The sequence below is a fragment of the Prionailurus bengalensis genome, chromosome A1, assembly GCF_016509475.1.
Source record: "Prionailurus bengalensis isolate Pbe53 chromosome A1, Fcat_Pben_1.1_paternal_pri, whole genome shotgun sequence".
In the NCBI taxonomy this organism is placed as follows: domain Eukaryota; kingdom Metazoa; phylum Chordata; class Mammalia; order Carnivora; family Felidae; genus Prionailurus; species Prionailurus bengalensis.
The window spans coordinates 91,203,449-91,347,627 of NC_057343.1; the positions used below are offsets into that span (position 1 = coordinate 91,203,449).

Below are 144,179 nucleotides of genomic sequence, written 5' to 3' on the forward strand. Positions count from 1 at the left end.
ACACCCCAGATCTCGGGACGGCCTTTCATATGATTACTACAGGGAATGGATTGCCGCCATTCCCCTCCCCCACTCTGGCGGGTAAGGGGACAGACCTGTTTGAAGGAAGACGCATGCGCATGAAACTAAATCATAAACGGCAGAAGCTCGAAGTTCAATAACCGCGGAATGGCGCAGGCGCAAGAAAGCCCGGCGGGTTTATGGAGGTGGGAGGGGGAATGAGCCCAAAACGCGTGCGCACAATCATATGCTGCCTAGAGGGAGGCCCGCTCATGAAATTACGCATGCGTCTGAGCTCTGTGTGACGCAAGGGGGCGGTGCGGGCACCTAGCTGCGCGTGCGCAGAGCTTGTTCAAAGGGCCTTATTTAGGTTGCGCAGGCGCCCGCTGGCCATTTCTTCTCAGCCACGCCGAAGTCGTGTGTTCAGGTAGGTGAGTGTCGCTCTGTGTTTGCTACCCAGCGGCCCCCGAGGATGTCATTTTTTCGAGGACTGCTTATCCCTAGCCCTCGGTAGTGTCTGTGGGGCCTTGGCAAGGTGCGGGCTGCCACTAAAAGCCAGAAGTAATTCGCCGAGTAGCGGCGGGGCCGCCGAGGCCTGCAGGCCGCGTCGACTCTATTGTGTGAGATGTCGGAGGAGGCGGAGCGGAAGCGGCCGCCGCCATTTCCTTGCCTCCACGCTGGCGCTAGGCCAGGGCCCCCTCGGCTTGGGGCACCGGTACTTGGTGCCCATAGCGGCTTCGGGCTCCCGGCCGTTGGCCAAAGAGGCGTTGGTGTTGGAATTGCTGGGTTTCGGGCGTCTGCACGGGCTCGCCTCATACTCGGGCGCCGCGGACCGTCGGGCGCCTCGAGGGCGGAGGGCTGTTGAATTTTAACATTTCCCTGTTCTGACGTTCATCCTTCGCCTTGCAGTCTGTTTGGACGCCAGGACCCACTAAGAGACAATGATGTTGGGCACCGAAGGCGGAGAGGGATTCGTGGTGAAGGTCCGGGGCTTGCCTTGGTCTTGCTCAGCAGACGAAGTGCAGCGTTTTTTTTCTGGTGAGTTTGAAGCGGAGGCGGGAGTTCGGGGCCGGAGCCGGCGGACGGGCAGGCGGGCCGTGAGGCGGTCGGGCCAGGGCGGGGCGGGGCGGGCCGGGCCTGGGGCGCCCCCTGGCGGGGCGCGGGCGGCAGCCGTTCCCTCTGGGCTGCTCGCGCCCCGCCGGCCGCTGTTACGCAATGGAAATTGCGAAAGCCCCGCCCGCCCTCCGAGTCCTCTGGGGGGGGAGTGCGGCCTCTCTGGCTGATTTTTTTTTTTGTTTTGTTTGTTTGCTTTACCTACGTTTAAGCACTAGTCTTCTACGGCTATCTTTTCGAAAGGATAAATGGGATTTCTCTCTTCATCTTGAGAAAATTGCCCAGTTGCTGGGCAAACAATACTAACATTTTGCAAAACCTTGAAGTGTAACAACTTACTCCCAGTTTTGGTATATTCTTGAAGCAGGGTATTTGACTTCAGAAAGTTAAAATGTCACTTGTTAATTTCAGACAATTTTCCAAATCAAGATTTGGTAATTGTGACGAGTTCTTGCTCATTCTAGTTCTTAATCTGGCTCACTTTACAGTTGAGGACCCTGAAGTCCAGGGAAATTTACTTGTCTGTGTAGCTCTTTTCCAGTATGTAGGTTTTCTGAATAATTTCTACTAGAATGTCCTTGTTCTCATTGCTAGTGTGAGTTTAGGCTGATAAAGATATATTTGGAAGAAATTTACAGGTTTTGGAAGGACACTTGTAGTATTGACTTACTGTCTGAATTTAGCCTGGGTAACGGAAAACGACCTGTAAAACGAGAACCAAGTACACTGGAAGCCACCTTGCGGTGAGCAAGACTGAGTTTGGCTTCAGCTGTGCAACTTGGAGCATTTTAGCTTGCTAACATTGATCCCCACTTAGGTGAGTATTGGCCCTGCAAATTTGGATTCACAGGAGAAATTGTAATGTTGCTGCTAGTAAGGTAAAACCAAGTGCCCTGGACCAAAACTTGAAACAGTACCCAGAAAATGCCATAAAATCAAAGTCCAGACTTATTTTATGAGGGGTTTCAAAGGATGTTCAATGGAGAAGACTTGGAAATCAATTTTGTTAAACTGGATTTTGGGTTTTCTTGAGGTAATGTATCATCTAGGGAGTAAGGAAGTTTGGGAGAAGTTAATGGCTTAAGTTCTAGAAAGCGGCTCTGGGATTTGGTAATAATGCTCATTCTAGGCTTTGCAAAAGCTCTGTAGCGGAGCATGAATAGGCGTTTCATCTGTATCACCCAGAGGTGGTTTTTTTTTTTTTGTTCTTGTTTTTTTGTTTTTAGTTTTAAATTCTGTATTAACGGTTGTTTTCTTTCCAGACTGCAAAATTCAAAATGGGGCTCAAGGTATTCGTTTCATCTACACCAGAGAAGGCAGACCGAGTGGCGAGGCTTTTGTTGAACTTGAATCAGAAGATGAAGTCAAATTGGCCCTGAAAAAAGACAGAGAAACTATGGGACACAGATATGTTGAAGGTTTGATTTATGTTGCCCTAGTAACAGTAAATAAAAACATTAAACACATAGAGCTCTATCTTACCCCTTCTGAATTTTAGGTATTTGACCGCATGGAAATGGTCATCTAAGGGAGTTTATGGCAGCTCTTCCTAGATTATCTAAAGACCCAGGAAGTCTGAACTTCATTCTCTGACTTTCCAAAATTGACTAATTCTAAGCACCTCTTTCAGTATTCAAGTCAAACAACGTTGAAATGGATTGGGTGTTGAAGCATACTGGTCCAAATAGTCCTGACACGGCCAATGATGGCTTTGTACGGCTTAGAGGACTCCCCTTTGGATGTAGCAAGGAAGAAATTGTTCAGTTCTTCTCAGGTATGTAGTTGTGTTTGTTGCTGAGCAGTGAGTTCTGGCTAGCTTCTGGCAACATGTGATTTAATAGACCTTAAAGTTGAGTAGCTTAGATATTTAAACAGGTGTGAGTATATACAGGTGAATTAAATGTTTTCTTCTTCCTGGAGACCTTCAAATAATTTAAGCCCATCTTAAAGGTGGAAATTAAGTACTTTGAAAATGCTAACTTTGCCTATATTTAGTATTGTAGTTCAGAGTAGATCTTTGAGGATTGTCCTCAACAGCTTAACTACTTCCTCACAATGCTGTTCAGCAAAGTACTTCAAGTTAAAGGTAAGATCCCTTAACATTAGATTAGTTTGAGTTAGGTTGTTGTGATTTATGGCAAGTGCCTATGTTTTAAGACAAATTGGGTCATGGGCCCAGAAACGTCTCTAATGGCCTAACTCTTAGTGGGGAAAAAAAATACGGAAGCAACTGGTTGTTGTAGCCAGGGAATTATGAACTTACTTAAAATCTAATGTAAGAGTAGTTTGAATGTAGTCTCATTGTCTGAAATAAAGAAAGTATTTTGAAACTGTTCTGGGCCTAAAGTATTTGAATGTTTTTATGCTGAAGAGCTGGTAAAATTGCATGTGTAGAAGAATGTTAGATCATATATTTTAAGTACTATTTTAATACTCATGTGATAAGTGGAATTAAGAAATCCTTTCATGGTTCAGTATAGTATGTATGAAAATCTTGACTTAGATATGTATCAAGTCCTAATATTTTGCCAGAATTCTTGAAATCAAGTCTGCTTTGATTGTTTTTGTCTAAATTGGTGAGAATTGAATGCTATCTGTCAACGTTAAATATGAACATAATTTCATATCTTCTAGGAAAGTGCTTTAAGCCCTTTTTGTAAGCTTGGGAATGTATCCACGGAAAGGATTTTTCATAGACGGAATTTCCAGAAGTGAATCATACTACTATTAGAGCATAAGAGTGCATGATTGTGCTGTGTAGATCAGTTGTTTGTTGAAAAGTTTAGATTGTATGTTTGTCAATTATATGACTTAAGCAATGTTTCAATTTGTATATGAAATGTTTAAATGTGTAATTTTTTTTAAAAGTTGAAGTTCCACTAACTTAGAACATTGAAATATAAATTGAGGTAAAAGGTGTTTTTAGTAACTGTTGTATTTAATGCTTGAAACTTTATTAAATTCTTGTGTAATTCTCAACATTAATTTGCATAGATTAGAGTGTTAATTGTTGAATTCTTAATGCATCCTGTGTTCAAGTTTTTTTCTTACATACTGTGCCATGGGGTGTGTTAAGAATTGAGTTATACTTTGTAATAATGGAACTTCATATTACAATGCATATGTAAAAAAGTACTTGTTGAAAGCATACCGTTCACCTAAAGTTAAAATTCTGGTTTATTTAAAGCTATAAGAAGAATCATTTCTGGGCTTGTGATGTTAATATTGCCCCCCTACTGGGGTTATTTGTCCTTGGGTTGAAGGGTTGGAAATCGTGCCAAATGGGATAACATTGCCGGTGGACTTCCAGGGGAGGAGTACGGGGGAGGCCTTCGTGCAGTTTGCTTCACAGGAAATAGCTGAAAAGGCTCTAAAGAAACACAAGGAAAGAATAGGGCACAGGTGGGGATGGATGGTTGGTTGGATTTGTCACTTTTCTTATGGTAAACAATTAAATCCATATTCTCTCTGCTTAGAAGAAAGAAACCTATTTTCTAGTCCCAATTGATGTTTTGCCACAATTTTCAAATTCCCTATATTAAAGTCCCATAAAGCATTGAGATTAAAGTTTAGGTTTTAAAATTGTCCCCAGTTAATTTGGTCTCCCTTACGATACTGTAAGATTCCAAGATTCCTAATTCTAATCAATAGAGTTGAGAGACTATGGCTTTAAAAAATGTTAATGCAAACCTGGCTTTAGCTGTAATAACACCCACCTAGTAAATTAATATTACCATAAGAAAATGTGATACTTTCTGATCTTGTTTTTAAAGTTGAAATGCAACAAACTTTTTCTTGCTGTATAAATATTCTGCATATGTATTAATAAGCATAGCTTTCAAGAAATTGTCACAAAAGGTTTTATTCTCTTTGCTTGTGACTATTTTTCATTGAAGCATGCGCTTACCTATGCTGATTTCTACTAAAAGCATAGGCCTGGGGTATTATTGGCGAAAGAAAATGTGTAGTGTGGGCTAGACTGTTGGTGGAGGCTGGCTTTTTAGCCCACTTGCTATACATGATGCCAATGGATTTAAGACATGAAATGTTGAAAGTTGAGTGGAATTCTTTCCCTCCTAAAACATTTATTTGTAGTACTCCTCTCTACCCCTAAGGTTGGGCTCTCTGCCTCAGAGGAGTGAGTTATACTCTATAAATACAATTTACATTAAATCTTACAATTGAGTGAATTTCTGGTCATTGCCTATGCAAATATAAGAAATCTGGCTTTAAATATTAGTCAGTTTCATGGCTATGACTACATTGTTTTCTTGTGTAACTAAATACCTGTATGAAATGAACTAATGTTTTTTCTCCCTTCCCCATCCCTTTCCTTCGTGAACAATGCTTTAGGTATATCGAAATCTTTAAGAGCAGTCGAGCTGAAGTTAGAACTCACTATGATCCACCACGAAAGCTTATGGCCATGCAGCGGCCAGGTCCCTATGACAGACCTGGAGCTGGCAGAGGGTATAACAGCATTGGCAGGGGAGCTGGCTTTGAACGGATGAGACGTGGTGCTTATGGAGGAGGTATGTCAATATGCAGATATCACAAGGTCTGTTGTTTGTGTAACTGTTTTCATTTGATTGATTGTACTTCTTGTCTTCCAGGTTATGGAGGCTATGATGATTATAATGGATATAATGATGGCTATGGATTTGGGTCAGATAGATTTGGAAGAGGTAAGGTAAGAATTGAATTTCTCAACTAAAGGATACTTACACTCTTGTCCATCTAGACCTCAATTATTGTTTTTCAGGAATGTCTGATCACAGATACGGGGATGGTGGCTCTACTTTCCAGAGCACAACAGGACATTGTGTACACATGCGGGGATTACCTTACAGAGCTACTGAGAACGACATTTATAATGTAAGTGTAAGATAAATTTACAGGTTGTCTATTTCAGGAGAGCATTAAAAACTTGGTTCTTAGTCTAAGTGAAACAGTACGCTATAAATTTGTTTTCTAACAATAGAGATTTGACTTATTCTCTGAAATGCTTATATTTAGTTCTTTTCACCGCTGAACCCTGTGAGAGTACACATTGAAATTGGTCCTGATGGCAGAGTAACTGGTGAAGCAGACGTCGAGTTTGCAACTCATGAAGATGCTGTGGCAGCTATGTCAAAAGACAAAGCAAATATGCGTAAGTGAGATTTAAGTGTCTAGGCCGGGGGTCTCTACAGATGGTTGAGTGACCAGTGTTTGTGATAGAGAAATAGTAGGGATGTATGAGAAATTCGGTCTGATAATGAGTTAGTTCTTTGGTTTGTGTTTAAAAAATGGGGGTTTAGTGGGATTGGAAGGGGTTTGTGATGAGAACATGGACTTGAATTATAGCCTTAATTGACTTAATTTAGATGAATGTTTAAATCAAAAGGCTGGTTTTTGAAATGTGCATAGTCCAATTGCCTGAGAAGCAGCTAGACTTTTTTTTACCAAAAGTATTTGAAGTTCACAGATCTACTTGTTTAAGAACTTAAAAGTGCTTCTCTCTCTTTCTTTCACCAACAAACACTTTCAAACTTTTTTTTTTCTCATTTCAGAACACAGATATGTAGAACTCTTCTTGAATTCTACAGCAGGAGCAAGCGGTGGTGCTTACGGTAGCCAAATGCTAGGAGGCATGGGTTTGTGTAAATATCACTTTAGTGTCTTTTTTTTAAGCTAACCTTGTATGCCTTTTCTCTCATTTCAGAACACAGATATGTAGAACTCTTCTTGAATTCTACAGCAGGAGCAAGCGGTGGTGCTTATGGTAGCCAAATGATGGGAGGCATGGGCTTGTGTAAATATCGTTAGTTTTTTTAAAAACCAAAACATATCTATATAAGTCGATTATATAAGTTAAGTTAATTTATATTTTAATGAGTTTAGCATAATTAAGTTAGGCAAAGAGTTTTCAATTTGAATTTTGTCTGGCTTATTTAAATCCTTGTGAGTTAATGTAAAAACTGTTTAGATGACTAGTTTTAAGTACTTTTGGGGGAGGGGATGGCAGAAACTAGTTTGGTTGTCTTTATGAAGTATAAGTCTAAAATTAACTAAAAAGCACAGGATGAATAAATTCTTGGGCATAGTTGGGCATAATTAGGTGTTCAGTTATACCTGTGTATTCATATAACCTTACTGTATAAATTATGGGGTAAAACCCCACTAAATCCAGTTAAGCAGTATCTTAAGGTCTTCTCAAAATGCCTCTACTTTATGGAATCATGTGCATTTAGTCCTGCTGATGTGCATACTTGTTGGCCTTTTGGTTTATAAATGTTTGATTAGTTCATACGATGGATAGGTAGTTTTGGTCATAGGCAATAGGCAGAAGGAGACAGAGGATTATAGTAATATAAACTCAAAACTGGAAAATCATAGATTTAGAATTACAAGCCCGGTACCACCAGGTACCACATTACATATGGCACAAGGTTCTAATGTTCTCTTAACTTAACAGCAAACCAGTCCAGTTATGGTGGCCCAGCCAGTCAGCAGCTGAGTGGTGGTTATGGAGGCGGCTATGGCGGCCAGAGCAGCATGAGTGGATATGGTAAGTGTGTTTTTCTGTATACTTGAGATAAGTTTTAGGCAGGTTTCTTTAGTTGGGGGAATATGCAGGCTTCTTTTTGGTGAAATTGGGGTTAATAAATAATATGCTTTTGATCCAAATGTAACTTGTTCTTTTAATAGCTTAATTTTCAGAACCAATCTTTGGGAGGGGGAAGTGTTGTATAAATTATTAGTCATTGCACCTTGGAATAATGTCGAGCCAGAAAACATCTGCCTCCATTTATTAAAAAAAATTGTTCATCTTTTTTTTTTTTTTCTGTCTTTTCGTTAGCATTAAATCCATTTTAGATGGAGGGAGAATTTTATAAAGTAGAATGGTGGTTGGGTTCAGGACCGTATTTACTAGTCAGTTTTATCCTAGGATTGCTTTTATTTGATTTTTTTTTTCAATTGGTCTAAAGAATGGTGATTTTGGTATTATAGTCTTACCCTACAAAATCCTTTTGCAGACCAAGTTTTACAGGAAAACTCCAGTGATTTTCAATCAAACATTGCATAGGTAAATATTTTCTCAAAAAATATAATTTAAATTCCCAATAGCAAATACTGATATGTTGTAATAACACTATTTCTATAGCAGTCAATGGCTCTGACTTAACTCCATGGAGGCTGCCATTTTGGGCACAGTGAGTTGCCTTTAGTCCAACTTTTGTCGTCTCACTTCCTGCCCACCATGAATAGGAAAAGCAAGAGACTGCCCCTGACCTCCCTATTCATATATGCCATTCGATGGACACATTGTGAATGTTTATGGTAAAATTTTTTTTTTAAAATGCCTTGTTTAGCTTTAAAAACAACATGAAGTAATTTTGCAATTTTTGAAAAACACTAGTTTTCCTTTAAACTTAATTTTCTATGTTGATCCTGAAGCATCCAATTAAATGGTAGCACGAGAGTCTGGCAAGTTGGTACTGCAGAGAAAAGGGGTTAATTGAGACTTGTTTGGAGTCGGGAGTCCCCTTTCCCAAACATGCTTCTCGCCACTTGGACAGCAGCCATTTGTACTCGTATACTTTTTAAACTTTTTCTTGGAATGCTATATTTTATTTGACTGATAATCTGATAATTCTCCTGACTTGTAATATTGATCTCTTTGCAGGCAGCCAAGGAGCAGTGAACAGCAGCTACTACAGTAGTGGAAGCCGTGCATCTATGGGAGTGAACGGAATGGGAGGGATGTCTAGCATGTCCAGTATGAGTGGTGGATGGGGAATGTAATTGATCCTGATCACAGACTCTTGGTCAACATTTTTTAAAGAAAAAAGTTTAACAGTTTTGCAATACAAGCTTGTGATTTATGCTTACTCTAAGTGGAAATCAGGATTGTTTTAAAGACTTAAGGTTCAGTATTTTTGAACACAAACTTTCATCTAGGATGTAACAACCGAGTAAACTATAACTGTTAAACAATTTTCAGCTTTTCTCTAGTTATATAGTAGGATGTACTTAAGCAGTAAGTGTATTTAGGTTAAAGCAGTTGAATTATGTTAAATGTTGCTCTTATACCACATTACATTGAACACTGTTTGGATGCATGTTGAAAGACATGCCTTTTTTTGTAAAACTCAATATAGGAGCTGTGTCTACATTTAAAAGTGAAAACATTTGGCATGTTTGTTAATTCTAGTTTCATTTAATAACCTCTCTAAGGCACGTAAGTTTTTTTTTTTTTTTTTTAAGTTAACGGGGGAAATTTGAGACGCAATACCAATACTTTAGGATTTTGGTCTTGGTGTTTGTATGAAATTCTGAGGCCTTGATTTAAATCTTTCATTGTATTGTGATTTCCTTTTAGGTGTATTGCGCTAAGTGAAACTTGTCAAATAAATCTTCCTTTTAAAAACTGCACTTTGTCTTGTCTATACTTCAGTGTCATGTGGACTGTTTCTTGGTGCTCTATTCCTGCCCGGGGCGTAGGTGACAGTGGCTCACATCTTTGGCTGTGGCAGAGAGGCTCGGCAGTTGAGGCTGTTGTGTAGATGTCGTCAGACTTCCCTCCAGTGCAACTGAAGGTAAATCTAGCTTGTGGGGCCCTTGTGGAAGGGCTGTGTGTTTGGCCTGGCTGCGTAGGACCTAACCTGAGCTGCCTCTGACTCGCTAAGCGCTTGCGTAAAACATGGAGAGGCAGAAGTGCTCACTGCATGTTCTGCATGTTCGCGGAGGCCTGCAGCAGGCCTGGCTAAGAAGGAAGTGCCAGGGGTGGCAGGTGGCTGACCAGCAGCCACCCTTCCCACTCTGATGGCATCTCTTGAGTTTTTGCTTACGTGGGGTACGGGAGGTCTTCTAGAAGGAGCTAGCCCTCTTAAAGGTGTGATTGTCTCAAAATTCCTTTAGTACATGCTTAACACTGCAGACTCCGCTTAAGCCAAATTGAGGATTTGAAGCCACTTGTGTCAGTGCTGAAAATCTCTTTTCATCTTGGGTGAGGTTTGGTTACAATCCTAGGTGTTTCTAAGCATCTGTAGATGGCAGCATTGCACAAACGTGTGCAAAAGGCCCTGCAGATGTATTGTGCTGCATCCCCTCTGTGGAGGATGGTGCTATCCCACATGGTGGAGGGGAACAACTTGCCATCAGCCTGGGGCACACAAGTGTTCTTGGAATCCTTAGCCTGTCTTCAGGTTTAGAGAAATAATTTGCAGGGGAGGCAGCCTTGAGCTTCTGCTGTGTTCTGGACTTCACACTGCCCCTAGCATCTTGGCTGAGTTATTCAGTGTCTGTGGAACTGACCCCTGTTAATGAGAAGGCTCAAGGAAGGTTGCTTGTCTGGCTCTTTAAGTTGTTTTACGTAAGGAATGTCTTTGTTGAGTAAAGGCTCTTTGGAGGTAAAGGGGACGGCGGGAGTAAGGCTAAGCTAATCCAGAACCATTTGGCTTTTGAAAAGGGAGTATTTAACCCACCATCCTGGTTCTTTGGAACCTTGTGTTCCATGGACTTGAACCAAAACCACCTGGGTGCTTGTTAGACCAGAACCTCCAGGTGCTGTTGGGAGGTGGCATTCTAACAGGACACCCTTCTTCCTGGCTAATTAACCTGTGCATTTAAGCTTGAGAAGCATTGCCTTAGACCACTGTCCCTCATTGCTCGGGTTAGGAAGGTCACCCCACCACAGCCTGAGGATTCCAAAGTTCAGGTGCATATTTGATGTGACGTGGATAGAAAAGTTGTCTCACTGCAACTAAATATTTGGTAACTGGCAAAAGGGTCCTTTGAATAATGTCTCAGTATCTTGCTTGTTGGGTGGAGAGGGGGAACATTCTACTAAGTGGTCAAAACAGGAGTCAGGTATTTTCTGTGAGGGCAGATGAGAGCCCATAAGTGAGGTGATGATGAGCCCAAGGCTCCCCAGTGAGCTGGAATCCAAATTGGGTGCACTGAAAACTGGGTACCGCTCTGATGCCAGACCAGTGTGGAGTATAGTTCAGGATGTAAGCATTATGGGAACGGCTGAGTGCTGGAGATTTTACTAAAAAGCTGCTCAGATGAAGCATCCCTCTTGGCAGCTGCTTTCGCTGCCATCGTACTTCCTGATAGGATGTGAGAACCTGCAGCTCCGAAGGAATGTTGCTCTGGAGCTGGGCGTGTGTATCGACCCAACCTTGCAGAGCTGCCCAGATCTCTTCCCCCCCCAACTTCCCAACCCCACAGATGTGTTTAAGGGAGCAGCACATATGGAATCTGAGCCAGCCTGTGGGGGAACTTTCTGCAGGGTAAGAGCCCAGGAAGAAGAGGGAGAGCCAGGGCCTCGAGCAGGGGCTGGACAGCTAAGCATGCCAGGGGACTTACGGGGAAAGTGGGGACTGAGCAGCCAGCACTGGGAGTCCACTGAGGGCTGGAGAAGGCAGAGGCTCTGCAGATGGATGGATGGACAGGTCTGGACAGCATTACAGCACTTGTTTCATTTCAGACCCCTGGCTGGGGGCAGGGGGTGGGGTGAGCATGTGCTGAGCCCAATTTCACAGCTGACTGCACCTGTCCTAGCCCTACTTTTGAAGTTCGTGAATGACTATCTGGTAGGTGCCTCCCACAGGTATCTCCTGCAATCCACTTGCATAAAGGAACAACTTCTGAGCTTTGGTGATGGGCGTGAGGTCACTTCCTCTGTGCCTGTTGGTGGACTTAATGGCCTATGTCGTACTCAGCTCACTGGACAGGGCACGGCCTGTACCAGAACCCAGCAGGCTCACCTCAAAGGCAGCTGCCCTCCTTGAGGGCCTTTAGTCCTGACATGGGGGCTGCCCAGAGGCTGACCCTGACCTCTGTGACACGGACACGAGTGCCTATGCTTTCTGCACCGGAGTGAAAAATAAATGATTTTATTGCAGGTCCAAAGACACATATTAACAAGGGTGTGATGTGGCAAATCTCTGGCTTCTGGAGCAGGGAAGGCACGGTGCGGGGGGGGGGGGGGGGCGGAACTGGTTGCTCGTTATACTAGTACGACTGCCATAAAACCGGACAATTTTTTTGAAAAGTGAAAAATGACAGTAGCAAAATCATGAAGTTACACTGGAGCCAAAGCCAGTGATGTAGCCAAGTGAGAAGGAAGCATCCAGATAGGTTAGCAGATAGGTTAATTCCATACAGTCCGGAAAGGAGAGGCGTGTACCTTCCATTCCGCCATGCTGTGTGCACAGCCGGCCAGGATCGCGTTCCTTCCTGCTTCCCCAACCCCTGGGCATCCCCCGAGACCCACAGAGTTTGGCACTGTTCTGAGGCTGCCTCGCCGACGCCCTGTGTGCTTAGGAGCCAGTGGACGAGGAGCAGCGCTGCAGGAGCAGCGTGTGGCAGCTGTCGCACACACGCACGGGCTTGGGGTAGGAGGGCAGTGCTAGCTCGTTGCTGGAACACGTGTTGCAGAAGATGTGGCCGCAGTTACGGCAGTGGTGCTGCAGGACAGAGAGACCATCATGGTGTGCTGTGCTCCCCCATCCGTACACCCACTTTGTTCTTACAGCCTTTGGGGGAGGGATCTTAAAACCTAAGGCAGACTTGCAGATGTGTCAGTTTGGAAGGGGTCCTTGCAGACCTTCGTTTCTACAGTCCTGTGCCTCTGTGCCTCTAAGGTCTGCAGAGTGGTGGTGGAGGGGCATGCGCTTGTATGAATCAGGCTCTTTTCCTTCAGAATGTGTTTACTGGAGTTGGGGGCCCTGGTTCAGTCCCTGCAATCCCTGCACCCTGTGGTGGGACCCCAGGTTTCTTTAGCCAGCCAGCCCCTCCTGATGGGTGTCTTACTTTGTGAAGAACTGCCTAAGCCTTGGGCAGAACGCCAAGACCAGGATCCATGTAGAAATCTGTCATTTCTGCCAACAGCCCAACCCCATCAGGCTAGACAATGAACCTCTGCCAGGCCGTTCACAGGTGGGGATGGAGAGGCCCTAGTGTCCAGCAGGCCTTGTGGAAAAGCAGGATTTCAACGGTAGCCTCGGGAGGGCTGTTTCTACCTCTGGACCTACTGCAAGGCACTAAGGTTTGGGAGTTGTACTTTTCCACAGAGAGGCCATTAGCCGGGACTGGTGAGCATGTGCACCTGTGTAGTAGTGGATGGGGTACTGTGGGCTGTAGAGGTTTCCAATTTTGCTTGGCATCTATATCCTGCCCCTATCATGCCAAACTGGTCACTCAAAGCCCTGTCAACCCTGGACCAAAGGTATAGGACCTTCTGTTCCTGGAGCCTGAGGGCAGGCTGTACACTGGCAGAGGCAGACTTACCAGGGCACTGGCCCTGCCCAGATGCCAGTGAGCTTTTGGTGCCACTTGGGGGCCTGTCCGGAGACTCGCTGCTCACCGGTTCTCTAGAGATTGTTTTTGCCTCACTTTGCCAGATGTTGGTCCTGTTGCTTAAAATGAATTTTCAATGATCTGGTCACCTAGACTAGCTCTGGGCATGAGCTGGGAAACCATCTCCGTGGGCCAGCAGACCAGCAAGTGTGATCACAGTGCGGTGGCCCCTGTGGGACTGGGGGTGGGAGGGGAGCCCCACCTGTGTGAGCCAATGGAGGGCCACCCCACATACCTTTCTTCGGGAAATGGAGAACTCCTTTTCACACTGCTTACAGTGCGTTGCTTCATCGTCTTTCAGCCAAGTATGGCCCTGGGGGAGGAAAGACCACCACAGAATCCCAGTTTACAGCCTGGCTCCTGATGGACCTTTGCCCAATGTCAGTGGCCTACCACTTCTCTAATAGCACCTTTTGAGGGACAGCCACTTTACGCTAGATAGGGCCTCCTAGGGCCTCCCTGCCCGGACCACAGCTCACATGCTGCAGACCGTCTGCCCTCTGGCCCTGGCTTTCTGGCCTGCAGCCAGATCCCCCAGCTTCCCGGGAACCTGAGCCTTCCCCACCCTCTTTGAATAAATGCCCTTCGGCTGAGGTAACAAGAGTCAGGATCTGATGCCTGCAACCGGATCCTGGCTGAGACATTCTCCAGTGTCCCCCTGCTGAGACATTCTCCAGTGTCCCCCTGCTGAACTGGCAGGAGGGAGAGGGGCCAGACTGGTCAGCCAGACCAGGTCTGTGATGGCAGTCCCTGCTGAGACAGAAGGCAACGTGCCATGGGATGGGAGGCCCTTCTCCACATGCTGAGCCCCCGACCCTCAGAGCGAGGCGGGGAGACAGGAGTCTCCAGTCTACAGAGGCAGCCGCCACTCTGAAAGCTCTTTCTAAAGGACAACCAGGAGGTATGATTTGTTCAGCTGCAGGGACTGAGCTTTCAAAGGGGCCAAAGACCTGAGAAACTTTTCTGGCTCCTTAGCCTCTGGTGGATGTCACTTTCTTGGTGACAGAGTGACCCTAAGAGCTGTAGCGTGACCACGCCCAACAGCTCCTTCCTCGAGTGCTGCTGTCACTGTTGGACATTCCAGCAGTTTTTCAGGGACAGAAAAGCAGCTCACAGCGATCTGCCCTAAGGCGCTGCCTACCTGCCAGGGCGGGGAAGGTGCATGATGTTAAGTCAGGGCTGCCGTAAGCTGCCGTGACAGTTTGCCTCTGCCCTGTGTGCACTAGGGTCTCCATCCAGCAGAGGCCGCAAACTCCTGTCCCAGGTGGGTGGTCCCTTCTCTGAACTGTCCCTGTCCCGACCCTAGTGGGCCAGCCTGATGCCCGTACCTAGTCACCTGGTTCCCACGTTCCAGCTCTCCGTAGGTGGGTGCATCATCCTGCCCTCCCCAAGGTGGTCCAGAAACACAGCCCAGCTCAGGGCTTGAATGGTCCCCAGAAATAGCAGGGTGGCCTCCGGCCCCTCACTTGCAGGGAGAGGTCTCACACTCCCTATTCAACAATCCCTGGATCTCTCTGCCACTTTGTGCTTCCTCCATTTGGGCACCTGTGTGGCAAGCCTGGGGTGGAACTACAGCTGACAGCTGAGGAGCCTGGATCCAGACCAGGGTTCTGGGCTGGGCTCGCCGCTCAGCAGCACCACCTCTCACCAGGTCACCTGGCTCTGAGCGGCACTTTCTGCTCTGTGAACAAGTGCTAACCGCCACTGAAGCCTCAGCTGCACACGCTCACCTGACTTGTGGCAAAACCCAAGAGCACATGGGGCGTTCGCACTAGCTGACCAACAGCTGCTCTTGGGCAGAGATTCTTATGCTAATAACATCAACAATCCAGTACCTTCAGTGCCTTATTTACTTCTTTGATGTCTTCCATCTTCAGCTTTGACCTTGAAGAAAAAAAAAGGCAAAAATCATTTAGAAGCAGTGAGAGGCTCTCAACAGCGACTGTCTGGCTTCGGGAAGGAGACAGGGCTTATTGAGAGAGCTGTCCCATAATGTGAGTCATTCTGGAACACTCTTTCTACCTTTTCATCATCCCAGAGCCACCTCTTGAGGTTGGCTCACGTCTGCCATGCTCCGAGGTTGAGCCTGTGGACTGAACGTGGCCCAAGAACAGACTGTTGATCCTGTAAGCTTTCAGAAGACTTGGAAATAGTTGCAGCCATTTAAAGATTGAGGATACGGGTGCCTGGGGGGCTCAGTTAAGTGTCTGACTCCTGGTTTTGGCTTGGGTCACCATCTCACAGCTTTGTGAGTTCGTGCCCTGCATCGGGCTCTGCGCTGCAGTGCAGACTCTCTCTCTCCGTCTGCCCCTCCCCCACTTGGGGTGTCTCTTTCTCTCTCAAAATAAACTTAAAAAATAAAAAAATAATGTCCTAGAAGTCCAGTTTCCTGGCTTCTCTGGGCAACCATTCCTGCATACGGCATGTGCTGGAGTGGGGCTGTGTGTGCTCCCCTCAGGAATCAGAATCTGCAGGGCTCTCTGGGCCCTTTTCCTGCTGCCTGCTCCTTTTAGAACAGTCCTGCTCAGAGGACATGGTCATTTGTCCTTGCTCCATTCTTGTTAGGGTAAGAATAATTCCTTAGTTGTCCACATAAACGACCAACTGAACATGGTCTAAACTGGCAGGATTAAACCAGATGAAATGAAACTGTAAGAAGTTGTAATTGTGGGCGGGTGGGGCAGGGGGGATGGTCTGAGCCCTTGAAAGCTGAGATTAGCCTAAACTGTCATTGGATTAACCTAATCCAAGTGTCAAAGTGGCTGGGCTCTGAGACCCGAGCTAGTCTTCTGGGGGAGGATTAGGAAACTGAGCATCAAGTCCCTTAGAAAAAGACGTTCCCTCCTGCCCTGACCAGCTTAGGAACAGGCCTGCAGACTGACAGCACCAGCAGCTGCCTGGGTGGAGAGACCTGGGGACACCAGGTGGAGAGGGCAGCCTGACTGTGCAAGCACTTCCCTGGGAAATAAGCTTGGGAAGGACCTAGACTTTGGTAACATAAAGAAACCAGGCAGCTGTCTGGCTGGTGGAGGGATCTGAAGGGAGTCTTCTCTGGTGTCACCTGGTGACATGAAGAAGGAGGGAGGGAAGGAGGGAAGAAGCACAAAGGTTCCCTGGGGAACTCCTGCCTGTGTCACGTGTCCTGACACAGCAACCCCCACGCAGCCCAACTGAGGGACGTCCTGTTCGGTGTGCATACTACTTCAGTGTTTCTAGTTTCTTCTCCTGGTCACCCTCATCTCTGGACCTTTTCTGGTCAGGGTTTTATTCAGCATGGAGCCTGAGCCCAGGCTGTGCTGGCCATGACAGCCCTTCTCTCTGGTCACCATGCTTATGGCAGGCACCAGAACAGGACTCTGGTGGGGGTGGCAAGTCAACCTGGAGTCCCCGTGGGAGCCATTCTGCCCTGATGTGGGCCAGAGCCCCTCGTGGTGGAAGCAACAGGAGGGCAGAGGTAGGAAGGAGAGACAGTTCTGATGGCTTTTTCTGCTTCAGACAGTTTGACTTGGATTTCTGTCCCTCTGAAACCAAGAGTCCTGACTCAGAAGGAGAAAAAGCTCCCCCATGGCTTTGAAAATTCAGTAATAGGGGCACCTGGGTGGCTCAGTCAGTTAAGTGTCCGACTTTGGCTCAGGTCTCACAGTTTGTGGGTTGGAGCCTGGAGCCTGCTTCGAATTCTGTGTCTCTCTCTGCCCCTCCCCTGCTCATGCCCTATCTCTTTCAAGAAATATTAAAAACAACAACAACAACAACAATAATTGCACAGGTGGACATATTCTAGTATCGGCTGTGACCTATCAGACTGTCCAGAGCAACCTGGCAGGACTGGGACATCGGGAAGGAGAGCTGTCCAGTTACAGGACAGAAGCACCAACATCGGCACTCCTGCAGCAGCAGCCAGCAGAGCAGACAGAAAGACTGGTGGGTGCAAGTATCCAAAGGCTGGAGGTGACCGCACTTTGGCTAGGGCAGGCTGGAACCCTCAAACCACAGTATCCACTCTGGTCTGACTGCAGGCCCAGCAAGCAGCCCGCCCCCCACCCATCTGGTTCACCCATCTGGGGTTTCTTAATGCGTTCAACCAGCATTGCGTCCTCGAGGCCTGACCTCCACCTGGCAGGCCTCCTTCCCAGCCCTCCCTCCCACGACAACACAATTTGGTTCAGGGCCCGGTGGGCAGGCTGGTGTGACTCCAGGGGGCAGCGCAGGGGGCAGGTGAGGGGGACTGGGGTCTTACTGGCTGAGGTGCAGCCCCATTTCCTGGAGGGCCTGTTCCTGCTCCTCGCAAACCTTCTGCAACTCCGCCTTCTCGTCCTGGAGCTCCCGCAGCTCCTAAAACGAACCGACCAGATGCCTGATACGCTGACAGTCTTTTTCTTTCTTTCTTTTTTTTTTTTAAAAGGTTTAGCGATCACAGGGGCACCTGGGTGGCTCAGTCAGTTGGGTGTCCGACTTCGGCTCAGGTCATGATCTCGTGGTTTGTGAGTTCGAGCCCCGCATCGGGCTCCATGCTGACAGCTCGGAGCCTGGAGTCTGCTTTGGAAGCTGTGACTCCCCCTCTCTCTGTCCCCTCCCTTGCTCATGCTCATGCTCTGTCTCTCAAAAATAAACGTTAAAAAAAATTAAAAAAAAAAAAAGGCTTAGCGATCACAGCAACAAGAAGGGCAGAATGCTTTTCAAGCGCAAAAAGCAGTTTTGTTGTATGAACCGCACTCCAGACAGAGTTACTTCGTGGGTTACTTCTCACCAGCCTGTTTCTCCAGAATGGGCAACTGCAAGGTGAATGCTACAGGGGTGGCCCTGCGGTAGGGACAGTGACATGGAGCAGGAAACAGCTCCATTCAAACAGTCCTCCTCCCAGGGCAAACAAGGCTCTGCCCATCTGAGTTGCTATTAAAGGACTGTTTAAACACAGAGAATTACCTCCAAAAATACACAGGTGAAACTTCTATAGAACTGTAGGTCACTTGCCCAGGGAAGGCTTGTCTGGATAGTGTTTTTTGGAAAGGGCTGGTCGTGAGTGAGTGAACAAGGCTGATGAAGGCCCAGATTGGGATCTCATTCTCGTGCATGTGGGGAGAGCAGCTCACACAGTGACAACCATCGTAACCTGAGAACAGGGCACCTTGACACAGGCTGGCGAGGGCCAGGACAGAAGACCCAGGACAGTGCGGTTCAGGGCTTAGGCCTAAGTGGTGGGCACTTCCCTCCCAGCCGCCCCAGAGCCTGCTGTCACAGGCACACGGCACAGGGCACCCTGCTGATGTCAGATACATTTTGTTTCTTGTGTGTGTATGTAAGTGCGGGTGGGAGGTGGGGAGGGCAAGCGATTCAAATCTTACACCAAAGTAGTTGGGAGTGGAATAAAGGAGGCACGATGCAGAACTTTCTGGGAGTCCTCTTCTGCCCTCCATTTCTTCTCCTCCCTTTTCCAAGCCTGAGAGGCTCATGAGGAACTTCTCCCCTCCCCAGGGGTCCTCCCCACCCCTGGCCTAGTGGGCTCCCCAGCAAGGGGCTCTAGACACTTTTCAACAGAAACCAAAGTGCCTTTGTTGGCTCATTCAGATTGTGCAGCAGGACCCATTACCACGTTCAGCACAACGAGATCCGGGTCTGGGAGCTGCCCCAGCCTCAAGGACCCTCCGCCAGGGCAGGTGTGGTGCGGAAGGCATGCCAGTCCCACCAGGAGAGGCTGCAGTAGCCAGGGACACCCCCTAGCAGGCTGCAGCTGCTCCCACCAGCATTGTGGGGACCTCCAGCCTTTGCGGGAGATGCCTGGCGATTTTTATCATTGGGGAAGACTTGTAGACTGCCTGGGTTCCCTGGGAGATCTAGTTCTGCAACCAGACAGAGGTGCCATTCTGACACCCCAACATCTCTCTCCCTGAAGCTTTCCATAGGATCCAGGCCTCACCTTCACCAGAGGACCGAGGTGACTCCAGGCAGAGACTGGTTCGGTTGGCTTCCCAGGGGTGGCCCAGGCCCAGAAAGTTCTGGGGAACCAGGATACCTGACCCTAGGCCGAGCCCCTCTGGGGTGGAGGTGTGGCACTTGGTGGAAGATGTTCATGCTTACTGTTTCCTCTCTTGCAAGGCTGCCACCCATTCTCACACAGTAGCTGGTGATGGTCTTAAAATGAAGTGGGCCATGTACCTCCCCCACCCCCTCCATGCCCCCAACAGCTTCTTACCGTGCTCAAGATAAGATCCAAATCCCTTCGTGCAGCTCTGGGGGCCCGAGACTGGTCTGCCCACCTGAGGCCTCAGCTCCAGTGCTTCCTTCTTCCGCTCGCCACACCTCAGCCTCATGGCCCTTCTTTCTGCTCCTTGACCACGACAGACCCTCACACTTCCTGCTATCTGCCTGAGAGGTTCTTAGCTTGGACCTGTGCATAGCCGTCCCTTGCTGTCATTCAGATCCGCCCGTCACTCTTCCCAGACCACCCCTGCCCACAGCAGGGAATGTTCTGTTCACAGCACTCATCCCTGAGTGTCTGGTGTGTGCACCGGCTGCCCAGAGCAGCAGCTCCATGGGCACAGCTCTGGCTCTGTGGTTGCAGTTTCCAGAGACACTGGTAGCTCTTTTTCTCCCAAGGATGGCTGCCTTACTTTTCTTTTTTTTTAGTTAGTTTGTTTGTTTATTTATTTGTTTAGAGAGTGAGTGAGTGAGCAGGGGAGGGGCAGAGAAAGGGAAAGAGAGAATCCCAAGCAGGCTCCATGCTGTCAGCACATAGCATGATGTGGGGCTCCAACTCATGAACTGTGAGATCGTGACCTGAGTTGAGATCAAGAGTCCAACACTCAACCGAGCCACCCAGGCACCCCTGCCTTACCTTTTTTAATCCTTCCACTTGCTGTAGCTCTGCTCGGAGCAGAGAGGAAGTGTCTTTCTCCTGCTGTAATTCTCGTTGAAGAGCCTGTCTTTGCTCTTTTTCTGATTTCAGCTCTTTCTCTAGACTTGAGCTGTTTTCCCAAAATGAACTGGAGTTAGTCTCAGTGGGAGATTTGCACGGAAACTGCACAATCGCCAACCCAATTCACCACACAGGGAACGGGGAATTGGAATTGGCATCGTCACATGCGTATCTAAACCTGTCACTGGAGCAGGGCTGCCTGCCCCTCCACAGGGGACACCAGGACCCCTCAAGGGGAAGAAGGGCAGGTGCACACTTGACTGCATGTGAGCCGAAAGAAAGCAAAAGGGCCTGGGGACACTTAGGGCTGCACCTGTGGGATCCCCTACTGAGGCAAGACCTGGGGCGTGGGGGGTTGCAACACGAGTTCTGCTTTTTCCAACCCAGAGCCAGCTCCCACTGGAGGACACTGGGGGTGGGGGCAGGAGAAAGCTACTGGACCCCCCCACCCCCTGCTGCTCACCAGCCAAGTGGCCCTGGGACGTTCCTGAACCCCGAACCAGCTCTCTCATTTGTGAAACACAGACATCTGTCACTCATCACTGGGCTTTACACGCACGCTCAAACCCTCATTCCAGCCTCGCAGGAGATGAGGGTTAAACTTCGAAGAGGCCACGGCCCGCCCCCCCCCCCGCCCTGCCCCCCACCGGGCCGCCCGCCTACCACTGCTCATGCAACTGTGAGAGCTGCTGCTGCAAAGCACATGTCCGGCCGCCCAGCTCCTGCTGCAGCCGGTGGCTCCGCTCCTCGGCCCCCTGCCTGGCCCTTTCAGACTGCCGTAACCTGCACCGAAGCAAGCACATCTGCATAAGGAAAGGAGGCACCCTCGCCACCGAAGGTATCGTGTTTTCCTGTTCTCGTGGCTTTCGTTGTAAATATGCACACAGTAAGATTGACTCATGCGTGTGCCCAATTCCCAGAGTTTTTAGCACATGGATAGACCCATGGAACCACCATGGTGATCAAGAGACAGAGCAGTTCTGTCACCCCTGAAGGCTCCCTTCCCACCCCTGACCCCTGATCGGCTCTGATACCATGACTTTTTCTTTTCCAGAGTGTCCTATAAGTGGAATCATACTTTATATAAATAACGTTTTAAGCCTGGCTTCTTTCTCTCAGCTTAGTATCGCTGAAATCAAGTTTGTGGATCAGTGGCTCATTCCTTCCTCTGCCTGAGTACTATTTCACTGTACAGGGTACCAGTTTGTTCTTACTTCACTCGATGAAACACCTCTAACTCGCTTCTAGTTTTGACAATAATGAATAGACCTGCTACAAACATTTGTGTATGGGCTTTTGTGAGGACATTAGTTTCCATTTCTCTTGGGCTGATACCCAGGAGTGGGATTGTTGGGTCAGATGGAAGAGTAAGGTTAGCTTTATTTTAAGACACTGTTTTCCAATGTGGCTGTACCATTTGGCATCCCCACCGGTCATGTAGGAGAGTTCTAGTTGCTCTGTAGCCCCGTCAGCACTCGGTATTGTCATTAAAAAGATATTTAGTGGGGCGCCTGGGTGGCGCAGTCGGTTAAGCGTCCGACTTCAGCCAGGTCACGATCTCGCGGTCCGTGAGTTCGAGCCCCGTGTCGGGCTCTGGGCTGATGGCTCAGAGCCTGGAGCCTGTTTCCGATTCTGTGTCTCCCTCTCTCTCTGCCCCTCCCCCGTTCATGCTCTGTCTCTCTCTGTCCCAAAAATAAATAAACGTTGAAAAAAAAAAAAGATATTTAGCTGTTCTAACAGGTGTGTAGTAGCATCTCACTGTGATTTTAACATGTACTTCCCTGGGGGTGCCTGGGTGGCTCAGCTGGTTGAGTGTCTGCCTTGGCTCAGGTCCTCATCTTGCGGTTTGTGAGTTTGAACCCACAGAGGGCTCACTGCTGTTAGCACAAAAGCCCACCTCTGTCCTCCTCTCTCTGCCCCTCCCCTGCTTGCACTCTTTCAAAAATGAATATTTAAAACAAAACATAACAAAACATGTACCTCCTTGATGGCTACTGACACTGAACATCTTTTTGTGTGCTTATTTGCCATCCCTACGTCCTCTTTGGCGAAGTGTCCGTTCAAGTCTTTTGTCCATTTTTCAACTGGGTTGTCTGTTGAGTTTTGAGAGTTCTTTATATATTCTGGAGACAGAATATATAACTTTGTCAGTTAAGTGATTTGCAAGTTTTCTGTCAATCTCTAGCTGGTCTTTTTATTCTCTTAACCATGTCTTTCATAGCACAAAGGTTTTACCTTTTGATAAAGTCCAACTTATCAAGTTTTTCCTCCCATGGACACCATGCTTTTCAAAAGTATTACTTTTTTTTAAGTTTTTATTTATTTATTTTGACAGAGAGAGAGAGCAAGAGAGAGCAGGCTGAGAGAGAGAATCCCAAGCAGGCTCTGCAGTGCCAGCGCAGGGCCTGGCATGGGACTCAAACTCATGAACCGTGAAATTATGACCTGAGCCGAAATCAAGAGTTGGACACTCAACTGACTGAGCCACCCAGGGGCCCTGGATCCCATGCTTTTGTCATGTCTAAGATCTCTTTGCCTAATCCAAGATCACAAAGATTTTCTCCTAGGTTTTCTTCCAGAGGTTGTAAGTTTTAAGTTTTCCATTTAGACTTATGATCCATTTCCAGCTAATTTTTGTAGAAGATAGGAAGTATACAACCAAGGTCCATTTTTTTTGCTTATGCATGTCCGATCGTCCCAGTATCATTTATTGAAAAGATTTTCCTTTCTCCCTTGAACTGCCTTTGCACCTCTGTAAGAAAATCAGTTGCCATATTCGTTGGGGTCTGCTTTCAGGCTCTATTCTGACCCATTACAGACTGATGTTTAAGTGTGTCGGTGACAAGGAGCTCACTGTATGGGTCTGACTCCTGAGAAGACAATGTGATACAGTCACCCAGAGATTGATTAAGGGAATACACACTTAGGCAAGGATGGGAATCCAGCCCCCTTGCTCAGCAAGACTACAATCCCAAAGGACTTTCATCCCAAGTTGTCTGACCTTTTGAGAGAGACTCTGAGTAAGTTCCCGGGCCTGGGGAATGTCCAGCACCTTCTAGGGAGTATCTGCCACAGGGAGTGATTACCTTTCTTCCATCTGTTTCATGCTGGACATAACCTGGTTGGTTTTTTCTTCAAAAGATGTGATGGCTTCATTCTTCTGCTGTAAACAGCTCTCTGCATTCTGCAAAGGCAAGGAAGAGGGGTCACACTCTGCCTCTCTCTCACTGCTGTGCCCGCTCAGGGTTAAGAGAGGGTTTGATGATTCACTCTGTACTTTCACAACATTTCTAGGAGCATTTCACTAATTGCTGGTCTTTCCCATAGCACTGGAAGACAAACTGGACTGAGGCTCCCAGCTTTATCCACACAAAGAAAGGCCAAAAAGGAAGTAATAAGCTTTTTGTTTCCCTCTATGAAAGGTCCATGCTCCTTTTTAAAAAAAGAACTTCAGAGTGAGATCTGACAGTGTTGCAGAGCTGTTCCTACATGCCAAGCACACCTACGAGTTCATCGGGCCCTTGCAGGTTCTTGTGGCCTGCTGGTCAGCCCCAGTTCCCTAAGCACAGAGGGAGGCTGGCACAGATGTGCGATACAGCAGATTTATACCCACAACTGTGTGACTTCTGAATCCAGGCAGGTACTGGGGGGCCCAGGCCGGGGGGGGGGGGAGGCAGGCAAAAAGCACTGTGTCCCTGTGTGTCTATAACAGACACTTTTAAAATAAAAGGATACGGAAAGGCTGATGACAGAAGGAAGTCCTAATAAGTTCCTAATATAATATAGACTGTATTCTTGGACCTTAATATAATACAGTTAGACATTAACAACAAAAGAATGGCTAAAAATGCCTCATATCTTAGAAACTAAACTACATAGCATATCACTAAAAAGCTGTTGAGCTAAAAATGTAAACCAGAGGACTAATTAAGAAATACTGAGAGGTAGGGGCGCCTGGGTGGCTCAGTTGGTTAATTGTCCAACTCTTGATTTTGGCCCAGGTCATTATCTCATAGTTTGTAAGTTTGAGCCCTGCATCAGGCTCTGGGTTGACAGCCTGGAGCCTGCTGGGGATTCTCTCTCTCCCTCTCTCTCTGCCCCTCCCCTACTTGTGCTTTCTCTTTCAAAAATAAATAAACTTAAAAAAAAAAAAAGAAATATTTAGAGGCAAAAGTCAGTGAAAACACTATGCAATATTGTATGGTATTGAAGATGCACTGAGTGGAAGACGTATCCTAATTTTACACACCACTAAGCAAGAAAAAACAGCTACTTAGAACATGTGCCATTGACTGTAAGATGCATGTAGGTTTCAGAGAGGCTGAGCTGTGAATAAATGTGCTTCTTAGGTGATATACTTTTGTCAAAATTTGAGGGCCACAGCTAAAGCAGTAGTTGTGTGGGTCATTTTTAACTTCAAATAACATCTTTTTTATTTATTTTTATTTTTTAAAGCAAACTACCCCCATCATGGGGCTTGAACTCACAACCTTGAGATCAAAAGTCACATGCTCTACTGACTGAGCCAGCCAGCTGCCCCCAAATAAATTTTTTTATGAAATAAAGAAAAAAGATAAAACAGATGAGCTAAGCATGCATTTCAGAAGATGAAAATAAATTACAGAGCAAACGCAAAGAAATCAGAAAGAATATAATAAAGGGGTACCTGGGTGACTCAGTCAGTTAAGCATCTGACTCTTGATTTTGGCTCAGGGCATGATCTCATGGTTGTGAGATTGAGCCCCCCAGTGCAGAGCCTGCTTGGGATTCTGTGTCTCTCTGCCCCCTCCCCTGCTCAGGCCCGTTCTTTCTTTCTTTCTTCTTTTTTTAATGTTTATGTTTGAGAGAGACAGAGCATGAGTGGGGGAGGAGCAGAGAAAGAGAGAGACACAGAATCTGAAGCAGGCTTCAGGCTCTGAGCTGTTAGTACAGAGCCCGATGTGGGGCTCGAACTCACAGATCATGATGTGGGCCAAAGTTGTATGCTTAACCGACTGAGCCACCCAGGTGCCCCTGTTTCAAAATAAACTTATAATAAACTTATAATAATGTATAATAAGCTTAACAAACTTATAAAAAAAAGAAAACCTTGAAAAAAGAATAATAAAAGGAAGGGTGGAAATCAATGAAACATGGAACAACAGACAATAAAGAATATTAGAAAAAAAGGTGGTTCTTTGAAAAGATTATTGCCAATGATCACCAGCAACCACCAGCAGCTAGGGGACAGGGATGCTTACAGTACTTCTCACAGCCCTTAGAAGAAAGCAACTGTGCTAATACCCAGCCTCAGGCTTCTGGCTTCCTGACAGTGTGGAGTCTGGTTGGGATTCTCTCTCTCCCTCTCTCTGCCCCTCTCCCGCTCCCACTCACTTGCGCACGCTTCTCTCTCTCTCAAAATGAATAAATAAACTTAAAAAAAAAATGTTATATATGAACCTTATGGTAACCACCAATCAAAAACCTATAATAGACACAAAAAACAAAGAGAAAGGAATATAAGCACAACACTATAGGAAGCCATCAACTGCAAGTGAAGAGAGCAAGAGAAGGAATAGAGAATAACTACAGAAACAACCAAAAAACAACAAAATGGCAATAAGTACACACCTGTCAGTGATTATTTATTTATGAGAGAACATATGCATATTTACTTATTTATTTTTGAGGAAAGAGCGAGCCCAAGAAAGGGGCAGAGGTGGGGAGAGAGAGACTCTTAAGCAGGCTCCACTGTGAGCCTTGATCCCATGACCCTAAGATCATGACGTGAGCTGAAATCAAGAGTCGGACGCTCAATGGACAGAACCATCCAGGCGCCCCAAGTAATGACTTTAAATTTAAATGGTCTATCTGCTCCAGTCAGAAGACATAGGTAGGTTGAGATGAATGGATAAAAAACCAAGACCTGTCTATATGCTGCCAGAAGAGACTCACTTCAGATCTAAAAACATATACAGACCAAAAGTGAAGTGATAGAAAAACATATCGCACACAAATGGAAGCAAAAAAAAAAAAAAAAAGCTGGGGTAGCAGTACCCATGTGAGACTAAAATAGAATTACATGATGATAAAGAGATCTAACAAGCTGAATCCAGCTTGAGGATATATGTCCAGCAAAAGAATATAAAAATCATAAATATCTATGCACTCAACATGGAAGCACCTAAATACATAAAGCAGCTAACAACAAACATTAAAAAAGAAACTGACAATAATACAATAGTAGGGGACTACTTACATCAATGGATAGATCATCCAGGCAGAAAATCAGTAAGGAAACAGTGGTTTTGAATGACACATTAGAGCTGATGGACTTAACAGATATATACAGAACATTCTATTCCAAGATAGCAAAATACACATTCTTTTCAAGTGCACATGGGACATTCTCCAGGATTGATCATGTTAGGCCACACAAGGAGTCTCAATAAATTTAAGAAGACTGAAATCATATTAAGCTGCTTTTCTGACCACAATAGTATGAAACTTAAAATCAATTATAGAAGAAAAACTGGAAAAAGCACAAACATACAAAAAATACACCAAAAAAAACTGGGGAGGCTAAACAACATGCTACCAAACAACAAATTGGTCAACAAAGAAATCAAAGGAGACATTAAAAAAAAAAGCACCTGGAGACAAATGAGAATGGAAACACAGTGGTCCAAAATCTTTGGGAGGCAATAGAAGCAGTCCTAAGAAGGAAATTTATAGGGATACAGGCCTACCTCAAGAAACAAGAAAAATCTCAAAGAAACAATCTAACCTCACACATAAAGCAACTAAAAAAAGAAGAGCAAAACCCAAAGTTAGTACAAGGAAGGAAATCATAAAAATAAGAATGGCTATAAGTGAAATAGAGACTAAAAAAACAATAGCAAAGACCAGATGAAACCAAGAGCTGGTTCTTTGAAAAGATAAAATTGATAAACTTTCAGCCAGACTCATCAAGAAAAGGAGGGCTCAAATAAATAAATTCAGGGGCATCTGGGTGGCTCAGTTAGTTAAGCGTCCGACTTCGGCTCAGGTCATGATCTTGCGGTTCATGAGTTTGAGCCCACATGGGGCTCTGCATTGACAGAAAGACCCCAGTTGGAATTCTCTCCTTTTCTCTCTCTGCCCTTCCCCTGCTTGCGCTCTCTCTCTCAAAATAAATAAACTTTATACATACATACATACATACATACAGAAATGAAAGAGAAAAAGTAACAGCTGACACCACAGGACTGTAAGATACAACTATGAAAAATTATATGCCAACACATTGGACAACCTAAAATAAATGGATAAATTCCTAGAAACTTAATGATCTTCCAAGACTGAATTAGGAAGAAATAAAAATCTGAACAGCAGGGCACCTGGGTGTCTCAGTTAATTATCTGACTTAAAAAAAAAAAAATTTTTTTTAATTAACATTTATTTATTTTTTGAGAGTCAGAGAGAGACAGAGCATGAGCAGGGGAGGTACAGAGAGAGGGAGACACAGAATCGGAAGCAGGCTCCAGGCTCTGAACTGTCAGCACACAGCCCGATGCAGGGCTCAAACCCATGAATTGTGAGATCATGACCTGAGCTGAAGTTGGTTGCTTAACTGACTGAGCCACCCAGGCGCCCCCTGACTTTTTTTTTTTAATTTATTTTTGAGAGAGAGAGAGAGAGAGAGAGAGAGAGAGAGACAGAGTGCGAGCTGGGGAGAGGCAGAGACAGAGAGGGAGACACAGAATCTGAAGCAGGCTCCAGGCTGAGCTGTCAGCACAGAGCCCAATGTGGGGCTTGAACTCATGAACTGTGATTTCATGACCTGAGCCAAAGTCAGATGCTCAACGATTGAGTCATCCAGGCACCCCAGGCGCCCCTCAAGTATCCGACTCTTGATTTCAGCTCATGTTCTCATGGTTTGTGAGTTTGAGTCCCACGTTAGGCTCTGAGCTGACAGTGCAGAGCCTGCTAGGAATTCTCTCTTTCCCTATTTCTCTGCCCCACCCCACCTCTCAAAATAAATAAACTTAAAAAAAAAATCTAGGGGTGCCTGGATGGCCCAACTGGTTGAGTGTCTGACTTCGACTCAGGTCATGATCTCAAACTCATGGGTTTGAGCCCCGCGATGGGCTCTGTGCTGACAGCTCAGAGCCTGGAGCCTGCTTCGGATTCTGTGTCTCCCTCTCACTCTGCCCCTGCCCCACTCGCACTCTTTTTCTCTCAAAATAAATAAACATAATAATAAAAAAAAATCTGAACAGACCAAGTTCTAGTAATGAAATTGAATTTGTAATAAAAAGAACTCCCAACAAACACAAGTCTAGGACTGGATGGCTTCACAGGTGAATTCTACCAAACATTTACTTAAAAAAGAATTAAAGGGCACCTGGGTGGCTCAGTAGGTTAAGTGTCTGACTTCAGCTCAGGTCATGATCTCACAGTTTGTGAATTCGAGCCCCACACAGAACTCTCTGCTGTTGGCATGGAGCCCACTTGGGATCCTCTGTCCCTGTCTCTTTATGCCCCCCCCCACTTTCATTCTTACTCTCTCTCTCTCAAAATAAATTTTAAAAAACATTTAAAGAGGGGCGCCTGGGTAGCTCAGTCGGTTAAGCGTCTGACTTTGGCTCAGGTCATGATCTCGCGGTCCGTGAGTTTGAGCCCCGCATTGGGCTCTGTGCTGACAGCTCAGAGCCTGGAGCCTGTTTTGGATTCTGTGTCTCCCTCTCTCTCTGACCCTCCCCTGTTCATGCTCTGTCTCTCCCTGTCTCAAAAATAAATAAACGTTAAAATAAAATAAAATAAAATAAAATAAAATAAAATAAAATAAAATAAAATAAAATAAAATAAAATATAAAAACATTTAAAGAAGAGTTAACACTCCATCTTCTCAAACTATTCCAAAAAACAGAAGAGCAAAGAAAACTTCCAAATTCTTTCTGTGAGGTCAGCAGTACTTTGATATCAAAACCAGAACACAGGTCCTACCAAGAAAGAAAACTACAGGCTAACATCCCTGATAAACACAGATGCAAAAATTCTCAGCAAAATACTGGCAAACTGAATCCAACAATATGTTAAAAGGATCATTCACATGATCAAGTAGGATTTATTCTAGGATACATAGCTGGTTCAGTATCTGCAGATCAATCAACGTGATACATCACAACAAAATGAAGGATAAAAACCATATGGTCATCTTAATAGATGCAGAAAAAGCATCTGATAAAATACAACATCCGTTCAACAAAGTACATTTAGAGGGAACACACTTCAACATAATAAAGGCCATATACTGAGAAACCCACAGCTAACATCAGATGCAATGATGAAACACTGAAAGCTTTTCCCCTAAGGTCAGGAACAAGACAGGATGTCCACTCTCACCACTTTTACTTAACATAGTACTCCAAGTCCTAGCCAAGGCAATCAGACAACTGAAAGAAATAAAAGGCAACCAAGTTGGGAGGGCGCCTGGGTGGCTCAGTCGGTTGAGTGTCTGACTTCGGTTCAGGTTATGATCTTGCAAATTTTGAGTTTGAGCCCCTTGTCAGGCTCTGTGCTGACAGCTTGGAGCCTGGAGCCTGCTAGGGATTCTGTCTCCCACTCTCTCTCTGCCCTTCCTCCCCACTCATGCCCTGTCTCTCTCTCTCAAAAATAAATAAACATTAAAAAAAAAAGGCGGGGCGCCTGGGTGGCTCAGTCGGTTAAGTGGCCCACTTTGGCTCAAGTCATGATCTCAAGGTCCATGAGTTCGAGCCCCACAATGGGCTCTGTGCTGACAGCTCAGAGCCTGGAGCCTGCTTTGGATTCTGTGTCTCCCTTTCTCTCTGCCCCTCCCCTGTTCGCACGCTCTCAAAACTGAATAAACATTAAAAAAAAAAAAAAGGCATCCAAGTTGGTAAGAAAGAAGTAAATCTGTCACTATTTGCAACTACATGATACTACATAAAGAAAACCCAAAAGACTAAAAACTTAGAACAGATAAATGAATTCAGTAAAGTTACAGATACAAAGTTAATATACATTTCTGTTCCATTTCTATATACTAATAAAGTAGCCGAAAGAAAAATTAAGAAAACAATCCCATTTATGGGGCAACTGGGTGCCTCAGTTGGTTAAGCATCCGACTTCAACTCAGGTCACAATCTCCCAGCTCGTGGGTTCAAGCCCCGCATCGGGCTCTGTGCTGACAGCTTAGAGCCTGGAGCCTACTTCGAATTCTGTGTCTCCCTCTCTCTGCCCCTCCCCTGCTCGCTCTCTGCCTCTCAAAAAAAAAAAAAAAAACACACAAAAAACCCCAAACATTTAAAAAAAAAACAATCCCATTTATAATTACAGAAAAAATAACAAAATACCTAGGAATAAACTTCACCAAGGAGGTGAAAAGCCGATACTCTGAAGACTGTAAAGCATGGATGAAAGAAACTGAAGATGGCACAAATAGACCATGCTCACAGATTGGAAGAATTAATGTTGTTATAATATCCATACTACCCAAAGCAATCTATTGATTCAATGCAGTTCCTATCAATATACCAACAGTATTTTTTTTCCTTTACTTCTTTTTTAAAAATTTTTTAATTTTTTAAAATTTACATCCAAATTAGCATATAGTGCAACAATGATTTCAGGAGTAGATTTCTTAGTGCCCCTTACCCATTTAGCCCATCCCAATCCCCCCCCCACAACCCTTTCAGTAACCCTGTTTGTTCTCCATATTTATGAGTCTCTATGTTTTGTCCCCCTCCCTGTTTTTATATTATTTTTGTTTCCCTTCCCACCAATAGTATTTTTCATAGAACTAGAACAAACAATCCTAAAATTTGTATGGAACCACAAAGGACACCAAATAACCGAAGTGATCTTGACAAAGAACAAAACTGGAGGTACAGAATCCTAGATTTTAAGCTATATACAAAGCTGTAGTAATCAAAACAACAGTATGGGCTTTCCTGCACATCTCTGTCTGCAGTTTCAGATGACCGGCCGCTGAAGGAGGGGAGTGGGGAAAGACTGATAGAGCACAGAAATGAGGCAGGCAGAAGAACTGTGTTCAATAAATGAAACCATAGGGGCGCAGGGTTAGCTCAGTCAGTTGAGCATCTGGCTCTTGATTTCGGCTAAGGTCAGTATCTCATGGTCGTTGAGTTCAAGTCCTGCGCTGGGCTCCCCACTGAATGTGCAGCCTGCTTAGGACTCTCTCTCCCCTTCTCTGTCTGCCCGCCCCTGCTCACATGCATGTGCACCTGTACTCTCTCTTTCAAAATAAAAAAAATATAAAAAAATAAGAAATAAAAATAAATGAAACAATAAACTGTGGTCATCAATACACGGATTGAAGGGAAATAACCAGACCAGACATGGTGACTGAGGGAACTGTATTGTCACAAAAACCACGAGTCAGGCCTGAAGAGTATCTGTGACTGTTTGACCCTTCATACAATCTCCAGGCCAGCAAACCGAGACCAGTGGGAATGTGGCTTTTAAGCCGTGCAGCCACCAGGAAGGCTCACATTCACCAAGAGCCCACTTCAAATGGGCTATAGAGATGGCGGACATGTCAGGGACCATGGAGGTTGGCTGACAAGTTCTGTTGACGACTGAGGAAGGGTAGGTGGACATGCTAACAAATGGAGCCCCCAGCACCCTGGGCAGCCTTCCCAGAGGTGCAAATGATGGCCACGGCAGGCCAGGGTCTGCCCTGTGGGTCTCTTGTTTCCTTTTGCAATCCTGTTTTGGCTCCACTATTTTATGCTGGGCGGGATGGGTTAATGTGAGGAAGACAGCTGATCTTCTGGTTCAAACACAGGCCTCGAGGGCTCCATGGAGAGTGCTGCTTGTCACCCAGGGGCTGCGGACTGGGAGGATTCTGGGACTGGACAGGACTTCTGGAAGCTCAGTGGGGCAGATGGTGGTAGTGACAGCTATATCTAGTGACCCTAGTGACTCCTATTCTCCCCTTCATCTGGCTCACAGCTGGGACACGCCAGCCCCAGGCTCCCCTCGCAGCCACGTCTGGCCCTTGGCTGTGTTATTGAATGGAATAATGTGTGAAACTTCTCTCTCACTGTTTGGGAGGAGATCCTGGTTCTGGACTTTTGCTTTTCTCTCCCTTCCACTCCCTTCCAGTGGCCTGGACAGCTGGAGCTGCCATTAGCCTGGGTCCCCAAGCGACTGTAGGGGGCAAAACTGCTGGTCTGAAATGATCTCCTCGAAACCATTATGCAACAGAAATACAAACTGCCATAGTTTGAAGCTGCTTTAGGTTAGGGCCTGCTAAATTATTATGGAAGTATGGTTTCCTCTGACGAGCAAGAATATTAAGGTTACAGACTGATCCAGACCAGAAGAAAACACAAATTAAAATAAAGAATGTGTCAGGAGAGCGCAACGATTTTCCTCTTTTTCTCCCTGTGCTTTAATTTCCACTGCAGCTATTATTATAATGCTGGTTATGTAATAGTTTTTAAAAAGGCTGGGGGTGCCTGGGTGGCTCTGTAGATTGAGCATCCAACTCTTGATTTCGGCTCAGGTGAAATCCCACGGTTCATGAGTTTGAGCTCCTCGTCGGGCTTTGTACTGACAGCTCGGAGCCTGGAGCCTGTCAGATTCTGGGTCTCCCTCTCTCTCCGCCCCTCGCCCACTTGTGCGCTCACTCTCTCTCAAAAATAAACATGAGGAAAAAAAAGATTCTCTCCCTCTGCCGATTGCATACGCTCTCTCTAAAAAATTAAAATAAAATAAATACATAGATAAATAAATAACTGAGACTATGTTTAAAAAAAAAATGGCAGGGCAAGATAACATGTGTGTCTGTTCACACCATCTTTGACACAGATTGAGAGCACATCTAAAGAAGAGGAAGTGGGACAGTTCAGGCATTAAAACAGGAAACAGGGGCACCTGGGTGGCTCAGTTGGTTGAGCGTCCGACTTTGGCTCAGGTCATGATCTCACAGTTTGTGAGTTCAAGCCCTGCACTGGGCTCTGTGCTGACAGCTCAGAGCCTGGAGCCTGCTTCAGATTCTGTGTCTCCCTCTCTCTCTTTGCCTCTCCCCTGCTCATGCTCTGTCTCTCTCAAAAATGAAAATATAAACATTAAAAAAAAAAAATTAAAAAAAAAAAACCCAGGAAACAGAACTTCAAAAAAAAGAAAAGAAGGACACAGAATGGTCCTGGGTGCTGCTGTAGCCTCTGGGCAAGGAAGCTTTGCGATTTTTAGATGCTAGCTTTCAAACTCTGGCACAATTGCTTCTCTCTGGGCTACCTCCCCTGAACCGCTCTGAAGTGACAGGAGAGGCATGCAGCCAGCCGCGCAGCTGGAGACTCAGCCAGATTAACTTCATGGCCCAGCTTGAAAAGACGACACTAACTTCTATCGTTCCTTAATCCACTTCTCCATTTCCTGGGGCAGACAGTCATTGAAGAAGACGAAAGACACTAGGGAGACAGTGAAGGGAAGAACGGGCCAAGACAGGGTTCAGTTTTCAGTTCTACTTACTAGCTGTGCCACCCAGCCCAAAAGATGCAGCCACTTGGGTCTGCCCTGTAATTTACACTTTCCCCCATGTTATCAACTTTTCTCAGGGACTGCTGGGAGACCCAAATAAAATAAGTGCAGAAGTGCGTAACAGGGCCTATGGACGGGGCCTCATGGAGGTGTCCGTCCTCTCTTCTACGGCAAGAACGGTGTGAGGTTGCAAGGCTGTGCTAGGGACACACAGCTCCCACCTGAACTTTGTGAAACATCTGTAAATTGATGGCTTTGACTTCCTCCAGCTGCTGGCGGAGGGCGACTAGGGTGTCCTGCTTCTCGTGGGTGTCCTTTTCGAGCAGCTTCATTGCGATCTCCATCTCCGTCTTCATTCCAATCTGCAGCTCCAGTTCTTTTTCTAGTTCCTTATCAATTAGGAATATCAATTAAGAAGGTGTTATTACAGTAGACACAGGGATGGATTTACCTGAGGGTGTATCTTGGGCAGTGGCAAAAATATAACCCGGAAGTTGGAGTAGGTTAGGGAGATTTAGGAAATTCTGTCTAGACTTAACTACATTAAGTTTAGCCCTTTTGCTCATTTTGTAAGGAAAACTGGCTCTAGATCCAGTCAACAGAAAGTTGGTAGGTGGCAATGTGAGCCTTGATCCTGGCAACCACATTCTTTAAACCCGAAGATGAGAACGCACAGTCTGAAAGAATGTCTGCCAAGCAATCTGACGTTGCAATGTGAGAGTTTTTTGGATTTTCGTATGGTTTGCTCCTTTATGGCAATAAAGGTGCAACCATTTTGAACTAGTGCTGTCCTGGGTAACTCAGGAGACACATTTCCACATCTGCGTAAAGACACAAAGCAGGTCCAAGAGTTGTGTCTACTAAAAAACACTGGTTGGGGCATTTGGGTTGGTTCAGTTGGTAGAGTGTGTGACTCTTGATCTCAGGGTCATGAGTTCAAGCCCCATGCTGGGTGTGGAGCATACTTTAAAATTCACGGTTCATGGGATCAAGCCCGGCATTGGGCTCTGCACTGGCAGTATGGAGTCTGCTTGGGATTCTCTCTCTCCCTCTCTCTGCCCCTCCTCCACTTGTGATCGCTCTCTCTCAAATAAATAAACATTAAAAACAAACCCAAAACACTGGTCACTGGCACAGAGATTAGGTAGAATATAATAAATAGACCAGAGGCTGACTGAGGGAACTGTATTGGCAAAGCAACCTCGAATCTGGTCTCATGGTAATCCTTGAAAAAGGTTTATAAAACTGGAAAAAATACAAAACTTAGGTGTAAGCTAAGTAAGCCCTTAAAAAAACATTTTTTGGAGGGCACCTGGGTGGCTCAGTTGGTTAAGCAACTGACTTCGGCTCAGGTCATGATCTCACGGTTCCTGAATTCGAGCCCTGCGTCAGGCTCTGGGCAGACAGCTCAGAGCCTGGAGCCTGCTTCGGATTCTGTGTCTCCCTCTCTCTCTGCCCCTCCACTACTCACACTCTGTCTTTCTCTCAAAAATAAATAAATATTTTAAAAATATTAAAAATTTTTTTAAAGGGATGATTTTTGATTCTTCATGAATATATTTCTTCAGACTTTAGAAACTTTGCATAAAAAACTCATTTGTTTTTAAAAGCAGATTTAAGCACATGTGTGAAAAGTGACAACAAATAACATGAAGGGCTATTGGGGAATTCCTTCTAAAGACACTTAGCCTATGGGTACCTGGCTAGCTTAGTTAAGTGTCTCAGCTCAGGTCTTGATCTCAGGGTCGTGAGTTCAAGCCCCATGTTGGGCTCTGCACTGGGCATGAATCCTACTTAAAAAAAAAAAAAAAAAAAAAGACAGTCTTGCACTCACCAAACGGACTTTCTTCTCCTCTTTTAGCTGCTTCCACACATCACTATACATTTCATCCAGACCTTGCCGAGTTTGCTTGTAAGTGTCCAGCTCAACTTTTGTATCTTGTTTTGTTATCTATGTCAAACAAGAACACCAAGAGGCATGGTTTGCTTATGGAAGTGAGCTAACTACAAAGTATTTTACAATATACCATAGGGGCACCTGGCTGGCTCAGTCAACTCTTAATCTCAGGGTCAGGAATTCAAGACCCACATTGGGCATGGAGCCTACTTAAAATAAAAACATTAAAAGAATATGCCACAATTTTTAAAGATGTAGGATAACTTCTATATTTTAAGCACTGCAGAAAAATGCTAAAAGATACTTCAAAATATCTTTGAACCTGAAGGATGACAGCAAGCCAACAGACTTTTGAAAAGTTAGGTTCGGAAAACAATACATATTTAATTTTCTTTAAAACAGAACCGTTGTTCTTAGTGGGAAAGGCCCCCATTCATTCCATCATTCAGCATGGATTTTTATTTATCCAATATGTTCTTTAGCAGTGGGTGAATTTCAAGATGAATCAGATATGGTCTCTTTCTGTTCTCAGGTCATTGTGTAGGACAGCTGCAAGCCAGCAATTCTATGACACAGAAAATGGGTTCTCTAATGGAGGGAGGGACAAACAGCTCTGGGAACAGGGGAGGAAGGCCCAAGGCCATGGATGGGGGCCATGGAGGCATCACAGAGGACACGGTACGTGAGCAGAGGTTGAAGAGTAAATGGGAACCTTTGAGTGCAAAGGCCCAGAGGTGAGGAAGCAGTGCGCTTGGAAGCCCGAAGTGGCCCAGGTGGCCTGCAAGTGGTGTGGGAGGGCACAGTGGCACCAAACAAGGCATCTCTGTACGTCCTGAGGCCTGTGTCACTATTAAACAATGAGCATGAGCTCTGCCACGGACACTTGCGCATGGGAGACATGCTGCCCAGCTGTGAGGTCAGTTTCTCACCTCCACGCTCTTTTCACTTCTTTCGCGAATTAACTCATTTTGTTCTCTTAATTGTTGCTGCTCTTCTTGAAGTGAACAAATCCGGTCTGTTGCAGCTGAAAGCTGATAAAGAAAGATTTTTATGTTCCTTAACGTTGAAATTAATCTTACCATTCAGATTAAAAACTAACATTTGGCACCTTCACAATTGATGATGGATTTCCACGTATTTGGTATTTTATCATTTAATTTCTTTGTTTTGAATAGGGAATACATTCACATAGTTTAAAAAAAAATGAGAGCAAACCACTTAATGGGGTTAAGGATTTAATGTGGGCAAGGATTTATGGACACAAATTATTAGAGGCATTTGAGTGTCCAATATCACAGAAGCTTACTGAAAGACAGTGGGAGCATAAGGCAGAAATATGTAGTTATTAAAATGTTTGCAAAGGCTTTTGATGACTTGAGAACATACTTCGGGTATAATATCATTAGGGGACAAAAGGCAGGTTCTATGGCACGTTCTCACCTCTAATTAAAAAGAAAAAAATCACCTGTGTTAGAAATGCTTAGGAAACATTGGAGAGCACATATACACGGATAATAACAGTAGCTGTTACTTAGCAAAGGGATTATGGGCTTTTTTTCCTGATCCTTCACTCTTTTCCAGCCAATAAACAAGGATTATTTTTATCACTAGAGGGAGACTTAAAGCATTCTGGGGAAGGAATCACAACAAAATCTGCTGAAGCCGGGTCCTAGAAAGCCATCTTCCTGTCCTCGAATGAGTTACCATAGGTGGGGGCAAAGTGTATACAAGCCTGTTGGGAGGAGGTTCTCTGCAGAGGCAGGTAGAGGCATTAACATACCCACCAACCTCTCCTTATGCAGCCTCTGAACACAGCCTGGAGAGAGAAGGGCAGGCTGGGGAAGGAGAAAGAAGACGTGAACTGGGCTGTGCTCTTGGCATCACTCACTGAGGGGGCGGGGGCTAAAGCACTGAACGCCTCTCTCCTCTTCCTCAACTGCATCTAAGTCCACGTGGACTCAGAACCCACGACTGGGGTTTCTAAACGTTACCGCTGTGCCAAACTAAGAAATCTTAAGTCTCTAGAGGTGCTAGTTAGCCATCTGCTAATTCCCACTCTGCTCTCTGAAGCCAGGGAGAGCACACCCTAAGGAGAGGGACTTTTCTATAAAGCATGTTTCCCATTACAGTTGTTGGCCTTTGAAGAAAAAATAACCTAGCTGTTTAGTTTCAAAAGCTAAAATTAGACCTTCCTTCAAAGTATGCCACCTCGCCTGGGAGAACGAAGAGTCAATCTGTTTGTTCTAAAATCAACTAATGTCTCCACATGCCAAGTGTTGTGTGAGGCACATTTATATAACACAAATCTCATTTTTACAACACTGTTAGGTATGAGTTATCATCTGATTTGGAGATGAGGACAGTGAGGCCCAAAGACCTGCCTCCCTAATAAACTAAGGCCCAAAAGCCCACCCACCCAAGGGCAATGTGGGTCCTCCAGTTCTAAGTGTGGTGAAGCTGCTCCTGAGAAGCCCATCTACGAACGCCGCCTTTGAATCTCCTTCTCCTCACACAAATCTGAGTTCCTCTCCTTAAAGCTTTCCAGCGCTGGCCCCTTGGGAGACAGCAGTCAGTGTAAACAGAGGGAGCCTTAAACTGGGCCCTCTGTACAAAGGCATGCTCTGCGTCTCTCCTCTGGCCATAACCTGCCTCCACACTGAGGTGGGGGTCACGCCCTGGCAACCTCTCACAGCCCTCTTCCTCCCCAGTGAGACCTGGTGGGGAGGCCCGAGCAGCCAGGGACCGCTACCTGTGGAAAGCCTCAGAAAGGCTGAGCAACCCCCCTCCTGCTAACAGGAGACAAGATGTGTCCACCAAGGAGACTGCCGGGCAGCGGGCAGCAAGCTTTCTTCCTCGGCCTCAGCCCTCCTTCTTCCTGTCTTTTCATTCTCTCTCTTCCTAGTGAGAAAGCAGAGAAAGACCACACTGTGGGGAGACTGGTTCCAGGCTCCTGAGAGGCCGAAACACAGAAGGGGTGGGCAAGGGTACTTTTACCTCATAACAGAGTCTGTACCTTCTGGGCAGCAGGGAGGCATACTATGTCAGAGGAAGGTGGGGAAAGAGGAAGAGAGAAGCGCATTCACCACAGGAGCTGGGCTTTCCGAAGGAGGCCCAGGGTTCACTGCGAGGTGATAAAACCTAAGTCACTTAGAACTGGCTCATGATCAGCTGCACTGGCTCATGGGAAGCCCCGGACAGGGCCACAGACATTCTAAGGACGCGAAATTCCGAGAACACCGGTCTCACATGCAGCTCAGTCCAAACTTAGCGATTCCCATTCTGACCAGTGAGCAGCTCCGGTCAGATGTACCAACCACACTGTTTCTCTTAACCTTGGGCCATTTTGTCCTAAGAATTTCAGTAAGTTACAAACCTCTTCTTGAAGTTTTGAATTCGTCTTTTCCAAGCCATCTATCTTGTTTTGAAGATCCCCAACTGTGCAGCTAGAGAAAATAACATATTAAGTAATGGTGAACTTTAGGAAGGCTGTTTCCCCAACCTCTGAACAATGAGAATAGATTCCTAGGTTTCCTGTATGAAATGGAGAGTTGAGGGGTCTCCGATTAATTCAGAGATGAGAATTCTGAAGACATACGTATGTGTGCGTGTGTATACGTTTATTGATAAGGTTTCAATGTCTTTCCCCCAAAATATGCTATACATTTCTTTAGCCAACTGGAAAGAAAATCATTTTTTCTCCCTAACATGGTAGATGGGAACCAAAATGTACTGGCAGTCATGTATCTAAATAATATCCACAACAAGATAATAGTACTTTGGGGTTGTAGGATCAAAGGGGGATATTTTTTATACTTTGCCTCATTTTTTCAAATATTCTTTAAGTAATATGTACTATGTTCCCACTGAAAAATATGTAAAACGAATGTAAAGCTGATAAATAATAATAACGGCCACAATAATGATACAGTACCTTCCTTTTTGGAAGGTCTCTTCTAAGCACTTTATTTATTTCAAATTGTTTGTTTGTTTGTTTGTTTATTTATTTATTTATTTATTTATTTATTTAATTTTTGAGATTGAGAGAGAGAGAGCACGCAGGGGAGGGGCAGAGAGAGAGAGGGGCACAGAGGATCCAAAGCGGGCTCTGCGCTGACAGTAGAGAGCCCAGAGCCCGATGTGGGTCTCGAACTCATGAACTGTGAGATCATAACCCAAGCCGAAGGCAAACACTTAACCAACTGAGCCACCCAGGGGCCCCTAATTTTTTTCTAATGTTTATTTATCTTTGAGAGCAGGGGAGGGGCAGAGAAAGGGAGACAGAATTCAAAGCAGGCTTCAGGCTCCACGCTATCAGCACAGAGCTGGATCTGGATCTGGGGCTCGAACCATGAACCATGAGATCATGACCTGAGCCGAAGTTGGACACTTAACCGACTGAGCCACCCAGGTGCCCCTTCTAAGCACTTTAAGTGCATCAACTCATGTGACCCTCTCCATAATTCTGTGAGTAAATCTTACCATTACCTATTTCACAGACGAGGAAACCATAACTTTACACTGAAAAACTCACTCAGGTTTCATCCCCGTTTGGAGGGGTGCCAGGATCTGAACCTAGTCAGTCTGGCTCGAGAACCTGTACCCTTTGCCACTAACCTGGTGCCTTTTGCCAGTGGGGGGGGGGGGGGGGGCGGGGCAAAGAAATAAACCTGGCAAGGTTAATGAATCAAAGTTCAGGCATTAGATACGACAAAAATTAAAACACGACAAAATGAAAAAAAAAGAACACAAAAGATATAGAGGGAATTACAAGTCTTTAAAGTATGTAATTTTCAGTTCTATTCCAACTGTAACATGGAAAACGTCCCTGGGGCGCCTGGGTGGCGCAGTCGGTTAAGCGTCCGACTTCAGCCAGGTCACGATCTCGCGGTCCGTGAGTTCGAGCCCCGCGTCGGGCTCTGGGCTGATGGCTCGGAGCCTGGAGCCTGTTTCCGATTCTGTGTCTCCCTCTCTCTCTGCCCGTCCCCCGTTCATGCTCTGTCTCTCTCTGTCCCAAAAATAAATAAAAAACGTTGAAAAAAAAAAACTTTAAAAAAAAAAAAAAAGAAAACATCCCTAAAATTTATGCTTTTCTTAGAAAATATAAATTACCAGGGGCGCCTGGGTGGCTCAGTCGGTTAAGCGTCCGACTTCGGCTCAGGTCATGATCTCCCCAACTCGTGGGTTTGAGCCCTGCGCCGGGCTCTGTGCTGACAGCTCGGAGCCTGGAGCCTGTTTCCGATTCTGTGTCTCCCTCTCTCTCTGCCCCTCCCCTGCTTGTGCTCTGTGTCTCTCTCAAAAATAAATAAACATTAAAAAAAATTTTAAAATAAAATATAAATGACCAAAAAAGACACATCCTCAGGAGAAAAAAACACAGATAAACAACTCAGGAAAAAACTGAAAAGCTGACTAAGTCTTGCCTCAGTAAAGGCTTTGAGCTTCACATTTTCTGATTTCTTTTTTAAAATTGTTTTAAAAAAGTAATCTCTACACCCAGTGTGGTGCTCGAACTCACGACCCTGACATCAAGAGTCGCATCTACTGACTGAGCCAGCCAGGCGCCCCATGCTTCACTTTTTCAAGGAGCAAATAATGCTCATGAACCAGAAGCTCCTCCTGATTCATTCTGTGAAGATGCATAATCCTGACACCGTGCCAGAGGGGGGAAAAAACTACAGAACAATTAGGTCAGTTCACATATCAAAAATGATGCAGTTACTAAAACTATGATTAAGTAGAGTTTATTCCTGTGACCTGGAAATGGTTCTGTATGAAGAAATCTATTAATAAAAAACCTCCCATCAACAGATTAAGGGATAAAAGTCATGATTGCCTGAATGATAATGAATGTCTGATGAAATCTGACATCTCTTCCTTACAAAACCAGTCAATAAATGAGGGATCTATCAAGGATCTCTCAAAGCAACAGCCAACATCATGCCTCAGGAGAACTTGGAGCACTGTCCCCAGGCACGTTCTGTGAAATGTGCCAGCTCCTTTAGCTGTCTCGTTGGCTTTTGGGGCCAGCGGGGCTGTCCCTTGGAGCACTGCTTATGTGCACTGCCCACTCGGAGGGGATTCAGAGATACAGAGAATAACCTGTCTCCCAAACACATTAGACTGTGAATCTCTGCCCATTCTCCACCAATACCACCATCGGCTAGTGTTTCATGGAACACAGCGGGAGCTTTCCAATTAAAATGAAAAAAATCACAGAAAAGATGCCTGCTGTTGCTACTGAATTGCTGTCGGGGTTTAGCCCTTTTCTCCTGTCCCGACACACCAGAGGGATGTGTGCGGATTCCCTGTAGGAACAGTGCTTCCCATGGCAGTCACTTCCAACCAGGTGGCTGAGGGGTGAGGGGTGAAGACTCAAGGCTTAATTTGTTTGCTTTCTACAATGTCTAACTGCATAAAACAAAGAACCAAAGAACTCCCAAAGCTCCTTATTGAGAAATCATACTCCTCTGGTCTGTACACACAAGCACGCTATGATACCCCTTTTTCACTTGGTTTGGAAAAAAGGTCAGTTATGGCAACTGAAAAATGTTCCACGGAACAATTATTGGGTACTGAGAATTAACTGTGACACTGGAAAAGGGAGTGAGTCCTACCTTAAGTGCCGATTAAGTTCTTCCACGTAATTTTTTTGATCAAGGACATCAGTAATTCTTTCGTGCCTTTTGAAAACAGCATAAAAAAGACAGAAATTCCTTTAATACATGGTTAATACCTTGTAACCATCTCCCAACCTTCCAGGCACCTCAAAGAAGTACCAATGTCATCATGAAACTAAGGCACAGTCAGAGCTTAGTAATAATGTCTGCCTGGTCCTGGTCCCGGAGTGAACAGAGCAAAGCTGGCCAAGGGTGTGGTGGGGATGGCAGCCAGGTCCTTTGGAGATGCAGGAATGTGGGCAGGCTTCCTGTAGACACCCTCCTGCCTTGTCAGGCCAGGCATTTGGGAAGAGGAGAGAAAGCCATCTGGCATATGAGGTGGAAATACTGACAGCCAGATACAAATGGCCCTCCCTCAAGGTGGCAGATCAAGCTTATGATACTCAAGGGAAAGAGAAATGGCTCAAAAAAGGAGACCAGAGGCTTTTCAAAACATAAAGCTGACTAGCCTGGGTAAAAAAAGATGTTAATTAAAAAAAAAATTTTTTTTTTAAATAAAAAATGTTTATTTATTTTTGAGAGAGACAGGGACAGAATGTGAGTGGGTTAGGGGCAGAGAGAGAGGGAGACACAGAATCCGAAGCAGGCTCCAGGCTCTGAGCTATCAGCATAGAGCCCGACGAAGGGCTCAAACTCACGAGCTGTGAGATCATGACCTGAGCTGAAGTCGGACGCTCAACTGACTGAGCCACCCAGGCGCCCCTTAAAAATTTTTTTAATGTTTTTATTCATTTTTGAGACAGAGAGACAGAGCATGAACGGGGGAGGGGCAGAGAGAGGGAGACACAGGACCCAAAGCAGACTCCAGGCTCTGAGCTGTCAGCACAGAGCTCAATGTGGGGCTCGAACTCATGAACTGTGAGATTATGACCTGAGCCGAAGTCGGATGCTTAACCGACTGAGCCACCCAGGCGCTCTTCTTTAACATTTTAAAGTTAGGCATCCCCCTCCACCCCTGACCCCCAATCTCCTTACGTATATATATATATATATATATATATACACACACATATGTACATACAGGGGATCATTCTACACAGGTTCTTGCCACAGGTGCTGGATTTGTTTTTCAGCACATTTTTTTCTTTTACCTATTCTGCCCTTCACATAGCTTTTCAGGTAACCCACGTTAATAGTCTGTTGAGCCTATATGCATATGACCATAGTATCTGTCTGTACTATATACATAGATACAGTATGTAATGAAAACATAGAAAATACGTTAGGGATTTCTTGGGGTTGTTTACAAAAATGACATACAGTTGACCCGTGAACAATACATGGGTGGGGGACGCCAACCCCCTGCACCGCTGAAAATGTGCATGCAACTTTTGACTCCCCCAAAACTTAACTACTCATAGTGTACTGTTGAGGGAAGCCTTACCAATTACATAGTCCATTAACATGTATTTTGTATGTTATGTGTATTATATATGATAGCCTTACAATGAAATAAAATAAAATGTTATTAAGAAAATCATAAGGAAGAGAAAATACATTTACAGAACTGTACCGTACTTAACCGAAAAATATCTGCGTAAAAGTGGGCTTGTGCAGGTCAAGCCCATGTTGTTCAGGGGATCAACCATATATACCCTTCTCAGTATCATACTTTTCTCATTTGATAACACCTTGTGGAAATCCCTCTAAGTCTACTATAACCAGTAGGTCAAATTTGTTCCATAATATCTCATAGAATGGAATATTTTGAATGTTCTGTAATTCATTCAATTATCTCCTATTGGTAGATATCAGTTTATTTCTATTTCTTTACATTATGAGTATAATTTTTGGGGGTTCCTGGGTGGCTCAGTTGGTTAAGTGTCTGACTTTTGATTTCGGCTCAGGTCATGATCTCACACAGTTCCTGAGATCAAGCCCTGCTTCAGGTTCTGCGCTGACAACACAGCCTGCTTGGGATTCTCTGTCTCCTTCTCTCTCTGCCCGTCCCCACTTGTGCTCATGCGCTCTCTCTCTCTCTCAAAGTAGATAAATAAACCTTGAAAGAAAAAAAAAGAATATTTCTGTTTAAGTTTCAAGTGGGTGAATCCTTATACTCAAGAAGCCTGAGGTATTTGTGGGGTTCCCACTGCCGGATAAGGTGTGCTGCTAGGGCTTGGGGCCTGTGAGAGTCCTTATAAAGAACACATTTGAGAGACAGATAACAGATACGGTAAACTATTCAAGCACAACCCAAGGGTTTACAGTGAGACTCCCTTCCATGCCTGCCTCCTGGCCTCTTCCCCTCACCCACCCAGAATAGCCACTGTTAGTAGGTGTCTACACACCACTCTAGAAATGGTCCAAGCGTGTGGAAATACAACATATAAATGTGGATGCATATTCTTCAGCATAACTCAAATGGTAGCATGTTATATACATTGTTCACTTTGTTTTCTACCCCACCCCGAATGACTCCTTTAAAAGGATGCTCTTGTTAATAATAAGCAGGAAGGAGAGCATAATAAGGAAGGAGAGCATAATAAGCATGGCATGGAGGGACATCCAAGACACACTAGGATCAAGGAATGAGTCCAAGGGCAACTTTTATATATATATATAAAATATAATATATATATATATATATAAAATATAATATATATATATATATATAGGAGTACCTATAATGGTACCATCCCACTTATATTCAAACAAACCATAAGGCAAATTATACAACCAATAAATATACATCTGCAAGGCATTTAAAAAAGGTGTGGAAGGAGACATGAGCAGCTTCCTCTGAGGGAGGAGCAGCACGGGATTGAGCTGGAGATGAGGGGGCAATGTGAATGGGGACATTCCTTTCTACCCTGCAGAGCTTAGCTCCTTGCACAATGAGCACATTCATGTATTACCTCCGTGACTAAAAAATACCTGCTGAAAATGAAAAGGTTGAACAAAGCAAAAACAAACGTAGCATTCTTTCCCAGAATTTCATTAAAATTGTGAAGAACAGCAGCAGGCATGCAGTTACTTACTCTTTGCCGCCATCAAGACCCTGTACATCCTTAAGGTAGAGGGAAAAATCGATCACTCCAACCTGATCGACACAAAACGTACAAGTATTAAATAGGAGAAACTTTTTCTGTTTTCCGTAAACCATACATCTTTAAAATTCAGGACATTTACCTTCCCGTCTCTTTCCTACACACATTTAGTCGGGCTGACCACCTCTACAAAAATAGTAATCAACTGAACAAACAAACCAAGAGAGAGAGAACCCTGCCAACTTCTAGAAGAAAAACTTATCACAAATCAGGATTTAAGGGAAGATTCTGAAGTTTTACCCTCTCGTCAAGACTAGTTTTGTGTATTTATTCACTAAGCAGGTTGTTGACAAAGATCAGTGAAGTTCTTTGGGTATAGAGCAATTAAAAAAATAAGGTGGGGAGGGCGCCTGGGTGACTCAGTTGGTTGAGCATCCAACTTCAGCTCAGGTCATGATCTCACAGTTCATGAGTTCGAGCCCCCCATTAGGCTCTGTGCTGTCAGAGCAGATTCTGCTTTGGATCCTTTGTCCCTTCCAGGCCCCTCTCTCTGTCCCTCCTCTGCTCATGCTCTCTCTCTTTTTTTTTTTAATTTTTTTTTAATGTTTACTTATTTTTGAGAGAGAGCGAGAGAGAGAGCGAGCGAGTGCGGGGAAGTGGCAGAGAGAGAGGGAGACACAGAATCTGAAGCAGGCTCCAGGCTGTCAGCACAGATCCCGACGTGGGGCTTGAACTCACAAACTGTGAGATCACGACCTGAGCTGAAGTCGGACACTCAGCTGACTGAGCCACCCAGGTGCCCCCTGCTCATGCTCTCTTTCAAAAAAAAAAAAAAAAAAAAAAAGAATAAACATAAAGAAAAAAAAAGAAAAAAGAGGCCTGGGTGGCTAGACTAAGGTGGTAGGTAACCTTAACTGACATTCTGACCCCCTCCTTCCCTAAATTGTGGTGAAATGGTCCCATCTCATTTTCCAGGGGAAATTCTCTGCTGTTGTGAACGAGGGAGAACCAGAGCCCCTCACATCTGAATGTCAAGGGCTTTGTCCAGAAATAAAGCCCTTGAGAGAGAATGAGAGCCTGGTCTGCCACTGTCTGCTACAGCATGAGTAAGTGAAGCCACTTCTTCTTCTTTTTTGTTTTTTTTAAATGTTTTTTAACTTTATTTTTGAGAGAGAAACAGTGCAAGTGGGGGAGGGCACAGAGAGAGGGAGATGAAAACTGGGAAAATGGGGTCCATCAGTAGAGAAATATTGATCAGTCATGTAATAGCCATGTCAGGGAGCCCCATGCACCCATCACAAAGAATGCAGTGGGTAGATGTATGACATAATGACATGAAGAAAGCTCCAGGAGAAAATGAGAAGTCCCAGAGTGATATATACAGCATTAACCCTTTACAGTAATACCACTTTGTTAAAGTCACAGCCATGTGTGAGAGTTTCTGCAACTTCTCTGTCACACCTCCCACCAACCTACATTCCTGACCCTTGAACCTGGGCAGCCTCAGTGTCTGTCTTGAGTAAAAAGCAGCAGAAATGATTCCGTGACTTCTGCAGCTACATTAATGGAGGCAACATAAGCTTCTTCCTAGCTCTTCCTAGAGGGGCATATAACATTGAAGTTCTGAGCTTCCCCGAAAGAAGTCCGGCTACCCTGAAGCTACCATGCTGGACACCAAATGGAGAGACCACATGAGGACAGGGGTGCCTGAGAAGCCTCTGCGGTTCCTGTCCCAGCTCCCTGAACCTTCTCAGCCCGAAGACAGATAAGCGAGAGAAGAGGCCTTCAGTGATTGCTGCCCCAGCCACCAACCTGACCGCACAGAGCTCTTAATCCAGAAGCGCCTGCCTCTCTCTGTCCAGCCAACCGCTGAGATACAGTGATTGCTATTGGTTACCTGGCTGTTGATTCGTCATCCAGAAATGGGAGCAAGAAAGGATTTAATATGAAACAAACCCACATATACAAAAATGCATAGAAAAAGTAGAACTGTTTCTAGAGAGATTTTCCCCCTCAATATTTACCACTATCTATGGGGACGAAAGGGATCCGGGGGGGGGGGGGGAGTTTGAATTTCATTCTTCACTTGATATGCTTCTGTATGAACTTTTTTTCAGCAAGCATGCATTTCTTTTGTAATAAAATTAAATAATAATATATCGGGGGGGACTGGCTAGCTCAGTCAGTAGAGCATGTGACTCTTGGTCTTGGGGCTGTGAGTTCGAGCCTACACTGGGTGTAGAGATTACTCAAAAATAAAATCTTAAAAAATAATAATAATAAAATTTAATTTAAAAAGGAGAGAGGATTAATACTCAAAGTAGACATTAATGGATCAGAAAGCAAATAAAGCCCTCCTCCCAAAGCAGAAATAATCAAGAGCAAAAGATCAAATGTAAAAGCTGGTTCTTCGAGCTCAATATAGCAGACAAATCTCCACCAAATATGATCAAGATTTAGCAAGTGCACAACACTGCCAATGAGAAAAGTGAGATTTTAAGAAGCTTAACAGAATACTCTCTTATAACCAATAGACCTGAATGAAATATATGACTTTTGGAAAAATATAAATTACTAAAAAATTGTCCTAAGGGGCACCTGCGTGACTCTTGATTTTGGTTCAGGTCATGGTCTCATGATTGTGAGATCAAGCCTCGTGTCTGGCTCTCACTCAGCGTGGAGCCTGCTTAGTATTCTCTCTCTCTCTCTCTCTCTCTCTCTCTCTCTCTCTCTCAAAAAAAGAAATGAATAAAAATAAAAATAAAAAAATGTTCTAAGACACTGGAAACCAATACATTGACCAAAAGCTAAATGAAAAAGTGGTCAAACAACTAAGGACCAAAAAACCCATAAAGCTGATGAGATCATCCCAGTAAGTTCTTACAAACCTTCAGAGGAAAAGATCATTCCTGGTCTAATAAATAGTTGCAGGAATACAGAAAAGAACATTATCCAGCTTATTTTATGAGATTACATTCCGACACCACAAAGTGGCAAAGACAGTACAGTAAAGGAAAACTGAGAACAGTGTCACAAATACAGGGAAACACAAAATTTCCAAATAAACCACAGACATGTTGAATCTAGGAGGACACTAGAAGAGTAACACATGATGACCACTCCTGTAAACCCTGTTTACTTGAGGAATGCAGGGATAATATCACAAAAGGAAACCTATGAATGAATTCAGTTATATTTATGGGTTAAAAGCTAAGACATTTTAAAAGACACCAAAAAAAGGTACGTGATGGCACTGCATGCTCATTTATAATAAAAATGCAAAATAAATTAGATTGGCACAGTACTTTCTGAACATGAGAAAAAGGATCCCTCAGACATCAGTAGCAAACATTCATGGTGACATATGAGAAGCACTGTGCTAAAGAACAAACCAGGGAAATGCATGGAAGTGTGGGATCATATATCATACACCTGAAACTAATGTAACACTGTACGTTAACAATACTGGAATTTAAAATAAAATTCCAGGGGCGCCTGGGTGGCGCAGTTGGTTAAGAGTCCGACTTCAGCCAGGTCACGATCTCGCGGTCCGTGAGTTCGAGCCCCACGTTGGGCTCTGGGCTGATGGCTCGGAGCCTGGAGGCTGTTTCCGATTCTGTGTCTCCCTCTCTCTCTGCCCCTCCCCCGTTCATGCTCTGTCTCTCTCTGTCCCAAAAATAAATAAACGTTGAAAAAAAAAAATAATAAAATTCCAGGGGTGCCTGAGTGGCTCAGTGGGTTGAGTGTCTGACTTCAGCTCAGGTCATGATCTCACAGCTCGTGAGTTGGAGCCCTGTGTCAGGCTCTGGGCTGACAGCTCAGAGCCTGGAGTCTGCTTCAGATTCTGTGTCTCCCTCTGCCTGCCCCTCCGCTGCTTGCACTCTGTCTCTTGCATTGTCTCAAAAATAAACATTAAAAAAAAATTTTTTTTTAATAAAATTCCACTGTGAGCACAGACCTACATATGGAAATGCTATTTAAGATTTTTAAAAAATATTTTGAGACAGAGCAAGAGCGCACAGTCAGGGGAGGGGCAGAGGGAGAGAGAGAATCCTAAGCAGGCTCCACTTGGCGAGGAGCCCGACTATGGGCTCAATCTCATGACCTTGAGATCATGACCTGAGCTGAAATCAAGAGTCAGAGGTTTCATTGACTGAGCCATCCAGGAGCTCCAATGTTATTTAAAACTAAAAATGAATGAAGCAGGCTACTACTGTCATTTCAGAGGACTCTTTAAAGGTTCCCTCAGATTGTCTCTTAAATAATGGTAACCATAACAGTACAGAATTAAAAATAAAAAAAGAGGTGCCTGGGTGGCTCAGTGGGTTGGGCATCCAACTTCAGCTCAGGTCATGATCTTGCAGCTCGTGGGTTCGTGCCCTGCGTCGGGTTCTGTGTTGACAGCTCAGACCCTGGAGCCTGCTTTGGATTCTGTGTCTCCCTCTCTGCCCCTCCCCTGCTCACACTCTGTCTCTCAAAAATGAATAAACGTTAAAAAAGTAAAAAATAAATAAAATAAAAATAGAAAAAGACCAGAACAGGATGCTTTATCATATCTATTATTTGATAAGAGTCACAATTGAGTTTTTATTTTGGAATCTAACAAAGTGATGTTCAAGTTCACATGGCAGAATGGACAGCCTGAACTATATCTGAAAAGGAAATAAACAAAGTAGGCAGGAGGTGAGTGACTAGAATGTAAAACATATTATGTGGCTCTGGTAAATTAAAGACTGTGTTACTGGCATAGGAATAGAGAGATTCAGAGACTAGACCTCTGAGTCCAGAAATAAACTTCAGTAGATTTTGGATATTTCACTCATGATAAAGGTGAAATTCCAAATTAGCAGAAAAATATATTTACTACATGACATTGAGAAAACTGGTTTACTATTTGTAAAAGAAACCTAGACTCCCACTTCACACTATGTCAAAACAAATGACACACGTTATTTAAATGTAAAAAAAAACCAAACCAGTTTTTAAAAAATTACATTAATTTTTAGATGGGGACAATACCTTAGAAAGTATAAAGAAAAAGTCCATTAAATTTGATGGCACCAGCAGGGGTGCCTGGCTGGTTCAAGTTGTTAAAGCATGCAACTCTTGATCTCAGGGTCATGAATTTGAGCCCCATGTTGGGTGTAGAGATTACTTAAAAATAAAATCTTAAAAAAAAAATCAAATAAATTTGAATGCCAAAAAAATTATTTTTTTCCTTGCAGAGAAAACCAGCTGTAAGAAACCAGCAAAAAATTTATATCAAAAATTCTGACAATTAATATCATTAATCTATAATAAAGGAGTGGGAAAAAATGGAAGACACAAAAATGGGAAAAGGAATAGGGATGGGGAGTCACAAAAGCTGAACCACCAATGGCATATAAAGCATGCAAAAAATACTTGACCTCCTGAGTCCTCAAAAATATAAATTTGATGGGGTGCATGGCTGGCTCAGTTGGTAGAACATGTGACTCTTGATCTCAGGGTCGTGAGTTCAAGCCCCATGTTGGCCATGAAGCTTACATTTATTTATTTATTTATTTATTTATTTATTTATTACATGTATTTGTTTTTATGTATATTTAATATATTTTTAAGTCTATTTGTTTATTGAGAGACAGAGAGACTGCAAGTGGGGTAGGGACAGAGAGAGAATGGGAGAATCTCAAGCAGGCTCCTTGCTGTCAGTGCAGAGCCTGACGTGGGGGGTTGAACTCACAAAACTGTGAGATCATAACATGAGCTGAAATCAAGAGTCAGCTGCTTAACTGACTGAGCCACCCCAGTGCCCCTGAGCCTACTTTTAAAAATAAAAACATGTTGGGGCGCCTGGGTGGCTCAGGTCATGATTTCACGGTTCACAAGTTTTGAGCCCTGTGTCGGGCTCTGTGTTGACAGCTCAGAGCCTGGAGCCTGCTCTGGATTCTGTGTCTCCCTCTCTCTCTACCCATCCCCTGGCTCATGCTCTGTCTCTTTCTCCCTCTCAAAAATAAATAAACATTACAAAAATTTTTTTAAATAAAAAAAAAATAATAAAAAACATGTTTATAAAAAAATGCAAATTTGAGATGAGCTGTTTTTGTCTATCAGATTGAAAAAGACCAAGAAAGCCCACCATGACATCACAATACTCATGTAGAATGTTTACTGTGACACAGTAGTCCCAAAATTTATCCTAAGGAAATCAATGGACAATAGTACAAAGAGGTATGAGGATGTTTACAATACTGTTGTAATATGGAATCAACCTAAGTTAATAAGGTACTGGTTAAATGAATTATGGCACATTCATAAAATGGAATACAGGCATACCTCATTTTATGCTTTATTTGTACTTTGCTTAATTGTACTTTGCTTTATTTTGCTTTGTTGTACTTCGTGGACATTCCTTTTTTTACAAATTGAAGGTATGTGGTAACCATGTGTTGGGCAAGTCTATCAGCATCATTTTCCCAACAGCATTTGCTCACCTTGTGTCTGTGGTTCACATTTTGGTAATCATGTATTTCAAACTTTTCCTACTTTGTTATGATGATCTGTGATCAGTGACTATGACTTGTTGAAAGCTCAGATGATGGTTAGCATTTTTCAGCAATGAAATATTTAAATTTTTAAAAAAATATTTATTTACTTTTGAGAGAGAGAGAGAGAGACAGAGCATGAGCAGGGAAGAAGTAGAGAGAGGGAGACACAGAATCCGAAGTAGGCTCCAGGCTCTCAGCTGTCAGCACAGAGCCTGACATGGGGCTTGAACCATGAGCCGTGAGATTGTGAGTTGAGTCAAAGTCGGATACTTAACTGACTAGGCACTCAGCAATGAAACATTTTAAAGTACGAACATTAATTTTTATTTAACTTATTTTTATTATTTATTTACACATTTTTTTAGGTATGATGTTATCACATCACACACCTGATAGGTTATAGTATAGTGTAAACATAACTTGTATATGTATTGAGAAACCAAAAAACAAAACCAAAACCAAAAAACCCTCCATGACTCGCTTTATTGAGATACTCGCTTTATCGCAGAGATCTGGAACTGAATTCATAGTATCTCTGAGGTGTGCTTGTACTGTGCAGCCATTTAAATAGTTTATATCTCGGGCGCCTGGGTGACTCAGTCAATTAAGTGTCCGACTCTTGATTTCGGCTCAGGTCACAATCTTATGGTTCATGGGTTCCAGCCTGGTGTTGGGCTCTGCTCTGTGTCAGCGCGGAGCCTGCTTGGAATTGTCTCTCCCTCCCTCTCTACCCCTACCCCACCATGCTCTCTCTCTCTCTCTCAAAATAAATAAACTTAAGAAAAAAAAAAAAAAAAGATTTATATCTCAGGGCACCCGGGTGGCTCAGGGTTAAGCGTCGGACTCTTGATTTTGGCTCAGGTCATGATCTCACTGTTTGTGAGTTTGAGCCTCCTGTGGGGATTTGCACTGTCAATGCAGAGCCTGCTTGGGATTCTGTCTTTCCCTCTCTCTCTGCCCCCTTCCTGCCCACCCTCCTGTGCGTGTGTGCACTGTCAAAATGAATAAAATAAGCTAAAAGTAAATAAATAAATGGTTTATATCTCTACTGACATTGAGGGCTATGTGGGACATAGTGTGAAATAAACAAAATTACAAAATGGTATGTCTGGAATAATCATATTTTGGTTGAACAAAAGTCCAAATACCTTTAATAAAAGATATAAACATACACCCCCTATTCTTGTGCTGGAAGGATAGATATCAAAATGTAACACTGTATTACTCTCTGAATATGGGATTATGTGTGAAGTTTTGTTTCTTTTCAAATACTTGTCTGTATTTTTTGAAAAATTTTCAACATGCAAAAACAATAAAACTATTGGGGAAGAAAGGGGGGAGAGGTTATAAGAAAAAAAACAAAATAAAAACAAGCTGACCTGGGTATGGAGGGATTAGAGGAAGCTTTAGATTCTTCAGATCCAAACTTGTGGCAGGAAGAAGGCTGGGCATTGGCCCAACCACAGCTACAGATGCTCTGAACAGGGGTGGAGGTCGGGATGGGTCGGGGTGTCTCTCCCCGTCACACATCTATTGTCACTGCCACCAGGAGCGTAGGGCTCAACCCTGGTCACCTGCTCCCATAAGCAAGAAAGCCTCCCAAGAGGGCTGTCTCACCCATCAGGGCACTCTGATCTGTGCTGCCTGCTTTCATTTGCACCCCATTGTATCATCTCACTTCCCAAATCTCTCCTGATTCTACCTTCCTAGTCCCCATCCAACCTTTGGGACTTTGCTCACTGTTTTTGCTGTCTCCACTGTTGGCCCCTTCTAAACTTATGACCTGGATGGCTGCTAGATTGCTCTTTCTCTAAGCTGGGCCCAATCATTTCAGTACACTGCTTAAAAACCTCCAATGGCTTCTTTTCTTTTTTTTTTTTTTAGTTTATTTATTTATTTTGAGAAAGAGAGACAGAGACAGAGAATCCCAAGTAGGCTCCACACTGTCAGTGCAGAGCCTGACATGGGACTCGAACCCATGAACTGTGGAGATCGTGACTTGAGTCAAAATCAAGAGTCAAAATGCTTCACTGCGCTACCCAGGCAGCCCTCTGATGGCTTCCCAAGGTTCCAGACACAAAAGACAAACCCTTTCGCAGGACACCGATGGCCTGGAAACTGAGCCCAGCCTCTACCTTCATTTCATGTGCCTCTGTGCCTTGGCCCAGACTTCCCCTTCCCCGGGGGGCTTCCCCCTCTGCCCCAGCCTTCCAGTAGACACCCTCTACCATTTGCCCCTTTCTTCGGCTCAGCCCATGTCCTCAGATCTTATGGAAAATCCCTGGCCCAAAGAAGGCATTCCACTTAGAGCCAAGATTCCTATTTTACCTGAGAATCCAAGTCTTCTCCTTTTAAGCAGAGATTGGCATCGAGAACATTGAGTCCCACCAGCAGACCCACAATCACCATCCCTTCCTCTTCCATCATCAATGCCTCAGGCTCATAGAACTCACTGAAAGAGATTGACACAGCAGGGGGCTTCTTAGGAAGGGATGTTCACCACCCCATCTCCCTGACCTGCACCCCTTTTTATCTCCCAGCTGACAGCTGGGCTGCCGGCTTCACCAGAAGCCAGAAACTCCCTGGTGTCCATTTCCTCCTGCCCCCACCTGCTTCAAGTGCTGCTATTTCTTCTCTGGCCTCTCTTCTCTTCCTGTGGTTGAGAATGGGCTCCTCCCACCTCTAGTCTAAGGCTGACTCCTCCATCTGGACCCTGGACCCTGGTCCTTCTCACCTCCTCTTGGCTCCTCTGTTCCTGACCATCACTCTGCCCTTCCTTTCTCTACTGGCTCCTTTTTCCGCACTGTGAGGAACTATTTCTACACTCATGTTAGCCGGAAGCAGGTTTCCACAGCCCCCCACATCCAAGAATAAAACCCTTCCCTCTTCCCTGTGTCCCACGGAGCAACACTGGATGCTTTTACTTTCTTACCTCTCGAGTCACCTCAGCCATTCAGAGTGGGGCCCCATCCCCTGTCTACTACTGCTCCTGGTCACCAGTGATGTGCTAGTTTACCAGCTGTGTGTGTGTGTGAGTGCATGAGAACTTATAATCTTAAGAATTAGTTCGTTAGGTCATAGGGATGAAAGGTCCAGCATAGGGAATACAGTCAATGGTGCTGTGGTAACTCTGCACGGCGACAGAGGGTAACTACACTTGTGGTGAGCACAGCATCATGGTGTAGACTTGTGGAATCACGATGTTGCACACCTGAAACTATGTAACGTGTGTCAACTATAAGTCAATTAAAAAAAAAAAAAGAATTAGTTCATTAGAACAAAATCTGTACCTCAAAGCTACTCAGTGTGACTTTACTCAAAGTGCAAAGTATGTGAAGTATTTGAAATCGCATTTATCATGTTAAAGATATAATCAATAATAAGCCATGACTTAAAATGTGGAAAATTTTGAGTGGCAGGCCATACTATAAAAGCTACTTTCAACTCAATTAGACAAAAAGATTAACTCTAGAGAGATTCTTCCCTTATAAATGCTCATGTTCTAGAGAAAATTCCTTTTATGAAGATATTTTTGTTTACATACGTTTATATGTACATATTTTATAAATTTATATTTATATATTTATAAATATCAAAAATGAACCAGTCTTGGGCACCTGGTGACTCAGTCGGTTAAGCATCTGACTCTTGAATTTCAGCTCAGGTCATGATCTCATGGTTTGTGAGATCAAGCCCCATGTTGGGCTCTGTGCTGACAGTGCGGAGCCTCCTTGGGACTCTCTCCCTCTCTCTCTCTGCCCCTCCCCTGCTCTCTCTCTTTATCTCAAAATAAATAAACATTAAAAAAAAAATGAACCAGTCATAAATTTCAGAGACAGCCAATTAGTCATTACTGATGCTAAGAGATATAAAATTTTACAAACTGGATATGGAATCCTAAGATAGGTAATATCTTGAAAAAAGCAGGATTTTATACTTTAAAGTTGTTCACTGCATCTGGTTTTAAAGTCATTTTTTCCCTGTTATCAACAAGTCAAATAAATAACATTTTGTTGAAGCTTAACCGAGTAGGCTGTCAGTTACCTAATCACAGGGATTTTGAAGAATGAGTTTCGAAATGACTTTTCAAAATGAAAAGTAAGTATGACTCTTCATTCAAAAGGACTTTCAGATACCCGTGCTTACAGACTGAAATACTCTTTTAAAACTAAGCCACAGGAAATTTATGATGAATAATAATTCAAATAAAAGCTGTGTATGTTGTATACTCGTTTCAATTCAAAACAATCTGCAGAACTATGTTCTAATTATTTACAGAGCGAAAGACAAGCAAAGATAGGAGGTAAAAAAATACCTTAAGAGATGTTTATTGTCTATAAGCACTTTCAGATAATCTGCCAGTTTCTTTTGCATGAGTGCAAGATAAAGCCATGCTCTGCCTCTTCCCACAGCTGTCCTAGAATTCAGAGAATCAAACTGTTAAGGTGTTAACACCAAAAACCCCTCAAACCCCACTTTAAAGAGATACACATATTCACACATGTACTGCACATCAACATGAACACAGAGAACACTGTAAGAATAGTGGCTTTGGGGGTTGGGTGGAACATACGGTCTGCGAAAGCCCAGAAAACAGCTCTTTGGGTACAGTTTGAATTTTGTATCATGGACATGTACTTTTTGTCTGGTTGTTTTTTTTTTTTTTTTGATGCAAAAAGATGATTTTATTAAAGCATGGGGACAGGACCCATGGGCAGGAAGAACTGCCTATTTTGACACAAGAGTGAGAAAAAAACACTCTTAATCCTCAAAAATCTGATTTCTGGAACAAATACAATTAGGTAAACCTTTGCATATATTCATAAAATTTCACAGGGGGCCAGGAAATACCAGATTAGGTTTGTACATCAGACATAGGTCATGATGTCATGATGTGTGGGTTTGAGCCCTGCATCGGGCTCTGTGCTGGCAGTATTGAGCCCACTTGGGATTCTCTCTCTCTCTCCCTCTCTCTCTCTCTCTCTCCCCCGCCTCACTTGCTTTCTCTATCTCAAAATGAATAAAACTTAAAAAAAAAAAGAAAAAATTCTGGGTGACAAATCATACTGCAAAAGATATTTTCATTTATTTATTTGTTTGTTTGTTTATTTACTTGGGGGGGGAGGAGCAGAGTGAAGAGACAATCCTAAGCAGGCTCTATACCCAGTGTGGAGCCTGATGTGGGGCTCAGTCTCACAATTGTGAGATCATGACCTGAGGCCAAAATCAACACTCAGATGCTTAACCAACTGAGCCACCTAGGAGCTCTGATATTTTTTCTTAAAAAAAAATTTTTTTTTTTTTTTGAGAGAGAGAGAGGGCAGGGGAGGGGCAGAGAGGAGGAGAGAGAATCCCAAGCAGGCTCCCCACTGTGAGTGCAAAGCCCAATGCAGGGCTCAAACCCACAAACTGTGAGATCATGACCTGAGCTGAAATCAAGAATCAGACGCTTAACAGACTGAGCCACCCAGGTGCCCCACCCTGGTATTTTCATTTTAGACAGGGGAACTGAATTTTGGACAGATTTCTCTCAGGATGCAAAAATTCATCCTACAAGTTTCAAACAACCTTAAACAACCCCTTCCCCCCAAAAAAAACCCCACTAGTCATAACTTCCCAAATAATACCAAAATTTTAGAACTTTCATTACTATTTAATGAAATAGTTAAAAAAAAAAAAAAAGTCCTTTCCCATGCAGCCCCCTGTTAGGCTACTCCCAGAGGCATCAAGGAAAGGGAACTATTGTATATTTCCTCTTTGGCAGACAGGGTAGCATTTTGGTACCTAAGCCTGTTTAGCAGCCAGAGTTAATAGGGGAACAGAGTAGTGGGTTTAGCTGACAGTGAGCTCTTTGTTAGCATAAGGCTTCAAAAATGCCTCCCATGCATAACTGGAAACAGAGGTCTGAGCGTAGGAGGGACTGTTCTACTCCGACCTGAACACGCTGGGACTTGTTCTAGCTGCTTCACTCCTGAGGGAGTAAGCTGGTCGGAAGGGGTGGGCAAACAGGACCACATAAGTATGAAGCAAAGCAGAAGACGAGGGAAGTGCATGACAGATCACCAAATACAGATTTGAAGGTTGTCATGTACAAAAGGCTTTCACCTTCTGTGGTACAAGCCCAGAGGACTGAACTAGGGACAGGGACAGAGGCTTAAATTTCGTCTTGGTAAGAATGCATAGGGTTCTGTAGCAATGGAGGTCAATGGGCTTTAGAAGGTTCCAGAGTCCTGCAGACCTGTGTTCTCTTCCTGGCTCTACTACTCACTTGCCAACGGACCTTGGGCAGGTTACTTAGCTACTCAGTCTCAGTTTCTGTACTTATCAGTGGGGATTCCAACAGCTTTCCCAGAGGCTTGTTGAGAGGGATTAAATGAGATCCTGAAATGTCCTTAGCACAATTCCTGGCACATGGCAGGCCCTTAGTGAATGCTGGTTATTATCATTATCTCAAAATGGAACAGGCTAGGTCCTTGGGAGAAGCATCAGAGGCTGGACAGTCGTGTCCCCCTCTGGGAGACTGCAGGGTGCTCTTTTGTATCGGCCCAGGGATCTCTAGGTCCCTTTCTAGTTCCAAATTTCATGATGATGCCTTGTTTGTATTCTGTCCAGTTTTTTATTTTGAGCCTATGCATGGGGAATCCTGAGGCAAACCCAGACATGGCAAATGATGTCAGTCTCACCTTTTCACAAATGTCTCATGTCCCAGAATCGAAAATCTGGCCCAAACTACACTATTCAGAAAGGTGCCCAGATGTATCTGAAGCACGGATTCCCAGGAGTGTAATGATGACTCCTTTTACTCCTGTAACGGCTCCTCAGGTGACAACACCTTTTCTTTTTTAAAGTAATCGCTACACCCAACATGGTGCTTGAACTCAAGAGTTGCATGCTCTACTGAGCCAGCCAGGTGCCCCACCACATCTTTCAAACTACGTGACCTTGTGTGACAAGCAGGAATCTTTCAAACCCCATTTGAAAGATAAGGGAACTGAGGCTCAGGGAGGGGCAAATCTTGCTGAAGATCTTGAGGATTATGAGCATCTGGGCTGGAACTAAAGTTTAAGTAGAGTGTGGCTCATGCTACAATTTGTTCTGAATTAGAAAAAGTTTTATCAACAAGTAGTTGAGAAATGGGTAAATACAAGGTTTTTTTTTGTTTTTGTTTTTGTTTTTAACATTAAGTCAGCGTAACTGCTTCTCACTCACTTTAATTCTGGCAGATTTCTGACACTGGTGGCTATATCTGATGCTTCTGGACAAAGTTTCTCCACCAGCTCCAAAGGACCAAAGAAAGATTTATTTTGGCCAATAAAACTCTTCTTGACTAAAAGGGAAAACAAAAGTGTTATTTATAAGAACAGGTTGCAAAATGTCTTCAGGTGTCCACTGTCTCTCTCCCAAAAGCCAAACAGACAATGCATGACTCTACCACTTAATCCTGATTTAGTCTCAGGGACTCAGATGCCAGGTAACAAACGAGCTCTCCCTTCCTCTGGTGACAGGGTTTCTCTGATATCCTGACTATGTTCTTACTCCAAGTATTTACTGTCCATGAAATAAAACAAGTATCTCATATCTGTATTGCTTGTAGAAAGCCTTCCCCTTTCTCCCTCCTACCTGATGTCAAAATCAATGCTCAAATTATCCCCACCGTCCCTCATCTGACCCGCTGCCAATAATCTTCTAATGGGTCTTCTTGCTCCCAATACGGTCAGCTCCCCACCCTTACAATCTGTTCAAACACGTGGAAGTTGTTTTAAAAATGTAAGTCAGGTCATGTTTTCCCTTGCTTAAAATCCTCCAGATACAGTTGGAATAAAATCCGACTCCTCATGTGACCTATAAAGGTCTACACCATCCAGCCTTCCCCCACCCCCCAATCTATTTCCCTGACCTCATCTCCCCGCACTCTCCCTCTGAGCCCTCTGGTATCTTCCTCAAACCAAGCTTGGTCTCACTCAAGACTTCTGCACCTGTTTTTTTCTCCCTCAGGAATGCTCTTGCTCCAAATCTCTGCACGGCTAACTCTTTTGGGTCTCAGCTCATAGTTCCCCAGCAAGGCCTTCCCCTCTCACTCTAGTAGAAACCCATGTTGCTTCCTTGAATTTGTAGCATTTTGTAATTAAGTTTGTTTCTGCCTTTACTGTCTGGTCCTCTAGAACTGTGCTGTCAGAGGTAGTCAGTGGCCACATGTGCTACTGAGCACTTGAAGTGTAGCCAGTGCAATGGAGATGTAAAACACAGTGGGTTTTTAAGCCTTAGTATAAAAAAGAATATAAAAATCTCATTAATAAGGCTTTTAAATATTGTGTGTAAAAATCATATTTTGGATATACTGGGGACAAAAAAGTATGTTCTTAAAATTAATTTCACCTGTTTATTTTCACTTTTTTTTTTTTTTTTAAACGTGACTAGTAGAACAGTAAAAATTGCACATGTAGCTGACCTACCAGACAGTGCTGCTCTAAATGTTACTTATTGAGGGCAGGGACGCTTGTCGGTTTTGTACACTGCTGTTATCCCAAGCACCAAGAACAATGTTTGGCACTGATGAATGCCTGCTGAGCAAACAGCTAGCCCGAATTTCCACGCCCCCGAACGCCCCCCCTCAGGCTCACCTTTCAGCCCGTGTTTGAGGCAGTGCTCCATCACTACAAAGAATTGCTGCAAGGGGGCATGGTCCGCATCCAGGCTGCGGCCCAGGCTCAGGGCAGACTGGAGCAAGACTTTGACGCTGAGTTTCATCATGTGCATCAAGTTGGCACGCTCCTCCATCATCTGGCACTTGGAAGCTGTTGGGGCACAAACAGGGACAGCTTCGTTAGTGGGCTGAGTGTGTTTCCGGGTGAGGACTTTAGATGCAGGGCAATGGATGGAAGATCGTCCAGGCGGGGCCAGGCAATCCGTTCTGAGCACGGACGTGCGGGAGGACGGATAACTGGGTTTCGCAGTCAAACGGCCTCTGATCCCTGGAGGTCATAGATGCACCCGGGAAGCCTAAGCCGCGGGTCAGTTTCCCGAGACCTTTCCCAGGCGGCTCCGCGCGTTGCTAAGGCGACCGTCCTACTAAGACTTGCCGAGATTGGCCTTTCCCACACCCAGTATTCCATTTTTGACCAATGGAAGGGGGCAAACTCCAGGAAGCCCCGCCCCAAGATAGAAGGCGAGCTGGGGGGGGGGGGGAGAGCGTTCCGCCCCTGAACACTCCAATTGGACGAGCCCAGCTAGAGGCCACGCCCACGAAGCTCACGGGCGCCATTTTGCATCCTCTGCCCGAGTTCCCTTCGTCTTCAGCCTGTTCAGAAGGCCAACTGAACCGGCTTTTTTGTCCCATGGTGTCAGCCCAAGTGTCTTCGGGGAGGCCTCTGCCCCTCAGTTCCAGACTCAAATTCTCGTTGTTGCCCGTCAACTGTTGCCCACAGCTACTGGACACTTACGAGTTTTACATTTGTGGGTAAAACCGTTAGAATCAAAAGAACTGCTACGTTTCCATTTCAGCTCCATTAACGTCGCTTTGTTTTGAGAGTAAAAAAAGGTTTGTTGGCTGTATCAGATATCCATGACAAATGTTTACCAGGTGTCCCCCTAATACCCAGGAACCTGTCATCCTGGAAATTAAAAATGTAGACTCCATGCTATTAACCGAGTCCTGGCAGAAAAAACAGAGCCGCGCGCGTCCCTCCTCACCCACGCCAACATTTAGTCTTAAATATTTGACAACTGGATGGGCGAGGGAGTCGTATTATTTTAGTTTGTAGCTGTTGATTACCAATGAGGTTAAGTAGCTTTTCATGTTTATCCTCTCCTAGTATTCTGTGAATTGCCTGCTAAATCTTTTACGCTTCTCGCTGAACTGTCTTATTGATCTGTATAAATTAATAGTGATATTAATCTTTTATAGCTGTTTTATTTCACGGTCATTAATATGAACATAAAGATAGCTAAAAGAGCACATCATGTATAGCTTAAATTGAAAAGAACTACATAATGAATTATGACCGTGAATTACTTTCAGAGAATCCTATGTATTATATTTATAAATTCGAAAACTTTAATGAACTGGATGATTGGCAAAGGAAATAAAAATTGTAAAACCTCATTAAGAGGAGGGAAGAACCCTGAGTGGAGCAATAAACATAGAAGCAATTTGTAAAGATTTACTGCTGAAGAAGGTACCACGCCCAGTTCTGTAAACCACACTGGTCTTCTAATCACAATACATATCCAGGATTCCTGCGCAGGGCTACGCAAGCCCAGGAGCTTGAAGGAAATCCGTTTCCAGCTCAAGTGTGACAGTTCCACAGGGCAACCTGATTTGAAAGAGGGCTTCAAATACCTCCGTTCTGATCTTAGTACTTTCTAATTGAAGTTCTTTCCAGCTTATCTGTTACCTCTGGCAGAAGGCTGCGTTCAGAAACCACCCCCTCAGGCAAAAAGGACTGCCCTGAGCCAGCAAGACCCCACGTGACTGACTCGAAGACCAGGATAGACTTGACCTTTACTGTCCACCTGTCTGTACTCACCGGCCTTTGTCCCACATTTTGCTTATACAAATCTGTATTTTCAGCACTTTGTAAATCGCTTTTGAAAGGCTAGTCTACTGTCTTCCCGGTGTTGGCCTCATGGAAATAAATTCCTTTCTGCTTCACCACCCATTGTCTCTCTGCCTTTGGATTTTGTCAGTGGTGAGTGCCCGAACCTGGTGTGTTTTGAAACCCCGGAGGCCAGTGCTCTTGAACCTCTGTGCCCTGGATACAGATTCCCTCCCTATCCCACATCTTCCTTTTTATGCATTGACGTGGGGTCCACAAAGTCCCACACACCAAATGGAGGTGAAGCCTTCTTTGATAATTCATCAAATCATCCAAAACATGAAGAGCTTCCAACCTCTCATTGCTTTATTGTACTTAGTTAAGGAAACCTAGTCTTGGGGGAGAGGGAAGGTCTCTAGCTCTCTAATGGGTATCCCAAATTTAGAAAGTTATAAATTTTCCCCTACAAATACATGTAATTACTCTCATCCAGTCTCAATACTCCTCCCTAGGATATACCATTAACTTGATGGACATGTGCCATAAATTAAATAGGCCAAAACTGTAGCTCCATGTTTTCAATGAAACTGGATTTGAAGTACACATAAACTATGTCTTTTTGTCAAAAAATGTTGTATTAGCAAAGCTGTAATGAAATAAGCAACACCTAGGTGTCCCCAACTGTTTTGAGTGTTGTGGTCTAAACATGTAACTAAATGAAAGAATTACAAGTATAATTTTCACTTGATAAGTCTTAGTAAAGCCTTAAAAATGTGTTTTTATTTTTAAAAATTTATTTATTTTGAGAGAGAGAGAGACTGCACAAGTGGGGGAGGGTCAGAGACAGAGGGAAGACTGAGAATCCCAAGCAGGCTCTACACTGTCGGCGCCGAGCGACTGTCAGGCTCAAACTCACTAAACCATGAGATTATGACCTGAGCCGAACCCAAGAGTCAGCTGCTTAACCGACCCAGGCACCGCAAGCCTTTAAAAAAAAAAAAAAAGTTTACTTATTTTTGAGAGAGAGTGAGATGGGGATGGGCAGAGAGAGAAGGAGACCGAGGTCTAGGAAGCAGGGTCTGCACTGACAGTTTGAGCCTGATGTGGGGCTCAGACTCACAAACCATGAGATCATGACCTAAGCTGAAGTGGGATGCTTAACTGACTAAGCCACCCAGGCACCCCTTGGTAAAAACTTTTTTTAGGGAACCTTTTTTTGGTAACTGATCAGTCTCCTTTATTCTATATCATCCTATTAGAGTTTTATTATTTTTACACAGGCACTGTGAAATGCTTAAGATATAGATTACTAAATAAAAAAATTAAAAAGAGATCTCAGTACAGAAAATACATTTAATAAATTAAAGTAAAAACCAAAGATCTGGGGAGATCCAAGAGAGCAAAACAAGCCTTAACCAAAAACGTCTGGAAATACCCAAGGAACTAGTCTTTTGACCCATATTCTCTTGGCTTCCAGTGACCATATTTAATAATAAGCACATCAGCCAAAAAAGGGCAACAAATAGTTTAATGGTTTAAAAGATAAGCAAATGTATACTTATTTTGTACTGTACCAAGTGCTACTTTCAATAGATCCATTAAAATAAATGTTAGAAATGTTAATAAAAGTGATGGTTGCTCAATCCAAATTAATGTTAGATATACAGTTTATAGCATTTTATTACTGCTAGTGTTTTAAATCTGTATGGACAAATTCAAGTACTTCAGTAGTTTCTTACACTTTATAGAAAACCTACCACAGTTTCAAATGCTTTTCAGCGTAAGTATCTTAAGAAATATCATAAATAATTGTTCGAATGTTAACTAGGTGCTATGGTCCTAAAACAGGCCACTTCCAAAAAGTCTAATAATTATGGATTATCATAGTAAGGAACTTTTTGAGAAACTTCTTTAATATGGCTGAGTTGTGTCCTTTGCAAGTCAGGTGATTTTCTTTTGCTTTGAACAAAAAGTAACAAAAAAATAATTTTTTTTTTTTAATTTTTTTTTTTCAACGTTTATTTATTTTTGGGACAGAGAGAGACAGAGCATGAATGGGGGAGGGGCACAGAGAGGGAGACACAGAATCGGAAACAGGCTCCAGGCTCTGAGCCATCAGCCCAGAGCCTGACGCGGGGCTCGAACTCACGGACCGCGAGATCGTGACCTGGCTGAAGTCGGACGCTTAACCGACTGCGCCACCCAGGCGCCCCCAAAAAAATAATTTTTGACAATAGATCAGTGTGATTTGGGGCACACAACTTGGAAGGAATTAAAAAACTTGACAACATTACTATGACAAGATTATTCATTTCTATTTCTTTTTATATGATCCAGGCTTCTCAGGGATCACATCTATAAAAGACCAAAACACAGGAATAAAACTGATGCTGAATCCTATCATATTTTATCAGTAAATCACATACTTTCATCTACAGATACATGCTAATGCAAAGAACCAAACCAGCTCATTTAGAGAATAACAAGAAATTATATCCTTTTGTCAACTTATCATTTCTAATTATTTTAATGGTAATTCATTCCAGGAGAAAAATATTTTATACACTTAGAGCTTTAGTCACAAGAAAAGTTTACTGAATTTTAATTCATTTACATTTGTTTCTGAAATGTATGATAGAATGAACAATAACATTTTTAAAAACATATGGAAGTGGATGGGGCACCTGGGTGGCTCAGGTGGTTTAGTGCCCAACTCTTGATTTTGGCTCATGTCATGATCTCATCTGAGATTGGGCCCCACAGATGGGGCTCTGTCAGTGCAGATTCTCTCTCTCCCTCTCTCTCTCTCTCTCTCTCTCTCTGCCCCTCCCCTGTTCACACATTCTCTCTAGATAGATAGATAAATAAATAAATAAATATTAAATAAACAAACATTAAAAAAAATATATATATATATGGATGGGACACCTGGGTGGCTCAGTCTGTCAAGCATCTGACTTCCAGTTCAGGTCATGATCTCATGGCTTGTGGGTTTGAGCCCCATGTTGGGCTCTGTGCTGACAGCTCAGAGCCTGGATCCTGCTTCAGATTCTGTGTGTGTGTGTCTCTCTCTCTTTCTCTCTCTGCCCCTCCCCTGTTTGTGCTCTGTCTCTCTCTCTCTCTCAAAAATAAATAGACGTTAAAAAAAAACAACATGGAAGTGAAACGGAAATTCAAGTTTAAGGAATAAAGGGACAATGTACAGTTTTTAGGGGTGCCTGGCTGGCTCAGTCACTAGAGCATGCAACTCTTTTCTTTTTTTAATTAATTTTGAGAGAGACAGAATGAGAGCAGGGGAAGGGCTGAGAGAGGAGAGAGGGAGAATCCGAAGCAGGTACCAAGGCCAGTGCACAGAGTCCAATGAGGGGCTTGAACCTACAAAACCATGAGATCATTACCTGAGCCAAGATCAAGAGTCGCCGCTTAACCCACTGAGCCACCCAGGCACAAGAGCAATGCAACTCTTGATCTCAGGGTTGTGAGTTCAAGCCCCATGTTGGGTGTAGAGATTACTTAAAAATAAAAAACTTTAAAAAAAGTAAAGTTTTCAAATAACTTATTTATTTTTAAGATGGACAGTAGTGCTTATCAAATCATTTAGATATTTACATACCACTTAAAGAATGATGGATGTAACACTTTTATTTTAAAAAGCCAGTACTTAACAATAAGCCAGAAAACATATTACAAACTTTAAAATTATGATGAAGAATTTTATATGTTAGCTTTAAAAGCTGAAGATTTTTTGGGCGGGGCGGTCATGTGAGAAAAACATGTGAAGACTAGTGTTTTAGGTGATATGAGCTGGAACCCTGTCACCGTTCCTGGGTACATGGCTGGGTCCCATCCATTGTTCTCTTCATTATTCACCTGTTTCCATTCGTGCTCAAGTCAGAGAGCTAGGCAAAATGTGAAGTGGATCTTTTCTTCCTTTTTAAAATGTTTATTTTTTATAGAGAGCACGAATGGGGAAGGGGCAGAGAGAGAGGGGGACAGAGGATCTGAAGCAGGCACTGCGCTGACAGCAACGAGCCCAATGTGGGGCTCAAACTCGCGAACCGTGAGAACCTGAGCCACCAGGCGCCCCTTTGAGCCATTCCATCTCTCAATTTTAATAGCTTTGTGACTCTAGCCAAGCTGGTCACATCTCTCTAAGCTGCATTAATAATAGTTCAGCACATCAGCACAACACATGGAACATCACAAAGTTCTACACTTCCTGAATTGCCAAATAAGTGGTGTGTTCAGGGATCCCGAGCTTGACTCCTGCACAGGGGCCAGGCCTGGAATAGAAACGAGTGCAGCTCTGGGAATATGAGCTGGAGGGAACCTGTGGCCCAACCTCCAGAGGCAGCTGGAGATGTTTGTTTTTTAATTTTTAAATTTTTTAAAATGTTTATTTATTTTTGAGAGAGACAGAGACAGAATGCGAGTGGGTTAGGGGCAGAGAGAGAGGGAGACACAGAATCCGAAGCAGGCTCCAGGCTCTGAGCTGTCAGCACAGAGCCCAACACGGGGCTCAAACTCACAAGCTGTGAGATCACGACCTGAGCCGAAGTCGGAGGCTCAACTGACTGAGCCACCCAGGCACCCCTGGAGATCTGGATTTTTATGTAAAGCCTGCAAATTGACTAAAAAATCTTTTTGTGTGTTTTAATACCTTTATGCTATGCAGCATGAAAAAAAAAGCAACTTCCAGACACAGATGGCTCAAATGGCTGGCAGCTTGTTGTAACTTTTGGTGTAGAGTAAGGACTCAGAACGGGGAGTGGGCTGTTTGGGGTTTTTTGTTGTTGGCCTCTAAGTTATAGAGAAGTGAGTAGATGCTCTATAAATTTGAGTTCCGGGTAGCCCTTCGGTGTCTTGAAAGATCTTATAATGCAGTGTGATGAGGAAGATAACTTTGACACTTTCCCAACTGTCAGGAATTTTCACTCAGCATCTCAAGGGCTAACCTGAGTTCAGCAATGTGGAGTAGAAAAAGTTACTGTGCTTCATTCTAGAAGGAGTGGTACCAGTTGTGGAGGGCCATTTTGACACGTGGAAAATAAAATTGCCCATGGAAGAGAACAGACAAAGGCATAATACGTACCACCTGCCCGATGGCAAATATGTATGTAAATAATTATAAGATTTTGAAAGAGCGCCCTCTTTATTGGGTACCCACATGCAAGCCATTGTGCTGGACACGTTAACTCTTAGGAACATGCATACTTTGTCACCCGTCCATTAGGAGAAGGCATTACTCGAACAAGCAAGATGAAGAACCTGGCGTGTGTCCTGTGGTTTGTGAGAAAACTGCGTGGGGAGATGAAAGCATACATGACCGCTCACTGAAAGATACGACAGGCCTGGGGACAGTTCCTGTGCAGGAGGACATACTCTATCTACACTGAATGATCTTTTGCACGGTTTGATTTCTTTTTTATCACCTGCACTTATTACTTAAAACAACAAAGAACCAGGGGCACGTGGGTGGCTCAGTCGGTTGAGCCTGACTTTGGTTCGGGTCATAATCTCACAGTTCGTGGGTTCAAGGCCTGCATCGGGCTCACTGCTGTCGGCGTGGAACCTGCTTTGGATTCTCTGTCCCAATTCTCTCTGCCCCTCCCCGACTCACACTTTCTCAAAAATAAACATTTATTTTTTTAAATGTTATTTTATTTTTGAGAGAGAGAAAGAGTGCAAGAAGCAGGGGAGGGGCAGAGAGAGAAGGGGACAGAAGATCTAAAGCAGGCTCTGTGCTGACAGCAAAGAGCCCAACATGGGGCTCGAACTCACGGGGACAGTGAGATCATGACCTGAGCCGAAGTTGGGTGCTAAACCGACTAGGCCACAAACATAACTGCCTCTCAAAAATAAACATTAAAAAAACAACAACAAAGAACTGAAACAAGACAACTACACGATCACTATGGCATTCTGTGCTAACAGGCCCCACATGGGATAACACTGTAAAACAAGTATTTGAAGCATTCTGCAATAATCCACATTTGCCTTTAACCTAGATCATCAAAAAAATTTTTCCCTGGCAGGAGTGCCGCTCACATTCAATTTCTGCTCTTTTGCTGTTCCTCTGAAAAAGCTCTGCCCTCACTGCTTGTGGAAACACATCAAAGAAAGAAAAAGAGATGAATGAGGTGGCCCTTGCCTGGCCCTGGCTGAAGTGGTGGCCATGGTTTTGTCCTGACCTGCTTTTCTGAAGCCTCTGCAGAGCCTGCTGCCCAGTGTCCATTTCCTTTTCCCTACCCTCACTCCTGTCCTATCTGATGGCTGCCAATTCTATTACATCCGGGACTGGCCACTCAGTTCCCCACGCTGCAGCCCTTGGTAAGCCATGTTCCCAACTGGTGCCAGAGCTAAGTGGCAGTTACTCATTTAATATTTTCTTTAAAGTGGCTATTTAAAAAAAAAAAAATCCACGTATACCATGGCATTTTGCTTATAAAGGCATTGAGGCATTTAAGTGTTGTGACTAAGAGCATGGTTCAAGACTTGGTTCAAGTCCTGGTCTGTCACTTTGAAGTTAAATAGGTCAAGTTACTTCTCTTTTATTCAGTTTCCCTCTTTATAACGGGGACAATCACATGGGGCCAGCTACACAGGTGGAAGTATGGAAGTCAATCTCCCCTTCCTGTGGTCCTAAGGGATTGCAATTTCCTGCAGAGATGAAGTCGGTATCTGGTTGGGTGGGCAAGAGGCCCCTCAGTCCTGCCCTGAGATACGGAGGGCACAACCCCAACCCTCCCTGGACCAGCAGTAGTCATGGAGTGGGGTCAGGGAGGGGTAGGAAGAAGCCCCAGGGCAGCCTGAGTGGGCTATGGTGGCTAAGAACCTGTCCCAGGGAGGCTGGGGGACCACACACGAGCCCGGCTCCAAGGCCCCTACATACTTCTTTGTTCCAACATACTTCACTTAACAAAACACATGAAGATGGTAAGAATTTAAAGTACGGGGCACTTCTGAGTAGCTGGATGACCACAATGATCAAAGTCTGCATTAATGCACACCAGGAAGTCAGTCCTGCTATCACCTAGGGTCTTTATGCAAGTTAAATGAATGAACACAAGTACAGATCTAAGACCTGGCATCTACTAAGCACAATATAAGTGTTGGCTATTATTGATAACACTACTATGGATTGAAAACAAGTATTTTTCAAATATGCATTTGTTCAACAAGTATTTATTATTATTCTGTGCTACATGCTATTTTAGGCACTGGTACATTTTATTTATCAGTGAACAGCAGACATTTTATTATTTGCTTGCTATGTGATCTCAGATGCCTCCAGAACACCTCATGCCTTGACTTTAGGGACTAACCGCCAATGGCTGGGTATACAATCAAACAGTCACAGGTGTGGAGCGCCTGGGTGGCTTAGTCAGTTGAGTGTCGGACTTCGGCTCATGCCATGATCTCATGGTTTGTGAGTTTGAGCCCCGCACTGGGCACACTGCTGCAAACACAGAGCCCTCTTCAGATCCTCTGTCCCCCTCTCTCTCTGCCCTTGCCCTGCTCGAGTGCTGTCTCTCTCTCTCTCAAAAATGAACATTAAAAGAACACAAACCCAAGGTGTGTGCAAAGGTAGTGAGCTAGTGGGAACTAGATTGTTGAACAGGCTCCCTCATTACCTTCTAGTCCTACTTTCCCTTGCAAGAGTCTCAAAAAAAGTCAGTTTTTAAACTTTACTCCTCAATCTTTCTTAACTAGTGAAATTCTCACAATTCACTATGTTGGTGTCAGTGATGACTTCTACAGCACATTTACCGATAGACAGGAGGGAATCAAGAAACTTCAAAGGCACATCATTAGGATTCTTAGCAGTACCGTCCTTGGCCAACTGCCCCACAGCACTTTCTATGAAGATGGAACTGAAGTTTTAATTTTAATTTAACATTTAAACATCACATGTGTGTAGTGGTTACTTTGTTGGTTAGCACGGCTCTAAATACTTGGCTTTATAGGGCTTCCCAAGTCACACCCTTAAATGATATTAATGATATTATGATATAATCATTTAGTATTTTCATTCATCTAACATGCTCAAACTCTACTCCAGATAATAAGGGCTGAAAAGGACTATAACAGGTCACTGGGTGAATCAAAAAATCCCTATTGCACACTCTGGGAAATGGGGTGATTTGTGTCCATCACAAAGCGAGTTGACGACTCGGCTCGAAGGGAACTATCGCCTCCTGACTTCCTCCTGGGAGCTTTGACTCCCGAGTGAGTCGGGATGCGCGGTCACACCCAGAGGCGTGAGCCGGGCAGGCTTTTCGAGGTTTACAGCAGACAGCAGAACTGGATTCAGTTCTCAAGTACTTTTAAAATACAGACTACCTTAAACTCGTACATTTTGTTGAAGTCCACCAACGAGAGTAAGGAGGTTGTCTGGGGGAATACAATTAGAAGAGTCTCGTTAGGGGAGTAGCCCAATCTCAGACCATCCAAATCCACGTTATCTATTTTGATTTGGCTTGCACGGTATAAAGAAAACAGACGAGCAGTTGGGCGTCCTAACAGGTTGGTTGTGAACAACTCGTCTAACAGGCTAAGTAGGTTCAACTCCCTCGCCAGCCCGGCTCCACGGCCAGCCACCTGTCCCGCGGGAGCGCGCGGGGCGCGCCCCTCCGCAGCCTACCTGCGCGCGCCGCGCCGTCCGCGCCTCCGTCCGCACCTCCCAGTCCCGCGGCCGCGCGCAGCGCGCTCCCGCAGCTTGCCGACAGGTTGCCAGTGGCCTTCCGCGCCAGGGTCAGGATGGGCGCCGACCAGCCCTCCGGCCCCACCCGCGGCTTGGCCGCGCTCCGCAGCTCGCTAGGGCTAGGCAGCTGGCTTCGGTCCACAATCTCGAACTCTTCTCCCGGCTCCGGTCCCGGCGCCTGCTCCGGTTCCCGCCCCGCCGGGCAGCCACTTTCCCCGTCGGCCATCTTAGCTGAATCACGTGGCCGCGACGGGCGGAGGACTCGGCGCGGGCGGATGCGCGGGCGGGTACTCTCCAGCCAACTCTGCCTCCTCGGTTTTGGGTTGTTTTTTTTTTTCCGTTCGCGAAGTTCTTCTTCCTCTTCACTGCCCCCCTTTCCCTTCTTTAACCTTAAAACGGCTCAGGAGAGTACAAATCATAACATAGAAGCACCCCTATTCCCACCAGTCGGGAGGACTTGTGTCCAAAAAATTACTCTGGTGCTTTCTCCCCTAACTGGGGTGCCCCCAGCCTGGCATAGAACACAGCCCCCATGGCTTTGGGTTTCTTTGTGACACTATTTCCTCTTTTTAATTTTCATTTCATGATTTATTTTTTCTACTTCGTCACTTTTCTGCAGCACTCTAGAACAAACCCTAGGAGGACGGGTAAGGAAACGGACAGACAAGGCAGGAAATCAGGATTTTTATTTAAAGAGCCCCAAAACTATAAATGACGGGTTGGCAGGACTGGGAATCAGAAGGTCCAGATTCTATTAATTAGTTAACTGGGGGTAATAAGAGAACCTGCCTGGTTGTTAAATAAGATTTTGCAGAGGGGAGCACATGGCAGACGTTATCAGTTAATGACCAGTGTTAGTCAACTGTGTGGCTTGGGCAACACATTACCCCCTCGCAGGAAATCACTCCCAGTCTGTTTCTTCACTTGGAAAAGAAGGGAATTTCACTAAATAGGAACATTTCATTAGCATTTGACACTCTTTGCAAAGTGCCACACATGGGCCTTATCAAACTAGGAGAACCCTGTGTTTGGTTCCCAGAGCGTTTAAATCTTAAATTAAAAAAAAAAAAAAAATGAAGTTGGGGGCCTGGGTGGCACAGTCGATTGAGCGACCGACTTTGGCTTAGGTCATGGTCTCACTGTTACTGAGTTCCAGCCCTGCATCACTCTCCCTGCTGTCAGTGCAGAGTCTGCTTCTGATCCCCTGACTCCCTCTCTCTCTGCCCCTCTTCAGCTCATGCTCTCTTAAAAATGAAAAAACATTAAAAAAAAAATACGAAGTTGTTGCAGATATTTAGAAATTAAAAGATTTGGCATGGGAGCGCCTGGGTGGCTCAGTCGGTTAAGCGACCGACTTCCGGTCAGGTCACGATATGACAGTTCGTGAGTTCGAGCCCCGCGTCGGGCTCTGTGCTGACAGCTCAGAGCCTGGAGCCTGCTTCACATTCTGTGTCTCCCTCTCTGCCCCTTCCCTGCTCATGCTGTGTCTCTCTCTGTCTCAAAAATACATAAACATTAAAAAAAAATTAAAGAAAAAAAAAGATTTGGCATAAAAACCTGGATTTTAGCTCTTTTGAAAAGTTGGAAGCTTTGGCAGCTCAGAGTATAGTCCCTGACGTCAATAAGCAATGGCGTGTCCCTTTAGAAACCCGTTTTCTCCCAGATGTGTCTGGTCCCTGAAGGCCAGTTGTTTTCTATGGGGAGAGTGGGAATGGTGTTTGAGCTGTCACAGTGATTGGAGGGGATGCTTCTAGTCTTTACTGGAGTGAACAGGGGAGTCTGGAATACCAAAGAGGGGACCCAGATCCTTCATGACTTTGCAATACACGTGGGCATTCATGTAGGTGATCAGAGCCTGGACCTAATTCCATTTTGCATAAAAACACAAACTCCTTTCAGAAAAATAGTTTTAGCATTTACCAGACTAGGTTATGCTTCAATAACAAAGAACCCCAAAATCTCAGTGGCTTAATGTACCAGAAGTTTGTTTCTCATCAGGCTCCACTTGGGAACCCAGGCCCTCGGAGGTTGTATGCTTTGTAGCAGAGTTTTGTTTTTTTTTTTTTAAAGTTTATTTCTTTATTTTGAGAGAGTGAGCACACAAGCAGGGGCAGGACAGAGAGAGAGGGAGAGAGAGAATCCCAAGCAGGCTCCACGCTGTAAGGCTGATGTGGGGCTCAAACCCATGAACCATGGGAGCATGATCTGAGCCCAAATCAAGAGTCAGATGCTTAACCAACTGAGCCACCCAGGTGCCCCTGGAGTAGGGTTTTGCATCAACATTAAATGCCGCAGACCTTACATGATGAACTTCACTTATATACATTTCCCTCTTTTTTTTTTTTTGAGAGGCAGGGTGCAAGTGAGTAAGGGGCAGGGAGAGGGAGAGGGGGAGGGGGAGGGGGAGGGGGAGGGGTGGCTCATGTTCACAAACCATGAGATCACGACCTGAGCCAAAGTCAGATGCTTAACTGACTGAGCCACCCAGGTGCCCCTCTCATATACGTTTTATTGACCAAAGCAAATCACATACCATCTCTAACTTCAAGGGAATTAGAAAGTTATATCGTACTACTGTCTGGGGAGAGGAGAGCTGAGAATACTGGTGAGAAACATAACTACCATAAATGTACTCGGAGTCTTCCCAGAATGCAGTTAAACCGCTCTGTTCAGAATCAAGGAGCTATTAACCATTTCAGAAAATCACATTGCCTACACATGTTGCTTTTGGTATTAAGACAATACCCGTGCTGTCACAATCATGGGGATTTTAGTACAAATGTCTGGCTACCTTATTTCGATAATATGTATTATCGAAGGGGCGTGATGGGCCTGATAGGGTAGGCAATTGAATTTGCATGGAACTATCTCATGTCTAGCAATAGACATTGTAGTTCTAAATTCTTTCAAATTTTACTTTATATGAGGCCAACTTTGAAGAAAACTTGGTGAGAGGGGTCTGCGATTTGGAGCAAACTTGGTGAAGAGGGTGTGTATGATTATTTTAGGTACAAAAAGTAAAATTTAAGAGACACCCTAATGAGTTTGCTATTTTCTATGATTTTCCATACGCTTGAAATGTTCTATAACAATTAAAAAGTTCCTACCCCCAAACATATAGCCCAATCCTCTCTTCCCATGTTCTCCTACTCCCCCACATCCTCCTTGCCATTTTCTCAAACCTTCTATGGACCTGTTTTTTAATGCCTTGAGTTTCACCTGTCTGCTGCCTCCTTCTGCATGTGATTCTACCCTCCACCCATTGCCTGCCTCATTTCTTTCTAATCTTCCCAGGGCTTCTTACTATGTTTCTTAGACTCCGTCTCTCACATCTGGCCCTTCTATGCCCAGTGTCCCTACCTGCATGGATTCTCACATAATTTTTGCAGACACACTGCAGGACATCTTGAGTCTTGGGGCTTTACTTCCTCTGTTCTATTCTCAACACCTCAACCTTTCTAAGACTTCCTAAGACCCAGCACTGATTCTTTCACCTTCCTGCTTACAGATCTCTCATGGCTTCCCATTAAAAGGAGGCTTTCTCTTATCTGCATGCTGTGGTTGCAGATGGCTCATTTTCTCCTTGATATGGACTTTATTTATTTTATTCCTTTATTATTTTTTTTAAAGCTTATTTACTTATTTTGAGAGAGAGAGAGAGAGAGAGAGCGCGGCGGGGAGGAACAGAGAGACAATCCCAAGCAGGCTCCACACTGTCAGAGCAGAGCCTGACACGGGGCTTGAACTCATGAACCACGAGATCATGAGCTGAGCTGAAACCAAGAGTTGGATGCTTAACTGAGCCACCCAGGTGGCCCAATGTGGACTTTAAATTGAGTTATGCAGCACCTCGGGGTGAGTTTAGTGATTTGCCTCATCCCAAAGCCATGCCCAAAGAGACGGAACCTCATGGCTTCACTGGTATTGTGAGTTGGCCCATCAGCTAAGAGCTTCTTGGGCTGAAGTCATTCTATCTCACATGTACACGTTTTATACTTTGGCTGGCATTTTGTAATCCTCAGTCTTTGGACATAGTTGGTACCCTGCTGCCAGGAAGGGCCAGTTAAAGCCAAATCACTCCTCTGAATGATGCAATAAGAAGGTTTAAGTTTGCACCTCCTAATCTTTTTGACATCATGACCTGCTCTGCTCTGCTCTAAGGACAGTTGAAGCCTTGTCTACTTCCTAGTGAGGAATACCATGAATACTTTTATTTATTTTATTTTTAAAAATTTTTCTTTTATGTTTATTTATTTCTGAGACAGAGACAGAGCATGAGAGGGGGAGGGGCAAAAGGAGAGGGAAACCCAGAATCGGAAGCAGGCTCCAGGCTCTGAGCTGTCAGCACAGAGCCTGATGCGGGGCTTGAACTCACAAACTGTGAGATCATGACCTGAGCCGGTCACTCAACCGACTGAACCACCCAGGCGCCCCCCATGAATGCTTTTAAATTTTAGCCAAAGGAGTAACAGACACAACTGAGTAACAAATACCAGTGTTTGGCTCCATCTAGTGGTCTAAGTGGATTTGGGTTTCTAACTATCCAGGATTAGACTATTTCCATCCATCCATCCATCATCCATCCATCCATCCATCCATCCTTCCATCCAATCATCCAATACCCATTCTCCCATGCATATAACCAGCTCAGCCTACAAGACTCTGTATGATCTGACCCCTCAATCTTTCTTACCCCATTTCATATCATTATATGCAGGTTTGTTAAGTCCCACATGATTTCTTTCTGTTTCTTAAACACACCACGCTTATTTTTTGCAAATGCTTTTTCCTCTTTGCTTGGAATGATTTTCTCCTAGTCTCAGCCTGATCGACTTTTAATCAACATCTTACATATTCAAGTTCAATTCAACTTTCCAGAGACACCATCCCTAACAGCTGAAAAATACACACTCCTCCCAGCTTCTGGTCCCTCTTTGTCACTTCACTCAGTTTTATTTCCTTGATGGTACTTATCAGTTTCTGACATTTTCCTGTTGGAGTTTTATTTGGTATTGTTGCTTCCCCACACTGGAACGGAGCTCAGAGGGAAACTTGTCCCTCTAGTCCACTGCTGTATTCCCAGGGCTCAGAACTGCACTCGTGTGTTAGTGACTTTATAAATGTTTGTTTATTAATTTTGGGGGGGAGGAAGGGGGCAGAAAAGAGAGAGGGAAGAGGGAGAGAGAGAGAGAGAGAATCTCAAGCAGGCTCCGTGCTATTAGTGCAGAGCCCAACATGGGGCTTGAACTCATGAATGTGAGAGCATGACCTGAGCTGAAACCAAGAGTCGGATGCTTAATCGACTGAACCACCTAGATGCTCCAACATGTGTTAGTGATTATAAACAAGAAAAGTTTATTTCATGCTCATACCACACAGCTACTTTGGTTTCCAGAGTTTGTCCCCCTCTTCCCACTGAGAGACTGGGCTGGCAGAGCTCCCATTCTGTGGAACTTCCTTTATCACCCTAACAGAGGGGAGGAGCAGGGGGAATAGTGGCCTATTCCTCCAAAATAAATAAATATTTAAAAATTGAAAAAAAATTTAAACATTTGATAATTCCAACAGCTGGGTCATCATGAAGTTGGTGGGTTAGTTGTCATTTCTTTTGAAAATTGATCACAGTTGCCTGGTTCTTTGTATATTAAAGAGGCATGAATCCTGGTCGCTTGGCTAACGTGTCACTGACTTCTCAAAGCCTTTGGTGTCTGTCCTGTTTGGGGTCAGATCCACGTATGTGTATGTTGGAGGTGAGCCCAGGAGTTCGTATACAACTTTATAGGATTTTTTTCTTTTTTTAGGCTTATTTATTTTGAGAGAGAAAGAGAGAGAGAGAGAGCACAAGCAGGGGAGGGGCAGAGAGAAAGAGAGACCCAATTCCAAGCAGGCTCTGTGCGCCATCTATGCAGTGTCGATTTGTGGGCCTCGAACCCACGAACCGGGAGATCATGACCTGGCCAAGATCAAGAGTCAGATGCTTAACTGACTGCACCACCCAGGAGCCCCTATAGGATTATTATCTAAGTCTCCCTCTCTTCACAATCTCTTCTACACTCACTCCCAGAAATCCCCTTCCCTGTCCTCTGGCTGGAGAACTGGGGCTGTGGTCTTCCCTCTGTACACTTTCCGTGAAGAGGTTTGCCTTTGTGGGTAAGTGGTGGGAGGGGAGAGGCAAGTAAGAAAGCAAGGGGCGCCAGCTTCAGGACTGAGCTTACCAGGGGCCAGGGCCCAGGGAAAAACACCAAGCAAGCAAGCAAGCAACCAACCAACCCACCCAGGGGATAGTCCCCATTCTCTCTGTCTCTTAGGGGTTCTCTGCTTGCTCTGTAGATAAAGGAGGGCTTCTCTGGTAGCATTTTGTTTTCTTCTCTGGGAGCAATTTTTGTTGGTGCCCGGGGTTGCAGTTCTAGGATTTATGTTGCCCTTGAATCCAGACCAGGAGATATGGGGACCAAAAGATCCCAGGCAACTGATTGTCAGTTTCTTCTCCTATGTGTCCACTGCCACTTATTTTTCAGAACCCTCAGAGAGCTGTGACATGGATTGTGTCCAGCGTTTTAGCTGCATTCAGTGGGAGAGACAAAGTGGACTGTGTTCGCTCCATCTTACTTGTAACAGAATCTCTTGTCTGTTTCAAAAAATTTTTAAGTTTATTGATTTCTTTCTTTCTTTCTTTGTTTAGAGAGCACAAGCAGGGGAGGGGCAGAGAGAAGGAGAGACAGAATTCCAAGCAGGCTCTGCACCATCAGCACAGAGCCTGGCGTGGGGCTCGAACCCACAAATTTCGAGATCATGACCTGAGCCAAGATCAAGAGTCAGATGCTTAACTGACTGCACCATGCAGGTAGTGCGCCCCCCACCCCCTAACTGTTTTTAAGAAAATCTAAGAGACATTTGAAGTCACATTTAAATTTTTCCTGGTGGGAAGCTTTGTTTGAATAGACTAGTCTGCCATAACTAGGATCAGGATTTCAGGGTAAGTGTATCAAGTTCTGTAATAAATCCAGTGGGAATTATAGTGGAATTGCATTAAATTTATAGATTAATTTGAGGGAGACCTTAGAGTGTTTCTCTGCTTCTTCAGAGGATCTTTTACGTCCTTTAAAAGAGTGTTAAAAGTTTTCTCCATTGTGACCTTGTATGTATGGGTTACTCTATAAATAGGTGTTATATTCACATATATATTTGCCATTGCGTGTGGTGTCTTATTTAAATTAGTTTTGTGTTGGGGCACCTGGGTGGCTCAGTTGGTTGAGCATCCGACTTCGACTGAGGTCATGATCTCGCAGTTTGTGGGTTCAAGCCCTGCGTTGGGTTCTGTGCTGACAGCTCAGAGCCTGGAGCCTGTTTCAGATTCTGTGTCTCCCTCTTTCTCTGCCCCTCCCCGCTCGCACTCTGTCTCTCTCTGTCTCAAAAATAAATAAACATTAAAAAAATTTTTTTAAATTAGTTTTGTGTTGGTTTATGCAAGTGTGAATGAATGTAATTAATTTGGATATTTTCATAAGAAATACGTGATATGCATTTAGATTTCTTACATTTATAGTTGAAAAAGTAGGTCTACATACGTAGTTGTTTCAAACGTCTGGAAACATTTCAAATAGGTGCATCCATAGGCTGCAACGTAGGATTCCATTTATATGACATTCTGGAAAAGGCAAAACTGTGAGGACAGAGAATAGATAAGGTTGCTAGGGGTGACTGGTGGAGGAAAGGTTTTGCTAAAAAGGAGAATTATGAGGGACAGTCGTGGGGCTAGAGAACTGTTCTGCCTCCTACATATGATGTTGGTTACGTGGTCTAATGCATTTAATCGAAACTCACAGAACTGCATGCCAAAAGTAATGCATTATACCTTACTTCATGTAAATTAAAAAAAAAAAAACAACTAAAAAGGTTTCATGACTGACTCAGTTTAAGAAATACCGAACCTCATGGCATTAAAAATGTTTTCCAATAATGGAATTCAATATCAGTTGTTCCATTAAACTTAAACTTAAAAAAATTTTTTTTTAACTTTTATTCGTTTTGGAGAGACAGAGAAAGACAGCGTGAGTGGGGGAGGGGCAGAGACAGAGAGAGGGAGACACAGAATCCAAAGCAGGCTTCAGGGTCAGCACTGTCGGCACAGAGCCTAACTTGGGGCTTGAATTCATGAACTGTGAAATCATGACCTGAGTTGAACTCGGAGGCTCGACTGACTGAGCCACCCAGGCACCCCATTAAACTTAAACTTAATGAAGGTGAACTAAAAGTAAAAATTCACTTTGCCAATCCTATTAGCCACATTTCAAGGGCTCACAGCCACAAGGGACCAGTGGATCCTGCATTACATTGTGCACTTCGTGAGAACTTACACTAATAAGAGAAGAGCTAATTCTTGCTTGTAAGTCTGAAAGGATTCACCTGTAAAAAATATTTGTGCCAGAGCCAGGCTTTTTTTGCTACTTGTCTAGTCTTCGTGGGAGGGGGTCTTTGACCGCCATTTCAACTGGGACAGAATTATTCATCTAGTCAATTATCTGTCCTTCTTGTGCAGTTTTGGTCTTTTAAATTTTGTCTGTGAGTGTATCATTTTTGTCTAAGTTTAAAAATTATTGGTATTTTGTAATTTATGAATATCTGTCATCGTTATGAGTCTTTTTTTTTTTTTTTTTTTAAATTTTGGGACAGAGAGAGACAGAGCATGAACGGGGGAGGGGCAGAGAGAGAGGGAGACACAGAATCGGAAACAGGCTCCAGGCCCTGAGCCATCAGCCCAGAGCCTGACGCGGGGCTCGAACTCATGGACCGCGAGATCGTGACCTGGCTGAAGTCGGACGCTTAACCGACTGCGCCACCCAGGCGCCCCTTTATGAGTCTTTTCTATTATCTTTTTTTTATCTGCAATTATCTTCATTGTCTCCCTTTCTAGTTTCCTTGGATTTGGTCTGTTGTTCTTCTCCCAGTGTTTTGAATTAAATGCTTATTACATTCATTCATTTATTCACTTATTTATCTCTACACCCAACGTGGGGTTCGAACTCCACCCCCCCGTGCTCCTATTTCATTTATTTTTAATATTTCTTTTCCAATAAATGCTTTAAGAGATATATATTTTATTTTAAGTACCCTGACTTGCACCCCCAAAATTTTGACATTTCTCTGGTTCAGTTTAAAAATTTTTTTTTTCAACATTTATTTATTTTTGGGACAGAGAGAGACAGAGCATGAACGGGGGAGGGGCAGAGAGAGAGAGAGACACAGAATCGGAAACAGGCTCCAGGCTCCGAGCCATCAGCCCAGAGCCCGACGTGGGGCTCGAACTCACGGACTGCGAGATCGTGACCTGGCTGAAGTCGGACACTTAACCGACTGCGCCACCCAGGCACCCCTCTCTGGTTCAGTTTTAAATATTCCTTAATTTGCTTTCTACTAAGGGTTATTTAGTAATATATTATTTGCTTTCTAACCTTTCTTAGTTTCTTTCTTTCTTTCCCTCCCTCCTTCCTTGTGGCGGGGGGGGGGGGGGGGGGGGGGAGGGCAGAGTGAGGGAGAGAGAGTATCCCAAGCAGGCTCCGTGCTACCAGTGCAGAGCCTAATGCTGGGCTTGAACTCATGAATGTGAGATCATTACCTGAGCCAAAACCAAGAGTCGGATGCTTAACCGACTGAACCACCTAGGTGCCCCAAGCAGGTTATATTTTTATTAGCTTTATCATTTATCAGTATTTATTGTACACTTTGTCTTCTCTTAGCTTGAGGTTATTGTTTTGATTTAATTTTAATGTTGATAAGAATATTCTTGAATGATTTAATCAGAAAGGAAATTTATGGTGGACTTTCTGAGGAATACATTGGAAGTGTGATTTTCTCTGGTAAGTATCTTGTTCATTCTTTCTGGAAGACTGTAAGATTTTCTTTTGATCACTGTAGTTTAAAAATTCCACAGGAAATGTTTATATTTATGACTTTATTTTCTTTTTAAAACTTTTCTTCTTTTTAATGAAGAAATCTTTTATTTGCTTTTGAGAGAGAGATAGAGAGAGAGAGTGAGAGGGGAGGGGCAGAGAGAGAGGGAGATACAGAATCTGTATCAGGCTCCAGGCCATGAGCCATGAGCACAGAGCCCAACACGGGGCTCAAACTCACAGACCGCAAGATCATGACCTGAGCAAAAGTCAGACTCTTAATGCTTAACTGACTGAGCCACCCAGGCACTCCTATTTACTGTGGGGGCACCTGGCTGGCTTAGTCAGTAGAGTGTGCAACTCTTGATATTGGGGTTTGAGTTCGAGCCCCATGTTGGGTGTAGAGGTTACTTAAGATAATAAAATAAAATAAGTGACGTCCAGTTGGTACTTAGCTTGACATTTTCAACTGGAAAATTAAACTATTTTTTCAGATAGGGGAAGTTTTCATGTATTGTATCTTGTATCACTATTTTCCTTTTTTTCATTTTGGAGCTACTATTGTCCATTGTTTTCCAGGTTGGTTTTTCTTTTCATGAATAATATTTTATTGTGTCTGAAGAGTTATTTGTTTACATATTTATTTGACAAATGTTTGAGGACCTCCTCTGTGCCCCAATATAGGCATTTAGGGTTTTTCAATGCACAATACAAAGAACCCTACCTTCATGGAACTTACGTTTTAGCGTGAGGAGACATAAAAATAAAGAAGTAGATTTTGTAAATATAGATGAAGGTGATATGTATTAAGGAAGAAAGAGACAAGGAGAGTAGGGTCAGAAGGACTGGAGGCAGTGAGATGGGAAGCTTCTGTAATTTTAAGTAGGGGTTTCAGGGTGAACTTCTTGGGAAGGTAAGATTTAAGAAAATAAGGTGAAGGAGTGAATTTTTCAGGGTGGAGAAGGAATGTTCTAGGAAGCAGCTAGTATAAAGACCTTAAAAAAGGAGTGTGCCTTACATGTTGGATGAAGAGCAAGAACGTTGGGGCAACTGGTGCAGAATGGGTTCTGGGGTTCTTTAAAAAATTTTTTTAATGTCTATTTATTTTTGAGAGAGGGAGAGAGAGAGAGAGAGAGAGCAGGAGAGGGCCAGAGACAGAGAGGGAGATACAGAATTGGAAGCAGGCTCCAGGCTCCGAGCTGTTAGCACAGAGCCCAACATGGGGCTCAAACTCACAAACAGCAAGATCATGACCTGAGCTGAAGGCAGATGCTTAACTAACTGAGCCACCCAGATGCCCTGGGTGTGTGTGTGGGGGTTCTGGTGGCTAAAAGCTCTAGATCCTTTAGGGTCTTGCAGTCACAGTAAAGACTTTGGTTTTACTCTACCTAAAATGGGAAGTCATTCTAGGGTTTTGAGACAGAAGAAAGACTTGATCTGACTTAAGTTATAAAAGGATCTCTCTGGCTGACCTGCTAGAAGGAGATTGTATAGGTACAGATGGTATAGAAATAGATCTATAGGTAGAGGCAGGAGACCTAGCAGGAGGCGCTGTAGTGATCCAGGTAACAGGTGACAGTGGCTGGGATCAGGATCATAGCAGTGGACTACAGTGGTTAGTAGAATTGCCACCAGCTGGAATGAGAAATGCTACGGGGTAAAATCAAGAATTCGGTTTTGAATACATTAAGTTTGAGTTGTTTAACATCTCAGATGGAGGTGTTGAATAGGCACTTGGATATCTGAGTCTGGAGGTTCGGAGACAAATTTGGCTGGATCTATAAACCTGTGAGTTATTGGCAGACAGATAGTTTTGAAAGCTGTAAGACTGGTTAAGGTGACTGTATTGGTCAGGATAGGATAGGCTTCTGCTTCGGTAACAACTAGCTCCCAAATCCCAGTGGCTGGATACACAGAAGTTTATTGTTCAATCATATGAAGCCTGATGGAGGTCTGGGCTCATTTCCAGGACATCTGTCTTTCATAGGGTGACTCAGTGATCAGGCTGCTTTGGTTTTTTGGTCCCGCACGTCAACACGAGGATTTCTGCAAATAGCTGCAGCAGGAGAAAAGACAGCTGGAGAGTCGTGTGGCAGGCTCTGCTGGGAAGTGACCTGTCTCTTCTGCTCACAGCCCGTTGGCAAGAGCTAGTCACATATGGTCTTCTACTTGCCGGGAAGGGGTGGGAGGAGCTCTGAATGAGCAGTCGCCAAGGAAGCCAGGAGAGGTAGAGGGGAAAAGAAGGTCATGGAGAAGAGGAGCCAGCAAAGGAGACAGAGAAGGAATGTTTAAGGAGGTGGAAGAAGGAGGACTAGGAGTTAGTATCCTGGAATCCAAGGAGGGAAATGTTACAAGGAGAAAAGACTGACCAAGACGGGGGTGACTTAGGGCTGGTAGTGAGATCTAGGTGGAAATGATCTGCAACCTTGTGAAGAGCAATTTATCAGAACCATGTGCGAAAAGCATGGCTGCAAATGAGCGAGGGTGGGTGGGGAGGAATTAGAGACAAGTGTAGACCAGAAATGGGGCAGATGCTGGCAGAAGTAGGTGCAAGCCAAGGACATTTTCATTTGTTCTTCTCAGCTGGGAGAGGTAACAGCTGTTGAAGAAGATCTCTGTAGAGTGAAAACTGATGATGCAGGCCAGAGAGGAGAGTTACAGAGCCATGCCTTGAATGGGTGAGGAGGGACTGGCCATGGATCTCTGGTAGTAGGTAGAAAGGTAAAGAAGATGGGGCAGCTCTGGGGGAAAGAGGAGGAAGAAGGAAATGGCCTTCTGGACACAGGGTAGTGGACCGAAGAGGGAAGCATAGTGTGGCCTGGGCAGGACGATTTGCCTCTTGAGGTTCATGGTCAGAAACTGAAGTGAGACCCGTCAGGTCCACGTGGCTTGTGATTTTCCCAGCCCCCTTCAGTGGGAGAGTCAGATTTAACCCAGCTGATGTTTCATCAAGAGAGTCCCAGGAAATGAGGGGTCAGGAGTTTGGGGTGTGCGCGGGGAAGGGGGTGATAATTAGGATAATGTTGGGTCTTTTTTTTGACCTTTGGGATCATGAATTATATTACCAGCAACATCCAGTTTATGTTTTACTACCTTTACTGAATTTTATAAACTGAATGTATGTTTAGGTATAAAATGTATGTATGGGTGTGGATAAAGTAAATAACTGTAGTAAAAATAAATACAAATAGAAACTATAAAAATATGTGAACATGTATGAACAAATAAAAAAGTTAAAATTGTAATAAAAATTTAGACAATACTGGTAATGAGAACTCTTTTTAAAGTTTATTTATTTTGAGAGAGAGAGAGAGAGAGAGAGAGAGAGAGAGAGAATCCCAAGAAGACTCCACACTGTCAGCACAGAGCCTGACTTGGGGCTCAAACTCACAAACTGTGAGATCATGACCTGGGGTGAAATCAAGAGTTGGATGCTTAACTGACTGAGCCACCCAGGGAACCCTGGTAATGAGAACTTTTAAGGAGAGTGAAGAAGATATTACCAAGAAACAATAAGAAAAACAAGCAAAGATTTTGGAATACATCTATTCCAAATCTAAATCTGTATCTATATGCATGTCTATAACTATATCTACTCTGTCTCTAATCTATATGTATATCTAACCCATGTGTATATGTATATGTATGCCTATCCATCCATTTCCATCTATATTGATACATCAATCTTGTTTTAAGACTTCTCATTAAAATTGTTTCTCTCAAGTGGCACCTGGACGGCTCAGTCGGTTGAGTGTCTGACTCTTCATTTTGGCTCAGGTTATGTTCCCAGGGTCGTGGGATTGAGTCTTGCGTTGGTCTCCATGTTGAGCATGGAGCCTGCTTGAGATTCTCTCTTTCTTTGTCTCTCTACCTCTGCTCCTTTTCTCAGCTCCCATGCTCTCTCTCTCTAAAAAATAAAAATAATCCCCCCCCAAACCCAATTGTTTCTCTCAATATTATCTTTTGTTTCTTCTCAGAAGTCTGCCTCTCCATAAGTCTCTGTCCCCCTCCCTCAAGCCACTGGGTCCTTCACACCAGCACTGCTCAGTGTGGTTCTGGACCAGCAGCACTAGCGACACGTGGGAGCTTCTTGGAAATGCAGATTTTCAGGCTCTTCCCTAGACCTCCTGAATCAAAGCTCTGGAGGTGTGGCCCGGGAAGGTACATATACTCCAGCTCCCCAGAGATTCTGTTGAACCTCTGTCTATATCTCCTGTGGTCTTTGATATCCTACTCATGTCAGGGACCATGGGCCCTTCCAGACCTGCACTGTCAGGATCTGGGGAGCTGGTGAGAGTCATGGGAGCAAGTCCTTCCTTCCTTAAAGGCAGTGGGCGGTGGGGGGGAGACAATGGTGGGCAAGCTGGCCAGAAAAGATCTGCCTCCCCATTTCTTGGGGTCTCCAAATATACATTTTGGGTCAAACTGGCATGCAACCACTCCCATGCATGTTAATTATTGTTCTCACCTTCACTGTGGTCCCTGTGGGCTTTCTCAGGGCTCTTCCTGGGCCCAGCCAAGGGAGGACACTGAGATCTCAGAGAGAACAAAAAGCCAGCCAAGTTTCTAAATGGATTTCAGGAACTCACAGCGGAGGGAACATTCATTTGAAAATCAAGATATTTTTGACTTGCTTTGGGTATTGAGAGACAAATCCTGAAGGACTCTATCTAAACGTTCTTCTGTGAGAAGAACAGAGTGGGGAAGAATGGAGATTGATGTAGGAGCTGAGTCCACTGGCTGGAGGAGCCCCCAGTGGGCAGTGTATATGTGTTGAGAAGGGCTCTGGCCCGGAGAACATGCTGGCCACAAGGTCCCAGGACCCCGGGGCTGGGAAGGGGAGGGCAGCTGCGTGTCTCCGGATCTCTTGAGAGAGAGCCTCAGGAGTGCTCACAGTTTTGATGAAAGCATGCAGAGTGCTTCTCTCTCCAGCAGGTGGCCATGGCTGGGGTGGGGTGGATTTCAGTGGATGCTGGTGGGCACAGGTGCCAACCTGTCATGGGCTGCCAAGGAGGATGCTGGGGACTGCGACCAGGTGTCCATCACACTCAGTCCTGGTCCCACCCGAGGAAAGCAGGAGGACAAGGTAGGATAACTCTGCCTGAAATGTTGAGTGACCATAGATTGGGCTGAGTTTTCCTGGGAGGGACTAGATTATGCTTACAGAAATTGGAATTAGAAATTAAAATTGTGGGGCGCCTGAGTGGCTCAGTTGGCTGAGCGTCCGACTTCGGCACAGGTCATGGTCTCGAGGTTCATGAGTTCGAGTCCCACATTGGGTTTGCTGTTATCAGCACAGAGCCTGCTTCGGATACTCTGTCTCCCTCTCTTTCTCTGCCCATTGCCAGCCCCCTCAAAAAAAAAAAAAGAAATTAAAATTGAGTTGTGAAATATGGAGTTACATTTTGCACACATGACTTTTGAGATTAAGAATTGGTACTTACAACAAGTACCAATTTATGCTTGAATGTGAAAGTATCTTGCATGGTGCTGGGTGTATATTTGGTACCCAGTAGGTTCATGCTTTTCCAAGTCTGCACATGGCCTAAATATATGCACACAACCCATTGGCAAGTGTAATGGAGCAGAGAGAATGCCAAGGTGATGCTGTCCTATTATTTTTATTCAGAAATGTGCCTGCTTTTTAACAATTTTTGGAACACACCATATTGGTGATTTTTATAACTTTGAGGTAATGATTAGTACAAGATGATTAAATTCCACATTGGTCAGAAGACCCAGGTCTGAATCCTGGGCCTACCACTTACTAGTTGTGGAAACTTGAGCAAGGCACTGCCCCTCCAAAAGTCTTCCCTGTCAAGGGAGGTAATGCCTGATTCATGAGGCTGGTGGAGAAGAATGAGTGTCTCTTGAGGACTTATACCTGTCTGGCCCTGTGCTGGGCAATTTCACAGATGATTTATTGATTTTTCTTTCTTTTTAAAATTTTATTTGAGAGAGGGAGAGAGAGAGAAGGACAGAGGGAGAGAGAAGGACAGAGGGAGAGAGAGAATCCCAAGCAGGCTCCACACACAGCATGGCGCCTGACATGGGGCTCAATCCCTTGACCACTGAGATCATGACTTGAGCTAAAGTCAAGAGTTGGACGCTCAACCTACTGAGCCAGCCAGGTGCCCCTTTATAGATGTTTTCTTAACAGTAAAGGACCTAGTTAGTGCAAGGCAAGGCGCATATGCAGAGAAGTAGTAATTTCCATTCTCCTACTTGCAAGTCCTACATGCACACGCACACACAGAACACAAATACAGACACACCACATACATGCAACGCACCACACTGCGCGCACACACAGTTTGGTAGCAAGGAATTGCAATAATTAGAAACACCACTAGGGGGCATCATGACACTTTAATTCAGAAATTTTTATGTCTTTTTACACAGTTGTGATTACAGTCTATATTAGCAGTTCTCAAAGTGTGGCCAAAACTATTTTCATAATAATGCTAAGATGTCATTTGCCTTTTTCATTCTCTCTCCCTTGAGCATACAGTGGAATTTTCCAGAGACCACATTCCTGGTGACATTGCAGCAGGTTGAAGGCTGGAGCAGATCTGAGAATCCAGCTGTCTCGCTAAGCCAGACATTAAAGAGATTTGCAAATGTGAGCAGAATGCCACTTTGCTCACTAAGATTTTCAGAGATATCATTATTTTTCATGGAAATGTTATTTATATTAACATGCAATGTTTTTTTAAATTGCCATTTAAAAATAAAAGGGGCACCTGTGTGGCTCAGTCAGTTAAGTGTCCGACTTTGGTTCAGGTCATGGTCTCTTGGTTTGTGGATTCCAGCCCCGCATCAGGCTCCTCACTGCTGGTGTGGAGCCTGCTTGGGATTCTCTCTCTGTCTTCCTCTCTGCCCCTTCCCATTTGCACTCTCTGTCTCTCAAAATAGAAAAAAATTAACTTAAAAAAATTTTGAAATCTTCTCTGTTCTCTCTTAATATCTAATGCAGTTAAAACTGATAGATATACCTCACATAAGCAAAAGTTCTTTAGGGAATTTGCATAATTTTTTAAGAGCATTAGGCAAAAATACATGTATGTGAGTATACATGTACAAGATGTATAGGTATGTATTATAAATATATGTACAAGGATATATGAGGCAAAAATGTTTGATAATCATTGTTCTTTTTTTTAAATGTTTATTTATTTTTGAGAGAGAGAGAGAGTCAGAGCTCGAGCAGAGAGAGAGGGAGACACAGAATCTGAAGCAGGCTCCAGGTTCTGAGCTGTCAGCACAGAGCCCGATGTGGGGCTCGAACTCACGAACCGTGAGATCATGACCCGAGCTGAAGTTGGATACTCGACTGACTGAGTCACTCAGGCCCCCCTGACAATCATTGTTCTGTATGTCATCACATGTCCATAGATACACATCAATGTTTTTAAATTATAAATTTATAAAGAACCAACATGTACAGAGAAGGGAAAAATCATTTGTAATCTTATTGTTAAGAGATTAAAGACAATTGCTATTGGCATTTTGTCATGTTTTCTAATTATGTTTCTGCAAGTATTTGTCCGCAGTTAATGCCTTCTGAATACAAGCTCAGAGTTACAGGTTGCACCAGCCTGCAGATCCAAGTGTCTTGTGCTGTCCACACAGGAACTTGGGGCTCTGAGGCTCCATACATTCACCTGCTTATGCTGTGTGTAGCCCAGGCTCCTGGGGCTGGCTGTCTCTCGCCATCTTTCTAGAGCTTTCAAGGAGCCTTACTTGAGTAATCCCAGTTACCTCTGATTGTCGCCTTACAGGCTCTGGCTAAGATATGTCTCCAGGTGTCACTTCCTGCCATGCGGCAGCCCTCAACCCTCCCACCTTGGTCCCTCCTGGCTTCTGTGAAGTGTAGAGGGCACTTCTCATCCTGTGAGGTGGCCAAGGCCTTGTAGCACCCCGCCCCTGCTCCCCTGATCTCTTCTCACTCTGCTTTCCTGGGTCAAGGCTTCTGTCCTGACCTGCCATGCTGCTACTATTTTTAGGCTCTGTGTGGGTCTCCACGGTGTCCACTTCTTTAACACCTGTGGCGGGGCCAGCTCTGCACAGTGACCCAAGACCTCCCCATGCATGTCTCTCCTCTGAGTGCACTGAGAAAGCCTGCCTGCTGCCACATTCAGCTCCAGAAGGAATGGACCATGGAGCCACAGAGGTGGAGAAGACCTTTGGCGAGCCCAGGTGGGAAGGGAGGGGCCTTGAGCTGAGCGCCCAGTGAAGAGGTTCTCCACCCTGCCTCCCCAGGGCCCAGGGGACTCCAGGAGGGGCTGCCCAGGTGGGTTCAGGCCAGCCCCCTGTTGCTTCAGCTGTCCAGGTTGTGCCTTGTTCCTGGTGCTCACCTGCCGTCCTTGGCCTCCTTCCCCACCATCCGGCAGACAGATTTGACTGTGATTGTGAGCCCCACTGAGGCTCTTCCCCATGGTGTGGCTGGGCCCTCAGAAAATCTAGAGATGTGGCTAGACCCCAAGCCCCATGAAAAGCATTCCAGACTGTCCATGAGAGTGCAGAGCTTGGTGTGCCCAGAGCCCGCTGGGTCCTGGGGGTTATCCAACTCTACAGACTGGCCGATCTGCCTCTCCGCTTTAGCTGGACACAGTATCCAACCCCACTGATATTTGGACATTGGAAATTCCAGTATTTGGACATTGGAAATTCCAACTCACTTGGAAATTGAATTCAGTGAGGGACGCCTGGGTGGCTCAGTTGGTTGAGCGTCTGACTTTGGCTGAGGTCATGATCTCGTGGTTCGTGGGTTTGAGCCCTGCGCTGACGTGGACCCCAATTCTGATCTTCTGTCCCCTTCTCTCTCTGCCACTCCCCTGCTTGTGGCCTTTCAAAAAAAAATTAAACAAATTGAGTTCAGTGAAAGGCACAGATCTGAAACATAGAGTTCAGTGATTTTTGACTACTATTTATATATCTGTGTAGCCAACACCACAGTCAAGATACAGAACATTGTCATCACCCCAGAAAATTCTATCCTGTTCCTTTCCAGTCTATCTGCTCTCCCTCCCCAGGCAACTACTATTCTGATTTCTATTCGAAAATATTAATTTTTTTGTGGGGTGCCTGGGTGGCTCAGTCGGTTGAGCGTCTGACTTCAGCTCAGGTCACGATCTCATGGTTCGTGAGTTCAAGCCCCGCGTTGGGATCTGTGCTGACAGCTCAGAGCCTGGAGTCTGCTTTGGATTCTGTGTCTCCCTCTCTCTCTGCCCCTCCCACACTTGTGCTCTCTCTGTCTCTGTCTCTCAAAATAAATAAACATTAACCCCCCCCCCCAAACTATTAGGTTATTTGTGTTTTGTTTCCTTTCTGGTTTTCAACTTCATATTAATGTAGCATAAACCACACACTCTTTTGAATCTGGCTCATTTAGCTAAAAACACTTTTTGAAGTCCTTCCTTGTTTTTGCATGTATCAGCAAATCATTCCTTTAAATTTTATTTTTATTTATATGTTTATTTATTTTTGAGAGAAAGAGAGGGAGAGAGAGGAAGAAAGAGAGAGGGAGGGGCAAAGAGAGGGAGACACAGAATCCAAAGCAGGCTCCAGCCTCCAAGCTGTCAGCACAGAGCCGGATGTGGGGCTCAAACTCAGGAACCATGAGATGGTTACCTGAGCCAAAGTCTGACGCTCAACCTACGGAGCTACCCATGTGCCCTTCCTTAAGTAATTTAAATGTGAGTATCTTAGTGGGTGTGTAGGAATACCTTGTAGTTTTCATTTGCACATGAACTTTATTGTTTACATATTTATTTTGTTTTTAGTTATGAATATATTTATACTCTGCTTTATTCCAAGAAAGATTTTAGATGGTTAATTTGTGTTCTCCTTTTTTTTCCTGTAGAGCCTTATATCATATTCTATTTTAGAAGCATTTAAAACATGATTGTGTACTTTATTTTTAAATGGCTGCATAACATTCCAGAATGTGAATGAATCATGTTATCTTCTTTTGGCCATTTTAGGCAGTAGAGCATGGAGGTGAAGGCCGGGCGCCCTGGAGCCAGAGGTCTGTGTTTGAAGGCCTTGGGAAGGTGACTCAAGCTCTCAATCCTTCTCTGCAAAGTCTCATGGAGGTTGTAAGCATTGAGTAAGAAAATTCATGAGAAAACCTTAAAGGGGTAAGTGTGCAATAAACGCTCCTTTCTATCATAAACCACATTGCCATTGTGCATAAAGCTTTTTCCCTTTTTAGGATTACTCCCTTAGGATCAATATTCAGAAGTGAAATTACTGGGTCAGTAGATGGGAGTGTTTTTAAGAATCTTGATAGCTATCCCCAAATTGCTCTCTAAAAGGCACCTATTTACCCATCTACCAGCAGCATATGGGAATGCCCATGTCACCACACCATTCCTGGAAAGTGGTGACTTTTATCAGAGTGGAATATTCTTTTTTTTTAATGCTTTTATTTATTTTTGAGAGAGAGAGAGAGAGAGAGTGCACAGGGGAGGGGCAGAGAGAGAGAGGGAGACACAGAATCTGAAGCAGGCTCCAGGCTCTGAGCTATCAGCACAGATCCCAATGCAGAACTTGAACTCATGAACTGTGAGATAATGACCTGAGCCAAAGTTGGACTTTCAACGAACTGAGACACCCAGGTGCCCTTGGATTGTTCTGTCTGTAAGTGAGGGAAACCATGTTCATGAGGCAGCAACTCAGGAATCACTCCTCACATCTATGCCAGTGACAGATGCCACCTGCCTCTCCATGTATCAGCTAGCTATTGCCACAGTTATGCTGCATAACAAACCACCCCCACATGTCAATGGTGTATAGCAATGAGTATTTATTTCCTACTTATGAGTTTGCAGGTTGGCTGGTGTGGCTCTGCTTCATGCTGAAGGTAGGCCAGGCAACTGTGCTCCACATATCTCTCATCCTCCTCTGGGGACTAGCAGGGACATGCTCATCACTGGGTGATGGCAGGAGCCTGAGACAGGGCCCACTCGACCACACAGACACATTTCAAATTTTTGCTGGTGTCCTATCTGCTAACATTCTATTGGCTGAGTCAAGGGGTGAGAAAGTTTGTCTCACCCACAATGAGGCTGTGGCAAGGATGTGGGTGGAGGGAAGTTTGAAGAATTGGGGCCAATAATCCAGACTACTACTCCAGCTTTCCACTGTTGTAAATTAAAGGAAGAAGTGTCTGGGGTGCCTGGGTGGCTCAGCCAGTTAAACGTCTGACTTTGACTCAGGTCATGATCTCACAACTTGTAAGTTTGAGCCCTGCATTGGGCTTTGTGCTGGCAACTCAGAACCTGGAGACTGCTTTGGATTCTGTGTCTCCCTCTTTCTCTGCCCTTCTCCTGCTCATGCTCTGTCTCTGTCTCTCTCTCAAAAATAAGCATTAAAAAAACTTTTTAAAAGAAGTTTCTTTTTTCCTCTTAAAAAAAATTGAGGTATAACTGACGTATCACATTATATTAGTTCCAAGTGTACAACATAATCATTTGATACTTGTATATACTGCAAAATGATCACTGTGGTGACTCTAGTTAACATCCTTCACCACACATAGTTATGCCGTTTACCTCTTGTGATGACAACTTTTAAGATTTATTCTCTTAGCAACTTTCAAATATACAGTACAGCATTATTAACTATACTCACCAAGGTGTACATTACATCCCAGAATGTATTTGTTTTATTCTTTTAAAAATTTTAAAAGTTTATTTATTTATTTATTTATTTTTGAGAGAGAGAGAGAGAGAGAGAGAGAGAGCGCAGGGGAGAGGCAGAGAGAGAAAGGGAGAGAGAGAATCCCAAGCAGGCTCCATGCTGTCATTGTGGAGCCCGGCTTGGGGCTCAAACTCACAAATTGTGAGATCGTGACCTAGGCCAAAACCAAGAGTCAGATGCTTAACTGACTGAGCCACCCAGGCCCCTCAGAACTTACTATTTTTATAACTAGAAGTTTGTAACTTTTGGTTTCCTTCAACCATCTGGCCAACTGCCCCCCACCCCCTTGCCTCTGACAACTACCCATCTATTCTCTGTATCCATGAACTCTGTTAATTTAAAAAAAATTTTATATTCCACATATAAATGAGATCACATGGTATTTATCTTTCTCAGACTTATTTCAGTTAGCATAGTGCCCTCAAGGTCCACCCATGTTGTCACAAATGGCAAGATTTCAATCATTTTTATGGCTGAACAATATTCCATTGTGTATGTACTCCCCATCTTCCTTATCCATTCCTCCACTGATGGACACTTAGCTTGTTGCCATATCTTGTTTTTTGTAAATTATGCTGCAATGAACACAGGGGTGTATGTATCTTTTAGGATTAGTGTGTGTTTTCTTCAGATAAATACCCAGAAGTATAATTGCTCGATTGTATGGTTTTTCTATTTCTAATTTTTTGAGGATCCTCCAAACTGTGTTCCACAGTGGCTGTATCAATTTCATTCCCCCCAACAGTGCATGAGGGTTCTCTTTTTGCTACATCCTTGCCAACGCTCGTTATTTCTTGTACAAAGGGAGTTTATTGGATACGAAGGGATAAAAGGGAGATTTCTGTTTAACTCAATATGTTGATATATTAGGAATTCCTGTTTTTCATGTTTAATCAACTCAGTACTCTTTTTTTAAAAATCTTTTTCTTTTTTAATGTTTATTTTTGGGAAAGAAAGCATGCATGCAAGTGGGGGAAGGGGAGAGGAGGGGGGAGGGAGGGGGGGAGAACAAGGGGGAAGACGAGAGGAAGGGGAGGGAGAGAGGAGCAAGAGAAAGGAAGACAAAGGATTTGAAGTGGGCTCTGTGCTGACAGCAGAAAGCCTGATGTGATGCGGGGCTTGAACTCACAAACTGTGAGATCGTGACCTGATCTGAAGTTGGACGCTTAACTGACTAAGCCACCCAGGGGCCCCATCTCAGTATTCTTTTTAAGAGAATGCATCAGGATACAGCACTTTCTGCACAGTTCCTGATCGTATATGCTCTCTCTTCCACCCCAGGTGGCTCTCCACATAGTGTGATCTGACTTACTGCAGCTAATATGGTGCTGGAAACAACAGGTGGTAATTGAAATGAATCTGTTAGATGTGCTCCCACCTTACCCTTGCCCTTGAGTACATTCAAAGGCAAAACATTTAAAAATACCTTCATTAACTTAGAAAAGCCAAACTGGCTTTCTTGTCCAATTATTTAGTGAATCAGTGCAGTTTAGTAAAAATCTCAAATCAAGTTATTTTCAGAAGTACGGCAGTTCTAATGGGATAATTTGCCCCCCCCCCCAAAAGATCCGTTCTTGCAATGGGACAGTCCATGTGGACCTTGATCATGATTTTGCTTCTTTTCCTCCCTGCTACTCCCATTATCCCTACCACGTTGTGTGCATTTGAGATTTTAATTCCAGATTGAAATTTAACTTAAAAAAAAAAAAACGTATGCATCAACTCTAAGCTTTTACTTTGTTTCCCCCTCTGTTATTTATTGGACCCTATATCTTCCACTTTCTTGGATTCTTGGGGGCAGTTTACAGGCGGTATGAAGCTACACATGCTTAAAAGTGTCTTTGTTTTGATCCCCACTTGAATGCCAGTTCAGCTGGGTATTGGATTCTAGGTTAAAAAAGTTTTTTTTCCTTCAGAACACGAAAGGACTTGGTCTACTATTTTCCAGCATTGAGGGTTAATGATGGAGATGTCCAATGTCAAGCTGATTTTCATCCTATTGTGATAACCTATTTCCTTTCTTTGGAAGCTGTTAGGATTTTCCTCTCACCTTTGGTATTCCAAAATCTTACCACAGTGTGTCTAGATTTTTGAAGTTATTATTATTATTATTGCTGAGAGAGAGAGAAAGAGAGAGAGAGGAGAGAGAGAGAGGAGAGAGAGAGAGGGAGAGGGAGAATGCACTGGGGAGAGGCAGAGAGAGAGGGAGAGAGAGAATCCCAAGCAGGCTCCTGGCTGTCAGCACAGAGTGGGGCTCAATCTCAGGAACTGTGAGATCATGACCTGAGCTGAAATCAAGAGTTGGATGCTTAATGGACTGGGCCACCCAGGCGCCCCTAGATTTTTGAAATTCTGTTTCATTTTTCATTCATCCTGCTTAGCATTCAGTGAACCCTATCGGTCTGAAGGCTTATGTCTTTCTTCAGCTCTGAATGCCCACCTGCCGTCCTATTTGTTCTTTGGGGTACTTCTTCACTCTTATCTGTGTTCTCCCTTTAGAACTTCTGTCATACAGTTATTGGAATTTCTGGGTCTACCCTCCATATCTCATGACTTTTAACTCACATTTTCTATTTCTTTATCATTTCACACTAAGCTTTAGGGGAATTCTTTGGTCTGATTTTCCATGTCACATATTTCCCCTTACCTGCATTTGTCTCAATATTCACCCCATCTTTTGAATGTTTGAAGTTAATCTTCAGTTTTTATCCATTGCAATTAATTTTTTATGGATGAAATACACACCGTCTTCTCTCTAAAGACAGAAGTTGTAGATATTGGGGTACCTGGCTGGTTCAGTGGGTGGAGCATGTGAATCTTGATCTTGCAGTTGTGAGTTTGAGTCCAATGTTGGGTGTAGAGTTTACTAAAAAAAAAAAGTTGTAGTTATTATAATGTTTTCTTTATTTTCTCTATTGATCTCCTTTGGTTGTAGTTCTTCCAGGTTATGTTTGATGTTACTCTGTTGTGGTGTTGGTTTCCTCAAATGTTTGGCGATTCTTGGCCATCTGCCATCCTTATGTCTAAGAATTCCTACTAGCTTGCTTATTCTAGGGATCATATCTGCCTCTGATGATTATTGAGGTGGGGTGGGCTCTACTCCTCAGAGGGTGTAGAAGTCACCTGTCCTTTCTGGAACATCAGTAGTCACTGGGGTAGTCACTGCCTTGCCTCTCTGAACCAAGTATGCACACTCTCGGATTTAGGTTGGGGACAAATGTTATGTTCCAATGATGGTGATCTTTCTTATTTTCCCATGCCATTGTGAATTTTTTTCCCTTTACTTTTCTTTCCCTTTTCTGTATTTTCTAATTAAACAAGACTTTTCTGTCATTTAATAGGATTTTGGTTAGGAGGGAGGTCAAATGGGGGTGCTCGGTCCTCCATCTGGCTCTGATCTACATTTTTAGCAAAACAACTAAGTTTGGAAGTTTGAAACTAACGACATTAGGGCTGAGAGATTTCTTAATGTAAATATATTTCAGCAGAGTTAATGAAAACTTGGAGTGCTTACAAAGTTGGATGTATTACATGTGTGACAAATTATATATAAACCAGATTTCATTTCCTGTTGTTTTTTTTTTTTCAATCAGCAAAGAAAAAATGGCAAGAAAACCAAGTCTCCTGTATTTTAGCTACGCATTTTAAGGGATAATGCATATTTAAACATTTTCAGCATTTGCTGTTAAGATGAATAAAACTTTACAATAAAATCCCCCTGAAGCATAAAGTTCCAGCCAGCAATGAGCCCCTCATTCGGATATGGTTCAGGCTTCGCCTCAGAGAGCCCGTCGGCCTCAAGCTGCTGCTGTTAGCAACCACGGTGCCGTTTCCCTCACTTGTCTGCCATCACTATGGTGATTCTCGTTAAATAAAGTGAACAGTCCCGATCATGGGCACCAGCGCCTTATCTGTCATTTTTCCTGTGGCTTTCAGTTTCCGCGAAACAACAGCCATCTAGTCAATAAATATTTGTTGAATATCTCCTATGTGCTTGATCCTAGAGGCACATAGACCGAAGGGACAAAATGCTTTCCCTCGAGGAAGCTCTCTACAGGGAAGAAAAAGCAAAAGACGTGGATTCTGTGGTTCATCAAAATAGGCACAGCAAAGGCAAAAGACAGATTCCGTGGTTCAAAGTGGACCCCAACTTTACTGTAGTTACTGAACTTAAAGATGTTTCCTGCTTGGGTAGGTATAATCCTTTTATTTTTTTAAAATTTTATTTTTATAGTTTTTTATTTATTATTTATTTTTGAAAAAGAGAGGGTGTGAGCAGGGGAGGAGCAGAGAGAGAGAGAGAGAAAGAGAGGGAGATTCTCAAGCAGGGTCTGAGCTGCCAGCACAGAGCCTGACATGGGGCTTGAACTCATGAAACTGAGAGATCATGACCTGAGCTGAAATCAAGAGTTGGATATTGGGGCACCTGGGTGGCTCAGTCAGTTAAGTAGCTGAGTTCGGCTCAGGTCATGATCTCATGGTTCATGAGTTCAAACCCTGAATCAGGCTCTGTGCTAACAGCTCAGAGCCTGGAGCCTGCTTTGGATTCTGTCCTCCTTCTCTCTCTGTCCCTCCCCTGCTTGCACTCTATCTCCCTCTCTCTCAAAAATAAATAAACATTAAAAAAAAAAAGAGTCGGATGCTTAACCGACTGAGCGATGCAGGTGCCCCAGTATTAACCCTTTTACAATTTTTTTAATTTTTGGAAGGGAGATAAGCTACAGGGTTCAAAAATCAAGTGACACGCAAAGTTATTCTCATCCGCTCTTTCAACTCTGCTCACACCCTCTCTGGGTAACCATTTTTATTAGATTCTTGTTTCTACTTCTAATGTTTCCTTATGCAATTATATATGAATATGAATATGTATTTTAATTTTCCTGTCCTAAAATTGGTGGCATGCTATATACATGCCAATATATCCCCGGAGATCTTTCCATATAGGTCCATAGAGATCTCCCTTGTTGCCGCTCACAGATCCTTACAGTCCCCTGTGTGGATGTCATAGCACATTAACCACACCCCTATCGGGGGCCACTTGGGATGGTTCCAATCTTTTGCCATTACAACGAATGCCCCAGTGAATAATCTTGTACGTCTGCCATTTGTATGCATGCAGAGGGATTTGCAGAATTGATTTCCAGAGGCAACATTGCTGCCTCAAAGGGTACTTGCATCGATAATTTTGGCAGGGTGTTGTCAGCTGTCACCTTATAGGGGTTAACCCATCTGATTCTCTCCTAGCAATATCTGAGAGCACCTCTTTCTCCCCAGGGAGAAGATTTCTAATCCTTTCTTGTATTCCAGTACCAAGTAATCCAACCTTCTCCCCACAGTGTTGTGTTTGTTCTCGCGTGTTGTCCAGGTTTCTGTTAGCACAAGTGAAGCTGCTTCTAAGTGGACAGTGTGTTCTCCTTGCTTTGTGGTGCACCAGATGAGGGATCGTTGAAGGGAACCCAGAATGTTTCAGGGATGATGTGAAGCACCGGGTGGCTGGGGGCCAGGTTCGGGCTGCTGAGCAGTGGGAGGGAGGATCAGGAACAGATTGTGGAGAACTTGGGCTGCCATACACCAAGAGCTTTGGATTTTTCCTGCAGGCCATGGGCAGCCACTGAAGGTTTCAGAGCAGAGGGAGATGGGTAGAACCATGTCAAGGCAGATTTTAATTCCAGTGGTCTGTGCAGGATGCAGAAGAGACTAGAGACCGTAATTTTTGATTTTAGCGCAGATCTGCTGGGGTTTGCTATGGTAATAAACGCGTAATGTTGCCATTTGGCAGTTGTCTGTTAAATCGCATGGAGGGGTTCTGGGAGAGAATTCCTGAGCCCTGGGGGCGGGAGCGGTGATTTTTCTCTACTATGTTTGCTGATTGCAAGCAGTGAGGGGCCACTTTTCAACTTGGCTTCTAGAGAGCTGTCCTCATCATTGCCATTCAGTGCACTTCAAGCTCACAAAGTGGCCGGAGCTTTTGAATCAAGGTTGCTTACCCCCTAATCTTGTGATATTATTTCCCAGCTTCGAGGGAGAGGCAGTCCTTATGGGGCTACCCCTCATCCCAGACACCTGTGAAGAGCAGGTGTCAGACCCAAGAAAGGAAGGCCAGCCTCCTGAGGTTTTGCTCAGCTGTTTTCTACCCACAGAGTGGCCTTGCCAAACACCGTCGCCTGCCTCCTTGAGGGTGCTGGGAGCCTCGATGCTGTGTGCGGTTTCCATGGCAGTGGGCCGTGGGGACTGGCAGCCAGGTGGCTCGCTCGCCCAGCTCTGTGTTGGCTCACCTGTCTTGCTGTTGGCAGCTACCCCCTTCGCTCCTCTTAGCTCCTGGAGCTTTAGAATGTCTTTTGTTACCCCTTTATAAGTCTGATCTCTGTGGGAGAGGACCTTAAAGTTCTGAGCATATAAAAAGTGTGACTTTGTCTCTAAGCAGATTGAATAGCAGGAATTCAGAATGCCAGGGTGGAAAAGTACTGGGCGATGGCATGTCTCTCCGAAGCAAGGCTAGAACTCAGATGTGAAACTGACTCTGATAGCTGAGCTTCAGGCAAAGGGGGGCAGGAGGAACCCTCCACGGCAAAAAGGGGGGCTTGTCCCCCCACAAAGACCCCAGGATTGTCTGCATGGGTGTGGCTGGCACAGGCTTTTAGAATTCAGGGTCTGCCCATCTTTGTTTCATCTGATCTCTTCATTTAATTAACTCCGGGACACTGATCCTGTTGTACTTACTCCCTGCAGCCTAGAAATGCCAGTGTCATCTTTGTCTCAGGTTTTCCAGGGAGGACACGTTATCACAAGATTCCAGGAATTAAGAGTCATAGGAGGGAAGGGAAGGATCTCAAGTGGAGAAGGAAGTCAAAGTCAGGTGCAAGTTCATCTGTGTTTTCTCAGCAAGTGCTTCTTGTCTCCCTGTTAGCAGGCTGTGCCTGCTGTGTTTGCTGTCCCATGGCATTGGGACTGGCCAGCTCGTCACACAGAGGACCCCGTTGGCCCTGCCCAGCAAGGAGGACGCCAGGCTCCGGACTCGCCCTCCAGGCCATGGTGGTGGGCCAGAGGTTTATTTAATGAGTTAATGCCACGATAGGGATGGAGACAAAGTCTCAAGGTCAGGGACAAGGACTTTGTCTTGGGAAATGAAGACGCTTTCAGTGAATTCCTTCTGATCCAGTCATGAAGGAGCCACTGGAACACAGAACAGCAAAGCTCTTGTCACCTGCCTGAGACCCCAGAGAAATGGCTCTGAAGCCATGCGTTCTTCTTGGACGTATTGAAGAATCACCCATCAGAGCTGGGAAACAAACACAGAAAAACTCCACTGGAGCCCGAATAGGAGTTAAAGCAGATTTATCTCATCTTCTTAAGGCGCAAAATATCCTTTGTTCTAATCATCTGCAGTTAAGTCATGAACAGAGACAACAAAATTCCCTTTGGTAAACCCCCAAACTAATTAAACACATCTCTTTGGTTTGTATGATGACTAGGAAAGAGACAAGGCAAGAAGGAAAGACTGGGGAAATCAGTCTGTCCTGTTATTCCTGGGGCAAATGTTTTTGAGCACTTAATCACGTTTTTCGGCTTGGAGGTAGGAACCAGGTGATGCTGAGTTAAGCTGGGGATTTGGAGAAGCAAGCAGCCAGCCAGATGGTAGCTAGAGGCCCGAGGACCTGGCCTTGGGCAGGTTAAGTGGTTGGGGAGGAGGGAAAGTAGAAACAGAGGTACGGAGGTGAGAGAGGGAAGCCCATTCCAGGCATAGAGCTGGGGGGACACTGCTGGAGGAAGAGGTGTGGGGAGAGATGGGCAGAGCCCACCGGCTTAGGGGGATGGACTCCGTGTTGCACACGGGAGATGCCTTTGAACAGGGGGGAGGGGCTTCTCAGAGGCCATGTGGCTGATGGGTGGAATGGGGAGGTCTAAGCTCTCATAGGGACAGGGAACCCAGTGAGACGGTTTTGCCAAAGCAGAAAGGAGAAAAGGAAGGGGCAGAGGGTGGACAGCTGGGTGCAGATTTGAGAAACGCCTGGGGTGGGCCGGCTGACCGGGAGTGGGAGGGAGGAGACCCCTGGACTTCTGGTGTGGACAGCCACAAGGCAGGCCATGCAGTTCACCAGGATAAAGACCTGGTGGGAGGGTGCCTTGGTGGGCACGATGGTGGGGCAGAGTGAAGGAGAACGATGGGTTTGAAGTTTTTTTTTAATGTTTTATTTATTTATTTTTGAGAGAGAGTGTGAACGGGGATGGGGCAGAGAGAGAGAGGGGGGGACAGAGGATCCAAAGCAGGCTCTGCACTGAGAGCAGAGAGCCCGATTCGGGGCTCGAACTCATGAACCATGAGATCACGGCCTGAGTGGAAGTCAGACGCTCCACTGACTGAGCCACCCAGTGCCCCGAGGTTGAGTTTAACTAAGGGTATTAGGTAGTATATCATTCAGGGCCTGCCAGGGAAACAGAATCCGCTTATACACCAAAGAGGTGGGGGGCGGCGGTAGGGGGGGAGATTGATTTACTGAAAGGCTTACATGATTGTAGGCTGCCTAGGTAAGTCTGAAATCTGCAGGAGAAGCCATGAGGAGGGGCATACTGGAGCCATCAGGGAGGAGCTGACATTGTAGTCCCCAGCTGCAATCTTCCCACTCACGGAAAGTTGTGCTCTTAAGGCCTTTCATCAGATCAGGTGAGGCCTATCCAGATGATCGAGGATCATCTCCCTTACTCAAAGCTAACTGGTTGTAGGGATGAATCACATCTGCTAAAAACCCTCGCGGCAACATCTAGGCAAGTGGAGGGCTGAATGACAGGGTACCACAGCCCAGCCACGTCAACACATAAAACTAAGCATTCTAGATGGCAAATCACAGAATCGTGAAATATTCAAGTAGTCGGGGATGAGTAAAGGAAAAAGCGGGTTCCTCCCATCCCAAATTTAACCACGTTGAGTGTCTCCATCCAGGGGCACCTGGGTGGCTGAGTGGGTTAAGCGTCCAGCTTCAGATCAGGTCATGATCTCTGGATTCATGGGGTTGCAGCCCTGTGTCGGGCTCCGTGCTGATAGCTTGGAGCCTGGAGCCTGCTTTGGATTCTGTGTCTCCCTCTCTCCCTGCCCCTTCCCTGCTTGTGCTCTGTCTCTCTCTTCTCGAAAATTAAAAAAAAAAAAAAAAAAAAAAGAGTGTCCCCATGCATAGACAGGAAAAGGACTTGGATGGGAAGTAGGCACTGGGGTGCTCTAGCATTTGGGTAGGATGGGAAGCCATGGGTCTGAGGAGTACCTAAGGAGAGTATGAAAGTCATGGACACAGGAAGAGAAGGGCATATTTTGGGGACACCACACATAGGGGACAGAATAGGTGGGGATATCATGGAGCCCTGCTCTGCAGAATCCCAGTGAGCTTGTGCATGGTGAGTCCCTAGAAAGTGCCCATGAAGACAGACCGGATGGGCGCAGAGGGACAGAGAGCTTGCCTGGGCTAACTGGCAAAGCGGGGCGGGGGGGGGGGGGAATAACTTCATCCCAGCCAGGCGAGGGCTTTGCTAATAGCAAATGTAGGGGATGTTGAGGAAGGAGCAGTCAAAGCTTCTGCTCTGGGCTGCAGAGAACAGGCGTCCTTGGCACTTTGCTCAACATTCACCTTAGTGAGCTTCCGGCTGAACAGGGTTGTCCTGGAGCCTCATGTGGGGTTGCATATAAGAAATTGAGGATAAGAGTCTGGGTTATGGGAAAAGAGCAGAGTGGACTCAGCCCATGGCATGAGGAGACATGAGGAGGAAAGATGGTCAGTGAGACCTTCCCAGAGGGCCTTTTGCAGACAGTGTCTATGACTCAATTTGATGCTGCGTCCTGTGGTATATGATGGTGGGCTCCCCTGTTACTCCTCCATCCCCCCCATAATATACCCAGATCTCGAGGGGCAGTGACACAGAATGACAGCATGTTAACTGGGTGTGCATTGAGGTGGGGGCGATGTGCCAGGCCCCTGTGATTTGCAGGGACCCTCAGAGGGCACGTGGTCCCTTCCTCCAAGCAGGATCTTTCTTTTGGAGCCTTGCATCACATGGGAACCTGGGGTACTTGCAGGGATGGCAGCCGCTCTCCAAAGTCACTTCAAATGGGAAGAACGTTTTCCCTAAGGAGCCCCTTGTCTCCTGGACCTGGAATTGCCTGTTTCTGGTTTGTCTTCCGAGGCCAGAGGAATAAGTCTCAGGACAGCTCTGTATGTAGCTCTTTATGGAAATAGCTCTCTTGTCTGCCATCCTCTCTTTCCGGGGCCTCCTTTCTTGGTCTCCTTGGCTGCTCTGATGACAGGTTTTAGCCTCCCACTGTTTTGGGCACACTTACCCGAAAGTCCTTATGTGCTATAAGAAAGAATTTGTCTGCTTTTTTGTCTTGGGTTCCTGGGAGGAAGCTTCTGAGCACTTGGAATTTTCTGAGTGACAGGAGAGTTTAGGTTATTCATGGTGGCCCTTGGACCACACCTCAGTTCATGCTAAAGAGATGACTCAGGAAGACCCTGCATGTGATTTGAGGATCAGGGCTTTGAGCCCTGGGATATTAGCACAACTGCCCGACCTCTGGGGATGGAAGAGGTGCTGGAGATGAAGTTTAATCACACTTGGCCAATGATCCAACCAACCTCATCTGTGTAATGAAACCCCAATAAAAACTCTGGATGCGGAGATTCAGGTGAGTTTCTTGGTTGGTGAACACAGGGAAGGTGTTGTGTCCTGATGTTGGGGGAGAAGACATGGGGGCTCTGGGTTTGGTCTTTCCCAGACCTTGCCTTATGTGTATACTCTACTTTTGGCTGATTATGATTTATATCCATTATAATAAAACTAAGCCTAGTACTTTCCTGAGTTCTGTGAGCCATTCTAGTGAATTACTGAAACTGAGGGGGTCATGGGAACCCCCAAATTTATAACCCGCTGGTCAGAAGTTCAGGTGGTCTGGGGAACCCCAGACTTGCAGAGGTGAGAGAAGGCTCATTGGGGTCTGTGCTTTAACTTGCGGAGTCCGGTGATAGTTCTTGATGGTGAGCACCAGAACTGGATTGCAGTATTGCATCCTGCCTCAATAATCCCAGAAAAAATGTGGTACTGAGCTTGCACGGGGGCAGTATTTTCTGCTCCTCATTGTGGCCCAGTGGCCCCCCCAGTACCGTGGGCTGGGACAGCTCCCTGTGTCCCCTTGCATGAGCTGTGGTCAAGCCTGAGTTAATTGGTGATAAAGCTCCTTGGAGCACCTGGGTGGGGGAGGGTTTAGGCAGGAGCTAAGTTCTAGGTCTCTACGCATCTGGTTCTAAAATCCATACAGAGCAATGAGGAGCCTGACCCCATCCCCCACCCCCAATGACATAACAAAACTGTACCTTTAGAGAATCTGGGAGACAGAGGAAAGCTCCAAGCATCAAATTACATTTAGCTATAGCCAAACGCTGTCTCAGTGGGGCAACAGGACCAGAAAGGGGAGCGGGGAAGAGTCTAACAGTCAGGTCCTGGAAGGTGAGGGCCCCACCCTGAGGGGGGACTGCTGTGAACAAGACTGAAAATTAGTGGGAGAGGATGAGAGAAGGAGTGGATGGGCCTCCAGTGGGCTCAGAAGTAGCCAACCTAGAAAGAACCCATTTGGGAAGAGAGTGCATCCCTGGAAGGCAGCCACAGCATCGCCTGGGGGCAGCTGCTTGTGCGGGAGCGAGAGGGGCTCAGGGTTTGGGAAAGAACCCTCTTTTAGTTTTAGTTTGCTCTTTTTTTTTTTTTTCCAGTATCTTACAGTAGAACATTAGGTTATTGATTTGAGATCTTTCTTCTTTCTTTCTTTCTTCTTCTTTTTTTAAAAAAGATTTACTTATTTTTGAGAGAGTGTAAGCAGGGGAGGGGCAGAGAGAATGGGACAGAGGATCCAAAGTGGGTTCTGTGCTGGCAGGCTGACAGCAGTGAGCCCGATGTGAGGCTCAAACCCATGAACCATGAGATCATGATCTGAGTGGAAGTTGGTCGCTTAACCTGCCAAGCCACCCAGGTGCCCCAAGATCTTTCTTCTTACTTAATATAGGTGGTTGCAGCTATAGCTTTCCCTCTAGGCACCGTTTTAGCTGCCCACCATAAGTTTTGGTATGTAGTGTCTCTATTTTCATTCATCTCAAAGTATTTTCTGATTTCTCTTTGCATTTTTTAAAAAATTTTTTAAGTTTTATTTATTTATTTATTTATTTATTTATTTATTTATTTTGAGAGACAGAGACAGAGCATGAGCTGGGGAGAGGCAGAGAGAGAGGCAAACACAGAATTTGAAGCAGGCTCCGGGCTCTGAGCTGTCATCACAGAGCCTGATGCGGGGCTTGAACCCATGAACCACAAGATCATTACCTGAGCCGAAGTTGGACGCTTAACTGACTGAGCAACCCAGGTGCCCCATACAGCTCACTTAAATATCAGTAACACCATAGGTATAACTGTACATTTATACAGAACGTCAGAAAAGAAAAAATAGGGGGCGCCTGGGTGGCGCAGTTGGTTAAGCGTCCGACTTCAGCCAGGTCACGATCTCGCGGTCCGTGAGTTCGAGCCCCGCGTCGGGCTCTGGGCTGATGGCTCAGAGCCTGGAGCCTGTTTCCAATTCTGTGTCTCCCTTTCTCTCTGCCCCTCCCCTGTTCATGCTCTGTCTCTCTCTGTCCCAAAAATAAATAAACGTTGAAAAAAAAATTTAAAAAAAAAAAAAAAGAAAAGAAAAAATAGAATTTTTCTGCAGGTGAAGAAAGTACGTAAGAAAAATGTTGCCAAAGGTGAGGAAAAGTTATACCCTAATTTTCTAACATAATAATAATAATAGTTAATAATAAATACCTCAGTGAAATAGTGGAAGCTATGACAAAAGACCACAAAGCAGAAATTTAGGATCTTGGGATAGAAATAGCCAGACAAGGGGTGCCTGGGTGGCTCAGTTGGTTGAGTGATTGACCATTGATTTCAGCTTAGGTCAGGATCTCATGGTTTGTGAGTTCGAGCCCCAAGTGGGGGTCCTTGCTGACAGTTCAGAGTCTGCTTGGGAATCTCTGTCTCTCCCTTTCTCTTTGCTCCTCCCCCCACCCCCACTCTCTCTCTCTCTCTCTCAAAATAAATAAATAAACTAAAAAAAAAAAAAAGAAAGAAAGAAATAACCAGACAAGAAGACAAGAAGAAGAGATGGATGGGTAATGGGTGGACATTAGGGACTGGTAGAAGTTAGGAAAGAGAAGAAAAAACAAAATAATTTCAACAAAGTAATGAACACTAAATTAAAAGGAGTGCAAAAGAGGAATGGAGCAGAAAGCACAATAAGGCATACAGAGGTTAGAAATGAAAAAAAAAACCCCATGAAATAGAAATAAAGGGATGAAAAAGATTAAAGATACCAGGATCAATTGTGAAAGACTTTGAAAGGGACCAAAAAGATTATTGGGCATGTTCAATAGAAAACTCTGCTTTGGGGGCGCCTGGGTGGCGCAGTCGGTTAAGCGTCCGACTTCAGCCAGGTCACGATCTCGCGGTCCGTGAGTTCGAGCCCCGCCTCAGGCTTGGGGCTGATGGCTCAGAGCCTGGAGCCTGTTTCCGGTTCTGTGTCTCCCTCTCTCTCTGCCCCTCACCCGTTCATGCTCTGTCTCTCTCTGTCCCAAAAATAAATAAACGTTGAAAAAAAAATTTTTTTTTTTTAAAAAAAGAAAACTCTGCTTTGGAATGTAATGAAAAACTAAGCACCACCTTCTGGATTTGCTCTCTCCTGGGTCTGTGCCTTTCATTGTCTTTGTGCTGTTTTATAATCTTGTAAAGGGCAGATAACCAATAGCAACACAAGTGATTTTTATATGCAAATGAACACTTTCTGATGGAAAGAAACACTGATGTCCCATTGTGGTGGGCAGAATAATGGTCCTCAGAAGACTGGCGTCTTAATCCCTGTAATCTGTGAATGCCGTTACTTTACATGGCAAAGGGGGTTGTGCAGATATGATTAAATTAAAGATCTTGAGATGAGGAGATTATCTTGAATTATCCAGGAGGGCCCAATGTAATCATGAGAGTCCTTATAACCAGGAAAGTCAGAATTAGAAAAGGAGATGTTGGAAGCAGAGCTTGGAGAAATGCACGGTCACAAACCAGAGAATAAGGGCAGCCCTAGAAACTGGAAAAAGGCAGGAGAGCGATTCTCCCCTAGAGTCTCCAAAAGGAAAACAGCTTTGCCAATACATTTCAGACTTCTGACCTTTAGAACTGTAAGATAATCAATTTGTTGTTTTAGGACAGTAATTTTGTGGTAACTTGTCATAGCAGCAATAGGAAACAAATACATACTGCATCAAAAAAGATCAATTTTATATCTCTTTGTAAATTCATTTTATGTTCTATATAGGTCTCTGTTCTTTGAATTCTCCTTTGAACTGGTTGTAATGTTTTATTGATTTTATCATTAATCAATGAGTGAAAGAAACTATTTTAAATGTGTTTATTTTATATTTTTATGAATTCATTATTTCAGTCTTAAAAATTATTTTTGATGGTGTTTCCATTCAATGGGGGAAAAGATGGTCTTTGCAAAGGTGTTATGAAATGGTGCTGGGAAAACTGGATATCCACATCTAATCATATGCAAAATCTTTATCTAATCATATGCAAAAATTAAGTCAAAATGAGTAATAGACCTAAGTGTAAGAGCCAAAACTATAAAACCCTTAGATGAAATCACTGGGGAAATTTTCATGACATTAGATTTAGCAATAATTTCTTGGATATGACACGAAAGGAACAGGGAACAAAAGAAAAAAATGGACAAATTGTATTTCCATCAAAATTAAAAATATTTATTTATTAATTTATTTATTTGAGAGAGAGAGGGAGAGTGAGTGGGGAAGAGGGGCAGAGGGAGAGAAGAAGAATCTTAAGCAGGCTTCATGCTCAGCATAGAACCCAGTGGCCCTGGGATCATGATCTGAACTGAAATCAAGAGTCAGACATTCAACTGACTGAACCACCCTGACACCCCCATATTAAAAACGGAACCAACAAAATAAAAAGGTAGCCCATGAAGTAGGAGAAAATACTTGCGAATCTCCTATCTGGTAAAGGGTTGATATCCAGGTTATACGGAGAACTTCTGAAACTCAATAACAAAAAAGTCAAACAACTCTATTCAAAATTAGGCAAAGAACTTGAATAGACATTTTCCAAAGAACATATTTAAATGACCAGTAAGCACATGAAAAGATGCCTGATATCAATAATCATAAGGGAAATGCAAATAAAAACCACAATGAGATACCACTTCACACCTATTAGAATGGTTATAATAAAAAAAAAAAAACAACAGAAAACAACATGTTGGTATGGATGGAACCCTTGTGCATTGCTGGTGGGAATGGAAAATGTTGCAGACACTGTGGAAAGTGGTAGAGCACTTCTTCAAAATATTAGATGTGGAATTATCATTTGATGAAGTAATTTCACTTCTGAGTATATACCCAAAAATTGAAAGCAAGAACTTGAACAGATATTTGTGCATCATGTTCATACAGCATTACTCACAATAGCCAAAAGGTGGGAACAACCCAAGTGTCCATGAATGAATGCATGGATAAAGAAAATGTGGGTATACAATGAAATATTATCAACTTCAAAAAGGAAGGAGATTCTGATACTTGCTACAACATAGATTGAAGACATTTTGCTAAGTCAGATAAGCCTGGCACAAAAGGGTAAATACTGTGTGATTTTGCTAATATGAAGTACCCAGAGTAGTCAGTTTCATAGAGACAGAAAGTAGAACAGTGGTTCCAAGGGCCTGGGAGCAGGAGGAAGTAGGGAATTAGTGTTTAATGGCTGGAGTGTCAGTTTGGAATGATGAAAATGTTCTGTAGATGTGTGATGGTTGCAACAAAATGAATGTACTTGATTCTACTGAACTGTACACTTAAAAATGGTTATAATACAGGGGGTGCCTGGGTGGCTCAGTCAGTTAAACATCTGACACTTGTGATCAGCTCAGGTATTGATCTCAGGGTTGTGAGTTCAAACCTCACATTGGGCTCCACACTAGGTGTGAAGCCTACTTAAAAAAATTGGTTACAATGGTAAATATTATTTTATATACTTTTTATCACAATAAAATAAATAAAAAATTATCTTCTAATAAAAAGTGATATATAGAGAAAACCAGTAAGAGAGACCCAATAGCTACATCATTGGAATCTTTTATTATTTTTTATTTAAATTCAAGTTAGTTAACATATAGTGTAGTATTGGTTTCAGGAGTAGAATTTAGTGATTCATCACTTACATAAAACACCAGTTATCATCACAAGTGCCCTCCTTAATGCCTGTCACCCATCTAGCCCATCCCTCCACTCTCCTCCCCTCTAGCAACCCTCAGTTTGTTCTCTGTATTTAAGTCTCTTATGTTTTGCTTCTTCTGTTTTTCTCTTATTTTCCTTCCTTTCTCCTGTGTTCATCTGTTTTCTTCCTTAAATTCCACAGGAGTGAAATCATATGTTATTTGTCTTTCTCTGACTAATTTCACATAACGTAATACATTCTAGTTTCATCCACGTTGTTGTAAATGGCCAGATTTCATTCTTTTTGATCACTGAGTAATATTCCATTATATATATATGCCACATCTTCTTTATCCATTCATTAGTCGTTGGACATTTGGGCTCTTTCCATACTTTGGCTATTGTTGATAGTGCTGCTATAAACATTGGGGTGCATGTGCCCCTTTGAATCGGCATTTTTGTATCCTTTGGATAAATACCCAGTAGTACAATTGGTGGGTTGTAGGGTAGTTCTATTTTTAATTTTTTGAGGAACCTCCATACTGTTTTCTAGAGTGGCTGCACCAGTTTGCATTCCCACCAACAGTATAAGACAGTTCCTCTTTCTCCACATCCTCTCCAACACCTGCATTTTTTCCTGAGTTGTTAATGTTAGCCATTCTGACAGGTGTGAGGTGGTATCTCCATGTGGTTTTGATTTGTATCTCCCTGATGATGAGTGATGTTAAGCATTTTTTCATGTGTCGGTTGACCATCTAGATGTCTTCTTTGGAAAAGTGTCTATTCATGTCTTCTGCCCATTTCTTCACTGGATTATTTTTTGGGGGGATGCTTAGTTTGATAAGTTCTTTATATGCATAATTGGAATCTACAGGGAAGAAACCAAAAGAGTGATTCAGAACAAACATTTAAAAAATAATTGAAGAAATCTTTCCTGAAATAGATTTTAGTCTATACATTGAGAACACACAATGTATTCCAGGGAAAATTGACACAGAATGTCAGTACTGCTACCTGTCCTAGAAAATGACTGGACTTTAAAGATAAAGGAAGACTCTTGCACAGTCAGGCAAAAATGTTACTTAAGGGAAAGAAAACTAGTTGGCATCACACTTCTCCATCACTCAAAGTCAACACAAAGTCAGAAGACAGGGTGGTAACAGCCATAAGATTGCCAATAAAAGAAAATGGGAGCCAAGACTTATCTAGCTGAGTTAAACTGTATGAGGGCTAGAAAGTATTAAACATTTAATAGCAGAAACCACAGGGTTCGCTTGGCTGAAGGTTCACTAAGATTGAGATGACAGGAAACTTGGGCAAAAGGTCTGATGGAGGGTATTGGGTATGAGTAATTGCCGAGCTAATACTAATGTCGTATGTCCTGACAATGTAGATAGAATCAACTTACAAGACATGGGAGGAAAAGTGGCAGTAGAATAAAAAAAAAAGGTGTAGAATGAATAAACAAAGAAAGTAGAAGGTAGAATTAAGTTTGAGGGTTGCCTTGTATGTAATAGGGTTCAAGATATTAAAAAATTATTTATTATTTATTTTTTTAATTAATCTTTTTATTTGGATTCCAGTATAATTCACATACAGTGTGAAATTGTTTCAGGTGTACACTATAGTGATTTAACAATTCCATACATCACCCAGTGCTCATCACAAGTGCCCTCCTTAATCCTGATCACCTGTTTCACCCATCCCCCCCTGCCCACCTCCCCTATGGTAACCATCAGTTTGCTCTCCATAGTTAAGAGTTAAAGGTTTTTTTTTTTTTTTTTATGGGGCGCTTGGGTGGCTCAGTCAAACTTCTGACTTTGGTTCAGATCATGTTCTCACAGTTCTTGAGTTCAATCTCCACATTGGGCTCTGTGCTGACAGCTCAGAGCCTGGAGTCTGCTTCAGATTCTGTCTCCCTCTCTGCCCCTCCCCGCTTGCACTCTGTCATTCTCTGTCTCTCTCTCTCTCTCAGAAATAAATAAACATTAAAAAAAATTTTTGAAAGTACTATTATTATTTTTTTTTAATTTTATTTGAGACAGAGAGAGAGAGCATGCAGAAGTGAGGGAGGGGGGCAGAGGGAGAGAGAGAATCCCAAGCAGGCTCCATGCTCAGCACAGAGCCTGACGCAGGGCTTGATCCCACAACACTGAGATCATGACCCCAGAAATCAAGAGGTGGGCACTCAGTTGAGTGAGCCACCCAGGCGCCCCAAGAGTTAAAGGTAAATACCTAGTTAGTTGTAAAACTAACTAACCAGGTAGTAGGAATTTAAGCATATTTAAGAAGGCAAAGGTAAATAAAAATAAAGAAACCATTAGACAAACAAAGGTAGAGAAAAAGAAGCCCAATGTCCTAAATTGGGATATAGAGGACAGGGAAGAAATAGGAGAGATGGGGCTATAAACTTTTTTTTTTCTTCCTGCTCTACATAGTAGGAAAGTAACAAGCACCTGAAACAGGAGGGGACAAGAGTTGTTATACAAAAATTTAACATATGAGCACTGCTCGTGGCCTATTAGTCTGGCCGTGACTGATGGCCTCTATTCCAGTGGGACAACAGCTCCAGCAACAAGTGACTGACTGACTCGTGGCTCTCAGGGTCAGGTCCTGGGGGCACAGGGCTTAGGGAGGGGGAGAAGAAAGATTTAACCTATAAGTTTATGCATAATTTTAGTTCATTAAAAGATTTTTAAAAAGAATGTTCATTTATTTTAAGAGAGAGAGAAAGAGTAAGCATGGAGGAGGGGCAGAGAGGGAGACAGAATCCCAAGCAGGCTCTGTGCTGGCAGTGCAGAGGCTGACTCAGGGCTTGATCTCACAAATTGTGAGATCATGATCTGAGCTGAAATCAAGAGCTGAATGCTTGATCAACTGAGCCACCCAGGCACCTCTAAAAATATTTAAAAAATTTTTTAAATATTTTATTTTTTATTTTTGAGAGAGACAGAGAGAGGGACAGAGAGCCAGAGCCAGAGCCAGAGAGACAGAGCATGAGCAGGGGAGGGGCAGACAGATGGAGACAGAATTTGAAGCAGGCTCCAGGCTCTGAGCTGTCAGCACAGAGCCTGATGCAGGGCTCGAACCCATCAGCAGTGAGATCATGACCTGAGCTGAAGTCAGATGCCTAACTGACTGAGCCACCCAGGCGCTCCTAGAATTTTTTTAATGTAAATAATCTCTACACTCAATGTGGAGCTTGAACTCAGGACCCTGAGATCAAGAGTCACATCCTCCTTCAACTAAGCCAGCCAGGTGCCTTTTATGCATAATTTTAGTAATCAATAAAATAAAAATACAAACCTTGCCAAAATTAGAATAATAAAACGAGCAAAGTGACCACATGCTAAAGTAATTTAATGTATATGTGATAGGTAAGTACAACATTAAATAGTAGAACTAAGAAGAAATGTACTTCATATCAATAAATATAAATGTGCTGGGGCACCTGGGTGGCTCAGTCAGTTAAGCATCCAGCTCTTGGTGTCAGCTCAGGTGATGATGTCATGGTTGGTAAGTTCGAGCCCCCCATACGGCTCTGTGATGACAGTGAGGAGCCTGCTTGGGAGTCTCTCCCTCTCTCTCTGCCCCTTCCCTGCTCTCTCTCTCTCAAAATAAATAAATAAACATTAAAAAAATTTAAAAAAATGTAAGTGTGCTAAACTCATCTTTTAAAAGAAAGAGATTTTCAGATTAGATCACAAAGTAAAAATCTAACTTTGTGTTGCACACTAGAGACAAACCTAAAACAAAGATTCAGAAAAGATAAAAATAAAAGAATAGGCAAGCATAATAGCTAAATGTGAAAAAATAAAATTAGGGATTATAATCAAAATATACAAAAGATAGAATTTATATAAAAAGTATTAAATGGGGGCGCCTGTGTGGCTCAGTTAGTTAAGCGTCCAGCTTCGGCTCAGGTCATGATCTCACGGTTTGTGGGTTTGAGCCCTGCCTTGGGCTCTGTGCTAACAGCTCGGAGCCTGGAGCCTGCTTTGGATTCTGTGTCTCCCTCTCTCTCTGTCCCTCCCCTGCTCACACACTCTCTCTCTCTCTCAAAAATGAATAAACATTAAAAAAATTTTTTTAAGTATTAAATGAGCCAAAGAAGGATATTTTATGATGCTGAAGTTTACAATTCTCAACAAAGATATAATAATTATGGATATCTATACACCAAGTAGCAGCAACTGTTGGAAAAAACTGGGTAGCTTTTTGGAAAAATACAAAGCTGGAGTCATACCTCACAGTGCTCATGATAAGTTTTCAAATGTATCAAAGATTTGAATTCGAAAAGTGAAATCATACAATTACTAGAAGATCACATGGCAAATTTCTTTATAACCTTTGAAATGGGGACATCCTTTCTATCACTCAAAGTTAAAAGCCATCAAATAGGTCTGATAAATTTGATTATATTAAGACAAATTTTCTATTCTGCTCCTGGGAAAGATGGAATAGATATACTTTCCCTGTATCTCCTAAGTAGAACTAAAACTCCTAGAAAACAAACATAGGGTGGAGAGATAAAGGCAGACTGATGAAAGTTCTCAACAAAGCCTTCTGTCTGTGGCTAAAGGACTAGGAGAGAGACAGCCTAGCAAGACAGAAAATTTTTAGACAATAGCTACTCTACTTCCGCCAAATTCCACAGGAAAAATGATCCCTTTCCCCTCTCCTCACCCACTGCCATCATCAAAGGCTGTGTGAAGAGCCTAGACTTCCATTCTTGCCTGGCTGTAATGAGGTACTCTAATCTACACCCTCATCACTGGTGGTGTTGGACAAGGCCAAGTGAGGAGCCAAGACTTGTGTCCCTGCTGGGTGCAAACAAAGCAATGTTACCCCAGCACCCTGCTGTGTCAGTGGAGAACTTGGGTAGCCTGGACTTTTGCCTCTACTCAGCAGTAACAAGGTATCCCTTTGCCTGTTTGTTGGGAGTGTTGTTGGAGGGGAGAGCCAGGAATTCAACCAGCTGTTAACAGTAATGAAGCCATCCCCTCAAGGTGTCAGTGGAGGCCTTGTGGGGAGCACTAAGGAGGCACCCCTCCCTCTCCGGGCTGGGTGGTACCCACAGAGGCTGAGTTAGGAACCTGAACTCCCATCCCTGCCCAGCAGTATCAAGGAGCCCTTCCACACCAGGAAGACATGTTAACCCTAAATGTGTATATATCAAACAGAACTGTAAAATATGCATAGCAAAAACTAAAAAAAAAAACAAAAAAAAAAAAAAAACAACTGGAAGAGATAGAGATCTCCACAATGATAGTTGGAGATTTCAACACCCTTCCTCAACAATTAATAGGACAAATTAGACAGAAAATCATCAAAGATCTAGAAAATTCAACGTGTTTATACAACAGCCCACCCCATAAGCAGCGCACACATCCCTCTCAAGCACCCACAGATCAGACACCAAGGTAGACCATATCCGGTGCCATGAAACAAACGTCAAAAAATGTAAAATAACTGAAATCATACAGAATGTGTTCTCCAACTCTACCAGACTCAGACTAGAAATCACTAACAAAAATAATAGGAAATCTCCAAACACTTGGAAACTAAACAGCACACTTGTTTTTTTTTCCTTCTTTCTTTCTTTCTTTCTTTCTTTCTTTCTTTCTTTCTTTCTTTCTTTCTTTCAAGTTCAGGCCCCTTTGTAAAATTTTTTTAAGTGTTTATTTAATTTTGAGAGAGAGAGAGAGAGAGAGAGAGAGAATGAGTGGGGGAGGGGCAGCGAGAGAGGGAGACACAGAATATGAAGCAGGCTCCAGGGTCTGAGCTGTCAGCACAGAGCCCAATGTGGGGCTTGAACTCACGAACCATGAGATCATGACCTGAGCCCAAGTCGGATGCTCAACTAACTGAGTCACCCAGGTGCCCCTAAGCAGCACACTTCTAAACAACCCCATGGAGCAAAGAAGAAACCTGAAGTGAAATTAAAAAAAATACATTGAAAAGGAAAATATAACATGAAAATTTGTGGGATGAAGTTAAAGCCATGCTGGAAAAAAATTTACAGCACTAAATGTTTACATTAAAATAGAGGGAGGGAATGTCTCAAATCCATACTCAAGTTCTCACTCAAGAACCTAGAAAAAGAAGAGCAAACTAAATCCAAAGCAAGCAGAAGGAAGGAAATAATAAAGATAAGATCCGAAATTAATGAAATTGAAAACACAGAATGATAGAGAAAATCAATGAAACAAAAAGCTGGTTCTTTGAAAGGATCAATAAAATTGACAAAGAATTGGCAAAGCTGACAAAGAATAAAAGAGGGAAGACACAGATCATTAATACCAGGAATAAGACAGACCCTGCAGACATATTTGAAATAATAAAAAGGAAATACTACAAACAACTCCATATAGGTACATTTGACAACTTAGATGAAAAGGACCATTTCCTCAAAAACACAAATTCCACAACTCACTCAATATGAAATGGTTAATATAAATAGCGCTATCACTACTAAGGAAATTAAATTCATAATTTAAAAATCCCCCCAAAAGAAATTTCCAGGGCCAGAAGATTTCACTGGTAAATTCTATCAAACATTAAAAAAATTTTTAAACATTTTTTGTTTATTTCTGAGAGAGCATGAGGTGGGGAGGTGCAGAGAGACAGGGAGACACAGAATCTGAAGCAGGCTCCAGGGTCTGAGCTGTCAGCACAGAGCCTGATGCGGGGCTCAAACCCACAAACCGTGAAATCATGACCTGAGCCAAAGTCAGAGTGACTTTGCATACAGATGGAAAATTCTTTCCTCCCTGCTAATTTATTTTTATTTCTTAATTTCAGCTTTATTGAGGTATAACTGACATGTAAAATTATAAGATATTTTAAAATTCTTTAAAAAAATAAGCAAATAGAATTCAGTAATGTATAGAAACAATTATATACCATGACCACGTGGGCTGTGTTCCAGGGATGCAAGGCTGGTTCAACATTCAAAAATCAATTAATGCGGAGCACCTAGACGGCTCAGTCGGTTAAGCATCCAACTCTTGATTTCAGCTCAGGTCATGATCTCATGATTGATGAGTTTGAGCTCTGTGTCAGGCTCTGTGCATTGGCTCAGAGCCTGTCTGAGATTCTCTTTCTTTGTCTGCCCCCACCACCCCCGCCAAAAGATAAATAAACATTAAAAAAGTCAGTCTGGGGGCGCCTGGGTGGCTCAGTCGGTTAAGCAGCTGACTTCAGCTCAGGTCATGATCTCGTGGTCCGTGGGTTTGAGCCCCGCATCAGGCTCTGTGCTGACAGCTCAGAGCCTGGAGCCTGTTTCAGATTCTGTGTCTCCCTCTTTCTCTGACCCTCCCCTGTTCATGCTCTCTTTCTGTCTCAAAAATAAATAAATGGTAAAAAAAAAATTAAAAATCAGTCTGCTATATTAACAAAGAAAAATCACATGATCATATCAATTGATATAGAAAAAAACACTTGACAAATTTCAACATCTATTCATGATAAAAACTCCCAGGTAACTAGAAATAAGAGGAGATTTCCTTGATAAAGATCTTGATAAAGATCATCTTCAAGAAAATCTGTAGCTAACATCACACTTAATGGTGAAAGATTAGATACTTTCCCCCTATGATCAGGAACAAGGCAAGGATGTCTGTTCTCACCACTGCTGTTTGGCATAGTAACAGAACTTCTAGCTAGTGCAAGTCAAGAAAATAAAATAAAAGGTATACCATTGGAAAGGAAGAAGGAAGTCTCTGTATTTGTAGAAAACATGTAGGGTTTACATAAAAATCCCAAGTAATCTACAAAACCCTCCTATAACTAACAAGTGATTTCAGCAAAATAATTCGATACAAAATTAACTGTATTTCTACATACTGGCAGTAAACACATGGACCCTGAAATTAAAATTTAATACCATTTATAATTGCTTAAAAAAAGAAATACTTAGGTGTAAATCTAACAAAACATGGGCAGGATTTACACACTGAAAACTACACAGTGCTAATGAAAGACCTCAAAGAAGATCTAAATAAATGGAAAGACATACTGTGTTCATGGATTAGAAGACTCACATTGTAAAAATATTAATTCTTCCAAATTGATATATAGGTTTGACACAGTTGCTATCAAAATCTCAGCAGACTCTTTTATAATTTCTTCTTTTAAAGTAATCTCTACACCCATTATATGGTTCAAACTTACACTCCTGACGAAGATCAAGAGTCATATGCTCCACTGACTGAGCCAGCCAGGTGCCTCAGGTTTTTTTTTTTTTTTTTTTTTTTTTTGGATATGGACACGGTTATCCTTAAATTTACAATGAAAGAAAAAGGAACTAGAATAGCTAAAACAATTTTGAAAAAGAAGAATAAAGTAGGAAGAATCACCACACCAGATTCTAAGACCTACCAGATTCCAAGGTATTGGTGGAGGGATCAATGAAACAGAATCCAGAATCCAGAAATCACCCCAATCATGTAGGGCCACCTGGTTTCTGATAAAGGTGCAAAAGCAATTAGAGGGAGAATAGTCTTTTCAACAAATGGTGCTGGAACTATTGGACATGCAGGGCAAGAAAATGTTCTTTGACCTAAATCTTATACTTAGAAATTTTTTGTTTATTTATTTTGAAAGAGAGAGAGAGAGAGAGACAGAGAGAGAGAGAGAGAGAGAGAGAGAGAGAGAGAGAATATGAGTGGGGGAGGGGCAGAGGGAGAGGGAGAGGGAGAATCCCAAGCAGACTCCATGCTCAGCAAGGAGCTTGATCCCATGACTTTGAGCTCATGACCTGAGCTGATATCAAGAGTTGGACGCTTAACTGACTGAGCCACCCAGGCACCCCTTGCACTTTACACAAAAATTATCTCAAGATGGTTTAAAGACTTAAGTGTTAAATGTAAGAAGATAAAATTTTTAGAAGATAATGTGAGAAAATCTTCAGGACACAGTTCTTGGTAAAGATTTCTTGAACATGACACTAAAAGCACAATCTGTTAAAGGGAAAAAAAAGGACATATTGGACTTCTTCCACGTTTGAAAACTTTGCTTTCGGAAAGAATCTGTTAAGAAAATGAAAGGACAAACTATACACTGGGAGAAAATATTTGTAAAAACTATGTATTTGACAAAGGATTCATATCTAGAATATATGCTCTCGAGATTCAGCAGTGAACAATTCAGTTAGGAAAGGGTCAAAAGGCAGGGTGAGACATTTTACTAAAGAGGATACACAGGGGGGAAATAAGCACTGGAAAAGATGTATTTCCATATACAAGATGGAAATGCAAATGAAGACAATGATGAGGTATCACTATCCATCTATCAGAATAGCTAAAATAAAAAATAGTGACAATTCCAAAGACATATATAGAAAAATGTTACCAAGGCCAATGCCCGAGAGATTACTAAGATTACTATATATATATATATATATATACACACACACACACACACAATATATATGTGTATATACATATATATACATATATATGTATATACACATATACATATATGTGTATGTGTATATACATATATATACATATATATGTGTGTATATATATATATACACACACACATTAGGGGTTTTATGATTTCAGGTCTCACATTTAGGTCTTTAATACCTTTTAAATTTAATTTTGTGTATGGTATAAGAAAGTTGTCCAATTTCAATTCTCTTGCATGTTGCTGTCCAGTTTTCCCAACACCATTTGTTAAAGAGACTTTTTCCCATTGCATATTCTTGCCTCTTTTGTACAAGATTAATTGACCATATAACCATGGGCTTATGTCTGGGCTCTCCATTCTGTTCCATTGATCTATGTGTCCATTTTTGTGCTAGTGGCTGAAATATATATATATATATATATATATATATATATATATATATATAAAGATACTGTCCTTGGATTTAGGGCTAACCTTAACTCCCGTGTGATCTCATCTTGAGCTCTTTAATTATAGTTGCAAAGACCCTTTTCCTAAACACAGTCATAGTCACAGATTCTGGGGATTAGGAATTGGACATATCTTTTTGGAGGTCAGCCCTCTGTGGAGATGCAAGTCAGATTTGTGGTTGCCAGGGATCGGTATGGTGGGGAGAGGGCAGTGGGTATGACTATAAGAGGTCTAGAGGAAGACGTTTGTGGTAATGGATGAGTTCTGTATCTTGATTGCAGTGGTAGTTCCATGAATCTTTACATGTGATAAAATGACAGGCATTGTATCAATGCCAATTTTCTTGGTGCTGATGTACTATGGTACGTAAGAGGCGATCATTGGGAGAAACTGGGTGATGGGCATAAGAGGAGCTCTCTCTACTATCTTGCAACTTCTTGTGATTATACAATTGTTTCAAAATAAAAAGCTAAGGGGTGCCTGGGTGGCTCAGTCAGTTGAGCATCCGACTTCAGCTCAGGCCATGATCTCGCAGTTGATGAGTTTGAGCCCTGCGTTGGGTTCTGTGCTGACAGCTCGGAGCCTGAAGCCTGCTCCGGATTCTGTGTCTCCTTCTCTCTCTGCCTCTCTCCCACTCATGCCCTGTCTCTGTCTCAAAAATAAAGATAAACATTTAAAAAAAAATTAAAAAAAGCTAAAAAACTCTACACATGTGTACACAAACATAAGCACAATCAAAAGGCAAATGATACATTGGCAAAAATATTTCTAGCTAATTTCACAAGGGATAAACTACCTCCTATAGATAAGGATGGCAGATGGTCTTGAAAGATGGCCGCTACTGTTTTTTCCTTCCTTGTACCCCACACCACTTCTCCCATCTATTTCCCATCCATTGAGTCTGGGCTGGCCTGTGACTTTGTATGATTGATAGAACACAGAAATGATGTTCTATGACTTCTGAATCTATGCCTTAAGAGTACTGGAAGCTTCTCATGTCTTCCTTCTTGAAAGGGAGCAAATATGCATGAAAACTGACTTCCTTGGGACCACTATTCGGTGAAGAAGCCCAAGCTAACCCCTTGAAAAGGCCACATAGGGAGCACCAGCACGCCAGACAAGTGAGTCAAGTCTTCTTGGACTGTCCAGCACAGCCCAGCTGCAAGCTGAATGCAGCCAAGTAACTAAGCCCAGGTGGTTGCCATCTGAGAAGAACCACCCAGCTAAGCCCATTCAACCTCAGCATCCAGAGGAGCAATGAATCATTGTTCTTTTAAGCCACTAAATTTTTGGAATGGTTTGTTACATAATAAAGGGTTCTAATCACCAATTCCAATGTGAGGGGTTTTCCCACACCAACAAGCAAGCAATTCTCTGACACCAGCTGGGTGTTCTACAATTCAACTCAGTTGTGACACTGTTTCCCTGGAGAGAGCATCAGATCCCATAGGTTAAGGTCCCAGTCCTGCAAGACTGCTCCCTGCTACCCCAAAACATGCCAGTGACAAATCCAGGTTATCACCTGTGCTTCTGATCCACTGGCTATCTATTGGAGGCTTTACAACCCCCTCCTTGGGTTTGTTTAATTTGGTAGAGTGGCTCACAAGACTCAGGGAACCAATTTGCTTACTAGATTACTGGTTTATTATAAAGGCTGTAACTCAGAAATAGCCAGATGGAAGATATGCATTGGGCAGGGTACGGGTACGACGCGTGGGGCTTCCGGGCTCTCTTCAGGAGCGCCACTCTCCCCAAGTCTCCACGTGCTCACCAACCCGGAAACTCTCGGAACCCCATGCTTTAGGGTGTTTATGGAGCTTCATTGCCTAGGCACTATTGATTAAATCGCTGGCCACTCGTGAGATTGATTTAACCTCCAGCCCCTCTCCCCTCCCTGGAAGGCTGGTGTCTGGGACTGAAATCTCCAACCTTCTAATTATGTGGTTGGTTCTCCAGATAACCAGCCCCCACCCTTAGGTGGACTTTCCAAAGCCACCTCATTAACATAACAAAAGGCAGGCTGGTCTCCCAGGAAAGCCCGAGGATTTTGGGAGATCCATGTGCCAGGAAATGGGATGGAGACCAAACATATATTTCTTATTATAAATCACAACATCATCCATAGCAATAAGTAAATTAAAAAGAGTTTTTTCTCTTGTATGAAAAAGACCAAAAATCCAATCAAAAAATGGAAAGAGGAAATACTTCATAGAGAAAGGAATGCAAATGGTCCTTAAGCATCGAGAGATGCTCAACATCACTCATAAAATAGATGCACATTAAGGTCCCCTTGGCGGCTCAGTTGGCTGAGCGTCCAAGTCTTGATTTTGGCTCAGGTCATGATCTCACGGTTTGTGGAATGGAGCCCCATGTGGCATTCTCTCTTTCTCCCTCTCTCTCTCTTTCTCTCCGTCTCTCTCCTTCTCTCCTCCCGTCTACCTCTCTCCCCCTGCTTATGCTCTCTCACTATAAAATAAAAATTAAAAAAAGATAGTAGGAAAATAATATGGATGACTCAATGCCCTTATACTCCAAACGTTCTAAAAATATCTAGAAAATACAATTAAACAAATTGCCTCAAGGAGAAATAGAAAACCTAAGTGAACAGTCCTTAGCCTGGGTGGCTCAGTTGGTTAAGCATCTGACTCTTGGTTTCAGCTCAGATCATGATCTCATAGTATTGCAAGTTTGAGCCCCGAATTGGGCTCTGTGCTGACAGCACAGAGCCTGCTTGGGATTCTCTCTCTCTCTCTCTCTCTCTCTCTCTGTCTGCCCCTCTCCCACTTGTGCTGTCTCTGTCTTTCTCAAAATAAATAAAATAAAAGCTTAAAGAATAGTCCTTATAATATTTAAAGAAACCAAATTATTAGCAAACAATCTTTCATAAAGCAAACAATAGACTGAGGTAAGTGAAAAAAAAAACTTAAAGGAGAAGATCATCTTGGTCTTTTTAAAAAAATATTTTATTTTAAAGTAATCTCCATGCCCCATGTGGGGCTTGAACTCATGACCCCGAGATTAAGAGCCACACACTCCACTGAATGAGCCAGCCAGACATCCCATGTCATCTTGGCCTTAAACTGTTCTTGTCATAAGAGGAAATGTTCTCCAATACATCTCATAATACTAAAATAAAGGAGATACTCAAAATAGACAAGAAAATTAGGAGAAAAGTAAATTATGGGCCAATCTACTTGTGAACATGGATGCAAAAACCTTGTAAGTAAAATATCAGCAAACTGAATCCAAGCAATATATATATATATATATATATATATATATATACATATATACATACATGTATGAACATCAACAATTCATGTCAAGGTGTAGTATTCCAGAAACTTAATGTTGATTTAATATCAGAAAGTCTACGAGTGAATCCAACACATTAACAGGCAGAGGAAGAAAATAGCATACAATATTCTCAATAAATGCAGAAAAATAATTTGATAAAATGCAAAAGCCACTCATGATTTAAAAAAGAAAACCCAAACTCTTGGCAAGTAAGAGTGGGTGGGAGCACCTGGGTGGCTCAGTCGGTTGAGTGTCCAACTTCAGCTCAGGTCATGATCTCACAGTTTGTGAGTTCAAGCCCTGCATCAGGCTCTGCGCTGACAGCTTGGAGCCTGGAGCCTGCTTCAGATTCTGTGTCTCCCTCTTTCTGACCCTCCCCGACTCACACTCTGTCTTTCTCTCTCTCTCTCATAGAGAGCACAGAGAGCTCTCTGTCAGCACAGAGCCCGACACGGGGCTCAAACTCACGAGCCGTGAGATCACTACCTGAGCTGAAGTCGGACGCTTGACTGACTGAGCCACCCCGGCACCCCTCCAGTGCACTATTTTCATTCAGTATTGTCCCGGATATCCCAGACAGTGCAGACAAAGAAGAAAAAGAAATTTTACCTATAAGGATTAGAAAAAAAGAGACCAAATAGTAATGATTGCTTGATATCTGATATTGTTTGATGTATGATATTACTATATAAATAGAAAACACCCCTCCCCCCAATTTACAGAGAACTGGAATTAATAAGGTAGTTTAATGAGTGTCTGGATCTATAATCAATAAACAAAAAATTGATTGCCTTTCTATGCTCCAAAAAACAATGATAGAAAATCAATTTAACAAAGCAACAAAAAATATGGAGTGCCTAACAATAAAGCCAGAAAACGTTTTGCCAGGAACTTTTAAAAAATGTTTGTTTATTTATTTTGAGAGAGAGAGAGAGAGAGAGAGAGAGAGCACAAGCAGGGGAGAGGCAGAGAGAGAGGGAGAGAGAATCCCAAGAAGACTTTGCTATCAGCAAAGAGCCCAACACAGGGCTTGAACTCATGAACCATGAGATCATGACCTGAGCTGAAATCAAGATTCAGACATTCAACTGACTGAGCCGCCCAGGTGCCCCATGTTTTGCCAGGGACTTCTAAATGCCACAAATCCAACAGCTTTGAGTGGACCCTGCACATAGCAATAGAGGAGAGAAAAAGTGGAGCCTGGCTGTGGAATTTCAGCATGTCAGAATGTCATGAGTTAAAGAGAACATTTGGTAGAAAGCATAGGAAGGTCCCTAGCAGTGAGCACCCTAAAATCTGGGCCACGTCATCCTGCCATCCCTGAGGTCCAGCTGCAGGTGTTGACCTAATGGAGTGCCTGTGACCACACCTGCACGCACACCCTCATCAGACATGCCTGCGCAGTCCCCAGGGCAATGGTGGTGTTGGCAGTCAGTTTGGATGTTCCCACCTCACACTTCCAGCACATGTTGTTAAGATGAATTTTATCTTGTGAATAGGTAATGCATTTGTATTGTTAACAAAACACAATACCTTGGTGGCCAAGTGACAGATGGGACCCAGAACACAGAGTAGGAAGCAGCTTGGTTGCACTGGGCATCACCAACGGTCTCAGGGCCCGTATCCCAATATCTTTCTCCTCTGTGGTTACCTCCTGCCCTGTTTGGGCCTGCCTCCCCGCCCCCCCCCACTCCCCTTTGTCCTTTGGCTCTGTCCCCTGCAAAAGCTGTATTGTGTTCTCAGGCCATCTCCTAGAGGAAGCAGAAAGAAAAAAGGTAGAGTTTCCTTGAACAGACTTCCCACCAGGGAAGACTACCTCGGCTCCTCCCATTCCCTGGGCCTGATATGACCATGAGGTGGTGCGTCTTCCTACCCTCCAGGGCAGATCTCCCCTTGGGCCCCGCACCCCAGCCCCACCCCTGAGCTGACACTGTGTTGCCTGCAAGTGGAGACAGGTAGTGGCAGACGCTGTCGGGGCTGTCTGCACCAGAAACATGGTGGGAGGGACCTCAGAAAGGAAGTGGTTGATCTTTCTTGGTTAGTGGGGTACAGGTAAAGGGAGACACCATGAGGGGGGTGGTCCTGGCCTGGGGCAGATGGGGAGGGGCATTGTGGTTGAACAGTGCCACCTGCAAAGGCATAATGGGGAAGTATATTTGGGGCTCACATTACAGACATGCTTCAAAGCCACCCTGGTCAGGAATGCATGGCCTGGGCCTCCAGAGACAGAAAAGCCCTGCTGTATTTACAGAGCATTTCCACCCTGCTTTGTGGGTGCTCTATCTTGGGGGTCTGAGAGGGAATGCTGAGGAGGCGTTGGGAGCTTTCTCCCATGTGGGTGGCTGAAATCCCAGGATCCCAGGATAGGGATGCCTAGAAGCAGAGATCAGACAGCAGCCCAGGTACCTTCCCACTACCTCCTGGCTCTTGGATCCTGTTCAGAGACCCTCAGACCCAGGGCAGAGGTGGTGGCTAGATGTCACGGTGGGCTTGAGGCTGAACCTGGAGTAGGGCTGGAGGCTCTGGTCACGCAGCCTCCCGACCTTGTGTGGCCCAGAGCATTTCTGAAACTGTATGCTGTGCAGGTGCCAACTACCCCATAACAGCATCCCAAATTGTCCAGAGCAAAAAAGGTGGTTCATTGTTGTCACAGCCTCAGACTTTAGGAGTGGGCGGCGGCCTTGGGTTGATGGCCTTGTCATCCCCAGGACAGGGAGAGGGGTTGTTCCTCTGGATGCTGATGGATTAATTACAAACCTTAGGAGTTTGGGTGCCCTTGCCCTTCAAAATCAAGCCTCAACATAGAATTTAGCATTTTCGTTCTGATTGGAATTTGTGGCTTATTACCGCGACCAGCACCATCCCAGCGAGTGTGGCTTAAATGTCAAGATATATTTTTCAGGTACATAAGACACCAAAGATCATAGCTGTCTGGAAGAGTGAATGTTAATTAGCAAAGGGATCCCATAAAACCTCCCAAGCCCCGATGAAACAGCTCTGCCAGGCTTTGTTCAGCCCTGGTGTTTATTACAGACTCAGATGGCTGGCGATAACGTCCAAAGGACCTGGGGAAAGCGTTAGTGGGAACTGGTTTTAACTTTCAAACCTTATCTGTTAAGTCCCTAGTGCCAAATACCTCTGGAGAAAGAAAGAGGGCTACAGAAAGGCGCTTGATGAATAGCTAATAGTGTAGTGGTACCTCCAGAACATTCCATGCACTGTGCTCCCTTAGCGGCTAATGTACATGGTGTAGGAAGAATTTGTTACCTGGTAGGAAGGCTTAAGGGCATCTCTCACATTTGGAAAGTGCCCCCTTGCCACTTCTTACCCTCATGTCTGCTTTCTCCACACCAACTCCCTGCCTCCTATAGGCACCTCCAGAGAAGGCAAAGACACCCTTCTTTGATGTCAACACAGACTCATCCAGTTCAGTGACAGACTGTCCAGTCAGCCCCACCCTGGCGGCTGGGCACTCAGACATGAGTAGGTGGGGTCTTGACCTTTTGGAAAGCTCACAGCCTGACATGTAAGTATGTAGGCTGTGACACAGAGTGACAAGGTGCCCCAGTTACGGCGTAATGTAAACTCATTAAGTAATATCTGGATTTTAGAAGAGACATACGATTTTGCTAGGCAAAAAGAAGGGGTAGGTACTCTATTGACAGTACAGAAATGAAAGAGATTGTAAAGGGATACCTATTTTTAAACATTTTTTTAAAGTTTATTTATTTTGAGAGAAAGAGAGAGGCAGGGAGGATCGGACAGAGAGGGAGACAGAGGGAGAATCTGAAGTAAGCTTTGCACTGTCAGCACAGAGCCCGATGCAGGGTTCGAACTTTCGAACTCTGAGATCATGACCTGAGCTGAAATCAAGAGTCAGTCATTTAACCACCCAGGTGCTCCAGGAATACCTTTTTTTTTTTTTTTTTAAGGTATACCAGTGGCAAATGAGCACATAAAAAGATGCTTACCATCACCAGATCTCATGGGAATATGAATGAAAGCTGCAGGGAGAACCACTTCACACTCAGTAGCATGGCTAGGATAAAAATAATCAGATCACAGGTGTTGGTGAGAACATGGAGACACCGGGAACCTCACACACTGCTGGTGGGAACGTAAAACAGGGCAGCCATGTGGGAAGATGGTCTGGCCATTCCTCACATGGTGAAACACAGAGTTGCCGTATGACCCAGCAATTCTACTCCTAGGCGTGTACCCGACAAAAATAAAAACATATGTTCACACAAAAAGTAGCACACGAGTATTCGTATCAGCATTATCCACAATAGCCCCAAAGTGGAAACAAAGCCCAAATTCACCTACGGATGCATAGAACTGTGGCATATTCATACAATAGAACATCACTAGGCAATAAAAAGGAATACACAAGACAGCATGGACAAGCCTCGAAAACATGTTAAGTAACATAAGTCAGTCATAAATGACCTGCTATGTGATTCTATTTATGTGATATGTACGGAAGAGGCAAATTTGTAGAGACAGAAAGTAGATTAGCGATCGCCTAGGACTGGAAGGGGGTAAGTGTGTGGAGGCTAATGGATATGGGTTTTTTTCCCGGGGGAGGGGAGAAAGGTAATGAGAATGTTCTTTTTTTTTTTTTTAATGTTTTATTTATTTTTGAGAGGCAGAGCATGAATGGGGGAGGAACAGAGAGAGAGGGAGACAGAGGATCCGAAGAGGGCTCTCCACTGACAGCCACAAGCCCATTTCGGGGCTCGAACTCACAAACTGCAAGATTGTGACCTGAGCCGAAATCGGTTGCTCAACCGACTGAGCCACCCAGGAGCCCCGAGAATATTCTAAAATTGATTGTGTTGATGGCTGCACAGCATTATGAATATACTAAAAAAAAACTATTGCACTGTTACTGAATTTTATGGTATGTGAAATGCATCTCAATAAATCCGTTATTTAAAAAACAGAATTCCTCAGGCAGTGGGAAGGGCATGCTGGGCTGGGGAACAGCATTGCAGAGGTCTGTGTTTGGGAACATGGAACTTTTGGTGTGACGGTGGCAGCCGGCTGTGCATGGAGGGGCAGGAGTGGGCTCAGGATGGAGCACTCAGGCTGTAGTGCCTGGATTTTCTTTGAAGGCCACACGGTGGGCCAGGGAGAAACAGGAATAGGGGAACAGCAAGCAGAAGAAAGATTGCTCCAGAATGGAGAGCAAGTGGCTGAAGCGGGGGCTGAACTGGGGCAGTGAGTACCAGGCACCAGGAGGAGAAAATAGATTTGAGATCCAGGGACAGTGTCTAATCACTGTTGGGGGTGGGAGAGGGGCCAAGAAGAGACCCCTGGGGAACCTTGGGGAGAGAGGGAGGTCCTACAACGAGAATGGCCTCTGTCCTCCTGCCTCTACTGTTGTTAATGACCTGATCACTGAATCTAGCCAATAAGGCCTGAGTGTCCACCATGGCCTGGCCTCATCCAGGGACAAGGATGGACTCCCAGCTGCAGCCCTGTCTTGAAGAGCACAGGGGATGGAGTGGTGAGCTCCAAGGAGGTGGGAGGGATGGGGGTAGGTTTCCTGGACAGGGAGTCTGGTGCGAATCTTTTGATAGATTTCTTACTGACTGTGTTTTTATTGGAAAAGATGGCAGAGAAACCAAAACAAAATCTGAAAACAAACCAACAAATGAAAAGCCCCTGAGTGTTCCCCACTAACTTCAGGGACTGCTTTTCCTTTGGGAGCTGAGGCTTGGATCACCATCAGGCTTAAGTAGCCTTGACACCTTGGTGTCTCCAGTTGCAAAGTGCACCTACCTCAGAGCCTCAGGGAACATGAATCATGACAATGTAGGCAGGTCATTTGGCACCAGGGTTGGACACAGAGTGAGGGTTGAATGAAGGCCAGCCAGAGGTCCCATTCTGGCCCCATCACATGTGGCTACTTCTTACGCATTTGGAAGGATGAACTAAGTCCCATTCTGAGTTCCTCCTTCCACATAGTGTCCTATGTGTTTTTTCATATTGCTACTGTGTGTGTGTATGTGAATATCTGGAGGAGGCTTTTTTTTTTTTTTTAATTTTAGAGAGAGTGAGAGAGAGAGAGAAAGAGAGAGAGAGAGAGAGCGCACTAGCGGGGAGAGGCAGAGGGAAAGAATCCCAAGCAGGCTCCAGGCTCAATGAGGAGCCCAGTGTGGGGCTTGATCTCACAACTCTGGGATCATGACCTGAGCTGAAATCAAGAGTTGGAGGCTCAACTGACTGAGCCACCCAGGCTCCCGAGGCTGCTTCTTTTTTTTTCCCCAAGTGAAGACGCACAAAAGGGATTATTTGCTTAAGCTTTTATTTGTGTATTTCAATTAATTAATTAATTAATTAATCCTAATTTTTGTCTCCTTTTCATTGGAAAAAAAGAGGTGTACTCCAGGCTTTTACTGCTAAGGTGCCTGCTGTTCTTTATATCTCCTGTAAGTTTTGCTTTATGAAAGTTGGTGCTATGGCATTTGTTATGTGGGCATTAATATTCATGTTGGGAATTATACCACTTACTGTAACAAAGGGCCATTTGTTATATTTAAAAAAAATGTTTATTTATTTCTTTTGAGAGAGAGAGAGAGAGAGAGTGTGAGCAGGGAAGGGGCAGAGAGAGGGAGAGAGAGAATCCCAAACAGGCTCCACCCTCAGTGCAGAGCTCCTGACCACGGGATCAGGACCTGAGCCGATATCAAGAGTCAGATGCTTAGCCAACTGAGCCACCCAGGTGCCCCTAGTTATATTATTTAATGCTATTTACCCTGAGTATAGGCTTCTCTGTGTACTTTTGGCTGCATTTCTTGGATATAAGTTGTTCATACTTGAAAGTTTCTATCTCTCTGAGTTTCTCTGGTTTAGTTACATCTTTTGTGTGATGTTGCCTTTTTGGAACAGCTTTCATTGCCTTAATCCACATATTAGCTCATGTGCCAGATATATTTTGCCTTTGTTCTGTCATATAATTTAGGTTTTTTTGGGTTTTACAAAATCTCGCCGTATGATCTGTTTTCTTCACTTTGTGTTTTGAATGTGTATTTCTTCTGGTAATGAGAAACATTTTTAAAAATTCTTTTATTCGGCTGTAATTGACAGGTAACATTGTAGTAGTTTTAGGCGTACAACATAATGATTTGGTATACGTGCTTAGTCTTTGTATCATTTTAAGGTCATCCAGTTCTGTTGTGATATGTCATTATTAGCATTAGTAGGGGTATTTTTAAAGATATTTTTAAGCATTAAAAAAATGTTTTATTTATTTTTTGAGAGAGAGAGAGAGAGAGAGAGAGCAGGGGAGGGGCAGAGAGAGGAGGACAGATGATCTGTAGCAGGCTCTGTGTTGACAGGCTGACAGCAGTGAGCCTGACGTGGGACTCGAACCCATGAACCGTGAGATCATGACCTGAATCGAAGTCGGACACTCAACCGACTGAGCCACCTAGGTACCCCATAAAGATTTTTTTTTTAAGTTTATTTGTTTATTTTAGAGGGAGAGAGAGAGAGAGAGAGCAAGTGGGAGAGGGGCAGAGAGAGGGAGAGAGAGAATCCCAAGCAGGGCGTGTGCTGTCAGAGCAGAGCCTGATTTGGGGCTTGAACTCACAGTGAGATCATGACCTGAGCCGAAACCAAGAGTCGGATGCTTAACCCACGAGCTACCTAGGCACCCCAAACTTAGTATTTTTAGTAATGTGTGATAAGCTGAGGCCGTCTCTAATTTTGCAAAGATGTGATAAGCATCTCTGTATTCAATCGCTGTTGCATTCAGGACTCTGGGGTTGCCAGTGACGGAGATGAGGAGCTGAGGGAAATGGGGAGTGTACTGGTCCCTCGGCCCTGGGGAGGGTCATGCCCAGGAGGCCTGGATGTGGGAGTGGCCCTGGCTCATTTCACTCTTGCTGGTATCTGGGGATGCCACTTAACTTACCTTCTCTTTGCTAACTCAGTGGGTATTAAATAGAACTTCAAAGTTGCTTTAATTTTAGCAGCAAGGGGTGAGGATGTCTCTGGGTTTGTTGGATGCGGCTATTTCCCCTGTGGCGACCGGCTGCATTTATTCCTTAGCTCACTGCCCATGGGGAGGGAATCGGGAAGCGGGGCCTGGCCTTCCATTTCTCGAGAACACGAAGAGCCCGTCTCTGACTGTGCAGCAAAGGCCAGTCTGTTCTGCTGCTGCCATGGGGCCAGCTCTGTTTCAGCAGGCTGCCCGAAAGGGGCCGAAGAAGTGCTAAGTGAAAATCCATCACAACTTCTGGAGCCAACTCAAAGAACACGCTAGGCTGCCGGAACATCAGCATGACTTGGCCAAACTCAGGGGTCTGGAGGAGGGTTCCTTGTAAGCACATGCAGTCTTTGCTAAGGAAGGTCTTAGAAGGATAGCTAATCAAAAGCCTAAGAACTCTCTGAAAAGTATTTGCGTAGGAAGACAGAAGGAGAAGGGAATTTGGGCTTTGTCTGAAACCAGCGTCCTCTGTGTCTCTCTTTTGTGGGGTGTCCTTGCAGCCCTGTGTCCCTCATTGTTTATTTCATTCTTTTGGAAAGAGCTGTGAGCAAAACACGGCAAGTGGCGTTGGGTGGAGACTGGAATATAATCAGGGGGTTTTACTGTGTTTGATGTAGGTAGTGTCTTGTACAATATCAGATATGTCTTATCCATCAATTTATTTGAACAAAAGCCTTTGGATTTTAGGCATTCCTGAGTGTGCTCCCGTTTTGTGAAATCTTCGCAAGTGGAAGATGGCTTATAAGATGAAAGGAAAATTTTAGCTGATTAGTAATATTCTTTCCTTCTTAGAATGCTGGGTTTTGTCTCTGAGAATCCTTCTAAGGGTAACTGTGCAGGCACAGGCCCTGGATCTCCTGTATGTTCAGGATCCCTTTGCAAGAAGCATCAAAGAGGTTTGGTGAGAAAACTAAATTCTCACCTCAACATGAAATTGCTCTGCTCTTACTTGCTTTCTTATTTTCCAGAAATTCCCCAAACTATATCCCCCAAACAAAATCCGAAGCATCATTCTCCTCTTCCCTGTACCGTTGTGTGTGTGTGTGGGTGGAATTATCCATTTGAAAATGCTGTTTTCTCTTGCCATTTCTTAGCTATTTGGGGATGAGGAGGTATGATAGGAATATGGTTCGCCATCTTGATTTGGACATTTCTGTTTGAATGATTTAGCTTTAAATATTTGATCCAGAAGATGGCGGCTTAGGAGGATGCTGGGCTCACCGCACATCCTGCTGATCACTTAGATTCCATCTACACCTGCCTAAATAACCCAGAAAACCGCCAGAGGATTAGCAGAACGGAGTCGCCAGAGCCAAACGCAGACGAGAGGCCCACGGAAGAGGGTAGGAAGGGTGGCGAGGCGGTGCGCGCTCCACGGACTGGCGGGAGGGAGCCGGGGCGGAGGGGCGGCTCGCCGGCCAAGCAGAGCCCCCGAGTCTGGCTTGCAAAAGCGGAGGGGCCTGATGGACTGTGTTCCCACAACAAGCGCGACTTAGCGTCTGGGAGGTCATAAGTTAACAGCTCTGCTCGGAAAGCGGGAAGGCTGGAGGACAAAGGGAGGGAGAGCTGCTGAGCCCCCGGACAACAGAGCTCAGTTTGGTGGGGAACAAAGGCGCTCGCCAGCGCCATCTCCCCCGCCCATCCCCCAGCCGAAATCCCAAAGGGAACTGGTTCCTGCCAGGGAACTTGCTCGCTCCGCGCAAACACCCAACTCTGCGCTTCTGCGGAGCCAAACCTCCGGCAGCGGATCTGACTCCCTCCCGCTGCCACAGGGCCCCTCCTGAAGTGGATCACCTAAGGAGAAGCGATCTAAGCCTGCCCCTCCTGCCCCCGAGCACCTTGCCTACCCACCCCAGCTAATACGCCAGATCCCCAGCATCACAAGCCTGGCAGGGTGCAAGTAGCCCAGACGAGCCACACCACCCCACAGTGAATCCCGCCCCTAGGAGAGGGGAAGAGAAGGCACACACCAGTCTGACTGTGGCCCCAGCGGTGGGCTGGGGGCAGACATCAGGTCTGACTGCGGCCCCGCCCACCAACTCCAGTTATACACCACAGCACAGGGGAAGTGCCCTGCAGGTCCTCACCACGCCAGGGACTATCCAAAATGACCAAGCGGAAGAATTCCCCTCAGAAGAATCTCCAGGAAATAACAACAGCTAATGAGCTGATCAAAAAGGACTTAAATAACATAACAGAAAGTGAATTTAGAATAATAGTCATAAAATTAATCGCTGGGCTTGAAAACAGTATACAGGACAGCAGAGAATCTCTTGCTACAGAGATCAAGGGACTAAGGAACAGTCACGAGGAGCTGAAAAACGCTTTAAACGAAATGCATAACAAAATGGAAACCACCACAGCTCGGCTTGAAGAGGCAGAGGAGAGAATAGGTGAACTAGAAGATAAAGTTATGGAAAAAGAGGAAGCTGAGAAAAAGAGAGATAAAAAAATCCAGGAGTATGAGGGGAAAATTAGAGAATTAAGTGATACACTAAAAAGAAATAATATACGCATAATTGGTATCCCAGAGGAGGAAGAGAGAGGGAAAGGTGCTGAAGGGGTACTTGAAGAAATCATAGCTGAGAACTTCCCTGAACTGGGGAAGGAAAAAGGCATTGAAATCCAAGAGGCACAGAGAACTCCCTTCAGACGTAACTTGAATCGATCTTCTGCACGACATATCATAGTGAAACTGGCAAAATACAAGGATAAAGAGAAAATTCTGAAAGCAGCAAGGGGTAAACGTGCCCTCACATATAAAGGGAGACCTATAAGACTCGTGACTGATCTCTCTTTTGAAACTTGGCAGGCCAGAAAGAATTGGCACGAGATTTTCAGGGTGCTAGACAGAAAAAATATGCAGCCAAGAATCCTTTATCCAGCAAGTCTGTCATTTAGAATAGAAGGAGAGATAAAGGTCTTCCCAAACAAACAAAAACTGAAGGAATTTGTCACCACTAAACCAGCCCTACAAGAGATCCTAAGGGGGACCCTGTGAGACAAAGTCCCAGAGACATCACTATAAGCATAAAACATACAGACATCACAATGACTCTAAACCCGTATCTTTCTATAATAACACTGAATGTAAATGGATTAAATGCGCCAACCAAAAGACATAGGGTATCAGAATGGATAAAAAAACAAGACCCATCTATTTGCTGTCTACAAGAGACTCATTTTAGACCTGAGGACACCTTTAGATTGAGAGTGAGGGGATGGAGAACTATTTATCATGCGACTGGAAGCCAAAAGAAAGCTGGAGTAGCCATACTTATATCAGACAAACTAGACTTTAAATTAAAGGCTGTAACAAGAGATGAAGAAGGACATTATATAATAGTTACAGGGTCTATCCATCAGGAAGAGCTAACAATTATAAATGTCTATGCACCGAATACCGGAGCCCCCAAATATATAAAACAATTACTCATAAACATAAGCAACCTTATTGATAAGAATGTGGTAATTGCAGGGGACTTTAACACCCCACTTACAGAAATGGATAGATCATCTAGACACACGGTCAATAAAGAAACAAGGGCCCTGAATGAGACATTGGATCAGATGGACTTGACAGATATATTTAGAACTCTGCATCCCAAAGCAACAGAATATACTTTCTTCTCGAGTGCACATGGAACATTCTCCAAGATAGATCATATACTGGGTCACAAAACAGCCCTTCATAAGTTTACAAGAATTGAAATTATACCATGCTTACTTTCAGACCACAATGCTATGAAGCTTGAAATCAACCACAGAAAAAAGTCTGGAAAACCTCCAAAAGCATGGAGGTTAAAGAACACCCTACTAACGAATGAGTGGGTCAACCAGGCAATTAGAGAAGAAATTAAAAAATATATGGAAACAAACGAAAATGAAAATACAACAATCCAAACGCTTTGGGACGCAGCAAAGGCAGTCCTGAGAGGAAAATACATTGCAATCCAGGCCTATCTCAAGAAACAAGAAAAATCCCAAATACAAAATCTAACAGCACACCTAAAGGAACTAGAAGCAGAACAGCAAAGGCAGCCTAAGCCCAGCAGAAGAAGAGAAATAATAAAGATCAGAGCAGAAATAAACAATATAGAAACTAAAAAAACTGTAGAGCAGATCAACGAAACCAAGAGTTGGTTTTTTGAAAAAATAAACAAAATTGACAAACCTCTAGCCAGGCTTCTCAAAAAGAAAAGGGAGATGACCCAAATAGATAAAATCATGAATGAAAATGGAATTATTACAACCAATCCCTCAGAGATACAAACAATTATCAGGGAATACTATGAAAACTTATATGCCAACAAATTGGACAACCTGGAAGAAATGGACAAATTCCTGAACACCCACACTCTTCCAAAACTCAATCAGGAGGAAATAGAAAGCTTGAACAGACCCATAACCAGCGAAGAAATTGAATCGGTTATCAAAAATCTCCCAACAAATAAGAGTCCAGGACCAGATGGCTTCCCAGGGGAGTTCTACCAGACGTTTAAAGCAGAGATAATACCTATCCTTCTCAAGCTATTCCAAGAAATAGAAAGGGAAGGAAAACTTCCAGACTCATTCTATGAAGCCAGTATTACTTTGATTCCTAAACCAGACAGAGACCCAGTAAAAAAAGAGAACTACAGGCCAATATCCCTGATGAATATGGATGCAAAAATTCTCAATAAGGTACTAGCAAATCGAATTCAACGGCATATAAAAAGAATTATTCACCATGATCAAGTGGGATTCATTCCTGGGATGCAGGGCTGGTTCAACATTCGCAAATCAATCAACGTGATACATCACATTAACAAAAAAAAAGAGAGAAGAACCATATGATCCTGTCAATCGATGCAGAAAAGGCCTTCGACAAAATCCAGCACCCTTTCTTAATAAAAACCCTTGAGAAAGTCGGGATAGAAGGAACATACTTAAAGATCATAAAAGCCATTTATGAAAAGCCCACAGCTAACATCATCCTCAACGGGGAAAAACTGAGAGCTTTTTCCCTGAGATCAGGAACACGACAAGGATGCCCACTCTCACCGCTGCTGTTTAACATAGTGCTGGAAGTTCTAGCATCAGCAATCAGACAACAAAAGGAAATCAAAGGCATCAAAATTGGCAAAGATGAAGTCAAGCTTTCGCTTTTTGCAGATGACATGATATTATACATGGAAAATCCGATAGACTCCACCAAAAGTCTGCTAGAACTGATACAGGAATTCAGCAAAGTTGCAGGATACAAAATCAATGTACAGAAATCAGTTGCATTCTTATACACTAACAATGAAGCAACAGAAAGACAAATAAAGAAACTGATCCCATTCACAATTGCACCAAGAAGCATAAAATACCTAGGAATAAATCTAACCAAAGATGTAAAGGATCTGTATGCTGAAAACTATAGAAAGCTTATGAAGGAAATTGAAGAAGATTTAAAGAAATGGAAAGACATTCCCTGCTCATGGATTGGAAAAATAAATATTGTCAAAATGTCAATACTACCCAAAGCTATCTACACATTCAATGCAATCCCAATCAAAATTGCACCAGCATTCTTCTCGAAACTAGAACAAGCAATCCTAAAATTCATATGGAACCACAAAAGGCCCCGAATAGCCAAAGGAATTTTGAAGAAGAAGACCAAAGCAGGAGGCATCACAATCCCAGACTTTAGCCTCTACTACAAAGCTGTCATCATCAAGACAGCATGGTATTGGCACCAAAACAGACACATAGACCAATGGAATAGAATAGAAACCCCAGAACTAGACCCACAAACGTATGGCCAACTCATCTTTGACAAAGCAGGAAAGAACATCCAATGGAAAAAAGACAGCCTCTTTAACAAATGGTGCTGGGAGAACTGGACAGCAACATGCAGAAGGTTGAAACTAGACCACTTTCTCACACCATTCACAAAAATAAACTCAAAATGGATAAAGGACCTAAATGTGAGACAGGAAACCATCAAAACCTTAGAGGAGAAAGCAGGAAAAGACCTCTCTGACCTCAGCCGTAGCAATCTCTTACTCGACACATCCCCAAAGGCAAGGGAATTAAAAGCAAAAGTGAATTACTGGGACCTTATGAAGATAAAAAGCTTCTGCACAGCAAAGGAAACAACCAACAAAACTAAAAGGCAACCAACGGAATGGGAAAAGATATTCGCAAATGACATATCGGACAAAGGGCTAGTATCCAAAATCTATAAAGAGCTCACCAAACTCCACACCCAAAAAACAAATAACCCAGTGAAGAAATGGGCAGAAAACATGAATAGACACTTCTCTAAAGAAGACATCCGGATGGCCAACAGGCACATGAAAAGATGTTCAGCGTCGCTCCTTATCAGGGAAATACAAATCAAAACCACACTCAGGTATCACCTCACGCCAGTCAGAGTGGCCAAAATGAACAAATCAGGAGACTATAGATGCTGGAGAGGATGTGGAGAAACGGGAACCCTCTTGCACTGTTGGTGGGAATGCAAATTGGTGCAGCCGCTCTGGAAAGCAGTGTGGAGGTTCCTCAGAAAATTAAAAATAGACCTACCCTATGACCCAGCAATAGCACTGCTAGGAATTTATCCAAGGGATACAGGAGCACTGATGCATAGGGCCACTTGTACCCCAATGTTCATAGCAGCACTCTCAACAATAGCCAAATTATGGAAAGAGCCTAAATGTCCATCAACTGATGAATGGATAAAGAAATTGTGGTTTATATACACAATGGAATATTACGTGGCAATGAGAAAAAATGAAATATGGCCTTTTGTAGCAACGTGGATGGAACTGGAGAGTGTGATGCTAAGTGAAATAAGCCATACAGAGAAAGACAGATACCATATGGTTTCACTCTTATGTGGATCCTAGAAACTTAACAGGAACCCATGGGGGAGGGGAAGGAAAAAAAAAAAAAAGAGGTTAGAATGGGAGAGAGCCAAAGCATAAGAGACTTAAAAACTGAGAACAACCTGAGGGTTGATGGGGGGTGGGAGGGAGGAGAGGGTGGGTGATGGTATTGAGGAGGGCACCTTTTGGGATGAGCACTGGGTGTTGTATGGAAACCAATTTGTCAATAAATTTCATAAAAAATAAAAAATAAAAAAAATATTAAAAAAAATAAATATTTGATCCAGGGTACATGGGTGGCTCAGGTGGTTAAGTGACTGCTCTTTTTTGTTTTTTTAATTTTTTAACATTTATTTATTTATGAGAGACAGAGAGAGAGCAAGAGTGATGGAGGAGCAGAGAGAGAGAGAGAGGGAGACACAGAATCCAAAGCAGGCTCCAGGTTCTGAGTTATCAGCACAGAGCCCAATGCGGGGCTCAAACTCACAAACTGTGAGATCATGACCTGAGCCGAAGTCGGATGCTCAACCAACTGAGCCACCCAGGTGTCCCAGGTGACTGCTCTTGATTTTGGCTCAGGTCATGATTCATGGTTTGTGGGTTTGAACTCCATGTCGGGCTCTGCGCTGATGGTGTGGAGCTTGCTGGGGATTCTCTCTCTCTCCCTCTCTCTCTGCTCCTCCTCCACTTGCTCTCTCTCTCTCTTTCTCCCTCTCAAATAAAAAAATAAATAAAAAAATATTTGATCCATCAAGACCTTATTTTAGTGAAAGGAGTGCAGCACTTCTAGGCATTAATTTTTGTTTGTATTACTTTTAACTGATCAACTTTCCATTTGTCTCAGTGCCTTTTATGGAATGATCTATGTTTGCCAACTCATGTGATGGTTCCCCTTTCTCATGTATTAAATCCTGGTTGTATTTCAGATTATTTCTGAATGTTCTTGTCTGCCTTGATCCCTCCCTCTTGGTGGCGGTGCCACACAGGTTCATCACGTCTGGAAGAGAGTGCCACTCCTTTGTTTCTTCTGCTTTTAGAAATATCCTGGATACAACTTAATTTTCATTCTGATAGATTGACTTTGCCCCCCAACTTTTATGTTATTTTACTTTTAAAATTGAAGTATGGTTGATACTATGTGGTGTTACATTACTTTCAGGTGTATAAGAGAGTGATTTGACAAGTGTATATGTTATGCTATGTTCACCACAAGTGTGTCACCAGATTGGGGTCCTTGGACCTAGTAACTGTAGAAATGAGGCCCGAGCCCCTAAATTTAGATTTTTTTTTTGAGAGAGAGAGAGAGCGAGAGAGAGAGAGAGAGAGAGAGAGAGAGAGAGAGAGAGAGAGAATCTCAAGCAGGCTCCATGCTCAGTGCAGAGCCCAATGCGGGCTCAATCTCACAACTCTTAGACCTTGACCCAAGCTAAAATCTAGAGTCAGTCATTCAATTGACTGAGCCGCCCAGACACCCTTGGACCCCAAATTTAGAAGCACAGGCAAGGCTTTATTGGAGTAACAGGTGCAGCTGAAGGGAGACAGAGCCACAACAAAGGTGTCAGACTGGCTCCTCAGCAATGGCTGGGAACATCTTAAAGGGGCCGAGGGGAGAAAGGAATGACCTATAAGCATGTGGGGGCGGGGAAGCCCAGGAAGTTGGGATACAGGTACAGGTGACAGAACATGCTTCTTCATACATCATGTTTCGCTGGCATATTACATCTCCACCCCTCGGCGTGATTTTTAGTATTACAACGAGGGGTGAAATTTAAGCAGTGGGGTCCATCTTGGCACAGACTGGTTTGGCCCAGTCTTTGCCCAGAGTCTGTAGTAAGCATCCTTCTCTCAGTAAACTCCCTCCCTCTGCATTCCCACGAGATGTGCTACTCAAAAGGTATAGAGCTTTAGCTGTTGTTGTTGTTGTTGTTGTTGTTAATGGAGGTAGCCAAAGAAGGCTGGATTTTGTGGTCAGGGTTAAGGGGACCTGAGTTCAGTCCCTGTTCTGTCTCAAAAGTGTAGCTATCATCTGTCACCATAAAACGCTATTCCATTACATTGACTCTATTTCCTGTGCTGTACCTTTCGTTCCTGTGACTTATTCATTCCATAACTGGAAACCTGTACCTCCCACACTCTTTTACCCATTTTCCCATCCCCCAACCCTTCTCCTCTGACAACTGCAAGTTTTTTCTCTGCATTTGTGAGTCTGTTTCTGTAGAATGACTTTCCAATATCTTCCCTTCCAAAAACAGTGTGAAGAAAAAATAAAATACTGTCCTTTTAAAAAAAGTTTATGTATTTATTAATTTTTTTCCATTTTATTTATTTTAGAGAAAGAGAGAGTGCAAGCTGGGGAGAGGGGCAAAGGGAGAGAGAGAACCCCAAGCAGGCTTCACACTGAGCTCAGAGCCTGACAAGGGGCTTGATTCCATGACCCTGGGATCATTGATCTGAGCTGATATCAAGAGTCAGACACTTAACTGACTGAGCCACCCAGGCACCCAGTTTATTTATTAGAGACAGAAAGAGAGAGAGGGAGAGAAAGAGATATCATGAGTGGGGGAGGGGCAGAGAGGGAGGAAGACAGAGAATCTGAAGCAGGCTCCAGGCTCTGAGCTGTCAGTGCAGAGCCTGATGCGGGGCTTGAACTCATGAGCTGTGAGATCATGACCTGAGCTGAAGTTGGACACTTAACCAGCTGAGCCACCTAGGCACCCCAGACAAAATACGATCCCAATCAAGCAAGCAAACAAACAAGCAGAGCAAACCAAATCAAACCTCAAGCCCAACCAAGTCCTGTTAGGATTTTGATTAGGATTGAATTAAGCTTCTAGTTAATATGGAGGAGGATTGACATCTGCGTTAGTTTCCTAGGACTTTGGTAACAACTTACCACAAACTTTGTGGTTTGGAACAGAAATGTGTTCTCTTGCAGTGCTAGAGGCCAGAAGCCCAAAATTAAGATGTCAGCAGGCAGTGTCCTTTCTGAAGTCTCTAGAGGAAAATCTGTTCCATGCCTTTCTCTTAGCTTTTGGTAGTTGCTGGCAATTCTTGGCATTTCTTGATATGTAGATACATTACTCCAATTTCTGCCTCCACTGCCACATGGTGTTCTTTCTATGTACCTCTCAATGTCTCTTCCCTGCTTCTTATGAAGACATCAGTTGTTTTGGATTAAGGACCCACCCTACTCCAGTATGACCTCATCTTAACCAATTACATCTGCAAAGACCCTATTTCCAAATAAAATCACATTCTGAGGTTTTGGAAGGACATGAATTTTTGGGGGACCTAGTAGAACGTCTTTACAATTTGTGTCAATATTGTATTCCAGAACAAGATATGTCTTATTATTCAAGTCTTCTTCTTTTTTTAATTAAAAAAAATATTTATTTATTTTGAGAAAGAGAGACAGAGACAGACAGAGCATGAGTTGGGGAGGGGCAGAGAGAGAGGGAGACACAGAATCCCAAGCAGGCTCTAGGCTCCAAGCTGTTGGCACAGAGCTTGACTTGGGGCTTGAACCCATGAACCATGGGATCATGACCTGAGTTGAAGTCAGATGTTCAATCACCTGAGCCACCCAGGTGCCCTTAAAGTCTTCTTTTATGTTAATGATTTATTTCATATAGTTTATTCCTAGTTAAAAAAAATTTTGCCCTTTTGGTGAATGATATAGTTTCTTTTATGTAATCTAGCTGGTATTGCTCCTATTTTCTGTAACAAATTATAGGATCTAAGTTTTGGATATAACTTTTGGATAAAGAATTATATAACTCACTGAATGACCTTATTGTTTTTACTGTTTTTTTTTTCAGTCAGTTCTCTGACTGTTCCAGGTCTGTAACTGTGTCATAGACAAATATCATCGATTCTTCTTGAATACTTAAACTTCGTATTCTGTTCTCATGTCTAATTGCATGGTCTTGCAGTTCTTGAACAATGTTACATGATGGTGATGATGGCGACCATCCTTCCTAGTCCTGACCTAATGACGTCTGGTTTGAGGGGGCTGGTGGAGGGTAGAATCAGAAGAATGTGTAGAAAATTGATTGCAAATGAGGCCAGATTCTGGCTAAAGGGGTTGTCATTAGCATCTTGACTTTCTCACACTACTTCTCTTCTGGATGGAGCCTGGGTTCGTGAGAGGGCAGCTCAGGTGTTTTGGGTCACTTCTCAGGTCAATGCTCTCAGCACTGGGATCAACCAGACTGCCTGGGGACTGTTCCTACACAGGGATGGACAGCCTCTCATGCCTGCTCTGTATTTGTGGCCCCTACTTTGGTCACAGCTCATTCTTTTCCACCCGATCCATGTGGTTCAGGCTGACTCTGGTATGCCTGGTCTGGCCGGTCCCTGACATTTCCTAAGAATGACAATTGCTTCAGGGTGGGGTGGTGGGAGATGCTGTACATCTGATTCAAGTCAGGCCTAGTGAACTTCTTTTGGCACTTTTTTTTTTTAAGATTTAAAAAATTTTTATTTCTTTTTTGAGAGAGAGTGTGAGCAGGGGAGTGGCAGAGAGAGAGGGATACAGAGAATCTGAAGCAGGCTCCATGCTGTCAGTGCAAAGCCTGATGTGGGGCTCAAACCCATGAGCCATGAGATCATGGCCTGAGCTGAAGTTGGACACTCAACTGACTGAGCCATCCAGGTGCCCCTATGTCTGGGACTTTTGAAGAGAAACTCTCTGGTAGGCTGGAGGCAGGGAGGAAGTTGGCTTGAAGCTGCTCGGGTCACATGTGAACAGCCTGACTGAGGCTCAAGCCAGCACTAAGGGCACCAAGTCGTAACAGCATCATTTGCTTATTTGGATCCAGCCCCGCCTTCAGCCAGTTACTCTTGGATTTTTCAGTTCCATGAGCCAACTAAGAGGTTTTTTTTGTTGGGTCCTCTTGAGTTAAGTTTGCCACTTTCAACTAGATGACACTTGAAAAGATTCCAGCCTTATTAATCTCCACCCAAAGTCAAGCTTGGGGACTTGGGTAGATCTGGAACCATGCTCACCTGGCATTCATTAAAAGGGTGGTCATGGGGTATTTCATGTTTGCTCATTCAAATAATATGTATTATATTTATTTTTTAAAAGTTTATTCATTTATTTTGAGAGACAGAGAGAGACAGAGAGAGCGCGCGCGCGAGGGAGAGAGCGAGAGAGAGAGAGAGAGAGAGAGAGAGAGAGAGAGAGAGGGAATGAGTGGGGTAGGGGCAGAGAGAGAAAGAATCCCAAGTAAGATCCACACTGTCAGCTCAGAGCCTGATTTATGGCTGAAACTCACAAACCATGAGACCATGACCTGAGCAGAAATCAATTGGATGCCTAAGCAATGGAGCCACTCAGGCACCCCAATATGTATTATATTTAATATGCAATGCTATGTAAAAGTGCTATTTAAGCCACTTGGAATACCTCAGGCATCAAACCAGACAATAACCCCAGCCCTCATTGAACTCACATTTTATTGATGGGAAGGCAGGTAATAAACACTAAATAATACAATTAAGGAATAAATTATTTAATGTGCTAGAAAGGTGAATGCTACAGAAAGGCAAAGAAGGGGCACAAGTGTGGCTCAGTTGGTTGAGCGTCTGACCCTTGATTTCAGCCATGTTGGGCTCCATACTGAGCATGGAGCCTGCTTGGGATTCTCTCTCTCCCTCTGCCCCTCTCCTCTGCTCATGCGTCCTCTCTCTAAAATAAAAAAAATAATAATAAATTAAAAAGAAAAAGAAAAGAAGAGCAGGGTAAGGGGGGGTGAGGAGGAAGGTTTTGGTATTTAAAAGGGTGGTTGGGTTGAGCCTCATTGAGAAGATATTTTGGGTGGAGGTAGGTGGGGGCATGGGGTCCATCACTGGGACATACATGTTCTGGGTGGTGGAGAGGAGGTGGTACAGAGAAGCAGGGGGATTTGCTGACGATACTTTGGAGCTGGGCTGGCAGGACTATAGGATGGGCAGGATGCCTGGGAGAAGGGCGAGAGAGGGTCTGAGAAGATCTCTAGGTCTGGACCATTTGACAGATGGAGCAGGGAATTCCTGTCCTGTGGCAAGAGCTGGGTGTGTGGAGTTGTGTCTTGGAGATGTCCAGGAAATCTGGACAGGCCCAGTCTGGGCCCTGGTGCTTTTTCCCCTGGCTCCTGGGTTGTTGGTTGTGTCTGGCCAGTGTCCATTTATATGTCTGGGTCACACAAGCTGCTGGAGTTGGGCTGGACAGTTGTGTGCCTGACCTCACCCCTGTCCAGTTCCAAGTGCCCTCCAACTGTCCCCAGTCTTCTGATCCTGGCTGCAGGTCAGGTTAGGCCCAGCTGATACCCTTGTGTTTGGCCTTGCATGGGGCCCTGGAGGCCTCAGTTTCCCTCTTGGGCAGCCTGGGCAGGCAAATCCAGAACACCTGGGCTGAGAGTGCCGGGGCAATCCCCGGGGGTGGGGGGAGGGGGGTGGCAAGCAGGGCATTTCCCCAGCCTCCCCTCTCTCCTCTCAGCCAGTACCCACAAAGTCCACCCTTCTGATCATGTTTTTTGTTCACATTTCTCTGATGGATTTATTTGCCCTCATTTGCATAAAAAATACCACGCTCCCCATCCTAATGAGCGAGCCCATCTGGCAGCACAGGCCTCCTCTCTGCTGAGAGCATGCGGGCCAGGAGCTGTTAGAATTAGGCTGTTCTCTTCCAGGGTGGAGGAAACACTGTCCCAGCAGGCTCTTGATGCAGCCGCTGGACCAGGGTTCTCCTCAGTGGGCCAGAGCCGGCTCCCCGGGGCTGCGGGCTGTTCGCCTGCGTGCCCATCTGTGCGTTCCGTCTGGGCCACCCCACTCCTCCCAGACTGTCCTTGCCTGGACCCAGGGCTTGGTCACCGCTGAAGAAGGCATTCAGAGTAACATTTCAAATTCACGCTGGGAGCAGCACCATAGCCCCTCAGTTGAGTTTGTCCCGGGCCGGAAGGACTTGAATCCTACAATTTGGTGTCACTGATGGTGTCCTCCGGAAACGCAGCTCTAGGCAACATTTACCTGGGCTGTGTCAGAGGTGACAGTGCAGAGAACGTGTTCTACTATCTCAACTGTCGCTCTGATGACCCCTGGGG

The 144,179-nt window shown here is 44.0% G+C and overlaps 2 protein-coding genes across 8 annotated transcripts; one reads left to right on the forward strand and one right to left on the reverse strand.

The window, feature by feature from the left end:
- Positions 1-306: 306 nt before the first annotated feature.
- Positions 307-9,531, forward strand: HNRNPH1 (heterogeneous nuclear ribonucleoprotein H1). 6 transcript variants are annotated; one of them, XM_043585546.1, is made up of 14 exons: positions 309-431; positions 910-1,038; positions 2,376-2,531; positions 2,744-2,887; positions 4,377-4,515; positions 5,467-5,645; positions 5,727-5,798; positions 5,855-5,988; positions 6,130-6,265; positions 6,666-6,725; positions 6,818-6,907; positions 7,571-7,663; positions 8,133-8,182; positions 8,783-8,987. In XM_043585546.1, the coding sequence occupies exons 2-13, from the start codon at positions 942-944 to the stop codon at positions 8,180-8,182; spliced, it is 1,350 nt and encodes a 449-aa protein (XP_043441481.1). In that variant the 5' UTR covers positions 309-431; positions 910-941; the 3' UTR covers positions 8,783-8,987. The 6 variants fall into 6 exon arrangements, with proteins under 6 accessions (XP_043441472.1, XP_043441453.1, XP_043441488.1 ...); XM_043585518.1 differs by lacking the exon at positions 8,133-8,182 and having other exon boundaries at positions 308-431; positions 8,783-9,531; XM_043585553.1 differs by lacking the exon at positions 6,818-6,907 and having other exon boundaries at positions 308-427; positions 6,666-6,755.
- Positions 9,532-11,983: 2,452 nt separating this feature from the next.
- Positions 11,984-71,444, reverse strand: RUFY1 (RUN and FYVE domain containing 1). 2 transcript variants are annotated; one of them, XM_043585508.1, is made up of 18 exons: positions 71,136-71,444; positions 60,578-60,751; positions 59,166-59,283; positions 56,272-56,373; positions 54,285-54,408; positions 45,421-45,482; positions 42,380-42,445; positions 39,139-39,208; positions 36,695-36,796; positions 35,703-35,819; positions 34,090-34,257; positions 23,464-23,561; positions 21,041-21,160; positions 20,297-20,426; positions 17,702-17,796; positions 15,300-15,348; positions 13,700-13,777; positions 11,984-12,572 (listed from the first exon to the last, which is right to left on the reverse strand). In XM_043585508.1, the coding sequence occupies exons 1-18, from the start codon at positions 71,419-71,421 to the stop codon at positions 12,426-12,428; spliced, it is 2,106 nt and encodes a 701-aa protein (XP_043441443.1). In that variant the 5' UTR covers positions 71,422-71,444; the 3' UTR covers positions 11,984-12,425. The 2 variants fall into 2 exon arrangements, with proteins under 2 accessions (XP_043441443.1, XP_043441446.1); XM_043585511.1 differs by lacking the exon at positions 56,272-56,373.
- Positions 71,445-144,179: the final 72,735 nt, after the last annotated feature.

Bases quoted from the DNA above. Each gene is read 5' to 3' on its own strand.
- HNRNPH1 (XM_043585518.1), top strand. From the start codon at position 942: ATGATGTTGGGCACCGAAGGCGGAGAGGGATTCGTGGTGAAGGTCCGG. The intron at 2,532-2,743 runs GTTTGATTTATG...CACCTCTTTCAG, and splicing joins GGGACACAGATATGTTGAAG to TATTCAAGTCAAACAACGTT. The intron at 6,726-6,817 runs GTAGCCAAATGC...CTCTCATTTCAG, and splicing joins AGCAAGCGGTGGTGCTTACG to AACACAGATATGTAGAACTC.
- RUFY1 (XM_043585508.1), bottom strand. From the start codon at position 71,421: ATGGCCGACGGGGAAAGTGGCTGCCCGGCGGGGCGGGAACCGGAGCAG. The intron at 54,409-56,271 runs GTATTTTTTTAC...AATCTCTTTCAG, and splicing joins GACAATAAACATCTCTTAAG to TGAGTTCTATGAGCCTGAGG. The intron at 17,797-20,296 runs GTAAGGCAGGGG...GGTTCGTTTTAG, and splicing joins AAGTGGAAGGATTAAAAAAG to GAGCTGCGGGAGCTCCAGGA.